The sequence below is a fragment of the Acartia tonsa genome, chromosome 13 (genome assembly GCF_053477335.1).
Source record: "Acartia tonsa isolate MP-2025a chromosome 13, ASM5347733v1, whole genome shotgun sequence".
Taxonomy (NCBI): domain Eukaryota; kingdom Metazoa; phylum Arthropoda; class Copepoda; order Calanoida; family Acartiidae; genus Acartia; species Acartia tonsa.
In genome coordinates this window covers 317,485-461,663 of record NC_137272.1, presented here as the reverse complement: position 1 = coordinate 461,663, position 144,179 = coordinate 317,485, and the positions used below count along the sequence as shown (strand labels likewise).

Genomic DNA, 144,179 nt, shown 5'->3' with positions numbered 1-144,179 from the left:
CAAAAAAATTACTTTTTCTGATCATCGCCGAAAAACGGTAAATAACGGAAACTGCCATTTTCGGCGGTTACGGCGGTAAAACGGCGGTTGGCGGCGCCAATTAATATTTTTATCTGTTTATTGTTCCTCAAGAATTTACCAAAAAAAATTTTAGGTCTCTAGCTGCAATAGAAGCCATGATATTCAGGATATATGTCTGTAGTAAAAGCCGGACAAAAATCGGTCATAAAGTCGGTCAGGGTGCGGTCAAACGGTCATAACACCACTTTTCTCATAAGGTCATTGATATCTTAGTATTCACCAAAAAAAATATAGGTTTCTACCTTATACACAAAAGTATTTAGAATTTTTTAAAATTTTGGTGCTACCCAACCGACTTTGACCGGACACCACGACCGACACAGACCAGATATCCTAATAAAATCAACTCTTGCCGACGCATAATTACTAAACTTAAAAAGTCATGAAGTCACAGCTCTCCATCTTACCTACAAAAAAAATGACATTGAAAAAACTAGAGGGGGGGGGTCAATATGACCCCCCCCCCCAATCTGTAAGGGTTAAAAGTACAACTGATGCTGCTGCTGCCCGTAGTTTTATGGCACTTCACCATAAACCAAAAAATTGGAGGGGGGATGATTTTTTTTGTTTTTGGGGGGAGGTTGGGGGTGTCCCACCCCCCAAGAAAAAAGCTTAAAACCACCACATAACCAGTAGGTATATACCCTGAAGAGTAGAATCCTTTAAGTTCAGTGGTTACCGAGATCTTAAGGGACGGACGGACAAACAGACAGACGGACAGACATCAAGCTACTTTGTATTATAGATATATTAGAAAATATTTCGGATCATGGAAATAAAAAAAAAACAGGTTTTGTCATATTTTCACATTAGCTTTTGATTTATGTTAAGGTTAAGTAAATGTTAATGATTGACCCATAGGGTTAGGAAATTGGCCCTGCAGGGTTAGAGCCCCCTGCAGTTGCTAGAAATAGGAGAAATACTAGGGTGAAAATAGCAAAAAATCCTTTACTTTGTATTCTTTTCATGATTCAATATTTTTGTATAAAACCTATAAAAATGGTATTCTTGACCTTAATAAAATATCTAAATGGAAATCTTAGTGTTACACTTTGATATCAAATAAAATTACCAGTCTAACTAAATATATAATATCAAAGACTTACAACAAATGTATTCCTTTAAGATGGTAAATTTGGTTGATATTATTGTTAAAGTTATAACCAAAATAAAGCAAACCTATTGTAAACTAAAATTTACCATATAATATTTATATTCTAATATTAATATTATAAAACTAATCTTATGTTGCTATAGTAACAGTATGGGAGTTGAACAAAGTTTTTATAATACAAACATAAGATTTAGAATATGTGTTATGTGTATTTGTAGGTATGGTCTGATGATGGCACATGGCGGGATTATAGATGCAATTACAAAATATTATCCATATGTAAAATGTAATAATGTAATTAAGTTGCTTCTTATGAATAAAAGCTTGAATGATATATCTTAAACTGTTATTAATTGATTAAGTATGAATACTTTTATGTGTTATGCCTGGTTAAGAAACAAAACATTCCCTGATTTCTCATAATTATTGGTATGTGATTGACAAGATAGCAGTAGGAAATAAACAAAAACTATAAAAAAAAATACAATAAGAAATAAAACATATAAAATCATATAAATCAAATGATAAAAAAATCAAATGACTTGACAAGATACTCTATAAATAAGTTGTGTCTGAAATCATTGTAAAGAAATAATATCAACATACTTTTCAGTATCTAATGTGTTACAGTTTCTATATCCTAATCTGTCTCTGTTCATATTAATAAAGGGGAGAGTTTAATCAATATTTTACTAATCAAAAAATAAAAATAATAAGAAATAGAAAAAAATGAAAACTAAATAAAAAGTACTATTAATGTAATTTGACATTTATTAACATACAGAAGCCTCATCATCAGCTGCGTTCCTGTGGAAACCAACCAATTGGCCTCAGTATAAATTCAGCCACAGTCATTTCGATAAACCGCTTTTAACAGCTGTAGATGATTTAATATTTATTAACAGCTTCTGCAAAACTGAAATAGTAGCTGCAACAAACAGCATTTAATCGAGAATATTTGGTAGCTTTAAAAAAAGAAACATCTACCACCAGCGACAGCTACAGCCGTCAAATTTTAGTATTTTAATGTTTTTAGCATAGTATATCTATATTATATGTATATTATAGTATAGTTAGGGAGGGGGGCCTTGGACTGTAAATTGTAAAAATTTTCAAAGTTATAAAAATCTATCTTTATTATTGGGAATAAATCTTTATTAACCCATTAGTGCCGAACCGGGTTTTAAAACCCGGTGCCAGAAAATGTAAAAAAAACGGTTTCCGGCTTCATAATTGCATCATTCTCAGTATGAAACCCCCCTCTACTACCCTGGCTTTCATTTCCCCCTGGAGCAGGCAGTTTTGCTTACTTACGTTTGCCGGTATAGATCAACAAAGTTTGAAAATCATGACAATTCAAAATACCCCATCTAACTTTTTTGTTTTTATAGTAAAGTCGCTGATTTTTTTCGTTAAATCTAAAGTTTATTGACAAGTACATCTATTTGTGAATTCGTTTTATTTAAATTATTATTTTTTATATGATTTTTTTATCGTTTTTTTACGCCCTATATAGGCCCGGTTCGGCATTTCCATTTTGAGTCTGAAATTTTTATTACCCGGTTTCACTAATAGATCTTTATTGACAACAACAACAAAACAGGGTTTTTTTACCCGAAATCGCCGGCTAAACACGAAATTTGAAATAAATCGCTTCGTATTATACTTGTAGCTCTTTAGATTACATGAGGTTGTGTAGTTTTCAATTACGGATCGTATCAAAGTTCTAAAAAGTGTTCATCTCACTTTTGGCGTTCAAAAATTACATTTTTCGATTTTTGGTTAAAATAACCGGGTTTATACAGGTCAACCGGGTTTTAAAACTGGGGGAAAGCACCAAAAACGGTTGTTAATGCCTGGTTGGTATTTATGGCCAAGCCGAACCGGGTTTTTTTGCAACTTTCCTGTGCACGCCACTAGAGCAAAACAAAAAAATACGAATTCCGTTTTGACCATTATAAAGCTTCCCTGAAACTTACAGCTCGATCGGCCCATAAAAGTGGCGCTCGGCACTAATGGGTTAAATTTGGATTGTTTGGTTCAAATTAGCAGAGACAAACTTTTCATATGGTAGTTAAATCTATAATGTGGTAATTTTATCATAATTACAACATTATTGTCTTATCCCTTCAGATCCTATCTGCTGTAAACAAAAAAAATGTTGTTTTGATCTCTAAAAAAATTCTTTTGTTTCAATATTGAAAGTGCTGTGACTCTATATTCATCAGGGATCTTAATGGATAAGGCAAAGGGTCTTATTTAAAATTTTCTGCAAAAGTCCCTGAATAAAATTCTATCTTTGAAAATGCTAAAAAATGTTAGTGGAATTTTCTACTTACTCCCTGAAATTCGTATTTTTTGCAGGGATTTTTTAAATGGATAAGGCAATGACCGATAAATTGATGTATATCCCCAATGATTGTATACAAATAAAACTCCTTTTGTAGATTACAATTAGTGGTTGAAATGTTTGGACCCTTAATGGACCAATCATAATTGAATAAAAGTTGTTCAGCCAACTAAAAAAGAAAACATTATTATAAAATTTTAGGGACTAGTGTAATAAACAGTCAAATGTCCCCTTCCTCCCTGCGTTTATTATCCATTTAATTAATAATACAAAGTAGAATGATGTCTGTGTGTCTGTCTGTCCGTCCGTCCCTTAAGATCTCGGTAACCACTGAACCGATCCGATTCTACTCTTCAGGTAATATACCTACTGGTTCTGTGGTGGTTTTAGGCTATTTTCTTAGGGGGTGGGATACCACCAACCCCCAAAAAACAAAAAATCCCCCCACCAATTTTTTTTTAAATTATTTAAAATAGTAGTGGAGTAGGGCCGGGGCTCTCCAGAAAATAAAAGATGTAATAATAACTCTTGGGGCAAAGCCTCTAGAGGCTAGGGGCGAAGCCGCTAGTAATCTAATAAAGAAATTAACTAAGAACAACATTTTCCCCTTATTAAAAATAAGTGCTCAATAGGGTTCTTTATGGTCAATCACTTAATTATTTTAAAAACAGATCTATAGTATAGATGTATATACAGATAACTACCTGTATTCTATTTTCAAAGACCCAATTGAGAGTCAGAACAAGGTCATTGGGATGGGTGGATATAGTTATTTAACCCCTTCCCCCTCTAGTGTTTCACTCTAATATTATGATCATATAAAGCTCCCAAGAGAAAGACAAATATTATATTATTGACGGGGGGGGGGGGGGGGTGAAGGGTGTCCATTGGATTATTAAGTTATTCTTCAGCAAATTAAATTGCTCTCAATGTTTGTTTTAGCGAGATTAGAAATTTACAAATGTTTGAAAACAAATTTATTGGCAAAGCTACTCTATATAAGTGATCAATTTTTTTCCTTCCTTTCTTCTTTATGTCTACTATACCTGTATCAATGATCTCTAAAAGTTCTTTATCTCTCTCTCTTTCCTTCTCTCGATTCTTTTCTCTCTCTCTCTCTCTCACTAGTATATTGTCAATGAAATACACCTTTTAAAGGCGCAGTTTTTCTATAAATAGGGTTGGTCCAAACTTCCAGAACTGCTTATTTTGTTAATTTTAGATATGAAAATTTTGTCCTATTAATTTCAAACTTTGCATGGTGTAGTAGTTTGGTATGATTAAGAAAGCGTAGCAACTCTGTTATCATTACTAGAATTACCTTGTCCGTACGTCATATTTAAACATGATGATTTTAACTTTTTTAACAAAAATTTTTGTAACTTAGCACTAGGGAAGATAAAGGGGTCTAAAACTTTCTAATGACTTAAATTTTAAATGGTACTCTAACCTAGAAATAGATAGAATTCTTCCTTTGACCTATGTGAAGCTTTACTGCTAAGGAAACCATATCGGTTCACCTGTTAGTGAGATCCTTTGCTACAAACACGCACACACACAGACCCTGCATTATAATTCATGGTTTTTCTATTCACAGAACCCTTTTTATCCATAAATTATAATGCATTTTCTTTAAAATAGACAATTTAATTTTGATAATTATAGAGTGGCCTAGCTTCTGTATGAGTATATTTTCTTTCTAGAATATTCTTGAAGTAATCAAACGATTGCCTATTTTAAAGGCGCGCCTAAAAGATAAATGTCAGGCCGCGCAGGCCTATAGCAAGGGCATTCAAGCTATTAGAATGCTAAAACTTTGAGTACATAATAAGACATACAATATTGCAGAAATTGGCCACTCATAACAGTCAAAAAATTCATAATTTACCAATTTTCTTAAAAAATACTAGTAGAAATAGTAAAAACGAAGTTTTAAGACTTGAAGGGGAAGATTCGGTTTCGGGGAAAAGTCCAAGAAAACGTCAGTTTTCATGAGTTTAAACATCCGACTCCATGTATTAAAAAATACTACTTTTTGATCGTTTTATCATCTTTCATGCAAAAACAGTATGAATTTTAACAATTAAATATAATAAATCAGTAAAATATAAACACTTTTTAGACATTTTATATTTAAATAACATTTTTTATACAATAGAACAAAAGTTATTCAATGAATATTAATAAGTCTGTTTTAGCACAAATCCGCGCAAATACTTTTTCACATATATCGCATGAATATGGTCAAATAGATTAAAACACTCCAGTGTAACCAAATTTGGACTTTTTTCCGGACTCGTTTATTTCAAATTAGGTTTTAAAACTATATTGTGTATTAGAATAAATTTTTATTTTGAATTAATTGTATTAATAAATGTAATGAAATTTGTGATTATTAAAAGTTATGTTACATTATATGAATGCAATGTAAGAATTTTGCAACAAAGGAGCGTGTAAGAATATTTGCGCACGGGGCCTAAGTCAAGGTTCTTTTTTGGCAATAATATAACTGATATGGGAACTGCTGGGAGATTTTAGCTGGCAGTCGGACACCAAGGCTCATTTGGAGCATACATCTTTTTCTTTAGTTTTCTAGTCCCTTTTCTTACAGCATAAAATTCTTGCCATTCTTTGTTGCAAATCCTAAAATAAAAATCAATTTATGTCTTAGTATTATTTTTTATTAAACTTTATTTTTTCCTTATCAATAAAATTACATTTCCTTGCTAAAAATACCTTTTTTATTCACTCGTTTTTTAAGCTGTAAGCCTTTATTTGCATTTCACTAAAGTAACAGGATGTTTGTCTGCCATTACTAAGTTTTAATATTTCAAATTCAAAATACTTAGGGGAATTAAATTAGGCACATTATTTTTTGAAAGGTGTATTTTATTAGGAGTTAGTTAGGGGATTTATAGTTTAACAAGGGGATTTAAGGGGTTTTCCTTTTTTTCTAACTCCATTTTCAGAGATAAATGAGGTTGTTAACTCTGGTGAGACTCGAGTAGCAAGTTAACACGTCTCATGTGGTTCCGTAATCCAAGGTAAGAGGTTTTTTTTTAATTTTTTCATATTTTTTGCTATATCATAAAAAATTTTTTTTCAAACAGGGAGAGGGCTTTTTATAAAAAGCAGTAATATTTTTTTTTCCTATCAATAAACATCTCCCTACTCCCAAATAAAAGATAAAAAGTAGACAAACCACTAGTCCATTTAAAAAACAGAGTACATACAAAACAAATGTTTTTTTTTGACATAGCAAAATTATGAAATATTCATTTTAAAATTACCTTTAAACACTAGTCATAACCAGTACTAACAAGTAATAACAAGTCCAATAAGTTTCTGCAGCAAAACAAGCTAAAATAAAATAAATCTATGAAATGGATGAATCTAAATTACCTCCTAAAGATATAGTCAGAGACACGGACATAGACAGTGATACAGACAATAGCCAACCATTAAATGGGGGGTCAAAAAATTTACCCAAACAGGTTAATGTTACAGGGGCACATATGATACAACAAAGTACAGACAAAACAAATAAAATTCTAGTACCAGTTCAGGTACATTCAGAAAATACAAAAGAGACAGAAAAGAAAGACAAACAGACAGATAATGAGTATGAGACGTCAGATTATGACCATTCAGAGAAAAAACAGAAAGAAGAGAGTCAACCAATTGACAGTGACAAAGAGAAAAACGGACAAAAAGACAAAAAAGATAAAATTGAAAAGGTCAAAGTCAAAAAAATAAGCAAAAAGAAAAAGAAAAATAGATTTGAAGACGCTACCTCTAGCTCTTCAGATTCAAATGATGAGGACAGGGATATGGTTGATGAAGTTTCAAAACAGCAGGATAAACCTAAAAGTAAAAAAATAGAGAGAAATGAATTACTTGATAGACTCCTAGAGAGAGAGAGACTAGCAGGGACAGACTTAAGTATGCAAAGAATTTTAGAGTTGATTCCCAGTAACCTAGTAACTGGCCCATGCGAACATAAACGACTTGTCAAAGAAATTAAGTTACTTGGCAAGGTGCCAACATCTTTTGGAGAATCTAGCAATCTTAGGAGTTTTTTGCTTAACTTTAGGTATATTGAAAGATTTAAAACACCATGGACATATGCTACATACAATGCTCTTTTAATACATTATTTTTCAACTGAGGCCCGTTTGTCATTAGATAAACTAGACATAAATCCTAACGAAATGACTAGCAAAGAATTCGTCACGTGTATAATGACAACAATAGCACAAGAAACATTAAGTGCCGCAGAGTATGAAGATAAGTTTAACAAATACAGATTTACTATAGATGACGAAATAAAGCCTGCACAATGCATAGTTAAGCTACATTCATGGCTAGAAAAAACAGCCATGGAAACAAAACATAAACTAGAAAAAATTCGTATGAAATTTGCAAATTACTTTGTGCCAGCAAACTTAAAAAGTAATTTTTTACATGCCACATCGGCAGCAGCAAATGTAAATGTATTCATCAACTGGTTTCGAGAATTTAGACCGTATCTACAAAATGAATTTGAGTTTAAGAGAAAAAAAGACAGATATAAGGAAAATAAAGTGAGTGCACAGCCAATAAAAGTAGTAAACAAACAAGAAATGACAGAAGGAAAGACACCAATAGTATCAGGGACAAACCCTGGAACTCAAAGACAAAGAACACCTTGCGAATATTGTGGCAAAACTAACCACAATTCTCGATATTGCGCCAACCATACAGACCCAGAAATTAGGAAGAAAAACATTAAATGGTTGGAAGATAATAAAGGTATTAGAGATTTAAGGAAACAGGCTATGTGTCTTAAGTGCAATGAAAGCACACATTCTAGTGCTTCATGTCTAGTCTATCCAAATGTGGCCCCCTCCCAAGAGCAATGTTCAAGGTGTTTACAATATGGCTTGCCAAGAAAATACCATCCTATAAAGAATTGCTTATTGCCCCAACCAAAGGATATAAAAAACTAGAAGCGTCCCCATACTTAAATTCAGTTCAGAGTAATAATAGTAAAATAACAATTATAATAGATTCACCTGCAAATATAATATCTCAAGCAGAACATGATTCTAAAATCGTCTCTCCATCCAGTAACACGTTTCCAAGCACACTAAAAAAATCAGAATATAAAGAGAATAATAGCACCCATAAAAGCGAAACAATAGAGGTAACTAGAGAAAATGAAATAGAGGAAATTTCCAATAAAGATATCTGTATAGATCCTAATGTTAATATGTCCAATAATGTAACTAATCAGAATATTAATGAAATGTTAGTCAGTAAGTCAGTTTTAAGTAATGAAAATAGTGTAATGAATACTGAGATAGCTAATGTAAATAAAGTAATAGATAATAAAGTATTAGATTGTAAGATAGATAAGAATAATGTAAGTAACGATAAAGTAGTAGGTAGTGTATTAGAAATAAGTAATAAAATAGATAATATGCTTAATGGTGATGGGATTAGCAATTATTCTACTTCTTTTTTGGAAGATTCCTCTAGTGAAAACTCTAGTAAAACTCTAATAAAAGGTAACGAGCCTATGTTATCTGAGTCCGTATCTACATATAGTAACGTTTCAGCCAAGCAACAGATAATGGAACTTTTCTTAAACTCACAGAACATGACGGACATAAGCACAGACGGACAATCTGAAACGTCCATTTGTACAGACAGTACATTACAAAATTCTACGGATAATGAAAATAGCGATAATGAAAGCAGTATAACATTGGAGAGTGAAAATTCTGATTTTAATGAATCAACTTATTCAAAATATTTAAATAAAGTTTGCAGTAAAGACTATGAAAAAAGCAAAAAAACTTTTAAAAACATGGATTATCTTAATACCATTGGAAACATTGTTGTTGATCAAGCTTCTAATAATGAAGAAAGCTCAAACTCAGATATTTTTACATTACATGAAGGGGAAGTTCACCTGGATGTTTTAGGGGAACACCCTCAAGGTCCAATACAACAACAACAACACAATACTGGAGAGCCATTATACTCTGAAATAGAAAAAGGTTATGGGGACATGGATAAACATAATAAAATTGAGAATTCAGATTTTTCTGATACAAGTTGGGACGTCTATTCAAAATATGATATACTACAGAGCCAATATAATGAACAAATTACTATAGAAGAAAAAGTATTAAAAATTATACAATATTTACTAGATTTTCCATCTAATAACAAGACTATTTTTTGCATTATATTACTCCTGATACTAATGCTAATTGGGTTTGCTTTTGCGCCTTGGGTCTTTTGTTTGATTTTTTTGCTGAACAAAATTCTTATCCAAGGAAAAGACACCATTGTTGGCATGAAAGTAAGCGGGGGTACAATAATGGAAGAAAATATTAGTCACAAAATAAAAAATGAAGTACAGCTTAAAATATTAAATGGCGATATTTCAGTTACAGATAGGATTCAAATTCCTTTTAAAATAAAAAGCAATAAAGTAATAGCCGAATTGGATTCGGGCGCAGCCGTAAATGTTCTCTCTGAGTCCATTATCTTAGCAGTAAATCCAAATTATAAAAATGAAAGAAAAGCAAAAAAGTATAGGCTTTCAACAGTAGATGGTTCACAAATACCAACAATAGGGGCATATTATATACCTTGCGACTTTTCAGGGATAGGTGTAATTAATATTCCATTTCATATTATTAAAACAGAAAAAGTAAGTTTACTAGGCAGACCTTTTTTAGTTCAAACCAATTTAGTAATGAAAGTTACAGGAAACAAAATAAAAATTTCGCTGCACCCTAGAAGGAACAAGGTATATAGCCCACCATTTATTAAAAACATAGATAAAATAGATTTAATACCAGGGCAAAAAAGTAAAACTATTTTTAATGTAAAAAACTTAAAAACATTACAACAAGAAACAGAAAGAATTATTCCTTTCCAAACAAATAATCCTAATATAGTAATTGAGTATAAAGTATATAATTTGAACAAAGAAAGAAATAAAATAGGACTAATTATAACTAATGTAGGACAACAGCCCTTGCACCTTGAGGCTGGGGGACTAGTCGCTCTCGTACTTCCATACATTCCTGAAAAAGATAAAGAAATAAATATCACTGGTTTTAGAAATTCTAAGTTAAAGCCAATAAAAGCTGTAGAAATAATAGATTTCCAATCTAGTTGTAAAATAATCTGTGACACATTTATTTCAGCATTTTCGTCAGGAATGGAAGGACAATTAAGTTGGAAAAATTTTAAAGAAACAGCAAAATATTTTATTAGAAATGTAACAGGGAATTTTATAATAAATAATCCAAAAAACGAATATCGTCCCTGCCCTATGAGAACATACAGATAGTAAATAGCATACATTGTCAAGAAATTGAGGAAAATTATGTAAATATCCCTAAAGAGATTAGTTATGAAGAGGTTCAAAAACTTTTGTTGGAGCCGAAAGAGGGGTTAACTTTGGATTCACCATTACCCCCCCCACCCCTTACTTTAGAACAAATAAAGGAAAAATTGCATTATATAAAAGATTTAAGCATAAGGGATAGGGTAGCAGATATATTATTAAAGTACAATTCGGGTGCTTGTCATAGCTTTGATATTGGGGCAAGTAAAGATTATTTTGATTTTGAAGTACCAGAAAATTTTAAAAGAAACACTAAGGTGTATAGCCTCTCAATGAATGACACACAACACCTTAGATATTTCATTGACACTTGTATTAATTTTAATATAATAGAACCTGCCCCTAGCCATCAACAATTTGGAAGTCCTGTTTTCATAACAACACGTAAAGACAAGCAAGCAAGTCCCCGCATCATCATAGATGCACGTGGAATAAATAGCACAATCCCCTATAACGTCAGTTCGATTACTATGGACCCACTCCGGACCCTAAAATCCCTCCTCCCTGAAGTAGGATACTCTAGTTTTATGGATATTCGAAATGCTTTTTATAATTTACAATTATCAGACAAAGTTTTAGAATCAGGAATTACAAACATTACCACTTCATTTGGGGTATTCCGTTTTAAAAGAGCCCTGACAGGATATGCGGGTACCCCTAGCCTTTTACTAAGTTATATATTAGATAATATACATTTAGACGATAATGGACTACACGACTTAATTAGTCATGTTTTGATATGGTTTGATGACTTGTCGCTATTTAATGCAAAAACTGACACTATTGACGATCATCTAGCTAATTTGGACAAGTTCTTAGGTCGTGTAAATAGGTTAAATTTAAAACTTAATCTTGACAAATGTCGTTTTTGTGTAAATTTAGTAGAAGAATCTGTTGATATATTAGGTTACACAGTGGGGCAAGGCAAGGTAAAAATACCAGATAAAAAATCTTTAGCAATAAGTCAAATGAGACCACCAAAAAATTTAAAAGAATTGCAATCATTTTTAGGAAATTTAACGTACTATAGACCTCTAATATCTATGACTACACAATATCATATGAATTGTTTATATAAACAGGTTAAAAACTTTGACTGGGATAAAGAATCTAACGATCATTTCTATGCAATTACAAAAGCAATGGGATCAGAAGAATGCAATAACGATAGCCGGGAAGACACCGATGTACAATTCCTGTACACCGATGCTTCCGGTAGGGCTCTAGGGGCATGTCTAATTGGGCTAAAAATAAGGGATTTACTTCCAGTTGAATTTCCTAATCTTGAACCCATACCAGAAAAATTTTCTCCATTATTCAATGAAATTTATAGCGATAATATAGGTGTCATTTTCAAAGAAAACCATCTTTTAAAATTATTTCATAAAATTAGTTTATTTTTAAACATTGATGGGATCAAGGATTACACCAGATGGTGTTTATATTTTTTTAGTTTTTGTTGTTTAAACATAGAACTTTATGCATATTTAAGTGTAATGGATGAATCCACAGAAACTTTATTTAGTAGAGAAGAAATTAACAAAAAATACATATTGACAATGAATGCTTTAAGGGCAGGGACTCAAAATCTTAACGACCCTAATATTGAGACTTTTCTCCTAATGTCTTTCTCTAAATACTGCAAGAGAAATTTAAAATTAGCTTACCTGTCTCAACAGGATGGCAGAGTTAAACAAGCAGTAATCAGCAGTGGATGGAATCGTCGCGCAGATACTGAAATAATATTAAGTTATGATAATCATAATTATCATTATTATGGTGTAAAAAATAGTTTCCAAATTGGATGTCATTATTATAGAAAAACAGTAAAAGATATTAGTGTACCAGATAAAAATTTATATAATATGGTAGCAAAGCTTCTAAGGACAAACGATGATTCAATTAAAGGCAGAGGAAAAATATTAGGATTTTACTCTAGAACATTTGGACCATCTATTTTAAGAGGCACCGGTATAGCTTATTTAGAAATTATAGCCGTTTTTGATTCTATTCAATATTTTTACCCAGAAACAAAACTGGGATGTAAAACAATTGTCCTTACAGACAATATTGCAGTAATGAAAATCTTACAAAATACAAAAATTGAAAATAGTAAATCTATGCTTGACACACTTTCTCAAAAAATTATATTTACAACAACAGATAGAATAATTTTTATGGCAATTCCAACAAATGAACAACTAGCGGATTTTCTCTCCAGGCTTATCCCGGAGAGACATTACCAATTAAATTTTGGAACAGATAGGATAAAACCGGTTTATGAATGTGATTTATTTAAAATTTTTGAACCAAACCCTATTCCCAGGGATAAAGAAAATTTTAAAAACCCTAAAAATGAAACTAACATTAAAGTAATTACCAGGGGTAGAGGTCCTGAATTATTAAAAAAGTATGAAGAAGCAATGGGTACTAGGAGAAGGGGAAAAAATAAACCTAAAGCTCTCCCCCCGCCAGCACCTATTCCAGTAAATATAAACTCCAAAAGTAACGAGACCCCAAGTATGGGAGGGGTATCACACCCCCTCCCCCCTCAAAAATCTAATTATGATGGGGTTTTACCTTCAAATAATAAGGCTAGTCCGCAAAATGAGACTTCAGATAGGGAAGGGGTATCACACCCCCTCCCCACATCACAACCAAAAATAAATATAGATTCAGGGCAAAAATCCCAAGAAAATAGCGTATCAAATAAGGGAAGGGTATCACACCCCCTCCCCTCGCAAAAATTAAATAAAAATTTGCCTCTAGAAGCAAAACAAAATAATGATAAGGATGCTGATAAGGGAGGGGTAACACACCCCCTCCCCCAACCTACTATTAGCTTGGATTTAAGTTTAAACCCACAAAATGACATTTTTCCAATTTCGGAAGGGGAAACAAACCCCCTCACTCTTGAAAAAACTAAAAATAACATAGATATAATGTCAAACCCTCACAGTAATAAGGCAGAAAGGGGAGGAGAATCACACCCCCTCCCCCCAACATTAAATAATTCTTCAGTAGGAATGGGTTTAAGTCCAAACGTAGATACTGTTTCAAACAATAAGGAGGAAAAAAACCCCCTACCTTCATATGCAAGTGTCTCTAGGGAATTTAGTTTAGAACACCCTGAATTTTCGGAACCAGAATCAGATCAGATTAGCAATCAATATGAAAGATCATTATTTTCATCAAAAAATAAGTCAATATTAAATAAAAGACAAGCAAAACTTCAAAAAGAATTTAATAAAAAAGCAAATAGATATGAAAGGGCTAAAATAAGATCAGATTTAAGAAAATTTTATTCAAATAATTCTACAAAACAGGAAAGTAGTAACAAAACTGATTCTGAAACTGATTCTGAGAATTCAGACTCTACTCTGAATGAAGATACTATACTTAGACCTACCCTAAATCTATCTTTGGGTAATGGTCATTTTCTTAGAAAAAGTTATTTTATACAACGTCAAATAATGACGGGTTTAACAAAAAATGTGAGTCCAACTAAAATACATTATAAAAATAACTTAATTATCTTGCCAGAGGAGTTATATGATTATTTTGCAGCAGCACACCACGCTGACTTAATTCATCCGGGGATAAATAGACTTTATAATCTTATGAAAAGGACTTATTATGTAAAAGTAAAGTCAGTTCTATTAGAAGCAATTAAAAAAATTATTAAGTCTTGTGCTACTTGTGAACAAACTAAAACTAATAACTACAGATTAGAAAAAGGTACAAGCATTACTGCCCATAATTTTAGAAGAAATTATTTAGTCCAAGTAGATTTGTTGGAATTCCCTTCATCCCTGAGAAAAGAAGAAAGGGTGGATAGAATAAAAGCAGTACTTATTTTCTGTGATGTAGCTACCCAGTATTTGACAGTTTTTATGTTAGAAGAAACAAAAAAATCAGACATTCAATTAGGTTTTGCACATTACGTAGCTATTAATGGACAGGTGGAAAAATTCCACAGCGATAATGGAAAAAATATAAGAAATTCAGATAATGAAGAATTTTTAAATTCCATTGGCTCACGTTTTATAAATAGTGCCCCCTACCGTTCTGCCAGCAGGGGGAATATTGAGCGCCGTGTTAAGCTCATTCAAAATCTGATAAGGTACTACTCAGCCCATAAAGATAGTGTTCGTATAAAACAGGCAATATGTGCTACAGTAAACCAAGTTAATAATTTTAAGCTCATGGGTTTAGACTTATCACCTAATAACTTACACCACTTATCCTTATATAATTTTGATGGAAAAATAAATAAATATGACGAATTATTCAGACCTAATTTTACATTTGATAAGCTATCTCTATCTGAACGTTTCGATTTGGCAAAAACACCATTCTTGAAGATATATGAAAGAAACAAGAATAAGATTATACAAAAACATGAAAGAGAACTACGAAAACTAAATAAACATAGATATCCACACAATTTCAAAATAGGTGATCTTTGCCTGATTCGGAACGACAGAAAGAAAAAAGAACAGTATCACAAAAATAAAAATGTTTATGACTTAGAAGTCTGGGTAGTGCAAGAAGTAAGCAAATTTTTAATTGATATTGTTAATATATTTACTACTGACAAAGCAAAATTATCGCCGCAGCAACTTAAAAAGATCGACGAAGGTTATGTAGGGAAATATAAGCTTCCAAAATCAATCTGTAGGCATTTTAATTTAATAACTTTGGAGGATCTGAGAGAGTGGCGAAGAATAAGTAATGAAATAACTAAACTTCGCCCCCTCCCCGACCCCCCAACTGATAGTCAAACAACTCATACTGAAACTTCAGAATCTTATGATCTTGGCAATGATATCTCTAAATAAGCATATAAAATAATAAAAACAACACATTTCAAATAATAACAGACAAAATAAATCATAAAGTAGTTTAACAAAAGACAAATAAATAATACATAAATTACAGAGTAGCTTCACCGTGTAGACGTATACGGACAGAACCTAGTTTTTCTAAAGTAACCAACTTGCAAATTCTTACCTTCCCCATCTCACTATCCATCCCCACACCTTTAACTAGTACAGTAGGATCCACAGGTGGCGGGTTGCCAACGGAGTAAGGAAGGTCAGAATCGTTCTTAACAGCTGAAACGTGAACGTCAGCAACACATACAGGTAGGGTGGAATCAGAAAAATCTTCTGGAGGCGAAATAGTGTTATCTCCTGGCTCAGTGGCCACAGGCCTGGAGGTCGTTTTGTTTTCAAGGTTTTCCATGCTGGCCCACCCATCGTGGGGGCTTAGTTTGTAGAAATGATTTCGAAGGCCCGTTATGTAAGTTTTTTTCAACGAAGATTTCTTCTCGAGCTCACCAATTCTATCAGTCGCTATTGCCAATCGTTTCTTCAGAAGTCGGTTGTAGTAACACAGAATCATGCAAATTGTCAGGAAGCATGCCTAAAATAAAATAAAATAATTAGCAAATAACATTTCAATAACCATAAAAATAAACCATTGAAAATATGATATATCCTCAGAAAATTGTCAAAAACTAGTCCAAATTAATTAAATAAAATAACATAATTGAATACTAGTAAATAATATCTAGCATTGATAAATTAATAATAAAATCCATGTGAATAATTTCAATATTAAACTTTTACTGTTCAGTTCTAGCAATGTTAAGCCAAAATAAATTTAAGCATAAAGCACATGAGAATAACTTGAGCATTAAACAGCTACGGTTTAGTTATAACACTGTTAAGAAAAAAGAATTTATGCATAAATTGCATGTAAATGATTTTAAATATTAAGCCTTTATTGTTTAGTTCTAGCGACGTTAAGACTAAAAGAATTTATGCATAAATTGCATGTAAATGATTTTAAATATTAAGCTTTTATTGTTTAGTTCTAGCGACGTTAAGACTAAAAGAATTTATGCATAAATTGCATGTAAAAGGCCTTAAAAATTAAACATTTACTGTTTAGTTGTAGCGGCGTAAAGATTAAAAAGATTTACGCATAAATCACACGTAAATAGTTTTAAATATTGAACTCTTACTGTTTAGTTGTAGCGACGTAAAGATTAAAAGAATTTATACATAAAACGCACGTAAATGGTTTTAAAGATTAAACTTTTACTGTCTAGCCGTAGCGGCGTAAAGATTAAAGGAATTATTACGTAAATCGCAAGTAAATGACTCTAAAACATTAAATCTTCATCGCTATGAGCGAAAACTATTAAATTCGAATGAATTACTACAAATATCACATTTAAATGTTTTTCTCAAGTATTTCTTTTGAAGTTTAGCGCCGAAAAATAAAATTAAAACTTAATCGGATAAATGCCATCTAAATGACAACATTATTTCTGGTTTTTTTTAGATAAATCTTTGAGTACTTTCATACTAAAATTAGGTGCATTAGTTACAATTTAGATTATTTTCTTAAGTAAAACAAAATGAAATAAGACTAAAAATGATTAATGCAACAATTCATATTAAAATGTTTTCTCTTAGAAAGATTTAAAACATTTTGACATTTGGACATATTTGAATAAGTTTAGATATAACATTAAGTAATAGCAGATATTTCTTGTCAAAAAATTAAAAAGTTTTTGAGACTGACAGATAAATTAAATAAGAGATGCTACGCTGCCTCGCTATTGTAAGGCCCGTAACGAACCATTCAACTTTTTACAACCCTTTTAAAGTATCTTTTTATACACAAATAGGATAGAGAATAGTTTTCTAAAAATGAATTTTTGAGTCCTAATAAAAAAACTGTTAGATAAAATATTTAAAATCAAACAAATAAAAAACAACAGTTTATGATACTTTACACCAACCAATCAAATAAAAAATAAATACTATTAAGAGTCAAGCTGCGTAATACTACTTATTAAGAATACTATAAAAATACTATAGAAAATTAAGGAAATAGAGACAAATGAGAGAATAGAGACTAATATAAACTATAATAATTTTTAAAGATATTTATTCAAATCTTATCCTTTTTCTCTAGGTAAATTTTGGGGCTAGCAAATAGAGGGGAGGTAAGCCTAAATATTAGCGACACACCTTTAGTAATAAGCAAGTGAATAATAGAAAAGCTAGTGAATCATATAAATATTATCAAATATGTTATTAACAAAAACACTAACCCAATGTTGATTTCATTTATTAATAGGGAGTTGGAAGTACTCAAAACCACTCTTAAGATATACAATAAATTCTTGCATATTTGGAAGGCAATAAATAGGCGTAAAAAAGTAATTTCATCTGAATTTCTTTTCAAAGAATTAGAACACCTTGACTTTTTTCAGAAGATTTTTAAAACTATATTTACCTTTAATAAACAAATCAAAAGTGACAACTGTAAAATAAAACTCTATGGTATAATTATATTTGCAAATTCATTGATTATTAAATACATCAAACAAAGTAAATCAAAGTTTCTAATTGAGCACCCTAATTATAGCTTTCCAACATTATCATAATAATTGGTTTTAAATATCTCCAACTCCTAAATATGAATTAATATTTATTTAAAACAAAGCCACGATATAACTAAACCAATGTCTGACGTACTAAAAATTAGATTAATATCTGACAAAGCAAAAGTCCCATATAAAGCTTACCAAAAAAGCGCTGGGTTTGATTTGTTTTCTGCCGAAAATTTAACAATTAAACCACATCAGAGACAGCTAATTTTGACAGATATTGCAATACAATTACCTAAAAACACTTATGGAAGGATAGCACCTAGATCAGGATTATCATATTTTCACAACATTGATATAGGGGCAGGGGTAATTGATGAAGATTTTAGGGGTAACATTGGGGTTTTACTTATAAATAATGGGAATAAAGCTTTTCAAGTTAGAGTACATGACAGAATAGGCCAGTTAGTTATAGAGAAGATTTGCCATCCTAAAATAGAGGTAATAGACGAAGTACCACAGACGGTCAGACAAAATAGAGAACCCAATAAGAAAAATAAAGGTTTTGTTAGTATAGATGAAATACCAAGGACAGTCAGACAAAACAAAGAAACAGTTAGGGGAAACAAGGGTTTCGGCAGTAGTGGGGTAAGAAATAAAGCGCATGTAAGTGATTCCTGTCATTACAAAACTAGGTCTCAAAAAAGATAAATGTACATAAAATTAGCAACACAAGAAATTAGGGAACATTTTGCAATTTTAAAACTGATACTCAATGATTTTGACTCCTTTTTAAACTTGTGGGAATGTATATTATTAGTATGTAATATCGAAAGTGATTCTAGACTAAATTATCATAAAGAACAATTTAAACACGTAAATTCTAAAATAAACAATCTTATTACATTGTGTAAGAAGGTAAAAACACCTGACAACATAAATATAGCCTTTCAAGTAATATTTTCCTGGAGCGCAACTACTACAAAATTAATAAGGAAAGCGTATGAAGATTTTGATAGACAAATAATATATTATAAGTGGGCATTTTTTAACAAATCTTAAGTAGTTTTATAATGTGTATCCCAAGAATTTCTCATGTTTTTACAAATGCCAATAAAATTGAAATAGAAATTAACATTATTCAGCAAAACTTGCATTTGATTAATCTTCGACTATTAATAAATCAAACTCTGAGATTCCTGCAAAATAATATATCCAGAATAGAAAGTGAACAGCAAATAGGGGAAAGACGAAAAAAATGCAAATGTAAACGTAAATACGAGGAAAAAGTGTTCAATATAATAAGGTCTTCATACAAAGCTGCCTTAAAATTTAGCAAATATATAAGAATCAGTTCACAAACAATAATAAGGCCTCATAGACAGATCATACTATTAGAAATTATAAAACTTTTCAAAAAAACAGTCCTAGATCTAAACAAAAAAGCGGCTCTGTATTTAGAACCTAAATAAGTTGAACATTTTCTTTCCCTTAATACTTTCTTTCTCATTTTCAATCAAACAAATAGCAACTAAAAGTGTTTTACTATCATGGATATTTTTTTTCTTATTCAATATCATGGAAATTTTTTTTAAGATATCATAGAGTAATATTCTAGTCATAAAAGTACACAAAATTGGGACTCTAATATTGAAAATTCTCCTAACACTTTAGTTCTAATCATAATATCAGATAAATAAAAGAACATATTAGTTTAAAAATCCAAAAGCAAAAAAGCGATCACCAATATAATTTCTGTTTATATTATTTACTGTTTTATTCGGACATTGGTTAATTGCTATTTATTGTTCCTCTTTGCTTGAAACTTGGTTGTCCAATAAATGATTCAAACACCATAATAACCATTCATTTTATACCAAAATAACCAGGTGCGTAAAGCCAGGGATGCGAATCAAGCTCACGAGTAAACCTCAGTAACCTGTCATTAACTAATTTCTATTGGATAACAAAATGCTGCATAATAATGCGCTAAATTACAGCGGCAAGCCTAACATTAAAAACTCTTTCCAATACAAATCTTACAATATAAAATAAATCTAACCTTTTAATAACAATTATTAATAAATTATTACGCCGTTTAAAAACAAATAAAAAACAATTTTCCAACATTTATTGAAAAATTAATTTAGAAACATTAAGAACAATATTTCAAAATCAAGGAAAGCTGCCGCTGGTTTTCTCACAGATCCTGTTGGAAATTGAATCGAATCTTCGACGGATATACGCAATGTAATCATTCGAATATTCGATAAAATCATCCCCAAAAGTATCAGGTTTAGAATCATCTGGTGTGAAACGGCTGACCCACTCAAATTCCAGATCCAGCAACTCTCTTCTAAAATTATCGCGATCAGTTTGAGAAGCTAAATCTCCGAATTCGCCGTTTTGTAAACCCACCACAAGTTTGGCTATATTTCTAGTGAAATCGCCATAAATAACTTTTAGAGCCTCGCGACTAGCAAATGTAGACATTTTCACAATAAGCAACCAAACACAACTAAAATCAGATCTAACAAACCAAGCAAACATCAATTAAAATACAAAGATAAACCAATTCACGCGCAAATTAAACGCGCCAAATAACAAAGGTTTAATAGCTACCACACCTGGAAAAATAAAAAACACCCCTTTTTAAACCGATTAAAATAATAACTAATCTACATAACAGCTGCGGGCAGCTAGACAATAAAAAAGGCGGCAAAATTATTAAAACAAAACAAATCCTAGAAAATATCATATAAAACAAAATAGATAAAATAATTTTCACATTTATTAATGTATATTTGAAACACAAATAATTTGTTTAAACATGAAAAACTCGGAGCTGGTGAATCTCTACATCATCTTCTACAGATCTCAACTTAGCAAGTTGAACAGCCTCAATTTCTCCTGGCAAAGGCCGACAGAGCAAGACCCTTGCGACTAAAGTTTCTTGAACACCCATTAGTCTAACCACCTCCTGTCTATCAACGGTAGGGTCAGAGGTTTCAACCCTCATTTGTAGATATCTATGTGCATTCCTCATGACGTTAGTCAAATCCTCCCAAATTAATCTAACAGTTTCGCTTACAGCCATTCTTTTTAAATATTTGCTAACAAACTAAAAGTAAAACCAAATCCAGAAAACATTAGAACTCTGTGAGCACGCCAGATGAGGATACGCGCGCGCAAGGATAAATAAACCATCCATAGAACGAAAATAAAATAGATCAGAAGTATTTTCGATAAAAGTATAAACCAATTCACGCGCAAATTAAATTTGTTTAGGACAGGTTAAAGAGGTGTTATTTGTGAGCAATGCGCTTATTCTGTTTATATGCTCGGTTTTTTGGTATAAAATAGTTTGCAATCGGTATGATTTTATCACTTCTGTTTTCTGGTTGAAAGATGTCATTAACAGAGGAGGAAAAAGCAGAAACTTTTGAGCTGAATAATAGCCAGTTTGAGAGTATGAGGTTGAATTTTATTTTCCTATTGGAGAAGTTTCAAGATGAAGCACGTTATGAAAGTTTTACTAGGTTTAATGATCCAACGTTACCTAGGAGAGTTAGGGAAGGATTCTGGGTTACTAGGTTTTTTGAGCGTTTGGATACTCTGTATGATAGATTTCTTGCCCTACAACCAAAGTATGGTGATGAACGCCAAATTTTTGTCGCTAGTACTAGACCTATTTTGGATGAATACTTTCAATTGCGTGAAGAATTTTATGCTAATATGATTATAGACTAATTTGTTCTTTTCTGCTAATAAATATGATGTATTGTTAATTTGCATTTTAATATAAAGGTTGGGTGAATTTTTCAATATCTGAATCAAACAAGTATAAGTGCTAGGTTTCGTGATTTTTCTTCTTTTAATCATTTATGAAATAAAAACCTATGTTTTAAAACTAATTGCATTTCTATAACATATATTTAAATACTAATTTTTGACGACAATTAAAAAGGATATATCAAATTTTCAGAATAAAAACTAAAGTAAATATGCATCATATGTATGTATTGAGCCCAGTATACCATCAAATAAATGAACAATTTTTTGAGAATCAACTTAACTATCCAATTTTTGATAAAAACGGAAAAGTTAAAGTCCTGGATACCCCTGAAATCTTTTCAAAGGTTTTCCAACTAAAATCACAATTGAAAACTATTTGCCTGGATTTAAGGACAATGGAGACCTTTACAAGAAGAGATCTTAGGGGTATCATAGACTTAATACCACGTTTTAAATATCATAGTGAACAAATGCATACATTTTACGATAGACTGATAGATAAAGTGATACTGGTAGCTTGTGAAAGAACAAGATATTCTTTATACCTTGCTGAAAAAATTGAGGACATTGATAAACTTTATATATCTTTTCAGCAAGAAGTGCACCTTTATAATAAAGGTATGGGTTTCATTACTAGGGCTATACAGCCTCATAACAAACAAGGCCCATATGAAAAAGACAGCCAAAAACAAATAGATATGGAAAGTGATTAAATGTAATAAATAATCTTTAGTGAAAAAAATGTATTATGTATTAAAAAAATCTTTATGTAAATACTATCATGTCAAATATTTGAAAATAAGTGTTGAAATGCAAATAATAATAAAGAAAAAACCTTTGTTTTGCTTTTTTTAAAAGGGGAGAGGTATAAATGAATATAAATTCTAATATCAGTCAAGCGGGTATCGAATTTGAACCTAGCATAAGGCCTAAAAATAGTATATATAAAAAATCCATGGTAGAACAAAAAATTTAAAGAAAATTAAGAAAATAAAATAACTGATATCAAAATAAATATTCCTTTCCCATTAAAAAGCAGAATTTACCTTTAAAGATAGACTAACTATCAAAGAAATAGAGCAGAAACCAAGGTCATAGCCCGGAATCGAACCAAAAGTCGAAAAGTTGTCTTCGGACATGAGATCTTCCAAACCATAGTAGAACTCATATTCAGATGAATTCCTAAAAATATATATTAACAATTAGTTTCTTGTAATACAAAAATAAAAAATAAGTTTGCTTCTAATCGTTCTTAAAAATCTAAACCCAGGACTAAATATGTTATAAGCATTATCCTAATTATCAAAAGTAAAGAAGTTTTTTTTTGCCATTATTCAAGCACTATCCTAACTATTAAAAGTAAAGAAGTTTATTGCCATTATATTAACTAGTCAAAAATATAAAACATTTTTTTTTGTTACCATTATGTGATCTAAGCTTAGTTTTAAAACTTCTAATCTAAGAAATATAAGCAAAAAACTTACTCGCAGTCACAAATAATATTCCTCACAAAAAAGTTATCACACTGTTCCACTAAACTATTTTCACTCATATTTTTTATGGTTATATTACTTTTAACGGAAATGAGTTATAGAATAAAACAGTGCTAAAACTTGAATAAAACTAACCTCATAAAATTATCCAATCATAATAACAGTTATATTCCTAAAAAACAGCAAAATTTAATCATTAGCAATTTATTTTAGTAAACAAAAAGACATATGACAAAGTAACTAAAGACAAACATTGAAATTGATATAGCAAATATAGCGAAAAACGATTCTTTTTATCATAAGTTTTTTTTACAGCAAACAATAATTTTCTCCGCGATTTTGAAAAAACATATTAAATCATTTAACTTGAGAGATATATGGATTTTGCTCAGAATAAAATCAAGAATAAATTTAAATGAGTAAACAGTTTTTGATGCTAATTAATTAAAATTAACGACTAAAGATATTATACTTTAAGAAAGTGTGCGCCAAAAAGTGTGAAAGCATTTTTTCTAGTATGAATGAGAAACATTAAGTATAAAAAAGAGTGAGAGAATGTGTGAATATGATTTTTATGTGTAGAAAAAAGCAAAAATAATATAAGGCAGATTTTTTTTACAGTGATATGATTGTATGGATTTTTTTTTACAGTATATTGTATGCAATTTTTGTGTGAATTAGAAAGTTTTAGTGCGATATATTAAATGAGTAAAAATAGACTGTGTGAATACATTTTTTTTTATGAGTAAATGAGTCAAGTAAAATATGAGTGTTTAGAATGAAATAAGATGAATGAGTTGAATAAAACATTAGATAAATTTGCGCTGTCTAGAAGTCATAATATTTTGAACAAATTAGCCATATTTCTTTTGAATAAAATGCATTTTATGATTCAGGGATGTAGGGATAAATATTGAACAAAAAGCCTAATTAAGAAAATTTGAGAAAAATAAAATAATTACCTTATTATGATATCACACAGTAAGAATCAGTTTGTGCTACAGGGGCTAGCTCCCCTGATATTTCTCCTCTCCCGCTCACTCTATCACTCCCACTCCCATTCTCCTCCACGTCTCTCTCCACTCCTCCTTCTGCCGCCGGACTCCTCCTCCTCCCGAGGAACCAGGAAGCAGCAATGGCCCAAAAGCCATTAAACTGCTCCCTGGATAAAACTAAAATAGAAAAGAAAGGATTATTTAAATGAATAAAATTACAGATAAAATGGGAGGTAAAGGAAAATGTAACGTTATAGCTTTCGGTGGATCTTTCTTAAAAAAGATATTTCCAAAGGAGGACGGTGCTCCAAATATTAGGTATTATAGGGTAACAAACCTCCAGGAACTATACGACGGTAGGAGGAGAGACTTACTACAAAACATTCTATATGATATGCCCAAGCATGTGACTAACAAAACAAAATTCCTACTAAATGTGACTAACAACAGTCTTTACTTCAACCAATATATTGCTAACCCAAAAAACCATAACCCAGTAACAGAAATTCCATTTGACCCTCAAAAGCTTGACACTTTTCCGCTCTTGCTGAGAAGATTCTTGACCTTTCTGATAAGGCTGTTGAAAAGAAATGATGTCAAAGTTGATGAATTGGGAGAAAGAATTGTTTTTCTCCCAAATCATCCAAGATTTGTTTTTGAATGTTGCAAAAAACACCCAAGGGCTGATCACAAAAAGAATGATGAAAAGGTTAAGAATCTTATCAGAACAGAGATTGAGTATTGGCAAAAGGAGGGGGTTAACATCATAGTACAGAAGCCGCTATCGGACTGGCTCGCTTTCGTTTTACCAGAATTAAACCTAGTGGAAATTCTTGAAAAAAGTGATGGCATCAAAAAATGGTTTTTGAAGAAAAAAACAACATTTGCCAGAAAAAGGGTTTTGAAACACCATGGTTTTGTAAGGTTAATTCTGAAGGAAATTATGGCGAGCCAGGACAATGGCCTTCATATTGCACCCGATTACACTCAAGCATGGAGGAAATACATTGAATCATATCTAACACCAAATGCTAACCCAATGCCCAAGGCTAGAATAAAGATTAACCAAACATATGATTTTTTCAGACCATAAAGAATGTCTTTCCCAAGCAAGTTACCCACGTACATTTTGACTTCATATAACGGACGACCAGTGAATGAGACATATGGGTTTAAAATACAGAAAATTATTACAAGAGACTTTTTAGACTTGGGGAAAGCAATTAAAGATATAGGAAATCTTGAAACAGACGTGTGCTACATACTAGATATCCAATCTATAATCAGAGAGCATATAGAATTCCTTAAAATAGGGCAGATTGTATCACCCTTTGCATCAGGAGTAGTTATCCAAGGTTTTATAAACCATCTAGATGTCAAGGAAAGGACAGAAAAAAATCTTGAAACCATAATATACCTGAACCCCCCTATTTTTTCATACCCCATGTCAGACATAGACTTAGCAGTACAGGAATTCTATGCGCACTTTGAAGATAGAGTTTTAGATTGGCAGCTTATTTTTAAGGTAGCTAAAATGAATACATTAGCTTCTTGTGGATACACGAGAAGTTGTAAGTGGATCAAGGATAAGCCTAACCAAGTGTGGGGTTTTGAAAGGACATTGCTCAACGGTCATCATTTGATACAACATGAATCTATGGTCATGGGGTGGACTATAGGGATACACTGTTGTTTATACCAAATGTCCATAGGCAGAAAGTTACAACCTAAAGAAATATATTCATTTTTAAGATACCCAAATTAATATGCCATTAAGTTTTTTTTTGCAAGTTTTTATGAAATACAATAGTTTTTAATTTCTGTTATCAAATTTTTTTTTACTTCCTTCTTAAAACAAGATATTCCTAATAACACTTTAAGACAAATTATGGTCAAGAAAAATCAAAAATCTTTTATTGCTAAAATTTTATTATTTCTTTAGAATGAAGTTGCTGGTTTTAATAATATTCCATCTACAACTAACAAGAAGCCTAGACCCAAAAGAGGTAGATTTTCTAGGACGTAGTCATTTTTTACCCACCACAGCTTATTCTGAATATTACTATAACCCGCAAGCTTTATCTATTGAAATATTGGATGAGTCAGATTGGAAATCAATATCCAGAAAATATGCAGGATCAACTATACTACAAAAAATCACTGAGTTTCTGGGACTTGATTTCCAATCAAAAGGTTTGGGGGAAATATCCTATGCATTAAGTGACCTAACGAATCACCTAAAAAGATTAAATAGGCCTCAAGAAGCACTGAGTTGTAAAATAGCAAATTTTGATGCACTACTTATAGAAATAGAAAATATTATTAAAGATCATGCTGCACAGGATACATCCCCAAAACCATTAGTTAGGAATAAAAGAGGAAAAAGGCCAAGGACTAAAGCAGTAGTTAATTATCAAGCTTGGACTTATGAGACTAGCTATAATAAAATTTTCCAAGGAAATCTTATTTTTAATGATCTTTCTGAACAAGAAAAAAAGAATTACATTATCAATACTGCACTCTATTTTGGGCAGAAAAACAGGAGAAACATGTTAATTAAAATATTTAAAAAGGCAAATTGGGAATATTCAGAACTTGATTCAGAAAAGAAATTAAGAATAAGATATCGGGTACATTTGGCACAAAAGCTAGGTATTGATTATTTTCCTGGACAAATATGGCGGGATTGGGTTGAAAAAAATAAAAAGAGGAGCAGAAATAATCAGGATCTAATTGACCAGGAAATTAATCAATACAACATAGCCAATAATGTTAAAACTGACGAACAGATTGACAATACACATGTTGATAATGAGGATGATATACCTATCAATATTGACAATTCTTTTGATAATATGCCCACTATTGATTCTGATGATGATATGGAGGGTATACTAGACGAAGAATCAGATGTTTCAGGTAATGCACAATCTCATGAAAAGGTCATTATAAAAATCGATCACAGAACCGGTCCAACAGATCGAAAAGACGATTTTGTAATTGATAACTCACCCATTAGGAACAAAAACATTATTAGGAATCAGGTAACTAAAGATCAAACTCCTAGTTCAGGTAAAATAGAACCTACTTTAAATATACCATCAGTAGATAAAGTTCCAGAAACAGGTGATATATCATTTCAAGAAACAGATAGTACAAACAATATTATACCTATCGAAACATCTGACAACAGTAAGTTATTTGTACCTATAGAAACATCTGATGACAGTAAGTTATTAATACCTATCGAAACATCTGACGACAGTAAGTTATATGATAAAACTCCATTAAATACAGGTATAACTCCACAACAAGTAGGTGATAATTTTGCAAATAACATAGACAGCACAGATAATAATAAACAGACTAACCAACAGACAGACGAAAAAATAGATAGTTTAGAGTTAGATCACTCTGACAATAAGTTTTTAGAGGAAATAGAGAGTATAGGAGATACAGACGACATTGAAGAAAAGGGGATGGAAGTTATGATAGATAGAGAGGATCCTAGCAGGAAAGTATCAGATGAAATAATAAATAGTCTAGATAGTTCTGACATGGATTTGACTGACGGTGAGAGTACCTCTGATGGTAGTCAAGATAATCCTGGAAGGATGGACTGGACAGACAAAAATAAACATAATTTAATACCAGTTCCAGAGGATAATTTGATTATGGATAGTGAAGAAAATAATCTAGGTTCTAGTAATAATCTAAGGGATAGTTCCAGAATAACAACTGGCACTAGGGATAGTTCCAGAATCACAACTGGCACTTTAAATAAAAAAGACCAAGAAGTACAGACGGACATTACTAATAATTTTAATTTTGACAATGGCAATTCTATTAAAATGTTTAATAAACAATTACAACAAGTTCAAAATGAAAGTAAAGAAAAAATCGAACAGATTAATCTAAAATTACAGGGGAAAGAAAAACTATTGATAGACACGACTAGAGAGAAAACTTGTTTAGAAAATGAGAAAAGTGAGTTGATTAAAGAAAAAGATAGGTTAACTGAAGAGTTAAGTACTATTACTATGCAAAGGGATAATTTTCAAACATTATTAGCAAACGAGAAGGAAGAGAAGGAGAGAGAAAAAAAGGAGAAGGAAGGGTGTTTAGCAGAAAAGGGCGCTTTAAGTAGAGAAAATAATATATTACAGGAAGGTATAGATAGGAGAGATGAAGAAACTAAAACTAAGTCCAACAATTTGGGTGAAAAGGATAGGACAATAGCCATATTAAGTTTAAACAACCAGGATTTAACGGATAAAATAAAGTTAAGCGACAGTAAACTTGAAAACAAACAATTAGAATATGAGAGATTATTAAATGAAAAGTCAATCCTTGAGGGAAAAATTCTTGAAAAAAGGGAAATAATCAGTGAAAAGGAACGGGATATTCGGTCAAAAGATAATGAAATTAAAAAATTAGTGGGCAACATTTTTGATATTAGGTCACAACAGATACAATTAATTGAAGAATCTAGATATACTATTGACTTTTTAAAAGCGGAAAGAAGTTGGACAGAAAGACAAGACAAAGAGATTATTAATAATTTAAAAGAGGAGAATAGGCAATTAAGATTAAATAAGAGAAGTGAAGGTGAAGAATTATCTGCAATTATGGATCCTAAAAATCATGATATAACTAGAACGGTAGGATCAGACCAGGAATCCGACATGCTTATTGACAATTTTTCCGACGACGTATACAAAGAACTGTCTAATAAGATAGAAACTTTACCCGAGAAAATTAAACAAAATATTTTGGATAATATTAATGACAAATTTAAGACACTATCTGATGACTTAAGGACAAATAGGCTAACTATATCTAAGCTAGAAAAGAGGATGCCCAGGGATATCCCATCGGATGGTACCATAGTATTCCAAGAAAAATCTGATATACCAGTTACAAGTAGGGCAGTTAGGGTCCAAAAAATAATTGATGCTTTAAAAGGAAAAGATTCAGATTTAACCGAAAAAGTACATAGTAGAATTATGCATGAAATTTTATTAGTAAAATCATTTTTGGAATATGTGGTCCCAACCGATGAAAAACCCAAGATCATCAATCCTCTTATTTTTAGCACTTGCACTGTTTTAAATGCCCAAAATCCTCCCCTAGCCATAGTATATCAGGACGAAACCATACAATATTACAAAAATAGTCATGATAAGGGGTACAAGTATGAACCAGTTTTTTTCGGTCTTACGCCTAAATATAGACTAGACAAGGAATCAGTTTATTCACCAGAATTTCCACCAAACAAAATTTGTAATAGAGTCATAATAATAGGAAAGTCCATTTATTGTACAGAAAAGGAAACAAAATTTGAAGATTTAACATGTGCTTTTGATACCAAACATATATGTGACTATATTTTTGATTTCAGAACAGGGGCAAATAGAAAACTGATTGCTGGTTTAAAATATATTTGTAACGAAGACTGTGAAATCATAGGACAGTCAGGTGGTCTTATAACAAAATTTATAATCAATAATGAAATAATAAAAGAGTATTTTAATGTGCCAAGAATTGGAGATGTATGGGCAACGATTTTGACATTTTTTAAAACGTGGTCTTGGAAATATTAGCCTGGCTTAGCTTTACTGGTTTCAACTCATTTATCATAATATATTCCTGCCTAGTAAATTTTTTCTTTAAAGGGGCTACAAGAGAATTTCGCTGGTTTCCTATGAGTAAAAAAGATTTAACAAACTTATTTAAGTGCATATGCTGCCGCAAACAAGATCCTTTGCCGGCGCAATATGAGTTGATACCAGTAAGACCCAACCAGGTAGTAGTCACACAAGATGACTAGTTACAAATTAGTAAAATGACAATATGACAATTCTTATAAATAATGACTAATTATGATAATTAAAACTACTGCTGACACGACAAAAGACTAACTAACTAATTATTTTTTTTTATAGTGACTAAACATATTTCAATTATTCAACTATTAAAAATAATCCTAAGCTTAGATCCATAAAATTTTATAAGTAAGTACCTATTAAAAATAGAATAGAATCACGGCAGGTATAATTTCTAATCATACTAGATTTATATAAAAATAGAACTACTATTACTAGAGTTTTTCGAAACAAATAATTTAGAAAAAACTATTGGCTGATCCTGAATAATACCGCCTTGCGGACCCTATCATTAATAATGGTAGGGGGATAATCTTGCTTTCTTTCCCCGACTGGTCAAGGATGGGTATCAAACAAGACTCAGTCATCAGAAAATCTAAATTATATGTTCCAAAATATATAAGTAGCCCAACAATAACAAGCAAATGTAAAGAAAAAGAATACCAAAAGAATAAGTGCCTAAAATAACATTTTTTTTTTAGGTAACTAATCTAAAGACAACATCAATAAGTAGCAAAAAGCCTATATAACTATAAAGAAATATAGTTTCCTTAATTAGATCGAAATAAAAAGTAGTTATTAAATAAAAAGTTAACCATAAAGGTTAAAAAATTAACTAAATAACTATTTTTTAGTTACAACCTCCACAAAAGCGACAAGTTAATGAATAAACTATTTATCATTACTATACATGTGAAATAGAGAATAGTTGTGTACACAAAACCATTAAGGTTTAATTTAATCAAATAGGTTAAAATACAACTATTTTCTATAACAATATCGATAAAAGCGAAAATAAACTGTAGTAAGCAATTTTTTTTGCATTATGCAAAAGAGAAATGTTTGAAACAACAAATAAAAAGTCAATTATGCTCTGGGAATTTTATGTGTTGATTCAAACAAACCTTCCTCTGTTAATTTTTCCCCATAAAAAAGAAACAGAGAAGGCTAGTGTTATAAAAAATAAAGTAAGTAACATTTTTTAATTTTAATTAACTAAGACTATGTCACTTTTCTAATTATATTTTTGTCACCATTTTAATTATATTTTGTCACTTTTTATATATATGTAGAAATTGTCACTTAGAAAGTAAGAATATTGTAGCTAAATAAAGTATATAAATCAGAAAAAATGAGAAAAAAAAACATTAAAAGTCCTTAAAAACCAGAAAAAAAGAATAAAAGATAAAAAGTAAATTTTTTTAAGATTACCTATTTTTAACACTGCCAGGACCAAAGTGAGTACCCCCAAACCTAAGATAGAGAAAAGGGTATCATTAGGGATGGGGGAACTACACTCGCAGGACGGACAATCATAGGACGGGTCAAGGGAAGGAAAACGCAGTCCGAGGCGATGGTACTCCCGCAGTTGCCTCTGAAATAAGTCCATTATTAGTTTAAAAATTAAAATTTTATGTTTTAATTAAGATCCTAATATGATTAAAATTATGATTTAGTTTTTATGTTCTAATTAGGGTTTTTTGTTATGATTAAAATTATATGATTCTAATTCTAAACATTGCAGTGATGTGAGACCGGACGGATACGTGACTATGGCATAAGAGGGGTGCTAGCTGGTCCTGAAGAGTAGCGGTCCTCAAAATAGGCTGACAAGCAGATGGAGGATTCGGGCATGAATCTAGGCCGCGGATATTGGTTAACAACACACTGGTGTCATCGAAAATGATACCTAGATATCCTATACACAGTTGCCACCTCATATGATACCTGGATATCTTACACACAGCTGCCACCACATACTATACCTGGATGGTTTACAAGTGTGATAAAGACAATTTTCAACAAAATGGCATTTTTGTCTTCATTGCCATTGATGGTTGCCACCTGGAGCAGAGTATCACATACTTCATTACCTTGGTTGTCTGAGGATTCGCTGCACAAGTAGACATAAAACCTACCTACTTTACCTCAGGCTCCTAGGAAGCAGTTGCGCCAGCAGCAACAAAAAACCTACATCATATCATCAACATGGAGCTCGAGAAACTGCAGTATTAACAAGAGAACCTACCTCAGTCTAAAATCTATAAAGAACTCTGTGCTCCTAAAAGGAAACCACATCAATAGTAAAAAGTTAAAATTGTCTTAAAAAAAAAAAAAAAAAAAAAAAAAAAAAAAAAACAACCTGAACCATAAGCCGAACGCCCTCCCCGTCTCTGTCAGCTGCGAGGTCCGCTACTAGGGAAGGGTTAAACAAATTAAGAAGGTTAATTTCCTGCATTGTTAACCCTACACTAGCGGCGACCCTCGCAACTGCCATGGTCTCGAAAAAAACAATAAGTCCGTAGAATAATCTGAAAAAAAATTTTAGAACATTAAAAAAAAGCACAAAAGTTGAAAAAAAGAAGAAAAACTATATTATCAATATATTATAACATGTCCTATATTATTCATTATCACTAGTTAATAAGGAAAAGTATTCAATATACGTTCAAAGATAGTTTTTATCACAAAATGATCAATTTTTACTTATAAAATAAAAAGAAAATTTTCTCTTAAGCTTCATTTCATGTGATACGTAAATTTTAACGTAAAATATGTTGCGCGGCATTCAAGCGCAAACCTTAAAGAAGACGACATTTTTTTTTCGTATAAGGAATACTTTTACATATTTTTATTATTCTTGATTTTCAATTGCAATCTTATAGTAAGACATATATATATATATTATTAGTTCAAAAGAAAATTATTAAAGAGAGCAAACAAAAAAAGATTAAAATTATAGAAAAACAACAAAAAAAGCCACAAAATAAAAAAGAACAAAAAATTGTTGCAATTGAAGTTAGTATTTTGATATGTCAATCCTTAAAAATTTTTTTAGCAAGAGATAGGTGGCAAAAACAAAAACACAATTTATGGGGAATTGTGTTTCTCATTTTATTTGGGGGGAGCATGCATTATAATTCATGGTTTTTCTATTCACAGAACCCTTTTTATCCATAAATTATAATGCATTTTCTTTAAAATAGACAATTTAATTTTGATAATTATAGAGTGGCCTAGCTTCTGTATGAGTATATTTTCTTTCTAGAATATTCTTGAAGTAATCAAACGATTGCCTATTTTAAAGGCGCGCCTAAAAGATAAATGTCAGGCCGCGCAGGCCTATAGCAAGGGCATTCAAGCTATTAGAATGCTAAAACTTTGAGTACATAATAAGACATACAATATTGCAGAAATTGGCCACTCATAACAGTCAAAAAATTCATAATTTACCAATTTTCTTAAAAAATACTAGTAGAAATAGTAAAAACGAAGTTTTAAGACTTGAAGGGGAAGATTCGGTTTCGGGGAAAAGTCCAAGAAAACGTCAGTTTTCATGAGTTTAAACATCCGACTCCATGTATTAAAAAATACTACTTTTTGATCGTTTTATCATCTTTCATGCAAAAACAGTATGAATTTTAACAATTAAATATAATAAATCAGTAAAATATAAACACTTTTTAGACATTTTATATTTAAATAACATTTTTTATACAATAGAACAAAAGTTATTCAATGAATATTAATAAGTCTGTTTTAGCACAAATCCGCGCAAATACTTTTTCACATATATCGCATGAATATGGTCAAATAGATTAAAACACTCCAGTGTAACCAAATTTGGACTTTTTTCCGGACTCGTTTATTTCAAATTAGGTTTTAAAACTATATTGTGTATTAGAATAAATTTTTATTTTGAATTAATTGTATTAATAAATGTAATGAAATTTGTGATTATTAAAAGTTATGTTACATTATATGAATGCAATGTAAGAATTTTGCAACAAAGGAGCGTGTAAGAATATTTGCGCACGGGGCCTAAGTCAAGGTTCTTTTTTGGCAATAATATAACTGATATGGGAACTGCTGGGAGATTTTAGCTGGCAGTCGGACACCAAGGCTCATTTGGAGCATACATCTTTTTCTTTAGTTTTCTAGTCCCTTTTCTTACAGCATAAAATTCTTGCCATTCTTTGTTGCAAATCCTAAAATAAAAATCAATTTATGTCTTAGTATTATTTTTTATTAAACTTTATTTTTTCCTTATCAATAAAATTACATTTCCTTGCTAAAAATACCTTTTTTATTCACTCGTTTTTTAAGCTGTAAGCCTTTATTTGCATTTCACTAAAGTAACAGGATGTTTGTCTGCCATTACTAAGTTTTAATATTTCAAATTCAAAATACTTAGGGGAATTAAATTAGGCACATTATTTTTTGAAAGGTGTATTTTATTAGGAGTTAGTTAGGGGATTTATAGTTTAACAAGGGGATTTAAGGGGTTTTCCTTTTTTTCTAACTCCATTTTCAGAGATAAATGAGGTTGTTAACTCTGGTGAGACTCGAGTAGCAAGTTAACACGTCTCAACCCACACACACACATACACACACACACACACAGACCCACAGAGACCCACACACACACACACACACACAGACCCACAGAGACCCACACACACACACACACACACACACAGAACCACAGAGACCCACACACACAAATCTTGTTACTTTTCTTTTTGTTTAGGATAAATGTGTTTGTAAACTTTTTCAGCGGATGCATAAGTTCAACGAGATTCAGAGGGAAAAAAATAGCCTCAAATGGAAGATCAAAAATGGACTGAAACCATCCTTGGACTTGTGTTAAGCTTTATGAAAATTGAAAAGCCGATTGGTTCAATAGTTAAAAAGATATCAATTATTAGATATGAAGCAAGATATGCTAATGAAATGAACCTCCCATATTGTAAGATCTGTTGCACTAATTTTTCCTCAATATACATAAAAGTAATCCAGGGCAGGTTTCTGGCTATGACCTAAAGCGTGAACCTATATAAGTCTGCTATGATTAGTTAAATTGATTTTCTTTAAGGTTTGGAAAAATTGTCATTGCTTACATGGACTTCATTTATTGGCCTGTTCGCTCATCCTGTAGGAGGGGAGGAACGTAAAGGGGGTAAGACAGCTGCGTGTTCTTCACTTTATATTTAGTTTTGTTGGCCAAGAGTTCCTGAAGGAAGGAGCTAACTAAACTAGTATTAATTTTGTGATATTCTCATTTCATTATTCGTGGAAAAGTGTCTCTAATACATTGGGGTTCAGAACCGGTTCTAATCCAGTGGATATTAATCAGTTTAGAAGCCATACTGGAAAAATATTTGTTTTTCTTAATGAAAATGAAGTTTTACTAGCGGGTACGCCCCCTAGAAGCCTCTAGTGGCACTTTAAATGTTTAGTTTTTGTTTCTACGATATGTTTCGTAAGAGTCTCCTTATACAATAGCTAGCAATGTTGATTTATTATTATTTCTCTTGGGAAGGTGGTGGTATCCGCCCCCAAAATAGTTATAAACCTTCCTGGGACCTATGAGAAGCTACCCTGTTGAGGAGAACCCGATCGGTTCAGCGGTTAACGAGATCCTTCGGTACAAACAAACACACAGACATCCTGTTACTTTGGTATAAGGATAATAATCACGCTTTTCCTTCATGATAAAGATAAAACATTTCATGGGACATAATATCAAATCAAGGATAACAACATCCATAGGGTAGCAACGCAAATGTGATAACTATTATTATTTGAAAAAATCATCATACAGTTAGTTCTGATTCCTGGAACAAATGGGCATAAATTTTTGTTTAGGATTCTAAATACTATATTGAATACACTTTTAACTTGTCTGTCTTATTTGATAAGCTTCGCTTTTTTATGCTTTGTTTAACTTTAAGTAATGGATTTATGATTACTTGGATCTTACACCAGATTTTCATGTTCTTTAATTAGGTGAACTCTTTAGCGGGCCAAAATAATGATCTTCCAATCCCCTCCCCTCCGACCAATAAAAGTGAGGGGATATTGCAACAAAAATTGACGCCAATCTTTCTCCTGTCATAATATCCATGTATATTCTATATCCATTCTTTAAGTAACGCATTCTTTATTAAATCAAACCTGGTTTTGAGTTTGTAAAATTGATATATTTCACAATACAATTACGAGCTCCTCTCAATTTGTTACAATACTATCATATTAGTCTGTAGAACCAATTCCACATGATTACTTGGTGTTTTCTCATTGTCGCTTCTTATTGAAATACATTCTATTTTATTGTCATAATAATATTACTTTCCTAGATCACTAACAGCTTAACCCGTAGCCTCTAGGGGCTTTGCACCCTCTACCCCATTATACATTAAACCATTTGCTGACTTTCCTTAAGATTGTAAAAATACGTTACAAGATCTTTTAGAATACAGAACAACTTAACACTTATTTTATTATTGAAAGGTTGTAGTTCATAACATGTAAGAAAAAATGTAATTGCAAAACTTAACATTTTTACAGTTTAAGTGTAACATATTTGAATATATAATAAATGCTTATCACGCTGTTATTAGTCTTTATCATTTTGTCACACAGAAAGGTCACGCATTAAAGTTGCAAGGTATCTACATCTTTTCATTAAAATATAATTAATTTTTTGAAAATCTTCAGGGAACTAGGGATGGAGTAAAAGATGAAAAAAAATTTTTCTAAATCATTTATAGAATTCTCTCTTGGGTAGCCTATAAACATTAGGACTGACAGAATACATTAACTGCCATTGTCATCTTCCTCCCTGATATTTATATAACAATAAAGTTTATGTATATTGGCACTCCAATGTAATGTTTTTTTCTTTTTTAAGACAAGGAACTTATAGACTTTAAGCTTCACAACTAGAGGATACAGCAAGATACAGTTGCAATTAAGGTATTTATAACTTTTTATTAATGAATATTACTTAATTTTTTCAAATTTTCAGGGAACAAGGGATGGAATAAAAGATGAAAAATAGATTTACCCCCAATCCATTCTTTCTTATAAACCTTGGGATAAAGGAGGACCTGTAGAATCAGTTAATTGTCATTGTCATCTCTCTCCCTGATATTCATATAACTCATGTAGTTTATGTATAATGGCAACATAGTTTTTCTTTTCTTTTCAGGAAAATTTGCGGCTATAGGCCACCCATCTAGAGGATACAGTCATCAGCTTATATCAGCAATGAAATTAATTCAGAGGAAAATCACGAAACCTATACAAGATTTCAGCTGTCTCTTGGGGGACAACTCTAAGTAGAATTGACGATATTTTATCTGCCCCTCCCCCCCCCCCACAAACTTATTTAGATTTATTTGGCTAAACCGTATTCATGTTGTGGACTATAAGCCAAAATATCTAGAGGATACAGCACAACAGGTACAAAAGTTTTTTAAATTCAGCATTAAATGGGGGAATAGATAAACAAGGTTATGAAATCCATAAAATCGGAGATCAACAAAGCATATGATGACATGGTGTCTTATCCCCATAAGAATCATTATCAAATTAAATATTCAAATCTATTTGGTGTATGTATAATGATACTTTAATTTTTATGTTGATTTTTTTTCAGAATAATTTGTACTACCTATCCTTAAAGAATATACGCTACACACACACAGAAAATGAACAGGTAATAGAGTCTTTAAAAGCGAAGCTTTTCTTTAATTAAGGTCGTCCGTACGTCCATTGAAAAGATGATTCCTGTTAGATAGGATTACATACCTCTTCAACTGTTGCCAGAAAGTGTTTTGAAACAATGATTCCTAGGACACTAAGGAATAATATTTTGAATAAGCATATCTAAGTAAGTATAGCAAGGATAAACATACATAAAAACGAATATCTAAAAATCAAATGACATTATACCTTATCCTAAGAATCATCATTCAAACAAACTATAAAATATAAACATGAAAGTAAGATAAAATTTTAAGTTTCTGTTAATGATGCTACTCCTTTTGAATTGTATCTAATCATTATAGGAAACACTATTCAAAATTTGAAGTCAATAGAATGATTCTTAAATGACTAAATTAAGAGATGTATGGGACAGACAGGCGAACTGTTCCTTATTGCAGAAAAAAAACATGGCTTTTAAAAATAATTTCATTGTAAACTAAATTTTATTAATATTATTTCTAATATATATTTATTTAAGTGATTGGCAGCTACCAATCAGCTACCAGAGAGGATTTCACCACACCTCTCCCAAAAGAAGAATTTAAAAACACCATACCCCCCCCCCTCCTCCCTGCCGTTCCTGTGCATGCCCCTCACACCACCATCCAAAATAATTTAATTATTGTGATTTTAAATATTTGTAATATTTGATAAATATTAATTGTTGATACCTCGTTGTAATTGTAGCTCTGTTACTCTACTATGTGTAGATTGGTCTGTCTGTTCGTTTGTGGGTCTGTAATGTTTTTTTTTCTACATTTTTTGCTGATTCTTTTTGAGGATTGGTAATATCTTTATGAAGACAAAGAAAGACGTTCAATGTTTTTTTTATAATATAGATTTTTTTTGGGGGGGAGGGGGTTACAAATATCGCACGAAAATTTTAGTCCTGAGGTAATGTTCAAATGGGGGAATATCCCCACGAAACGTTTTTTTTAGGGGGGGGGGGATGATTAGCCCCACATTTTGTTAAATAAATTCATCTGATTTGTTAAAACTAAGGGCTATAGACAATTGTTTTGTCGGGTTTTAAAAGAATTTCTAAGGATGATATTGGCATAGAGGGATGGGTTTAATTAAAATGTATAATGTTAAAACATTTTGGGAACGTATACCCCCTCCTCTCATTTGATGTCCTTGCAAAATCTTATGATTTATTATATTCTTGCATTTTTTTATTACACTAGTCCCAAAAGTTTTATAATTCATTGGCTTAACAACTTTGGGACTTTTGATTAGTTGATTCATTGAGCTGAATGTTCAAAAGTGTCAACCAATGATTTTAATCTACATAAAGGCTTATTTTATGTATTATCATTGGGGATGTACATAAATTTGGAGGGCATCGCTTTGTAGTAAAGATATTATTTTAGATTTATTTCCCTTATTCCTGTTATGTTATTTTATCTCACTTTCTGTCTTATTGTCATTATTATTCTTTATATTTATTTCTGTCTCTCCCCTGTCAAAACTATATCAGCATTTTATCGACATATCTTTTCAAAAGTTTATGTCTACTATATAGTTGTATTAAAAAGTGGTTGCGGCTGACATAATTACCCAGTGATAAAGGGAAAAGACAATGGCCGATAAATTGATATACATCACCAATGATGATACACAAAATTACCCGTTCAATAAATTATGATGTGTAGTAGAAGCGTTTAGACACTTAAATCAAAATCCAATAAAAGTCTCAAAAGTAGTTAAGTCAAGGAATAAGAAAATTAATATAAAACTTTTGGGACTAATTTAAGTTTTTAATATACAGCCCATTGTCCACTCTCTCCCTGCATAATACCAACATTCACTAGGCTGTTTTTAATATAAAGTTTTTGACAATATTTTTTACCATGATATTTCTCTTCCTCAAAGTTTTATTTTGATAATTTGTATTAATCTTCGCATCTATGATCTTTTTGGTCTTGTTAACAAGAAGAAGGGACGTTTTTTTTTCATTTCATTTTCTTTTATTACTTTATTTTTTGTTATCATTTTCTTTAAATCTAAAATACCCATTTAGATTTATTTTAGTTAATCAATAAATGTTAAGATTAGTGACATTTTAAACAGGGATCTAAAGGAATAAGACAATGGCCAACAATTTCCAATGATGATACACAAAATTTCCCCTATTGTAGATTACACTTATTGGTGAAAACGTTTGGACACTCAACTAAATGAATCAACCAATTAAAATTCGTCCCCAAGGTTGTTAAGCCAACGAATAGGACAATGTTATTTTAAGACGTTGGGGGGGACTAGTGCAATAAACAGTCCAATGTCCCCTCCCTCCCTACATTTAAAAGCTTGCTTTAATAGTTAATTATTTATCATATCTTATTATAGACAGCTGTCCGCGGATATTAAGTTATAAATCAAAACCCGTATTGTTAAACCTACGGGGGATGAAGGCCTGGTCTAACAAAACTGGTTTCAATATCATGATTTTTATTTCAATATTCGTAGAAAACTGTTTATAGTTCGATATGATACATGATTTTTCAGTATGGCCTAGAATCGGTTCTAATCCAGCAGATATTAATCGGTTTGGTAGCCATACTGGAAAAGGCCTTAATATTATATAGGTTTATTCCAGCAGCTACGCCCCTAGGGGCCGTATAGGGCAATTGAGAAAAGGGGGGAGGGGTGAATACGATCAATTGTTTATTAGATTTGAAAAGAAAAATAAATAATAAATTTTGGGAGAGGTTATTTTTTCTAGGGGCGATTTCTCTAGGGAGGTTGGTGGTACCCTCCCCCAAAATAGTTATAAACCTTTCCAGGACCTATGGGAAGCTACCCTGTAAAGATAAACCATATTGTTGCAGCGGTTAGCGAGATCCTTCAGTACAAACATAAACAAACAAAGAGACAGACAAACATCCTGCTAATTTATTGTAGGGATTAGATTGACTTATTTGACCTATTTAAAGTTTTCTTAAAATTAAGAACTCAATCAGTTCAAAATCCTTTAAAATTTTAAGCTGCAGTAATAAAATAAGAATACGTTTTTTAATAGGATGTTTGTTTGAGAATTAAAATGACCTTAAAATATACACTTTTAGTTCTGTTATCTTTTTATTATAAGTAAACATTTTAACAGAATACTTTTTCTTAGGAAATTTCCATTCCATTTTCAATTAACGTTTAAATGGACATATAATATACATGGATATATTGACAGGGGTAAATTTTTCGTCAATTTAGCTTGCTGGTATGGATTTGATTCATTAGTCAGTTCGCTCATCCAGTAGGGGGTGGGGATGTGGTAAAGGAGGGTCGATGGGGGGTATTATTATTTTAGCCAGCTGAGAGCATTGCCTTTTCAGAGTACATGAAATATATGGTGCAATATCCATGTAATAATATATCAATTCTTGTTTCAGTGCTTTTTTCTTATCTTATATACATACACTGGGATTTCTAACTACGTTTTATAACTTATAAATATTATTTATTACAAACTAGCGGCTACGCCCCTAGAAGGTATTAAGGTGAGAGGGGGAAAAAGAAAATAGCTTAAAACCATCACAGGCCCAGTAGGTATATTCCCTGAAGAGTAGAGCCCAATTGTTTTAGTAGTTACTGAGATCTTAAGATTCAGACAGACAGACAGACGGACAAAATGACAGACAGACGGACAGAACGACAGACAGACAGACATCATTCTACTTTGTATTATAGATAAACGTGGTCACATTAAAGTTCAAGTTTTAAACTCGTAGCATTTTTTTGTTATCTTTGCATAACCTTGCTTCAATGCTTATTCATCAGAATTTCTAATTACGTTTTATAACTAAATTAGTGGCTACGCCCCTAAAGGACTCTAGGGGCACTTGAAGCGGAAGTGGGGGTCGACATCCCCTCATTTTCAATTATAGTTTTTAAGCAAATAAATATAGTAGGTTATTTTTTTTTAATGGGAGGGTGGTGCCAGGTGGTACACTCCTTAAAATAGTTATAAACCTTCCAATGAACCATGACAAGCGCGATACACTGTGAAGGAGTACCATATCGGTTCAGCGGTTATGGAGATCCTTTGCTTTAGACAAAAAAAACTTACCACTTTATATAATAGGACTAGCGGTTTCACACCTACCTCTAATTTTTTTTCTAAATACTAAATTTCTAAAGAGTAGAACCTGATCGGTTCAGCGGTTTTAAAGATCTTAAGCTTCAGACAGACAGACGGACATACATTGTTCTGCTTTGTATTTTATATATTTATTGTAATAATGTGGCCTTTTTTACACGAATAATTTATTGATGATGGGTAAATTCAGAGTCCGTTTTTGTACAGTTTCATTAAAATGCACAAAACACAGAGATTTTGATATTAATATATTGATTTAACTTTTAGAGTGTATGTCCAGTAAAGTCTTGTAAACTGCTGGAACGATCAATCCAAGGTGTTTATGGAAATGTGGGTATGGTCATTAGATGGTTTTAGGCTTTTTGGTGTGTGACTGACGGGTGGAGGTTACGTTAATGTTTTTTATAAAAGTATTAATGTAACTTTTTGTTTATCTGCATTGAAAACTTCTATTCTGATATTGCTCTGTTTTACAGTGAAGCTTCTTATAGATCCCAGGATGGTTTTTAACTATGTTTGGGGAGGATACCATCGATTTCATGAGAGTGATATGAGAAAATAACCCCCCCCCCCCTAAAAAAATCATATACTTGAAAGCAAGCGAATCAATATTAACATTAGAATAAAACACTTGTAGAGAGAGAAAGGGTTAAATAACTGTATTTCCCTATTGCAATGACCTTGTGCCGACTTACATTGGTTGATTTCAAATGTTTCTTAAAATCAACCAATGCAATGGTAACGAGAATATCAACACAGTCAAGAAGCAGAATATGCTAGCAGACAAAAAAGGTCATTGAAAAAAGGGAGGGAAGTAGTTATCTGTACATACACCTATACTATAGATTTGTTATCTCAACTTATCCACCCCCCCTCCTCATACCCTCTTTAAAGTGTTCCTAGAGGCCTATATGAGCGAAGCCACTAGGTAAATTTGTCGTCAATTTAGCTTGTTAATGTGGACCTCATTTATTGGTCAGTTCGTTTTTTCTAGTAGGAGGAGAGGGTATGGGGTAAAGGGGTTGATGGTGGGTAATATTATTTTAGTCAGCAGCAAGATGAGCATTTCTTTATCAGAGTATATGAAAATCTGGTGCGACATCCATATAATAAAATATCAATTAATGTTTAAAACATTTCTTGTTATCTTTACATAACCTGGCTTATTCATTTTTAATTACGTTTTATAATTAATTAATATTATTTATTACAAATAACTGGTCACGTTAAAGTTCAAGTTTTATGCATGCAGCATATTGGACTTTTTTACACAAATAATTTTTTGGAGACGGGTAAATTCAGAGTCCGTTTTTGTACAGTTTCATTAAAATATACAAAACACTGAGATTTTGACATTAAAATATTAATTGAACTTTAGAGTGTATGTCCAGTAAAGTCTTGTAAACTGCTGGATCGATCAATCCACGCTGTTTAGGGAATTGTGGGTATAGTTATAAGCAGGTTTTAGGCTATTTGGTGTGTGATTCAGAGATGAAGGTTACGTTGAAGTCTGTATAAAAGTAATAGGGTGACTATTTGTTTGTTTGAATTTAAAACTTCGATTTTGTTATGGCTCTGTTTTAGATTAAAGCTTCTTACTAATCCTAGGATGGTTTTTAGCTATTTTTGGGGATGACACCTTAAATTTCATGACAGTAATTACCCCTCCCCCCCTCCAAAGAAAAAATCTACTTGAAAGCAAGGAAATAAATCTCAACATTAGAGTAAAATATTAGAGAGAGAAAGGGTTAAATAACTGTATAATAACACTCAATTGGGTCTTTGAAAATCAACCAAGCGTAACGGGAATATCAACACAGCCAAGAAGCAAAAAACAAATTGCTAGCAGACGAAAAAAGTCATCGAAAAAGGGGAGGAGGAAGTAGTTATCTGTATTTACATCTGTACTATCTCAACTTACCCACCCCCTTCCACATAACTTTTTTTAATGTTCCTAGAGGCCTATACGGGCGAAGCCTCTACTGTTGAGGATAAAACAAAACATTGATGAAAATATGCATCCGGCAAAAAAACGTGAACTACGTTACAAAACACGAAGAAAAGAAAAATTGTACATTAAATATGCAGGGAAGGTCATTTAATATCAAAACAAGGATGTCAACATCCATAAAAGCGAAGCTTTAAAATCAGAATGAAAATTTAAAAATAGCTCTTGTAGAGTGTTTAAACTTAATAAAAACTTGTACATAAATTTGTTGCATAATTGCAGGATACAGAAAAAGGATGTATTTACATTTTTTGGATTTTATTATCAAGATGCATCGTTTAAAAAATTGTACCTTATAAACCTAGGAATAATTATTCCAAAAATCAAAAAAAAGTTAAAAATCGGCAAATTAATTTAAAGGTGCTAAGACAATGGCTGATAAATGATGCACATCCCCAATGTTAATACACAAAATTACCCATTCTGTAGATAACTATTAGTGGTTGAAATGTATAGACACTTAACTTAATAAACCAACCAATCATAAGTCCCCAAAGTCTCTCCGTCAATAGGCACTTTAAAAGAATACGCCGCCCCACTTTTGGGGGATGTTATCATCCTTGTTTAAAAATAAAGCTTCTCCCTCCAGCTTCCATAATTGATTGTTGATTTGGGTTTGGTAGAATAGTCCTATTGAATCTAACATATTTGTAAAATTACCACTTACTTACAATCTGAAAAAAAACGTGGCAACTACACAAAAATCCTTATTAGAATGCCAAAATATTTATTGTAAAAATAATTGGGTTTTTTTTCAGTCCGAATTTGGTACAAAATGTTATTTGTAACATGAGTTTTTTATAGTTTCTAATAAATGTAAATGATTGTTTGTTTCATTGTATTGTTTGATATATTTGACTTAGCTTCTTTGGTTGCTTTTATTCTTAATTTTACTGAAATTATACATAAGATAGAAAAATGTGAAGCCTAAAATCTCTCGATTTTCTGTTATCTCTTTTCTCTATATATCACTCTTTCTCTCTCTCTCTCTCTCTCTCTCTCTCTCTCTCTCTCTCTCTCTCTCTCTCTCTCTCTCTCTCTCTCTCATTCTCTCTCTCTCACACAAACACACTCTCTCTCTCTCTATCCGTCTTTAATTTAGGCATGTTAGAATTGTCCTATCGATTTCAAACTTTTCATGGTGATTCTTATAACAGTTAGGTACAATTTTTAGAGCATAGCAACTTTTTAATCGTTACCAGAGTACTGATTCCTAGGACAACAAAAGCAAAGCATCTATAAAATAAAGTCCTAAAAATGTGAGTATGTCCTTAAACATAATCGTTTATTAAAGCAGTTTTTCAACAAATTTAACTTTACAATTTTGTTTTGACTTTTATACATTTAAATTGATTATTCAGTTCTGACACTCTTCAAGTGTTAATGTGTGTTTGTCCTACCGTTTCAGGGCCTCACTTTTATGGATGTTATCATCCTTGTTTAAAAAAACATAAGCATTAAGCAAAGAAAAAAACTATTATCAATTTATTGAAATAATCTTTTTTTTAAATATTTGAAACATAAATGTACCAAAACAGGCTTTCCTAGTATAAAGCGCATTTTATTGAATTATTTTTTTCTAACCATAATTAAGTTTTTTTTAAAGACATTTCTCATAAAACACCCTGTAGTATAAAAAGTATTAATGTGGACAAAGTGACGCAAAAATCAGCCATGTGACGTCACGAAAATGTGGGAGATGAGAGGAGAAGTGGGAAAGAAAACCCCTGAAAAAGAGAGGGATATTCCCTCATTTTTATGACGTCACATGGGTTGTTTTTGAGTTTATTATACCGCATAATTTGTTCTTTTAATTTGTTTGCCTTATTTTTCTTTATCTTACTAGCTTTAATATTAGGATTTTTAGGTATATAAACTACACTGTGTAATTCATCTGTATAATTGTCGGAAAACGTCCAGGGAAAATATAATTTAAATATACAATAGTGAGGAGCGTTGCCTTTAGGAGACAGATTTCCAAACCCTGTTAAATATTCCCTGGATGGATTAAATACTTCCCTATAAATTGTAAAATAATTGGCAGCTGTTTACGAGATATTATTGGCTATTATAGAGACAAAGATACAATTATCCAGTTACTTAAGTAAATACTAGCGGCTACGCCCCTAGAGGGCTCTAGTGGGCCTTGAGAGGTGGAGGTGTGGTCAACCCACACTTACAATTGTAAACTTCGAAAAAATTGGATGGTTGGGGGTAATTTGAATTTGAAATTTGAATTATTTTTCTATTGAAGGTTATTGGTAACCCAAAGTAGTTGTAAACCTTCTAAGGACTTATGAAAAATTACACTGTAATAGAGAACCATATTGGTTTATAGTTCCTTCTGTACAGACAGTTACACAAACATACAGAAAGACACAATTCCTTTTACTTTTATATCCTGATAATAAAGTAACAGGATATGTGTGTGTGTGTGTACAAAAGTATCTGCCAAACTGCTGAACCGTAATGTTCTCCTTCAAATATAGCTTCACATAGGTCCTGGGAAGGTTTATAATAATTTTTGACAAGGGTAACACCCCTAGAAAGAAATTATCCCTCCCCCCAAAAAAACAATGTATTTAAACTTTTAAAACAGAAATAAAAAATGGGATAGGTCAATTCAATCTCCCCCCCCCCCTCCTTAAATGTCACTATAGGCCTCTAGGGGCACAGCCACTAGTAAGAATAAACAGGACTTACCTTGACATGATGACATCTATAGAAAATTTCTAGTGTATAATGATAAAAAATATTTTATTGTGTAATTGTTTACTTGTATAATTAAAGATTATAAAACTAATTTTATAAGTTAATGAGGATAATATTAATAATATACTATTGGGAATTTATTTTTGTTTCTTCAATTAACTTTCAGTTTTTCTTTTCGGTGGCACTTTCCCACAGATTATCTTGTTTATAAACTGTCTTGGGGTTGCGTTCCTAAATATGGAATGCAAAGAAAATAGCTTAAAACCATCCCAAGACTTTAAGTTAAACAGTGAAACCATCAATCTAAATTTTTAAAATTAAAAATAAAGGGTTGCGGTAGTTTTTCATTGTTTGTTTATTATTTAAGGTTTGGTTAGGTTAGGTTATATTAGTTTCTAGTTAGCCCTGCAGGTTAAGGCGCCACAGGTATAGGCAACCCTAAGGATAAGGGAATCCTGAAGGGGTTAGGTTTACAAGAAATTACATCCTCCCATCTCTTATTTTACTTTTGTTTATATAATAAGTTTCGCTACTAATGGAATTTGTGGATATACTTTATTAGAGTACATGAAAATCTAGTGCAGCATCCAAGTAATAATTTATTGATTACTGTTGTATTTCATTGTCCTTGTTATTTTTCATATTAAGTGTGGAGGAGAAAACATTATAAAAATTGTGTATATATTAAAAAAACAATTATGAATTATCTAAACAAGTATGACAACATACAAACCAAGCATAGCTTATCCTTACATAAAGTTAAAGGCATGAAGTGTAGAAGGGGTTGGATATTACCTCTAGATATTCACCCCTCTGTACCCTTGATAAGGGTCTAAATGCTCCTGATACAGATCCCCACCCCCCACACCCTCAAACAACAGCCAAGGAAGGAGAGTGTCATCGCCATCTAGGGGGGTTTAGTCACCCCCATAACCTATTAATATTATCCTTTTTATTGCATGATATACCCCCCCGCCATAGACTTTTGTTTAAAAGGGTTGTCAAAATTGTTGGGTGGAAAACTGTAGAACTGGTAGAGAAAGTAAATAAACATTTGAGTAGATGAAAGAAAAAAGTAAAACGGTGAAAAGTTTAACCTTAAAGAAGCTTCACTGCAAAGGAGAGCCATATGGGTCCTACAGTTAACAAGACACAAACATCTTTTCAGCCGTCCTCAAATTTAACCCATTTGAATGCATTCTCTAATTCATTGATAAAATCCTTGTAGATATAAAAAAAAGCCAATTGACTCTAAATTGCAATGGTTTTATGAACTCGGTCTCACAATTATTTGTTTAAAAGTTTAGGGAGTATTTTTTAAATTTTGATTGGTTGGTTCAAAATATCCAGAAGTGTAAAATCCCTGTTTATGAAGTAGCTGCGCTACATTATACATAAAAATATGAAAATATTCTAATAAATTTTATGAAGATAATTTATAACTCTAGTTTCCAAGAATTTTCTTATCTTATGCTTACATTAATTAAACATAATTCTACCTGGTTATGAAGCTACTCTAATACATAAATATCTGTATGTCTAAACAAATCAAAAATAAGAATAAGTTTTTCTTGGCTGCTATTTATGATAGTTGACAAAATAACCAGTTTTTAATTTAAGTTTTTCAAAAACATATTTATAGGCTTTCAGATTACAGGGCCCTACCATACAAAATTAACCATCAAAAATAAATTAATTTATATGTTGCTTGTGATATACATGCAATTTAAAGAATTCAATTTTATGGAGATATTGTAATTTACTCGGCTGCTTTGGAAGATAGGTGTTTTAACATATATCCCCTGACTAAAAGTTTATTTTTATTTTGTCCCTTTCTCTGTAATTTTTGGAATTAAACTTATGGAAAGATGTTGTTCTTGTTAAATTTTTCAGAAATTGTTGTATGATTTGTTTAAACAATGATTATTCTTAAGAGCAAAGCTTTTTTTACATTTAAGATCTGTCCCAACTTCTCCAACATCATTTTTATTATTTAGATGTAAGTCTGTTCCTTTTCCCTTTGATAAAGTTTATTTTATCTTTTTGTTAATAATTTTTTATAATAATAATTTATTAACATCTTATTTCTTTAAAATGCTATTTGGTTCATTTTTATGTTTATGTTTAAAATGACTAAGCTAGATTTGCTTCACTAAGAAAGGCCATTGATAATGAAGATTTTTCTTTGGAATATATTTTATTATGAAGCAACAGTAGTTACTAATTTTAAATATTATGGTTGAGATAGATTTATAACTGTTAAACTTTACTTTTACGATTATTAGTGTTTACATAAGTGTATTAACATAATTTATCGTCCTTGATAAGTTATAAAATTATTATAACAAACAGCATGCACAAGAGATAAAGAAAATATTTAAGAACATTCTAGTTAGTAGTTATTTAGCCATTCAAGATGGTTTTCCTACTATTCCTGTTAATTAGTTTTGTAACAGGTAAAAGTCTTAACCTTTATAAGCCCAAGGGCTTTGGTTTGACTAGTGGGGGGGGGGGGGGAATGGCAACACCTCTACTACCAACTTCTAAATATTTTTTAAAAATCTGATGAAATTTTTCATGTTTTATGAAATGTTTCTTTCTCTAATTTTTAAAGATTTTTTCAGAGAATGTTTTCTAAAATTTTATTTTCAATTAGTGATTATTCCATTGTCATGAGAAACTATTTCATATTTGTGAAAAAAAGATCATAGTAGCAGATAAGATTTTCTAGGTCTAGTGTTAGTGTTGCAGAATAATAATTTTCATTCACCATAATTTCATAACATGATAAATTTCACACACAAAAAAAAATACACCTCAGATACTAAATTTTAAATGAATAATTTCATTGATCAATAAGGAAATTAAAGTTATATGAAAAAGAATCTACTTTTAATTTAAGCATTTCTTAAATCAATTTACCAGCTTTTTATTTTTTTCCATTGCATATGAGAAGCAAATTTACATAAACAAGGGGTTTTGTAAAACAATATTGGGGGTGGAGGTTAAACCCCTCAGATTAATGTAAAAAAAATATCTGACTTGTTAAAACTAAGTTGTTTTTTAGAGGGGCAAGAGTAGCAATCCTCATTACTTAATTGGAAGTCCTTGCAGAAAGATATGATATGATTATAATTTTTACAATTCAGGTTCAGAGTATTGCCAAGCTCCTACGGATGCTAATTGCCAAAATGTTGAAGATAATGGAGTTTATACAATCTTCAACAGATGGCCATGTAAGAGTTATATATTAATTATAAAAGTTAAACTTGCTAAGATACATTCAAATATACATATCTATAATACAAAGTAGAACGATGTCTGTCTGTCCGTCTGTCTGTCCGTCTGAAGCTTAAGATCTCAGTAACCACTGAACCAATTGGGTTCTACTCTTCAGGGAATATACCTACTGGTCCTGTGATGGTTTTAAGCTATTTTCTTGGGGGTGGGACACCCCCAACCCCCCCAAAAAATGAAAAATACCCCCCCCCCTCAAAAAAAAAATTTTTTTTTACTTTTTCTTTTTAAATCTAAATACGAAAAATTAGGTTGATCAAACCTCTTGGGGTAAGCCGCTAGAGGCTAGGGGCGAAGCCGCTAGTTATGATTTAAAGGAGAAAGGAAGGCTTGATATTAGTTTGTCTGTGTGACTGTATGCCTTTGTTTACAAAAATAAACTACAGACCAATATGAACTTCTTACAGTAAAGCTTTTTTTAGATCAATGAAACTGTTTTCAATCTATTTTTGATTATAAAATATAATTTTCATAATTTTTTTTGTTATAAGAATAAAAACTTTTATGACTTTATTCTTAATCTCCCTTCTAGTTGTCTCATAAACTGGAAAATGCAGTGTCTATGTGTTGTACACCCAGTATATAACACATTATTCTATGCATTAATCAAGGCACGCCACTAGACGCTTCTAGGAGCACTTAAGGGAAAATTGTTTAGGAGGGGAGGAGTGTTTTTGGAGCATTCAATTTTCATTTTAGTTTTAAAAAGAAAAAGAAAAAAAAATAAGGAGGAATTTCCTCCAAAATGGATTTAAAACTTTTAATGACCTATGCAAAGCTTTATTGTAAAGGAGAACCATATTGGTCCAGGGGTAGTAAAGAGCTCACACATTACAAATAGGGTGTATTTTTGTGCCATGTCAAACTTAGAAAATTATGAAATTTAAAATAGTGGCCATGACTGACATTTCATCAATCTAACAATATTTTACTATAATATCTTTCAGGGAGGAGACATTGGATTATAAATAAAACTGTTCCACAAAGTTTTGAAAAAACGCTATCTTATTCATTGGCTTAAAGATTTTGGGTACTTTTGATTCAAATTTGATTGGTTGGTTTTACTAATAATTATAGGAATCAATTTAGCATTCTTTGTCCTATCCCTCAAGAGCCCTAATTAATTAAATAAAATATTACTAGGGTCTTAATCATTCAAGATCTAATATTTGAACTATTAAATGATTTATAATTTGTATTTAAAAGGTGATTGTCGGAAGCGCTGGTGGTGTGAGGATGGAAAACTTCATACTGGCAGCTGCTTTAATGATAATTATCCCAGTAATATTATTTCATTTAAATATGTGTTTTAATAGAACTGTGTTTTTATTAATATTTATATATTAAAAAAGTAGAATGATGACTATTTGAAAATATGTTTGTTTGTCTTAAGTTCAAGATCTTGGTAACTGCTAATCTGATTTATTCTAATCTTAAGAAACTTACTGTTCCTGCAGTGGTTTTGAAATATTTTCTGTGAGGATGGGATACCCTCAGCCTCACCCCCTAAAACAAAAAATGTCCCCCAATTTGTTTAATTAAAAACAAATAAGGGTGGTTAATGTTCCCCTAAAACACCATTTGATAGCATTTTACTTGGGATAAATTGTGTCAGAGAGTAACTTTAATTAGATGATTTTTGATATTGTTTTTGGCTTAAAAAACGATTCTATATAATCATACCCTTCTACTGTAATAGATTAAAATAGGGAGTCTAAATCTATAATAAGGGTTTCTAAATCAGGATATGGCAGGGGAGGGAAAGTAGGGTAATTTTCTTTCTGGGGGGGAGGGAAGGGGTAATTGACTTCTCAAGTTCTCATGTAAACTTTTTTTATTTTCACTTAAATTAATATTTACAAAATCTGTGAGTATGAGTAAAAGTTAATTAATGACTAATAGATTAAGCACTAAAGTAAAAGAATAGAGGGGACATAAGATATATAAAACACGGTCCCGATTTTGTATTTGAAATGTAATCAGTTTACAGCTTTGGAAATATAAACACGGCAGGGTCCCTACAATAGTTCAACAAAAAATTTGCTAGCAGATAAAAGGGTCTCTGTTATTTTGGACAGGTAGCTGTCTTGATTAATCATCTAATCTTATAATCCTGACATAATTTGTTGATTATACAATAGATAGATAGAGAGATGTGATAAAATGTACTATTTTATACCTAGCGAAGAGTGTGAGAGAGGGGGACTTAGATAGATAGTATATATGGGGGAAGGGCGGAGATTATTTGTTGAATGTGTCCTTATAATACAATTAATATTGTAATTATATTTAAACTCTTTGGAATAGTTCCTTTTGTGGCAACGCCCCTTAAGGGGCGATTCGTAATATTTTTAAAATGGCTTTTAATATTTTATTAGATTTTAGATTAGGTTAGGTTATATTGTGTTTGGTGATTTCCCCGCTGGGTTAGGCAATTGGCCCCACATTGTTAGAGCCCCCTGTAGGAGCTAGAAATAGGAGAAAAGCTACTGTGAAAATACAAAGAATTGCCCCTTAAGGGGCATTGCCACAACAGGGACTATACCCAAACTCTTAAATAAGTGAAACTTTTGTAGATTTGTTTCATGTAATGGGCTTTTATTATAGTCATTAAATCCTATTTTTCATTATTTTTATATACTTTATCTACAACTTATTTAACCCCTTTATGGAGCATTTACTGAGAGTAAACTAGCTAATATTCTGTAACCCTAAGCCTGGTTGTATAGTCCTATTGATTTCAAACATTGCATAATAATAAGTTCTGTATAAATAACCTACACTCTATAAAAATACCCAAAAAGTATGTACATAATTTTAAATATAATGATTTTTTTTACTGTTCTTACAAAATATTTAAATTATATATTTATCCTATTAGCTTAAATTTTAAATATCAAAAAAGTTGTTTGTTTGTGTATTTGTCTGTCTGCACCAACCACTAACCCCTGAACCAATTTAGTTCTCTTTAACAGGGTAGCTTTTCAGTCCCAGGAAGGTTTATAACTATTTTGGGGGAGGCTACCCCCTCTCTCAAAAGAAAAATACACCCTACACAAATAAAAAAAAAATTTAAGACCAAAATAAACATAAAGTTTAATTTTTTTTTTCTTTTTTCTAAATCTAAATTTTTAAAAATGTGTTTTTGGATTCAACTCCACCCTCCTCAAGTGCCCCTAAAGGCTTTTCTTATTCAAATGTAACCCCTATCCTTCTCTAATACAAATGTCAAATTCTCCCTAAACATTTTTAACATGTTACTAAACAATTAGAGCATGTCCGCTTATCTATATTTTGAAAGAAAATAGGTCCGAGGGTGCAAGCTTTTCTGCAGTGGACCTATCCGGGGACCCCTGACCTTTCCCTATGCTCTGCCCACCTTGCCCTTGATTTCTCCTGGCACACCCTCACCACCCTCCGCTCTGATCACCTCCCCATTCTCCTCTCCCTCCCTGAAATCACCAGAACCCCCCGCCCTGTTAAAACCTTCCACAACTTCCATAAAGCAGACTGGGACACCTTTACCCTTGAAACTGAAACCCTCTTTGAAGACCTTCCTGACCCTTCCTCCTGCTCCCAAGGTGAAGCCACTTTTCGCCAAATCCTTCAAACTGCCTCCAAACACACTGTCCCTGTCGGCTTCATCAAAAACCAAAACCCCTCCCTCCCTCAGTCTGCTAAACCCCTCATCCAGCAAAGAGACTCCTTAAGAGAAACCAACCCCCATGATCCTCAAATCCAAATCCTTAATGACCAAATCTCCTCAATAGTTAACCAACATTCCAACAAAAAATGGCAAGAAACCCTTTCTAAATCCGACCATAGAACAAACCCTTCCAAATTCTGGTCCCTCCTCAAATCCCTTTCTGGCAAAAACAACTCCCCTCCCTCCAACCAACCCATTTCCTTCAACAACAACAAAGTCCACACCTCCCACCTCCACATTGCTGAATCCTTCACCAGTCAATTCACCTCTGTCTCCCGCCACACTTCAAACCCTTTCTCCAGAAAAATCATCCGCAAAATTCGCCGCCGTAACCACCTTAACAGAGACTTCCAACCTTTCACCCCTGCCCTTGTCCTTGAAGCAATTAAAAATTCCTCCAATTCCTCTGCACTTGGCCCTGACAACCTTAACATCCTTCACCTCAAACACCTTGGTCCAAATGGCATTTCCTACCTCACTAAACTTTTCAACCTCTCCATCTCCGCTGCTAACATCCCTGCCATTTGGAAACTATCCAAAATCATTGCCCTCCTCAAACCTGGTAAACCCCCTGACCTCTCCACCGTCTACCGCCCAATCTCCCTCCTCTGTCCTGCTGCAAAAGTCCTTGAACGCCTACTCCTTCCCTACCTAAAACAATCCCTTACCACCCACCCCTCACAACACGGATTTAAACCCCTCCACTCCACCACCTCCTCCCTTCTCAACCTTTCCACCACCATTGCCAATGGCTTCAATCAAAACCTCCCTCCCAGCCGCACAACTGTTGCCTCCATCGACCTTTCCAAAGCATTTGACTGCATCCCCATCCACCTCCTTCTCCAAAAAATCTCCTCCTCCAACCTTCATCCTAACATCATCAGATGGCTGTCCTGCTACTTGCGTGGCAGGATGGCTTTCTGTTCCTACCAAAACACCAATGCCTCTCCCAAAATCGTCCACACTGGTGTCCCCCAAGGCTCTGTTATCTCCCCTGTCCTCTTCAACTTCTACATAGCAGATGCCCCCCACATTCCCCCTGCCCTCACCTCCTCCTATGCCGACGACCTTAACTCCTTTCACTCCTCTCCTGACATCCCCCAGTCAGTTGAATCCATCAACTCCCACCTCTCCTCAATCGCTGACTGGGCCTCCTCCACCGGCCTCTCCATCGCCCCCAACAAATCCACTGTCACCCTCTTTACTCCCGACCGCAAACACCAATCCAACCTCCATCCTCAAGTCCAAATTAATGGCTCCACCCTTCCCCTTGAGAAAACCCCTAAAATCCTTGGAGTTACCTTTGACACCTTTTTCAATTTCAGTTCCCATGTCTCCACCATTTCCTCAAAAATTTCCTCCCGTCTTAGAATCCTCAAATGTCTGGCTGGCACCAAATGGGGCCACCAGAAGGAGACCCTCCTCACCACCTACAACACCCTCCTCCGCCCCATCACCACCTATGCCTGTCCTGTTTGGTTCCAGCAAAAACAACATTGACAAACTCCAAGTCCTCCAAAACCAAGCCCTCCGCATCTGTACTGGTTCCACTAAAAAATCTCCTATCAGCCACCTCCACCAAGAAACCAAAATCCTACCAGTACGGAACCACCTTTCCCTTTTATGTTCCCAGTACCTGGCCTCCTCCCTCCGTCCCTCCCATCCATCCTTCCACAATGTCACAACCCCCCCTGGCCCTAGATCCAAAAAATCCACCCTTCAATCCATGTTCCTTCCTACCCTACAACCTTTTCTTTCACCCGACAACACCCTCCTTCCTACAAACTACAAATCCACAATCTCCAGACTCCACACCTCTGCTGTTACCCAAGCCATAAATTCTTACCCCCCAAATCCTGTCCTCAACCACGCCCCCCCTGACATCAACCCTTCCGAGACCCAACTTCCCAGGCACTACAGAACCATCCTCTCCCAATTAAGATCCAACTATTGTCCTAAACTCCAAAGCTACCTCCATTCCATCAACGCTTCTCTTACCCCCAACTGCCCATCCCACCCCAGAAACTGTCCAACATCTCTTTTCCTGCCCAAATAATCCCACAAATCTCACTCCTATGGACCTTTGGCAAAATCCCTCCCATGTAGCTGCCTTCCTCTCCACCCATCCAAGTTTCACTAGTCTTCCTCCCCTCCTCCGCCCACCTCCAGAGCCCCCACCATAAGCCCCCCCCCCCCACCATCCTTCGGATGACAACCCGGACCAGAAACGGACAAAGAACAGCCAATACAACAACAAAGAAAATAGTGATAAATACTGTGCTTTTTTGTCTGAATTAATTCTCAAGTTTGTTTATATATCAGTACATTGAAAAATACTAACATAAGACAATAATAAATATAAATCATTTTTAATGCTTTATATGTCCTAGTTATTGTTTACATGTGAAGTATTAAATATGTTATTTGTTGATTAGAGTTGGACCTATATGGAAGGTGTGTGAATGTAGCTGACATTCCCTGGGATATCTGTAAAACAGGTAAAATATTTACTTTTACCAGAGAAGGATGAGACATTAGGCTCTAAAGTTTAATAAACGTATTTTCTTATTAGAACTTTTGTAGCCTTAATAAATCTTGATTGGTTAGTACCATATAGCATTTTTAAAACTTTTTTACTACTCCTTTTAATCTAAAAAAGGGGTACTTTACTTGATTATCATTAGGGGTTTACATATATTTATTATTCATTGTCTTATCCCGTAAGATCCCTGAATTTAATCTTCTAATTCTTATTTGGCATAAATTTGCATCAAGTTAGATACAATTCTAAGAGGGTAGTGTTGAAAATGTTAGATTGTACTTTGTACTTATTCTTTCAAAAGTAAAACAAATTTCCATAAATTTGTTATCCTGTATTTTGTATTCATATGGCAGAGCATGATCTTAATAATAATATAATTATTTGGTGAATATGCACAACATGAACTAATATTCTAACATAACCTATCCAGTGCTATAGAAAGTAAACAAAGTTTTTTTTAATATAATTATACTATAATATAATTATACTATTATTTTGTTTTTCTTGATTAAAATGCTAAATTTTTACCCATATTAGAATTGACTTATCAATTTCAAACTTAGCTTGATTTAAAAGTTACGTACAAGAATGGAATCTTAGCAACTCTATAATAACTACCAGAAAGTTCATTAAAAATATTATGCTTTTTAAAAGTTTTAGAAATTTTTTTTAAGGTATATATTATCCTATTCATATGATTACAATATTGTAAGCGAAGCATTTCTTTAATCAAGTCCTAAAAGTGTGAGTAATTCATTAAACAATATCCTGTGTTTATGCAGTTTTGCAACAAATTTACTTAAAATTTTGTTTAGATTTATACATATTCTGCTTTTTTAATTCTTACACTCTACAAGCGTTAATGTTTGTTTGCTTAACGTTTCAGAGTATTTGAATACTGCACATATTTATCATAATATATTTAATGATAATGATGTTTGATCTTGTGATATACCATTTCTTAAAGCAAAGCCTTTCTATAATTAGGGTCTGTCCGCCCATCTGTCTGTCAATATTGGGCAGCTCTTTTAGTTGATTTTGGCATTTTCGAAATGTTCTATACATTTCTTGATGATTCCTTTTAAAGATTATGATAAAGAAAGCAAATAAACTCTATAATTTTTACCAGAAAGTCTGTATATCCAATTAAAACTTGATATTTTTTTTATTTTTTAACTTTATAATTATTATAATTTTTATATTAGGACATCAAAGTATAGTTTTGTTAGTAAAGCATTTTTTTAATCAAGGCTTAAAATATAAGTTTGTCTTTAAGCAGAATCATGTATTTAAACAATTTTACAACAAATTCATATTCAGTTTAGTTCAAACTTAAGAATTAATATTTTCGTTATTTAAGTTCTGAAAGTTGTTGATGTTTGTTTGTTTTACTGCCTGATTTTAGAGTTTTACTTTTATGGTTGTTGTAATCCTTATTAAATGATAGATATTCTTGTAGTATGAATTGTTAGTAAATCATCTAGATTGTCATATTTAGAAATTGAAGCATTAAATTCATTCATTCTGTATTTTTAAAATTTTATAGCAAATAAGAATATAATTTTTTGAGCATACAATTTAAAAAAAAAACACTGTTACATTATATATCCTAATGTTTGTTTGTTTAATATGTTGTCAGCTTTTAAGATGTTGTCATCCTTGTTTTCTAAAAAAATAATAAAGTCAAACTATACAAATTATTATTTACTTAGATGATACCTGTCAAGATGAACGCCCAACAGATGCCAACTGCACAGCATTTCAAGACGGATATTCTGATAAGTTTCCCCTTCCATGTGAGTTAATTTAGTCTTATTAGTTTAAACTTTAACTTTCTGTTTCTTTCCTTGTTGTTAGGCAATATATAAAGTAGTAGGTTTTTTGTGTAAAGTTTAAGACCTCAGTAATTGCTACACAGTAAAGCTTTATAAATGTCTTGGTTTAGTTATATTTTTTCCCTCCAAATCATTATTCAAGAGGCTAGGGGCAAAGCAACTAGCATAAAACAAACAATATTTGTCTTTTTTAGATCATAAGCTACTCTATAATTTTTGTCTAAAGCAAATGATCTCCCTAACATATTCATCAATTTGCTTGTGCTGTATAGAATTTTTTTGATGTGTAAATGTATATTTCCTGACGGAGTTGAGCAAAGCTTTTATTTTATGTTTTTCTGTATTTGTTTCCAGCAAAGAATAGCATAAATATCTGTTAATGATCTATGCTTTTAACTCATGTATGTATATCTTAGGGTTAATTTATGCAATTTTCTTGCATATTGTTGAGTCTGGGGGCACATCTGTCTATAATACAAAGAAGAAGTATATAGTCTGAACTTTTAAGGGAGTCAAACCCAATCAAAAAAATTCTCCATGTTTTAAAAGAAGAGTAAGAGTAACTGAAACACAATGCTTAACCCTTAATGGTCGGGGGGGGGGGGGGGGGTGTCCTGCGTGACTTTTTAAGTATGGGTATCACACATAACTGAGAGTTGGAATTTTTTGAATATCTCCATCCTGGCGGGCACAGGATGCCAGCAAACCTGGCAAGGTCATCCAGGTAAAAATATTTTTTTGACTAAAACAAAGCATTTTATCATACCAAAATACTAAAATATCCTCTAGTAGTACATCCTTAAATAAAATAAATACAGATGTTCAAGTCACTTTCAGGTTCCAGGTATGATCCTGCAGGTCCTGATCCTCCAGGTCTCCAGAAATCTTTAAAAGGCTCCTGTGGCCACAATTTTTGACTTAGAGACTTCAAATTTTAAACTTTAGCTTTTCTTACATGTCTACATAACGTTTTAAAATTTCAGAAAGATCCGCCACCGTTTTCCTGCCTCCCGCTGACTGCGGCGGCTGGCAGCTGCAAAGTACAGCTGCGGCCGCTGAAATTTATATTTTGATATTTCTAATGTAAAATTTACATACAGATAAACATTTTCTGGAAAAAAATTGTTCTTCTAGCTTCAAAAATAAGAAAATTACAGCCGTTTGAAATTTTTAGGTAAAAAAAGACCTAAAAACAACGGTTGTTAAATAAAAGGGTGAAGGAAGCGAAAATTGACTAAGACTTATAGAAGGTCGGAAATTCATTATCAAACAGGGGACTTGCACAAAAAAATTTAGCCCTCTAGCTCTAAAAATAACTGAGATAATATGGGGAGGGCGTTGAACGCCCCCCCCCCTAACCCCCGACCGATTAAGGTGCTGCAAGGGGCCCAACTGTAAAGGGTTAAGTAATGTATGTATGTTCCAAGGTGCGTGGAGAGAGGTCTAGTACCCAAGTGACACCTAGCCCTTTAGAGTCTTAACTCTTTAACTTAAACACAATCCTATCCCACACTGTCCTCTATATATGCAGTACCTAGGGCAAATTTACTAGTATATCATAAAGTAAAATACATTGTCCTATGGTTTGTAATAAGTTAAAATGTGTTATAAATGCTTGATTATTTGTCTGAATATCCATCTGTTAATTTGCCAATACAAAGCCTTCTAAAATATCAATACATTTTTTTCAAATTAAATTTCTGGCTAAAACCTAAACAAAACAATAGATTAATAAAACATTACAATTTAAAGTTCATTTTTTGCTAGTAAAATAACCAATAATACAGACATGTCTCTTTTATATCAAACTATTGGCTGTGCACCAAGTATCTAGGGTGCTCTCTGTATCCAAGTGTAGACAAAAGTGTAGTACATACAAATTTTCTCACATTGTATCATAAATAGCATTTCGCAGATATAATATGTACAATTATTAGATTAAAACCCTTTTTTTTAACACGAGATGCTAAAGTCACAGGCTAAAAAACTGGTTTTAATCTCATGATTGTATTTAAATTATTACCTTGGTAGAAAACTAATTATAATACAATGCTAGCTATAGTTTTTTTTGTATGGATGTGAACTGGTTCTAATCCACTGGATATTGATCGGTTTTCAATGTAGCCTGAGAAAAAACCTTACTATTATTTTAAATAATAGAATAATGCAAAATAATGAGAAAAATCTATGTTCCAATGCTAAGAACCTGCTATCTATATTCAGGTGATTGTCGTGGTTATTGGTATTGTAATGCTGGAAAAGTCAATATAAGTAAGTTATTATTTATAAATCTAATCTATTCCACTTTGTACAATTCTTATTACATCACTTCCCTGCTAGATTCAACGAATCAAATTATTATTTTAGTAACATAAATTATATAATATTAATTATACATTAGTAGCACAGCAACAATATTAACAACGCAAAGAACAGTAAAATGTAATAAAGAAAAGATATGAAAAGTTTATGTTACAAATCGACAAGTACTATAAGCCCTGCTTAAGAGTATGTGTCTGTGAGTGAATTTATGCATTGAACAAACTATAATGTCAAAGTGTGTGTGTGTGTGTGTGGTAGTGCCTGTATGTGTGTGTGTGTGTTTGTGCCTGTATGTGTGTGTGTGTGTTAGTGCGTATGTGTGTGTGTGTTAGTGCATGTGTGTTTGGTTGTGTATAATGTAGGTGGTGCTTGCAATTTTTAATTCTGTATATAATAGGAGTAAATTAAAGATTGAATAGCATTAAACAATATAATATTAATTCTCATAATATCCAATAACATGCAAGATACATAAATATAAAATAAATGTATCTAAATTATTTTTGGGAATGCTTGACCAAAGATTGTTATCTGATCTGTATTTCTATTTTTGTATGGACAAACCATTCTTAGTTTTAGTCATGTTATTCTACTATTCTATTTAGACGTTTTGGAGTAGCTTCAGTATTTTAACTTATATAAGATATGGTTTGTGATATTGAATGATTTAAAGAATAAATTTGAATATTGCATACCTAATTATGAATATTATTAGGGGAGAATTGGTGTGATGAAGGAGAAGGTAACATTTCATATTCTATTTAGATTATAAAAGGACATAATACTTTTAAAGTGTTAAACTTAAAAGTGAATCATAAAAGCGAAGATCACCAAATTTATTGAAATTAATTATGGTACATATTCTGTAATTTAGAATCATTAATTATAAAACCATACATCATATCCAATTTCTATTAGCATGTACTCGGACAGACATAGTAGTCTAAGAATGATCTACACAATGATCAACACCAAGCAAATTTCACTATCCTATTATATGAAGTAGTAAGCTTTTTTATCTGTAGCTAAGGATCTTGCTAACCGTGTAACTGATATGGTCCCCATGTAAAGCTTCTTATAGGTCCTGGGTTGGTTTAAGGCTATTTTTTTTTAAATGTCTGGGTATGGTTTTAAAATATTTATCTGACATATCCCTTCCAATATATAGCCCCTAGTTGCTAGGGGCGCAGTAGCTAGTAATAAAAAGAAAACAAAGACAGATGGAACAAAATGAGGTATTATAAAAATGTTCTTGCCAATAACTGCCCTATATCCCCATGTGCTCGCCTATTATCATGGATACATCAATAAAATTGAAACATTTGATGGTGGTTTACCAAAAAGTACCTGGTAATCACAATCCCCTCCCCCGAAGTATTATGTAGATAGATAAATTTTAATGAAGGCAGGTGTTTTTTTAAGCCTTACACTCAATGAGACATAAGTTCTACCCTTCCCTGTTTTTTCAATCTATTTCAAAATAGGAAGAGGGGGGGTTACTGTAAAACAATGCTGCTCTAATTTGTCATTTGTTGGCACAAGGAGCCTGATGCTTGGATGATTATAATGATGATATATGTATACAGTTAAATTTCTCTAGATAAGATTGTATACAGCACACATAAATCAGATTCAGACAGTTAGGAGGTTGAAACAGTTTTTATAAAGGCAGAACTGTTATTAATAATTTGACCTTTAACATTTCATCTTTATATATAAAGATATCTTTTTGGCCGATTTTTGCTATCCCCTGTATGTTCAATAGAGTGAACTGGAATAATTTCAGCTACCTAACTGTCATAGCTGTCATGAACAAAACTTTTAATGTGTTCATGAATTCTTTCAACTTGTGTTGAATTTTGCACTATTATTTATTTTTGTTTAGCCTGGGTACCAAACACTGATTTTAAGTGTAGATATGACATGGATTCTTCTTATTGCAAGGTAAAAAATAATAGAAATAAAAATAAATCTCCAAAAAGAATGGACAATTTCTATTGGTAAAAGGATGAAAATTAACAAGAAAAGGCTAAAAACAGAAAACCCATTTGTTGTAAATCTTGGCTGAACAATTTATAGAGAAGCAGATATACCTTATAATAAATTAACAGGATGTTTTTCTGTCTCTTTTTGAAATAGTTCTGTAGTGTCATAGAATAATGAATAAAAAACAGCTGATCCTAAAATAGACAAATTATTTCTCAAATTATATATTTAAAATAAAAAAAAAACATTTTTAGAGGCCTCTAGGGCATATTCGCTAATTTCCCTCAAAGTTCCTGGTTTGCACAGAAACCACCAACCACCCTTTTATTATATAAAATTGTAATTAAAATGTTTTTCATTTTTGGTCAGGTTATATTGAATAAAGGGTAAACTATCAGGGGAAGGGTACTATACTAGAGGCACTACAAAAAAATCCTTGTTTAAAAAAAGGTAGTAGGGATTTATTGTGCTTGCTAAGCATTTTGAGGGAAAGCTCCTAGTAACACAAGCATTATAATTATATACACAAACATACAAAAATCTTATGTATACACAAACATTTAAGAAGACATACATTTCATAAGATTTAAACAACTAAGATGGACCATTTCCAAGTAGGGATTTATCCATCTCCATTGCAAAATTTTCTTAGCAATGATTACAAGTTTATTCCTCCCTCCCTAGCTCTATAAATAATTTATAATTAACACTTTTCAAAGATTTAAAAATCATGGATTCTTTTCTTCCTTTCAATTTCAAAAAATAAACAATTCAGCTCTGTATAGAATCTAACTTGTTGGGTATTTATTTAAATTTTCAATCACATCTTAAAATTTATGGTCATAGCAATTATATTTTATATTGAAAAAAGTGAAGCGACGTTTTTTTTAACCCTTACAGATCGGGCCCCAATTCCCACCTTAATAGATTGGGGGGGGGGGGGGGGGGGGTCATATTGATGCTCAAAAACCATTTATAGATGTTGACACCTAAGTTTTGAATTTTTATTTTACTTTACTTTTAAAATAAAGACTGAAATTTTTCTTTGTTTTTCTATTAATGGTCTTAAAAAACAAAGAATATAAACCATTAATTATTCTGTTAACTTTGAAAGGATTAACCTATTAGTGCCGAGCGCCACTTTTATGGACCAATCGAGCTGAAAATTTCAGGAAAGCTTTGTTATAATAAAAAAAATGGAATTCCAATTTTTTTGTTTTGCTCTAGTGGCGTGCACAGGAAAGTTGCAATAAAACCCGGTTCGGCGCAAGTAAAGAAACTGTTCGGCATAGGTAACCGTTTTTGGCGTTTTTTGGTGCTTTCCCCCGGCATTTAAGCCCGGTTTTGTCCTAAATACCCGGTTATTTGGCCTAAAAAATTAAAAATGTAATTTTTGAACGTCCAAAGTGAGTTGTAGAGTAGCTAATACTACAATACGATCCACAATTGAAAACTACATAACCTCATGTAATTGATAGAGCTACAAGTAAGATACAAAACAATTTATATCACATTTAGTGTTTTCCGTTAAAAAAACCCATTTCCTAGAAGTTTTAAAATTTTGATTTTATATGTGGACGGGTATCTTTACTCGCGCTGAGCCGGGCAATAAAAATGGCGGGTATCTTTACTTGGGCCGAGCCAGGCCAATATAGAACGTAAAAAACGATAAAAAATCATATCAAAAATAATAATTTGAATAAAACGAATTCACAAATGAATGTAGTTGCAAATAAACTTTAAATTTCAAGAAAAAAATCACTAACTTTACTTCAAAAACAAAAAAGTTAGGAGGGGTATTTTAAAATCACCTCGTTTTTCTTGGTTTTCAAATTTTGTTGAGCTATACCGGCAAACGGAAGTAACCAAAACTGCCTGCTCCAAGGGGAAATGAAAACCAGGGTAGTAGAGGGGGGATTCATACTGAGAATGATGCAATCCTGAAACTGACAACCTGTTTTTTTTGGCATTTTCTGGAACCGGGCATTAAAAGCCGGTTCGTCACTAATGGGTTAAAATTGCCTTAAAAAAAGTTTGCATAAAAAAAACACTGTATAACCCTATTGAAGGTGTGTTGAGACATTCCCTATTCTTTGAGGCACTGCACTACTGTACTTAAAAAACAAAGAAAATAAGGCATTAGTCATTAACTTCTGATGACTATGAGTGAGGTTAAATTGCTTTCAAAAAGTTCTCATAAAAAAACACACTGTAGTTTAATAACTTGATATCATGATGCAACTAAGCCTAACTCTGGGACATAAGACTTAGGTAATAAAAAAATATTGTTTCTCAATGATATCTTTCTATTATTCAGATATTTCAATTAGAAACTACCACTTCTACTACAACAACTACTACAACTCTATCAACAACAACTACCACTACTACTACAACAACTACCACCACTACTACAACAACAACAACTATATCAACAACAACTACTACCACTACTACAACAACAACAACTATATCAACAACAACTACTACCACTACTACAACAACAACTTCCACCACTACTACAACAACAGTTAGAGAATGTACCAAAATAGGTAATAAAATAAATCAATAGACAGAGCATACATTGAATTCTTGTCTTTTAAAATAGATTAGACTATTCTGAATCCTTCATAAAGATGTTTTGGGATTAAATCAAAATTTAAGAATTTCCACAGAAAAGTAGTAAACAAAAGGCCAAATAAATAGTACATAGAGTTTCATAGTTACATTTAATCATTTTTGCATTTGTATTATTATGTTAATATATTATTTACAGATAAGCGTGGTCTGGAATGGGTGGCATTTTCTAATGAACTAGCAATAAAAGATTGTTCTGAAAATTCCAATTACACAGGTTTAGTATACTGTCAATTTCAATGTTTAAATGTTTAGATTAAACATATTATAAAAACACATGGTTTATCTTATGATTAAGTTTTGAAGAGACTCTTTCAAACCTGAAATTGTAAATGTAAACTTGAGTCTGTTTCCAATTTATCTAAAATTAATTAAAGTATATAAAATATATAAAAGTTAGTTGTCTGAATAATATTAAGGTTAACCAAAATAAGGACTTTTGGTATATAAATGCTACAGGTTACTGAAAAGTATTATAAGAAAAGCAAAGAAATGTTTTGTTATGTAACTAAACCTTATATGTACATTGAGATATAAGTTTTGAGGTACAATATAAATATTTCAGAAGGATATGCATATTGGTTTTGTGATGGAATTATAGGAGACTTTAACAGTTCAGAGCCTGATAGGTAAGTTATTATTCAAATCAACAAAAAAAGATTAACATCCTAAAATAAAAGGAGTAAAATGTTCCTAGAGGTCCTTAAACAAATGGCCTTAACAATTGTGAGAAAGGATGAAAACAAAAATTGTTTTTAGGAGCCAATGTTATGAATCCTGGGTAGCGGACATAGACAACATGATAAATGAAGGTGAAAAAATTTTGAACTGTTATTTATCCAAACAGTTGATCAAGGCTGCTTTTTATAAATTATGATTATTTTAAATGATAAGATTATTATTGTGTTGATACAAAATCTTCATAAGAAAGTAAACTTTATATAGCATTAATTGTTGATAATTATAATTCTTTTTTTTATTCCTTTTTTGAGCTAAGATTGATGCTTTTGATTGTGATATCTTTGTATTGATAATAATACATTTTTTTTGAATTCCACCGTGTCTGTCTTTTGGTCAAAAATGAGATTGTATGCTGTATTAAAGTCTGTGATTCTAAAACTTTACTTTACAGTTAAATAATCTAACACAATACTCTCAAATCATGTCTTTATAGGTTCCAATACAGATAACAAGATTGTTGATTACATAAACGAAGAATTGAGCCAGGATAGCAAGGTATTGACTTTTTTTTCTTCTCTAACCTAGAAAATCTAAAGTAATTATCATTTTAAGTTATTTATTTTCTTATCTTGATTAGGAGCAATTTGGAGGAACTATAATCAGATTAACAGAGGCATTAGATAAACTTGTGTTTGATGGACAAAATGAATCCAGGTAAAGTTTGCAATAAAGAGTTTTTCAGGAGGCCTTGTTTCTTTCATTCTTTCCTGTTGTTCTTGTTTAAAATACTGCTTTTCTACATTTAGCCTCAGATAGTAGGTAAATCTAAAACATGATAGCACTGACTGTTGATTTAGATTAGTTCTAAACTTGACATGAGGATTAGTACAATTCATAAAATTGCAGAAATCTTCTCTTTATTTACAGAGGTTCATTCATAGTCTCTATATTATCAAGTTCTTTTCTGGGATATTTACTGTTAAGTTTTCATTTGATTTTATATCCCTTTAAAGATCTGTCTCTCTCCTGATTTTGATTATATTTTTTATGGAAAATGTAATTTAAATTTAAATTTTTTTTGCTCTTGGCAAAATTTGTTGCAAGAACATATTACAGGTAATGTAACATGTAGTAGGTCATATAATGTATAATTTACTTTTTGTTTAGATTAATGAAAAATTTATTTATAGTTTGGGTAAATATGATCCTGATATTTCATTTCATGCAGCTTCTGCAGAATTCTGTCTACATAATTATGAAAAGCTTTGATGCAGTTAAAGTGCCTGTCAAGCACTGGAACCCTCCACCCCATTTTAAAATCAATTGAAAATATTGAGGGCTTATAAGTCTAATATTTTTTTTATGTACTATAGTGAAGATGGCTATGATACCAATTTTGTCAACACATACCTGAATGTGACAGATCAGATTTTTAGGTATAAAAGTATTCTATAAATAATTTATTTTATGTTGAAAGATGTCTAATTTTTTTATTGTGGGTAGGGGTAGGGTATAAAATTTCTAAATGAAAGTTAATTTTACCTTGGTAGCTATTTATATTTTCTTTGTTTTTTTTTTTAAAGTGAATGTAACCTCATTTAAGAGATTTAGGAAAGGGCAAAATATATCAGAATAATAAAATTGAAAGTTATATTAGATCATCAAAGGATATGGTATTATAATTATGCCAAACCAATATTTTTTCATGTCCTAAATCAATTACTCAATAAAAATTAGTCACTACATATGTTGGCAAAATGAAATACACCATGGAAAATATAATTGATAACATATCTAGGTCTTATCTTGGCTGGGAGGAAATTACTGATATGATAACCAAAATGAAAACTGTAGTTAAAAATCTAGGTATGAATATATAATAGTAATTTTTATCCACTTGCATTTAATTTAAATCTTTTTCATTATCTTTACAATTTATTTTAGAAACAATTGATCAAGTGGGATACAAGCTGGGAAAAGTATTAGCCAATACTAAATCTAGGTAATCTCATTTTATTCTAATTATCCAATCTAAACTTTGAGAAAATTCTTTCATAGTATTAGAGATAATTGAAAGAAGATTATATAAAACTATAATAACAAAAAAATATTTAACTTATATTTTCATTAAGAATGTGTAAAGCTGTTGGGTTAAAATTGTTTCAATATTATTGTTGAAAATAAGGGAAATCTTGGCAGAGAAAGAAATAAAAGAAAACACAAAATGAAAATAGTAAAGTTTTTATACCTAAATTTTGTTAAAGTAAACTTAAGTTTTGAAACTGTTTTTCAGAAGAGAAGTCTCAGTTACTGAACAATTTGCAGCAATAGAGCTTCAAGTTAAAAATTTGGTTCAAAATCAAGATTCAAATGAATACTGTTTTCAACTTAACCAGGTAATTATATATCAAGATATTTTAGATAAATAAAACTCAAATTTTCAAAACTTTAAGAGATAATCAAAGAAGAAGAAAGTAGATTTGTAGCTTGATATTCAGGGAACAATATGTGTTGAGTTGGAATTGGATAATAAAGATGATAATATTTTTGTCCTGACATCAATCAAGTCAAAAAATAATATCAATGACAAGAACTCTCCTATCTTTGCAGAGTAAGTATTATTATTAAGTTATAATTATCAAATATGCAATATACAACCAGGATAAAGTTGATATGAAACAATTTTACTACATCTATTTCTTTCATTTCCCTAAATTTTTAGTTTGTTATAATTATTCAAAAGTTTGAATGGCTCAAATACTTTTTTTATATTAAATATAAAAAATACTTTTTCTTTTCACCAATGAAAAAAATGATTAATGTTACTTAATTTGTATTATAAACGTTTTTGACTCTAACTATCCTAAAAAATTAGACATTCAAAATGAAGCAATTCAAAATTAGGAGTCAGTTAGCTTTTTAAATTTTCTAGTTTTAACAATTAGGCAGTTTTTTATCAGTCTATTTTAAAATATTTCAAACATTGTTTTTTTTATAAGTTTGCCAATGGATTCACTGAACCATGGAGGTATGCTTGGTAATAGTCTCCTAGGTAAATTAAGATAATATTAAAAGGGATGTATACTTTTGTAATTTCAGCAGAAATAGGATGAGGTGGGAAAGGAAATTTTGAATCAGAATATCTTTTGTTGCTAAATTCAGACTCAAGATTTCAAACTTCTGACTTTTGATATGTATAGCAACTACTAAGATTCTCCCTCCCCGACCCTCCCCCTCACAAACCACCAAAATATTTATTCCATATCCATATTTTTATAAATAAACATGAATTTCACATTCATATTATTAAGTCTTTATTAGTAAATCGAAAAAAATCTTTAAAATTTAATAGGAATGACCATTAACAATGGAAGTTACAGCAAGGACAACCTGATCTCAACTATAACTTTTATATGGGAAGATTTATATAAGGTAAGTTTGAAGATATATAAAAAATATGTCAATATTTCAATTTGTTTACCACATTTCTTGTAGAATATTCCTGGATGCCAATTTATCCCTGAACATCCAGAATGTATCTACTTGGATACTGAAGAAAAAAAGTGGTCTACCAAAGGATGTAAGGTAAGAATTATGTATTGTTGAGTTTTGAGATTGAAACGAACTTCATAGAAATATAATTTATGAATTATTTGTATAGTTTCTTTTACTCTTGGCCCATACCAATTTCCTATTTTGAAATCAATAAAAAAAAGAGGAATAGTTTTCTATGTGTAGGGCTTTTGGTCAGGTTAGGTTAGATTTTATTAGATTTTATTCAGTTTTTGTTCCTAAACTGCTTTTAAAGTAGATTTTCTAAATCTAAATTTTCTTGAATACTATGAATCAATGAAATTCTATAATACAATTAATCTGACAATATTTTATCAAACATGGATGTCTCTAAATAATATACTAATTAAGGACAGTTTGTGTGCATATGCTCTTTTCAACTAACCGGATATATCTTTCTAAACATTTATTAATATACTTTTAAAATTCATTTCCTCTGCAATAACTGTGGGTCTTGATTGGTTGCATTGCAGCATTACAAGCCTAAATGACTATTTTCATCACACCAACAAAATATGGCATATATTAGAAAATTACACATGTTCAGTAATGATATTTCTTATAGCATTTTTAGGAATATTATTCACAACAGATGAATATATGGTTTGACAAAGCTTTTTTCCTGCTATTTTGTAACAGAACCTTTAGCTTTGTTTGTACACCAAACTCTGTCACATGATAATGACAAAATTAGAATAAATTGTAGCTTGTAAAACTGTACTGAAAATGCTTAAAAGAATCATATGGTATCCATTTTTTTCTTCTGGAGAGGTAGCCAGAGAATCTTTATTTTTTTTTAACTTACCAACACACCACAGTACACAATTAAATTTAGAATCATTTTCACCTGACATGGCTACAAAGTTTTTGGTTACAGCTATCTGTAAAAATCTTAGACTATTGTTAGATCTTGTTGGCAATAACATCACTCATATTTTTCCTTAAAGGACGCCTGCAAGAAATACCACACTTTAACTGCTAAAAGACTGCCACAAGTAGACCCAATTCCCAAATTTAAAGCCTTCAGCTTCAATAACAAAAAAGTTCTAGGCATTTCAAAATAGCATTTTATGTACAATGGAAATTTTGAAAGATTTACAATGCTTATAAAAGAAAAAAAAATATTAAATTACGTCGCCTAGACACAAAATTATGACTTTATCTTTGTCAGAAACTTAGATTGCCGGTAACTGATTACATTTTTACAATAAAAACACCACATCGCATAGTCAAAATCCATGAAAAAAATTTGATTTAAATTGCATTTTTAAACAAAAATCAAATGGAAACAAAGGGGGAAACTAAGACAAGCTCAGCTGTGATTGGTTGTTTAGCTGATTCAGCCTTCTGATTGGCTACAGTACACTCGGTACAACGCAAGTTAAACTTAATTTTTTTTAATGATTTTGACTATAAAAGTTGGTATTTTTATTGTAAAAATATAATTAGTTACTGGTTGCCTAAATTTATGACAAAAATAAGCTTATAATTTTGTTTCTAGGCCACGTAGTTTAATTTCAAAATTTCTAACATTAGCACTGCAATTCTTTCAAAATTTTCATTGTACATAAAATGTCATTTTAAAATGCCTAGAACTTTTTTGTTATAGAAGCTGAAGGCTTCAAATTTAGGGTTTTGGGTGGTATTTCTTGCAGGCTTCCTTTAATGATGTATTAAGAATATGTTCTGAGTACATGTTACTTTAATAACTAGAACTTAAAATGGCTTTCAGTACTGGAAGTACTACGCCTCCTTCTGTGGTTGGCACTTGTTTTTGGTGTTGTGCCATGTTAGTTGAAGATTATAATCTTTTGCAGTAAAGTTACATGTTAAGTTAGTTAGCACAGGTATTTTGTTGTTTCTCTGTATTTTCTCTTCTCTGTTCAGTTTTCCTCTATGCTTTTCCTAAACCTAGTGTTTCATTCTAATGTTGATTCTCTTCTTCCACTCCTTTCTCTGTCTGGTCATTTGTCCAACCCTGGTGTAGTCCATACCAGCCTCCTTTACTAATTTTTGTAGTATAATATTGTCTTCGTTTCTTTCCTAGAACTTTCTTAGCTGACTCAAGACTCTCCATCCATTCAATGTACCTACTTTCACAATTCTATTGTCCTCCATCCTCATGATATGTCCAATCCTCTCTAAACATTCTTTTCAATCTATCATCTGATGGATTTAATCTCCAGATTTGTCCTTATATCTTGCATATTTTTCCCATCCTCTGCATTTGCATCTGGATTAGTGAAGGTTTGGTTTTGTTGCTCCAAATGTATCTGTACATTCTGTCCATAAACTCTGGAGTTTCTTAATCTCTCCATTCTGCCAGGTTTTTACTTCAAATAAGACACATTCTTGAGTTACTCTGAAACCTAAAATACTAAGAAACTTTGCTAAAAAAGGTGGTACAATATAAAAATGAAATTTTGCATCAGAGTTGCTTTAAACCCTTAATAATGACGACTCACCCTGTATACTCTTCTAGTTGCTTCGCCCCCAAACATTAGAAAGTGGTGAAGGAAGTCAGAAAAATAGCTTAAAACCATACAAAGATATTTATGAAGCTTACCTGATAAGTAAAACCAATTTAGACCATCAATTTCCTTAATCTTTAACATTAGTCAAAAAAACCTTACTTATTCATATTAACCTCTAGGGGCTTTGCCCAAATAGGTGATCAAAAAAAATTAAGGCAAAATTCGTATAAGGACCAAGGAAATATTCAGCAAAAAAAAAAGGACCAAGGAAATCTTCAACAACAAAAAAATAGATTATACTTTACTAGCAGCTGTGCCCCTAGAGGCCACTAAGAGACCATAGAGTTTGGGGGGGGGGGGGTCAATCCTAATTGTTGTTTTAAGACGAAAAAGTTTTAAAATTGTCTTTTTTTCTAGGGTTGTTTTCTCTTGGGAAGGTGGTGGTACCTTCCCCCCTACATAATTATAAACCCTCCCAGGACATATTAAAAGCTATATTGTAAAGGATAACCATATTAGTTCATTGGTTAGCGAAATTCTTTGGTACACAGATAGAGATCCCTTTACTTTTTATTATTCTTAGCAAAAAAAAAATGTTATAATTCCATCCCCCTTCATCCCCCTAAAAATAAAACAAGACAAACTGCCCATAAAGAGCAAAGATACAGAAAGACATTCAAGACGCTGCTAATTCTGAACAGATAGGCCGCAATAACAGATACACAGACATACAGACATAGCCTATTTGTAGAGTCTATGTGCTACTATTCATGGTACCATGACACCTAGGCTACAATGATAGACATATAGACGTACACCAATTGTAAAGAAGTTGCGCTACTTGTATAATTTGTTTAAATTTTGGATATATTGTATTATATAGACAGGAATACATACCAGTGAAGAAGGTAACATTAGGCTTTTTATTACACTAGTCCCAAAAGTTTTATAATAATGTTTTCTTATTTGTTGGCTCACAAATCTAATGTATTTTGATATTTTAATTTATTAAGTTATTTGTCCAAATGTTTCAACCGCTTATTGTAATCTACAGAAGTGTAATTTGGTGTAATAACCTTGGTGATAAATGTTAATTTGTAAGCCATTGTTTTATCCATTTAGATCCCTGTGTACCTAAATTCTTTAGTTTTACAGTAACTTTTAATTTCTAAAAGCGAAGCTTTTTTAGAATTAGAATTGGTTCATGCGTCTGTCCATACGTCCGTCACAGTTGGATAGCTTTTTTTTGTTAATTTAGGCATGTTAGAATTGTCCTATTGATTTCAAACTTTGCATGGTGATTCCTTGAGTAGTTAGGTACGATTTGGAAAGCGTAGAAACTCTATAATTACTATCAGAATGTCAGTACGTCCATTTTAAACATGCTGATTTTTTTACTTTTTTAACAACAAATTTTTATGTGATCTAATCATCCGATTGATCTGATTTTTGCTAAATTGATTCCTGGGACAACCTAGTATAATGTTATAAGCAAAGCAACTCTATTATCAAGTCCTAAAAATGTAAGTATGTCCATAAAAATTATCCTACATCAAGCAGTTTTACCAAAAAATGACTTACTATTTTGCTTCATATCTTATACATTTATATTCTGATTATTCAGTTCTGACACTATACTGTTTCAGTGCTTTGCTTTGAATGATGTTGTCATCCTTGTTTGAATGTAATTATTGATATACAGACAGATGGACATACATACAGACACTAATTGTAGAGCATGTATTCCTGCACTGCTAGTCAATGCAATTACAGATTAAAGGCGCATGTTTGAATGCTGAAATTTTGAAAATATAGACAGACAGACACACATACATGGTGATTCAGAAAAAACTGAATTTTCCTTTTTTCTGACTTAATTAGAAAGAATACAAAAAATGATTATATGTCCTTGTTCTCTGTAAAAAAGTACATCAAATTTGTATTTTATACTATCTCTAAAAATGCGGCCTCTATAATAGGTATATAGTTTCAAAAAATGCTTTATGGGAAAAATGTTGTGCAAGAAAAATTAAAAAAAACTTACTTATCAGGCAAAATTGTTTTTTCAGAAATACGTTATACATGCAATATTAGAATTACATGCAACAAAATTTCTTAAATTCTAAATGATGGTTACTCAAGCTTATATATAATTCAGAGAGAAGCGGTATATGGAGAAAATGACAAGACAGTTGTGAAATGTGTGTGTGATCATCTCACTAGTTTTGGAATCATGATGGATTTTAACAATGAAGTTAAAGCTGATGATCCTGGTAAGTTTATTTTTCAATAGTAAACAAAAAAACCAAGACTTGCTCTACTATACATATTATTTATTTAACATTCAGTCCTAGACAATTTTTTATTTAGAGCTATTTTTAAATGCTTCATTGCAAAACAAAGCTTTCATAAAAATTACAACTTTCTACATAATGATGACAATGACTTCTGCAGCCATCAAAGATTAATTAGTTTGTATGGCTATCTTTAACCAACTTCTAAAAAGCTTTACTAAAAACATTATGAACAGTATTTTTTTCAGTACTGAAGCTTCTCTCCTATATATGTGGTGGCTCCTCCATCTTGGCTATTCTTGTAACTGAAATGTTACTTTATTTTGGAAGGTAATTTTAAAAACTGTTTGAAACTTATCTTTAACCCTTAATGCCCTCCCTCCCCCTTCGGTTTTTTCTTTCTCATTTTATATGTGTAAAAGATAAAGAGCCCAAACTGCGTGACTTTTTAAGTATGGGTATGACACATAACTGAGTGTTGGAATTTTTTGAATATCTTCATCCTGGCGGGCACAGGATTCCAGCAAAACTGGCAGGGTCATCCAGGTAAAGAGAAAAAATGTTTTTTTGACTTAAACAAAGCATTTTGTCTTACCAAAATACTAAAATATCCTCTAGTAGTACATTCTCATATGAAATACAGGTGTTCAAGTCGATTTCAGGTTCCAGGTATGATCCTGCAGGTCCTGATCCTCCAGGTCTCCAGAAATCTTTAAAAGGCTCCTGTGGCCGCAATTTTTGACTCAAATTTTAAACTTAAGCCTTTCTAAATAACGTATTTAAATTTCATAAAGATCCGCTGCCGTTTTCCCGGCGACTGTGACTGTGGCAGCTGGCAGCTGCCAAGTACAGCTGTGGCCGCTGAAATTTATATTACAATATATTTAATATAAAATTTACATAAATATAACATTTTTTGCAAAAATTTGTTCTTCTAGCTTCAAAAATAAGAAAATTACAGCCGTTTGAAATATTTAAGTAAAAAAGGATCTAAAAACAAAGGTTGTTAAATAAAAGGGTGAAGGAAGCGAAAATTGACCTTGTCTTACTTAAAGTTGGAAATTCATTATTAATCAGGGACTAAAAGCTCTAGCTCTAATAGGAACTGAGATAATAGGGTGGGAGGGGGGGGTTCCACGCCCCCCCCCCTGACCAATTAAGGTGTGGCAAGGGGCCTGACTGTTAAGGGTTAATAATATGAAATAGATATTTCTCTCAATATTTCTTCAATTTTTTTTTTCATTAAATTGAATCTGAATTTTTCAATATAGAATGTTTTTTTTTGTTAGGGACAAAGATGATGATGAAGTGAACATGAAGAGGTCTGCCGAGAGAAATCTCAACTTGTGCATGTCATTTGCACAACTTGGGTTTCTAATCTTTGTAGGTAAATAATTAATAATAATAGAAGCTGTAAATAAGGGAGAGACAATAATTGGTATTATCCTCTTAGCCTACCTAGCCGTGGGCGCTCGGCCCCCTAGCCATATAACCTAACCTAACCTTACCTAACCCAGTCTTTTAGTTGAGGGGGGGAGGGGGTATAAAATTGAAAAAAAATTAAGAAAAAAATTCCTAAGAGGATAACGCCCAATAATCATTTTTTTATAAATCATATATTCTCAAATAAGTCAAACAATTTTGTAGTAATTGGACACTATGCAGATATTCAATAGTATTTTAATGGCAAGATAAAAATACTATTTTATATCAAAATATAAAACAAAAATTAGTCATTCCATTCCTTTTTTTGTTTTACAATAAGCTAGTGTCATATCCATCAACTTTATAAGCTATTTTTTAAATTCTTTTCTATAATGCTTGATCTCTATATATCTCTTCTCCTCTCCATCTCTTAAAGTAAATGTGTAATAAAATTGAACTGCTATACTTCAATAATATGTAATCATTTAACACACAGCCTAATCTCCATCTTTTTAAAAATTAATTAACATAAATATTTTTACTGATAAAAACCATATATGGTTTGAAATTATTCTGTAATATGAATGAATAGATACTGTTTTGCTGTGTGTCATGAATATTCATTAATTCCTAGGTAGAACTGATATTTTACCCTGTGCTGTTTGTGAGAGTTTTGGAGCTGCAACCCATTTTGGGTTTGTGGCCTGCTATGCATGGATAGGTAATAATTTTGTTTTTTTTTATATTTCTAACCCAATGTAGTTGTTGATTTTAATAACAGAATCAAAATATTCATCAACAACAAGTTTCATAATTTACAAATAAAAAAAATGAATGTTATATAATCTGTTGGAAAACTACCAATAAATATACATTTTTGTGTCATAATTGTCCTGAGAATCACCTTATTAAAACTTAAGTAAAGAGGAAACATTTTATTTTGAATTATTTCTTAATGCTCCAGGAATCCTTAAGTAAGATTTTAAATGTATAAAATGACAATAATATTTTAAAATTCAAAATAAGATATATCTGAATGTACTGATGAATTCAGATTGTTTCTGTTAGTTACTTTTTTGAGAAACAGGAGTTTCCTTCCAAATTCCAAGCATACAATTTAATGCTTGATAGAAATTAGGTTAGGCAGAGTTATATTGAGTACAGGGTAGCCCTATCATGTTGAAATCCCTATGCTATGAGACTGATTCTTAACAATCTTGTTATATTTTTAGTAATAGATTCTTCACAAGTGTACTACCGCTACAATTCGGATGCCCCACAGACAAACCTGAAATTCCTCTCCATAGCTGCATATGGTGTAGCATTTGCCATAGGTGAAGCATATTCATTAGAATCTTTTCTTATATTTTAGAATTTATTTTAGCCTTCAATTTCAATGAAATTTTAGTATTATTTGATCAAAAATAATTTATTATTAATATTTTTTATTAGCTGGAGGAGTGCTCATCACTAGCCTACAAAATGATCACCATCTCTATCTGAGGAGGTAAACAATAAATACATACAATTACAAAAAAAAACCATGTTTCTTTGTATATCTGACAAAATGCTAAATTGACTTATTCATGCATTTCAAAAATTAAATTAACACATTATTTGTTATGAAATATGAATGTACATACATTTACATTATACTACATACATATGCAAAAAAAAACTAACATTTATGTTTCTCTGGACAATATTTTTATATCATGCAGCAAAATAATTTTCTTCAAGGGACACAAATTTTTGAGTTTTGAATATATATAATTTAATTTTAAAGAATGTAAGTTTAATATGTATTTTCAGAAGTGTGGGAGGCCATGTGGACAGTTGCTGGTTGAATGACTGGGCTGAATATGCAATCATCATTCCCATAGGTTTATTTCTTTTAATTATTTAAAGCCAATCTTTCCAGTAAATCTGTTTGAATGGATATATTGTCATTTAATAAAACATGTTACAATTCTCCTAGATATTTTAAACTTGTAATAATTTAACAAAAACAAGGTACAATATTTCAAGCAAATTATCTCTAAATTAAGTCCTAAAAGTATAAATATGTAATTTGTAACAAATTTATTAATAATCTAGTTGAGACCAATTATTATATCCCAACACCCCTCCTCCTGAATTCCCTATTTCCTTAAAAGAACTAATGTAATTTTTCAGGAGTTTGTGTGCTTTTATGTCTGATGAGGATGTTCATGACATTTGTTTGGGTAAAGAAAAACTACAGGTAAATGTTTTATTTTCACTTGTAGATTTAGATTGTTAATGCTAAAATAGTTTTATTTGCATAATAATTTAACTTATTTAGTGAGACAACATGTGAAATAATCTTGGATCTTCTGGTATCCTTCAGAAGTACACTGGTCCTAACCTTTGTGATGACTCTCAATATTGTCTTTGGTAATTTTGTACACTTTATAAACTTTAATTATTTTTCCTAAACTTGAATTTAAAAATAAGAAATTTTAATATTAAAGGTTTATCTTATTCACACCATAATGAACTGACTTTATACAAGAAAAGATAAAAGGAAATATGTAATTGATACTCCACCTCAAAAAAGTTTAAAGATGGATGTGACCTAAATTTAGTCACTTTCAGATCATGTTTGGTTAAAAGGTTTTTGGAGTGATACAAAACTACTCTAATGTGATATATGTACATAGATATATTTTTTTAGCCTTTTTTGCTGACTCCCAAATCTATGGCTACATAATTGTTCTTCTCAATGTTTTCCCTGGATTCTTCATCTTGTTGAACAGTACTGTTTACAACTCTGAGGTAACACATGGTTATATTTAAAATCTAGTGATGCTTTTGTTGTATATTGTTAAGATAGTGACTTTAGGGACTCTATATTCAAATGGATATTGAGGGTCAGAAAAATAGCATAAAACCATACCAAGACTTGCTCATAAAAATTGAATAGCCTAAAACCATATCTAGACCTATAAGATGCTTCACTGTAAAAATGAACCATCCCGGTTGAATGGTAAGTGAGATCTTCACTATAGCCAAAAAAAGCTTACTACTTTATATTATAAAATAGAGTGATCAACACAGGTTAATTAAACATGTTATTTTTATTTGATAAGCCCAATACACAGTGTTTCATTGTTAAAAACAAATCTTCAGTTTGTTTATAAATTAAAAGACATGATGCTTACATGAGTAGAAATTATATACTACTGTTTATTAAATCAAAAGATGAATTGTTTCTGCAGTGGAGGTAAAAAAGTAGTAGGGAAGGGGAGGTGATTTTGCTTAATAAAAAGGGAAAGGCATTTAAATTTAGGTTTTTAAAAAGAATATAGGATAATACAAATTGTTAATTTATACAAAACTGTTCTATAGTGAATTCACATTTGCAATAACAAGGCCATTAAATCCATAAAATCACTACTGCACATAGTTTTCATGTCTTTTTGCTTATGTGAGAAACTTTGAAATAACAAAAAGTCAAAACACATCTTCTGTTCTATTTTATATTGTGCAATGAATCATATGAATATCATATGAATAGCATTTATTTTATTTTCAGGTAGACATCTTTGGAAATCTGAAGAAGAACTTCAGAAGAAAGAATGCCTAAGGAATATAAATTTGATTGGATTTGATATTCAAATGTCTAAGAAGTAAAATCAACTTTTATTTCTAATAAATTGATGAAACATTTTTTTTTATTTCATGCTAATCATACAGGGTCATTCAAGAGAAATGATTTAAAAAAAACTTAATTATGCATTGATAATAAAACTATGTATAATCCTTTATATTTTTGGAAAACCTATTATGAGACATTTATGTTTCAAATATTTAAAAATGATTATTTCAACAAATTATGCCCTAAAACAGGTTTTTCCAAAAGATTTATTGATTTAAAGGTTGTAAAAAAATGTGCACATTCAAATTGTGCAACTTGTGCTAATAGTAGAGAAATATTGTGCATATTGTTAGAATCGTCTTAAACTATAGTTTTTAAATATATAAAAACCATTCCTGTGCTACGTATAGTATAGGAGCTACATGGTAAAATGTTCCAATTACTTAAAACTTTTAAACCTTTTCTCAACGTAGCTCCTTAACTATAAATAGCACAAAAACGGTACTTATATTTTCAAGAACTAGAGCTTATAACAATTCTAACAGAATGCGCAACATTTTTCTACTATAAACACAAGCAGCGCAATTTGAATTTTAAAAATATGTGTATTTTTGCACACCCTTTAGGTCTATAAAACTTTGAAAAAATGGCCTTTGCAAAATCCGGTTTTTAGGGCATCATTTGTTGAAATAATCATTTTTAAATATTTTAATCATAAATAGGTTTTCCAAATATATAAAGGATTTTACACAATTGTTTTATTAAAAAAAAAGTAACAAGCCCTTTTCACTCCACAGGGGGAGCATAGGCCGCTGACAATTTGTCAGTGTTTCTGTAACAATGTGGCTTTATATGGATATGGGATAGGGTTGTCAGCCCTAAGCCCTATGATTGCGGTGTAAAGCGTCCAATTGTTTTATTTTCTATGCATAATTAAGTTTTTTTTTAAATCATTTTTCTTGAATGACCCTGTAGATTAAAAGATAGATTTGAATATTATTACCAACATATAATTTGATTTTTTGTACAAAGCAAGCCTGTAGGACATTCCGATATTTCAATCATAAAATAATTTTTCCTTTAAATCTTTTATAAAGTTTTTCACTCATTAAAAAAAACAGGTATTGTTGGTTTTGTGACATCACCTCCTACGGGGCGTTTCATCATATTTTAATAATTAATTTAATGAATTTAACTAAATTTCAAATAGAAAAAAAACCTGGATATTACCTCAGGCATGCTTTACTGACCAGGAATTGATTGATATAATGAATTAAAGAATTTTGTTTTGGCCACAATTAGTAATTTAGGAATTATTAATTGTTCTATGTATTTTTTATATTTTTTTGAATACAGTTGTTTGCATTAAAATTTTTTTTTCCATATTCTCATTTTCAAAGCCAAGCTTTTCTATAATTACGTTTGGTCCATCTGCCCGTCCATCAGTCTGTAACGGTCAGCTCTTTTTGCTTAGGCATGTTAAATTGTCCTATTGTTAAACATTATCCTGCATTTAAGCAGTTTTATAACAAATTTACTAACAATTTTTACTAAATTTTAAACATGTATAATCTGATTATTCAGTTCTGACACTCTACAAGTTTTAATGTTCGTTTTTCTTACTGCTTCAGAGCTTGACTTTATGGATATTTTCTTCTTTGTTAATAAGAATATTAAGAATTAAAACATAAAGATGTATCTTTAATTTATATATTTTTAAAGAGTTTTTTGAAGCTTTTGAATGTGTAGACTTATTGGAATTTATGAGGATGAAACTACAACTTTAACTTAATAATTACTATTAAGTAGATGCTTTACTTTGCAATTAATGTTATAATTGTCCTACATATTTTAAACCTTGCATAAAGAATACTGTAGCAATACTGTGTTATCTTAACAGTGCAGCAACTCTATAATAACTACTGTAGAGTCAGAGCATCCATCAAATTTTTAGGACTAGGAGATTTTATAAACTTGATTTTTTAAAATTATAAAACAAAAATATTGTACATAATGTTTTACTTGTAGATTATCTATAATTTTGAAGGAAGTATGTTTATCTACAATGGTAAAAAAAATCTTAAGGCAGTTTACTTCAAAGTGTTTGGAAGAGTACAGAACCCCCTCCCTCTTATATTGGAAAAAAGGTATTTTTGTGCGTGTTTTTTTTTTAAAAGCAAAGCTTTTCTATTGATTGATTGATTAGCCACAGTCTCTTAGGTTTTGGACCTAAGTAGTCATGGAGTAGGCTGAGACACTTTTGTACAGCCACTAGCGCTATCAAGCTCCACGTTCAAGCACATTATGACTTGACCCGCTATCTCTTCAGAGCTACTCATTATTACCTCACCCTCGCCAAGTATGGCAGGGGTCCCAAATTAAGTCACCCTAATAAATGACGCTCACTGCAGAGGAGCTTGTGATAGGGGTAGTACTGATATTATGCACGTGACTATTAAGTATCCAAACTTACTCAATAATCCCCTTCTTACACAACCAGGGGAAGTTGCGTGAATGTATTCAACTGAGAAATTCAAGTTGCCACATGGGGAATAGAACTCGAACTCTCATCACCGTAACTCAGTGTGTTACCACTGAGCTACGATGCCCCTAAGCTTTCCTATAATTAGGGTCGGTCCGTCTGTACATCTGTCAATACCAGCACTTTTCGTTAATTTAAACAGGTTAGAATTGCACTATTGACTTCAAACTTTTCATGATGATTCCTATAACAGTTAGGTACAACTTAGAAAGCGCAGCAATTCTATAATTATTACCAGAAAGACCGTAAGTCCATTTAGAACATGCTGATTTTTACATCTAATTAAAATTATCCAATTCATTTTATTTTTGGAATACTGAATTCTATCACAACAGGGTACAATATTATTAGCGTGCAAAGTATCTCTATAATCAAGTCCTAAATATGTAAGTATGTCCTTAAACATTATTAGATTATTTTATACTAGCGGCTATGCCCCTAGAGGCCTCTATTACACAAAAAATTGTTTTTTTGCAATCTATTTTAAAATCAGTTAATTACCAAAAATATTTTTTCACCGATAGATGGTGTTAGTTATGTTTTTAGCTAATTGCAAAAAAATTCCGCAGGCCGTCATTTTATATTTTTGTCGATTTCTCTAGTGAGGGTGGTGTTACCCTCCCCCAAAATAGTTATTAAAGCCAACCTGTTAAAGAGAACCCGAGATCCTTGGGTACTAACATACACACAGACAAACAGACATCATGTAACTTTATTATAAGGATTGAAAAAAAAGTTTAGGTTTAAGCATAGTGAAAAAAAACTCTAAAGGGATAAGAGAATGGACTATAAATTGATGATTCACAGGGTTAAAACATTTGAACACTCAACTTAATGTGCGAATCCCATGGAGGGAGGGGACATTGGGTCCCCAAAGTTTTATAATAACGTTTTCTGATTTGTTGGCTTATCAATTTTGGGGACTTTTAATAGATTTTAATTAATTTGTTAATAAGTTGAGTGGCCAAACGTTTCAACCACTAATTTTTATCTACAGAAGGGGTAAATTTGTATATCATCATTGGGTAAGTAAATTTATTTACCATCGTCTTATCCCTTTAGATCCCTGGAATGAACCAATCTTAATTCATTAAAAGCCCCCAAAGTTGCTGTGCCAATGAATAAGAAAACGTTATTAAAAATTTTTGAGATTAGTTAGTGGAATAAACTACCCAATGTCTCCTCCCTCCCCGAAAAAAAACCTACTTTTAAGGCAATTTCATTAATTTATATCCTAAACATTTGGAGCACTTTCAAGCTCTTTATAGTGGCAATAAAAAAAGGATAGATTAAAAAAAACTTTTGGCCAAAGTATCCCGAATCCCGATTAGATAAATAGATTTTTCTAATAATACGCAATTTAGAATATTTTGGGTAAAGGTTTTCAAATTTGTCCCAATTTCTTATTCTGCGAAGCTTATTATGGTTCCTATAAAAAAGACGTGATACTGGCCTACCATTGGACATTTTGTCTGTGTTTCAGCCAATCATTGGACATTTGTATTGTATTTCGTCATATTTTTATAGGCACATGGATTTAAAAGGATTAGACAATGGCCAATAAATTGAAGTACATTCCCACCAATGATTGCACACAAAATTATCCAATACGTAGATTACATTTAGTGGTTAAAATGAACTCAACTAAATGAACCAACTGATTAACTGTTAAGCAAAAAACATAAACATGATATTTTAAAACTTTGGGGACTAGTGTAATAAACAGCCTAATGTTCCCTCCCTCTCTGCTATAAACAACATCTTTAGCTTCGCCTATTTGTGGTTAATATCATTGAATATGATGTGCCTATTATAGTATAGCAGAGCCCTAACCCTGCAGGGACTATACCTATGGGGCTACTATGTAGCTAATATCACTGAATATGATGTGCCTATTATAGTATAGCAGAGCCCTAACCCTGCAGGGACTATACCTATGGGGCTACTATGTAGCTAATATCACTGAATATGATGTGCCTATTATAGTATAGCAGAGCTCTAACCCTGCAGGGACTATACCTATGGGGCTACTATGTAGCTAATATCACTGAATATGATGTGCCTATTATAGTATAGCAGAGCTCTAACCCTGCAGGGACTATACCTACGGGGCTACTATGTAGCTAATATCACTGAATATGATGTGCCTATTATAGTATAGCAGAGCCCTAACCCTGCAGGGACTATACCTATGGGGCTACTACATAGCTAATATCACTGAATATGATGTGCTTATTATAGTATAGCAGAGCCCTAACCCTGCAGGGACTATACATACAGGGCTACTACATAGCTAATATCACTGAATATGATGTGCCTATTATAGTATAGCAGAGCCCTAAACCTGCAGGGACTATACCTATGGGGCTAACTATGTAGCTAATATCATATAATATGATGTGCCTATTATAGTATAGCAGAGCCCTAACCCTGCAGGGACTATACCTATGGGGCTAACTATGTAGCTAATATCACTGAATATGATGTGTCTATTATAGTATAGCAGAGCTCTAACCCTGCAGGGACTATACCTATGGGGCTACTATGTAGCTAATATCATTGAATATGATGTGCCTATTATAGTATAGCAGAGCCCTAACCCTGCAGGGACTATACCTAAGGGGCTACTATGTATCTAATATCAAAGTAATTAACAAACAAAATTAATTTTATATTAGAAAAGGGGGATTTCTGTATTTTAAAATAATATTTTCTTAACCGCTCTGGCTTAACAACTTTGGGGACTTGATTAGTTGGTTTATTAAATTGAGTATCCATACGTTCAAACCTCTGATTGTAATCTACAGAAGAGATAATTTTGTATATTATCATTGGTGATTGATATCAATTAATTGGCCATTGTCTTATCCCTTTAGAACACTGAGGAAAAATTGTGAATAATAGGGAAACTAAAACTACCTTTTTTACAATTTTTTTTAAACAGGGAAGAAGGGACATTAGACTCTAAATTACAATGATTCTCTATGATTATGTTATCCTACTCGTTGGCTCAAAAACTTTGGGTACTTGGAAGCCCACTCCCTCAGCCCCGTAGCTTACAGAAGACTAAAAAATCAGCGGTGCTTTTTTTGAGCAATAGCTTTAAGCCACAACCTACCTAAGCAGTTTTATATAAGCTGTAGCATAAGATATAAATGGATATATTGACAGAGAAAATTTTCGTCAATTTACTATTTTGCTTGTTAATATGAAACTCATTTATTGGTCAGTTCAATCAACCACCAGGAGGGGAGGGAAAAGAATTAAGGGGGTGAATGAGAAGTATTGTTAATTTTGCCAGCTTCGATTATTATCAGAGTACATGAAAATGTGGTGCACTTAATCCTCTCCTATATTCTGTAATAGCGGCTACACCCCTAGAGGCCTCTAGGATGGAGGGTGAATGTATCCTCTCCAAAAATAGTTAGAAACCTTCTCTGGACCTTTATTTAGCTTCACTGTAAAGGAGAACATTATCCTTTGCTACTGCCTATATATTAGGATTAGTTTTCTATTTGTTATTTTAAACAAATTACTAATCCTGCTTATTATGGAGGACACTTATGGAGGGAGATGACATTGGACTGTAAATTATGTTGGTACCCAAAGTTTCATCTTCAAGCAATCTTATTCCTTGCTAAAACTTTGGATACTTAATTGAATTTTGATTACTTAATTCTGACAGTGTCCTGACTATTTAACCAATAATTTGTATCTAGAAAAAAATAAGGTTGCTGCCATACTTTTGGACACAATCATTCTTGTTATAGTTAAAATATGCATTTTTAATTTTGCCTTAAATTCAAGTTTTTGGTGTTAAATATTTCTGCTTATCTCTAAAAGTAAACATAATAATTCCATTAATAGATATATAGATATAGGGATATTAATTATTTTAAAAAGAATCAGCTAATAGTGCCTAATAAAAAAAGTTGTCAAACAATACAAACGACCAATGATAGGCCATTATACATTATACTTGGCCAATGGTATAAAGTATAGTTAATTGTTATACTGGCCTGTTATTGGTTGTTTGTATTGTATGACGGCATTTTTTATTAGGCATGATAAGCTGCTTCATTCAAAATACATCCTCATAAAAAAGTAATACAATGTTTATCTGTGTGTGTGTGTCTTACAAAAGATAGCTGCTGTACAGATATTGTTTTTCTTTTCAGTAAAGCTGTTCATAGGTCCAGGGCAGGTTTATGTCTATTTACATCTTCCCATGAAAAATCGCTTATAGAAAATGTCAATTTTGTTTATGTTTCTCTTAAAACTAAAATTAAAGATGGAGTAAAGATCTCCCCTCCATCTTACTTAAGTGCACCTTTCATTGACCTTTCCTTTATCCCTAAATAGTTTATAGCAGGGAGGGAGGGGACATTGGGATATTTATTACACTATTTATTTACTATTTACTATTAATTATAATCCCCAGAAGGGATAATTTAGTGTATCATCATTGGGAACATAGATCATATCAATGGCAATTGTCTTATCCCTTTAAATCCCTGAATAGTTTATGTAGTGAGTCTTCAATACCACACAAGTATCACATTATTAAGTCAATAAAACAGGATAATCCTTATATAAAAGCAACAGTCTTGTATACTATTAGATCTTGCTAACCACTAGACCAATATGGTTCTCCTTTACATATGTAGATCCTGTAAAGATCCTGTAAACTATTTTGTTGGAGGGTAGATTTACCCTTCTAAGAAAAAATAAACACTAAAAAAGAATGAAACCCCTAAAATTTTACTTTAAATAAGGACTAGCGGATACGCCCTCTAGAGACCTCTAGGGGCACTGATAGTGGGGAGGAAAAAGTTGCCCTCCCCCCTTATTAAATTTCTGTTTGTTTCTTCAGCCAATCTGACACACACATACAAACTGACACTCATACACACACACAAATATTCATACACACACACTCACAGAAAAAAACACACACACAAGAGACATCCTGTTACTTTTACATAATGCTAACTGTGCTAAATGTTATTGCATGTGGAAATAATATCTCAACTTAAATAACTCCGGGTGAGATTATATTGTAATGAAGCTGAAGGACTCAAGCCTAAGGCAACACCTCGCCCCCAAGAGGTATTTTCAGAGATTAATTTGTAACAAGAATGACATCATCCATTACTTTTAAGTTGCGAAGTATAAAAATAAAAACTTTATATCATGGGCCATTCGTGGTCAACAAAACTGGCATTTAAAATTTTCTATAATATAATACCTACAATACATAATCATTTAAATCGGTTTTGAAGCCATACTAAAATATTTATATTTGCATTATATATTATAGACAGCTCTCCGCGGATATAAAAAGTAAAATTTTAAAGTTAAAAACAGTTTTGTCACCAAGCAAAACACACTAATAAGAATATATAATCATAATGTAAACCAAATTTGACGAGCTTTACAACATTATACAGTCAAACCTACACACTCACACACACACACTCACACATGTTTGTCCTACCATTTTAGAGCTTTGCTTTTATGGATTTTGTCATCCTTGTTTTATTTAATAGCTAAGAAGAAGAAAAATGTTGTATCTATTAGCAGGTTTTAATGTGGTATCCGCCTCGGTTAAATGGCAGACACCCTAGTTCAAATGATCCCGGCAGTGCGAACAGACATGGACACATATATTATAGAGAAGCTGCGCTTCTCTAGCAATCAATAAATAATAAACAGAGTCTATTCAGATGTTACTTTATTCAGGGTCTAAGGTTTACTAAAGTTATATACAACAAATAATAAATACACAGATTGGAATAAATAATCCTAAAGCAAAATCAATATAAAATACATATACAATAATCAGATTGGGCAATAACGATCCCCCATCCCTGGAAAGGGTGGGGGAACCAAACAATACAGCTTAACCATAATAAGGCTGTCAAAATCTATCATTAATTTTAAAGCATAGGGAGGGGTCAGGCTGACCCCTTCCCCAGTACTCAGGGGAGGGCCCTCGGCCCTTCTCCGAACCAAGGTCAGGGTTGCCATAGAACATGGCTCAAGGTTGCCGAATACCACATTAACACAACCCTCCAAAGAGAAACGTCCCAAACAAAAAAAAGGCCCTTCCCCCGATCCCAAAACTTTTGCTTAAGGTAAATACCAAAATAACAGGTTCGACAACCCCATTATCTATACTGCCTCTAGGGGCGAAGCTGTTTTTTTAAAAATGTAATATTATATCATTTCATTGTATAACAGCTTATAAGTGAATTTCAAATTTATTCCTTTTTGAGTAAAAAAAAAATAATCTCGCTGATACTTGTATATTGGCTTCTTTTAGTAGTGAAACAACCTTATATATCACTCTGTGTGTCCGTCCGTCAGTCCATCAGCAAAGCTACTAATTATTTTCCCCATTGTAAAATATTCTTGGTTTTAAAAAATGCTCTTTAAATCTCCTCATCTGTATTCCTATCCATAATTATTTTTGTGTTTTGCTACTTATGCATGTTTAAATCATTATTTTTTTGGTGGAGGGCTAGACTAGACTATATTCCTTTGTAACTCCTTTTTTCAATGAAAGTGACCAAGAATTGCTATGCTTCCTAAATCGTACATAATTGTTATAGAAATCAGTATGCAAAGTTTGAAATTGATAGTACAATGCTAACCTGCTTAAATCAACAAAAAAAGCTAACTTTATGTGCGTGACAAATGGACAGACCCTACTTATAGGAAAACTTTGCTTTTGAAAAAGAAAATGATGTCTATCCAAAGCCCAAAATCTTGGAGAAATTTGTCTGTAATACAATATGATACATGTTTTTTAGTATGGATCATAACCGGTTCTAATCCAGCGGAAATTCAGAGTTTAGTATGGACATAATTGTCCTTAGTAAAATAAAACATGCATTTTGTATTTTTTGCTTATAATTATAATTTGAGTTTTTCGTGTTAGAAATTTTTGTCTTATCTTTAAAGTAAACATTAGAAGCAGTGACGTGCAGAAGGGGCGAGTAGTCAGATGACATATCCACCCTCCTAGCAATTCTAGGGGGTTATGTTACAATAATTTAAACCTTCCAGGGAGGGAGGGGACATTAGGTTGTTTATTACACTAGTCCCCAACGTTTTATAATAACATTTTCTTATTAGATGGCTGATTAGTTTTGGGACTTTTATTGAATTCTAATTGGTTGGTTAAATCAGTTGAGTGTCCAAACGTTTCAACCACTATTAGGAGGGGTGATATTGTGTACCATAATTGGGAATATTACACAATTTATCTGCCATTGTTATTTACTTATTGTTTATTGACTTACCCTTTTTTTGTCCCTACAAACATGACGTAAAATTAAGGAGGTTGTCACACAAAACGGCTTGTATGTCAAACAAAGGTTCTTTCATTTTCATGAAAATTTCCAGTTGTTTTACATTCCATTAAGTTACTGTATTACTCCCCCCTCATTTTTTTGTTCAAAGGCAGTCTCAATATGAACGCACCCCCTCCCCCCTAAAAAAAAACCAGTGAACACCAGTGATTAGAAGTTAGCAATATATCCTGGAATATAGGGTATGATTAACTAAATAAAAAAAAATCATATCCTCATAGAAAAAAATAACTGTGTTATAAAAATAAATATTTTTTAAAAATTAGAGTTGGTTTGTCAATAACATTTCGTTAATTTACACATGTTAGATTGTCAATTAAAACTTGTATTCTGTTTATAATGATTCAAGTCAGAATGTCGATTTTTACTTTTCTCTTATAATTTATGTAGTATATAATTATCCTTTTCATCTGATTTTTAATCCTATTACAACAATGTACAATGTTATAATCGAAGCATCTCTGTAATCAAGTCCTAATAATGTAAGTACGTCCTTAAACATTATCCTGTATTAAAACAGCTTAACAACATATTTTCTGACAATTTAGTTTCGATTGATGTCATTCTTGTTTGCTCTAGTAAAATTTATTTTTTGTTGTCACCTACCTTGCTTCATTTCATTGTTTGTTTTAAAAGATAAAAAAAAAATTCATTCAACAGTCAATAAGAGTCAGAAAATTTTTTTTTAATATTTTTAACAAGAATGACAAATATGATAGGAGGGAAACAAAAAGTAAACACCTCTGTAGTTTAAAGATAAATAAGGAAGGAAGGAGGGGTAGAGTTTTGAGCTAAGGATTATGGGATTTACTACATCTTTGTAACAAGTAAAATTTACCAGGGAGGGAGGGGCAATGGTCTGTTTATTAAACTAGTCCCCAAAGTTTTGTAATAACGTTGGTATAATAACTTTGGGGACTTTTAATGAATTTTGATTGGTTTGAAGTGGAGTGTCAAAACATTATAACCATTAAAGGAAGCCTGCAAGAAATACCACGCTTTAACTGCTGAAAGACTGCCACAAGTAGACCCAATATCCCAAATTTGAAGCCTTCAGCTTCTATAACAAAAAAGTTCTAGGCATTTTAAAATGACATTTTATGTACAATGAAAATTTTGAAAGAATTGCAGTGCTAATGTTAGAAATTTTGAAATTAAACTACTTGGCCTAGAAACAAAATTATAAGCTTATTTTTGCCATAAATTTAGGCAACCAGTAACTAATTATATTTTTACAATAAAAATACCCATTTTATAGTTAAAATTGTTAAAAAAAATTAAGTTTAACTTGCGTTGTACCGAGTGTACTGTAGCCAATCAGAAGGCTGAATCAGCTAAACAACCAATCACAGCTAAGTTTGTCTTAGTTTCCCCCTTTGTTTCCGTTTGATTTTCGTTTGAAAATGCAATTTAAATCGAATTTTTTTCATGGATTTTGACTATGAGATGTGGTGTTTATATTTTAAAAATGTAATCAGTTATCGGCAATCTAAGTTTCTGACAAAGATAAAGTCATAATTTTGTGTCTAGGCGACGTAATTTAATATTGTTTTTTTCTTTTATAAGCATTGTAAATCTTTCAAAATTTTCATTGTACATAAAATGCTATTTTGAAATGCCTAGAACTTTTTTGTTATTGAAGCTGAAGGCTTTAAATTTGGGGTATTGGGTCTACTTGTGGCAGTCTTTCAGCAGTTAAAGCGTGGTATTTCTTGCAGGCGTCCTTTAATTGTATTCTACAGATTGGGTAATTTTGAATTTCATCATTTGTGATGTACATTAATTTATCAACCATTGTCTTATCAAAGTTTATAGGCCAATGAATAATGAAACGTTATTTTAAACTTTGTGTACCATTGTAATTAACATCCCAATGTCTCTTCAATCCCTGAATGTATCCACCCATTGCAGTTGGTAAAATTAAGAAGGGGAGTTTTTTATTTCGTAACCTAAAATCTATGGGATGATCTAACCCTACAGGGCCGATGCCCTATAACTGTGTTGTTCTAACCCTGGCTGTGAGGCTTCCCAGTACTCAACATAACCAAACCTAACCTAATATAAAGTATTAAATAAACAAATGAAAAAATACTCACCCCCCAGATATATTTAATTTTTTCAAAATAAAGGAGGGTAGGGTGATAGTGTCAGAATGTCTCAAACATATATCCTATTATATAAAGCAGTAAGGGTTTTTTTGTCTGTAGAATGAAGGATCTTGCTAACCACTGGACTGATATGGTTCTCCTTTACAATGTAGCCTCATTAATCAAGTGAAGGTTTATAATCATTTTGGAGGAGGGTACCACAAACACCATGAAAAATAGTAGAATAATTAGGGAGAAAGTTTGGAAACTGCTACTTTGTACCAACCAATTAAGTACCCAAAGTAAAAAATGAGATGTGTCTATATAACTTTGGGTACCAATTTAAATTACAATCCAATGTCTCCTCCCTACCCAGATATGACAATGGATGATAGATTGATGTTAACTCCTCCAATTATCATCAACAAATTTACCCCTTTAGTAGAATAATTAGTGCAAAGCTTAGGTAAACACTGTTAGTTTGTACGTACCAATCAAATAAAAGTACCCAAAGTCAAATTTCATCTTGTGTTTTTAATAATATACTTTGGGTACCAGTTTAAAGAACTAAAAGTACACCAAATTTGATGTAATATTTATCTATCTGTCTATCTATCTATCTCTCTATCTATCTATCTATCTAGCTATCTATCTATCTAACTTTCTATCTTATTATCTATCTATCAATCTTTCATACATTTCCAGTCATACAAATAAATATTGATTTAACATTTCAGAAAGGTTTAGTGAATAAAATATTTTAAAATATCTAATACTGAACAGGGATCTGAATGGATAAGACAATGGCTGTACATTGCCAATGATGATAAACAAAATCATCCCTTTTATAGATTTTTATTGGTTGAAACGTATGTACTCTCAACTTGATGATTCAAAATTCAACAAGTCCCTAAAGTTGTTAAGCCAACGAATAAGAAATCGTGAAAATAAAACTTTAGGAACTAGAGTAATGAACAGCCCATTTTCCCCTCTCTCTCTCTGCATCTAGAGCATTACAGACATACTAACAGTCATTTATAGAGTAGATGCAGCGGTTGTTTTCATTAATACAAATATTTCGGAAAGGTATAGTGATTATAATATATCTATCTATGTACTTATCTATCTATCTACTTATATTTTCATCTATCTATCTACCTATACATCTATATATATATCCATCTATCTATCGAACTATCTATCTATTTATATATCTAATATTATCCTTAAATTTGAAAATGTTTAGTGATATATTTTGTTAATATATATATATAATATATTTATCTAACTAAAGCTTAAGAGCTCATTTGTATCTATCTATATAAATTAATTACATTCTAATGCCCCTCTCTCCCTTTTCACTACAGGTATATGACAATGGATGAATGGTAGAATTATTATCTATCTATCTTTCTGTCTATATATATATCCAACTATCTATCTATCTATCCAACTATCTATCTATCTATTTATCCAACTAGCTATCTATCTATCTATATATCCAACTATATATTATCTATCTATCTATCCAACTAGCTATCTATCTATATATATATCCAACTATATATTATCTATCTATCTATCTATCCAACTATATATCTATATGTATATATTTATCTAGCTATCTAATATCAATCCTAAAATTTGGTTTAGTGATTAAAATATTTTTTTTTTAGTATATGATACTGTGGTAAGCCGAACGTTTCAGCTCACAGGGTTGCGAGTTCGAGTTCAACGAGCCTTAGCCTTGAATTATTCTACCAAAAATAAACTAGCAGGATTTAGTCATACAGAAATGATATATTTAACTGAATAATATTTACAATGAATGTTTGCTATATATATACAACAGATTATAACAATGGTTAGGTTTGAAGGGGGTGTGGGACGCAAGGGCTTAGCTCCCGGCGGTAGACGGCTGTGGGGGCAGCTGTGGTAAAAGGGGAGGCAGCGCCTCCCGGTTGTATAATCGCGTGAGGGACGCGTGATAGCTGCGTGTTTGAGCCCCTCCCCACATTTTGGCAGGCCAGTTTGACCGCTGGATAGCGGGGTCAACATCGGTCATGAGATAAATGGTGATATAATAAGATTAGTGCAGAGGGTTTGTTATGATAAGTCACAGCGTAGCAATTCTGTAAACTGCCCGTCCGTCTGGTTGTCGTATTACCACAACCTCCCCTTCAAGGGTTGCGGGGCTCTCGAGCCACCAGGCCTTGAACCTGGGGATACGACAACCTATGTCTGCGCAGGACAGGCTCTTCCTGGGGCACAGCTCAGTGGAGGGCAGCTCTGGCTACACAGGCTCCGCGGGACACTCGCTGCTCTGTCTGGCTGTGATTGGATATCAGCATTGTCAACTCCTGGTTGGCTTCCAGCCGTGGGTTAGCGACGGCCAAACCCCGTCGCTGGAAATTTTGCCTCGTCTGCAGGACTAACTCTGTCTTGGCTGGTAGCTGGACACGGAGACCTAGGCTAACTCTGGTGGTTCCCAAGGGGGGAATGACGATGGAGGAAGGCGCATAAAATTCCATGGGGGCGCCTGCTTGGTCCAGGTTACTTGGCCTCCTAGCTCCTACCTAGGATGGGGATGGCTGTCATCAACAGGGGGCACATTGCTTCGGCTTCGTCCTCTGGGGCTGCCTCTTCCATCGCAGTGGCCGCTTCTCCTCCTACAGGTTCGTTGCTGGCCGGCAGGTTCTCCATGTCAGTATCAGGGTTCCAGATGGCATCTCTGGGTGGCTCTGGAGCTGGCGGCGGCGGCGGTGGTTCGTTGGGTTGCTCCAGCAGGTTCTCTTCTACTGGGTCACGATCCTGGCCGCTAGGCTGTGGGGCGGCTGCGGCTGGCTGGTACACTGGGAACTGCCCTGGGTCACTAGCTGGCGGTGCCGCAGCTCCGACAGGCAGCTCGGTGGCCTCCTCGTCGCCGTCCAGGTCACCTTGATTGTCTGTTGGAATCTGATGGGCAGTTACATCTCCCGTGTATTTACGCAGTCGGCCTACATGCGTGGTGACTTCCGAGATCCTGGCTGTTGGAGAGGCAGGCTTGATAACGTAATGGACGTCTGTAGCTTGCCGCACTATCTTCCAGGGGCCAGTCCATCTCTTGGTAATCTTGGCTGCCTTCCCTCCCACAGCTCCTGCATATCTGGGGGCTCAACAGGCTCTTGGAACGAGTGGAGGCGAGGGGGAGGCTTATCAGAAACCTCTAAAATGTCAGGCTTGACTAGCTCCCCAGCCACGGGGAGGCCAGCGTCCAGCAGGAGGGGCGTCTCCCCTTCGTTTACCACCAGCACTCGGAACACGCTGGCGGAGCCAGGCCTGTGGGCATACAGGCCTTCTGGGATGACAAGATCCTCCCCAAACCTCTGTTCTGGGGCAGCTAGTTGGATGGCATCCTTGGTACGGTGTCCTACTAATTCAACAGGGACAGCCATGACACCGCGGCCAGGCAAGACCACCCGCTTGGCCGTGCGGAGTTGGGGTAGCTGGCCGTCAGTTGGAGTGACAGCGCTTAGCCTATACGTGGCTGGCGCAGGGTCAGCGTCGGCTCCGGGACCCACCGGCCGCGACTTGACGGGCTCGGCCTCGGGAGGGGCTGACGTGTCGGAGCCAGGTGTGGCTCCGAGGGCGTCCGGCCACGATTTGATGGGCTCGGTGCTGGGAGAGGCCGGGGCGCTGGGACCAGCCTGGGCTCCGTGGGCGTCCAGCTGCGATTTGACGGGCTCGGCGCTAGGAGAGGCTGAGGCAGCGGAGCCATGCGTGGCTCCGGAGGCGGCCGGCCACGACTTGACGGGCACGGCGCCGGGAGAGGCTGATTCCTGGGAGTTGAGTGTGGCTCCGGGTGCATCAGACCGCAACTTGACGGGTCTAGACTCGGACTTGGCTGGCTGAATGGCTGGGGGTCCCAGGTAGAGGGGGCCAGGTGGACACGGCTGGCCGTTGATGAAGGTGTCGGCGGAGAAGATTGGTTCTGGAGGGCTGGCAATCTCAGGAAACGTTGTTGGCAGGTTCTCCAGCGGCACCTTGGGCACTGGGGGCAACCCCATGGCTAGCAGGTTGGTCCCCCTATGGGCGTTCAGCGCAGTATCCACCCAGTGCGTGCCTTTCTCAACTACACGCGGCTGCTCTGGCAGTGGTCCTGGCAGAGGCCCCGCATAACTCAACTCTCTCTCGGCGGTCTCCCGGTCGATGGGGACGCCACGGAGTGGGATGAACTCCCCACGCACCCACAAGCAGGGGGGTTGCATGTCGAAACAGAGCCTAGTTCCGAACTCCTTGAGAAAATACCCTCCTAGGTTCAGAGGGTGTGAGAGATTCCGTACCACAGTCACGTGGTACAGATGGAGTATAAGGGTGTGTGAGACTGCCATATATAATTCTTTTAACTTTCCTATTACCTGGAGGGGCTGGCCTTCCTCGTTAGCAGTCAGGATTTGGGTGTTGTCTGGAACCAACATGCGTTGCACGCCCATTGCGTGCATGAGATGTTCCGAAATTACAGCGGACCCTGGTACACGGTTGCCAGAATCGACCATGGCATCAACCTGTACGTGTTGGGCAGGGTCAGGAGTGGGGAACCTCACCCTGATATGGCAGGGGAAGTGGAGGTCCTGTCCTTGAGACAGGGGGGCCTCCCGTTCGGCTGGGGTTGGCAGAAACTTCGGTGGTGGCCGAACCGCAGCTATGGTAGTATCGCTTACCATGGTGGCTTAGGTTGTAGCTTCGAATCACTAGAGCTTATCAATTATCACTGGGTCAACAATTTTATATTTCTTTTTATCACTTGGTTGACATTTATACACACTTATGTGTTGTTATCACTAGGAGCTCTAGGTGTGATTCTGGAAGCACTGGCAGCAGGGAATGTCCGTCCTGCAAGGTTCAGAGGGGTGACGGCGGCAGGGAATGTCCCGTCCTGCAGCGCCGCTGGTTCGAATCCCGAAAAATGGCGGCAGGGAATGGCCCGTCCTACAGCGCCTCGGGTTCGAATCCTGGGAGGCAGCGGCAGGGAATGTCCCGTCCTGCCGTGCCTGTGGCTCAAATTCTGCTATCCGTCGCAGTGGTAGGCCTTACTTGTGTGCTGAAGCTTCGCAGCCACACATTGCCTTCTCAGGGAGACCAGCACCTAGCTGTCCGCCTCGTAGGTTTGGCCTGGGTGTCCTGGGGCTTGTCCCAGCTACACTTGCCAATTTAGACTCAGTTCTGTAGCCGTTTGAGCTAAATTATCCGATTACCGTGGCTGCGCACCTAGCGCTACTCCTACACAGTACGGAAAAAGCGTTGTAACTGGCGCTTTTAGCAGGCTAAATCTGCTTGCCGTAGGCCAGAGGCCCACATATTGCATTCAAAATGATGGAAATTTGACCTAAAAAGGCCGTCTCACGGGTCAGTTGGCTTCTCAGTTGGCGGCTGATTGTCCCCTTACTTGCCAAAGGGTCCAATCAGAGGTAGAATAGGCTAATTTCTGTAAGGCTCGATTGAAACACGCTGACACCAAGATGTGGTAAGCCGAACGTTTCAGCTCACAGGGTTGCGAGTTCGAGTTCAACGAGCCTTAGCCTTGAATTATTCTACCAAAAATAAACTAGCAGGATTTAGTCATACAGAAATGATATATTTAACTGAATAATATTTACAATGAATGTTTGCTATATATATACAACAGATTATAACAATGGTTAGGTTTGAAGGGGGTGTGGGACGCAAGGGCTTAGCTCCCAGCGGTAGACGGCTGTGGGGGCAGCTGTGGTAAAAGGGGAGGCAGCGCCTCCCGGTTGTATAATCGCGTGAGGGACGCGTGATAGCTGCATGTTTGAGCCCCTCCCCACATTTAGGCAGGCAAGTTTGACCGCTGGATAGCGGGGTCAACATCGGTCATGAGATAAATGGTGATATAATAATATTAGTGCAGAGGGTTTGTTATGATAAGTCACAACGTAGCAATTCTGTAAACTGCCCGTCCGTCTGGTTGTCGTATTACCACAATACTATAATATATCTATCTTACTAAAGATTAAGAACTCATTTTTATCTATCTATCTACATTAATTATTGTCTATCTATCTATCTGTCTATATATCTATCTGTCTATCTATCTATAAATTTATCTATTTATCAATTTATCTATCTATCAATTTATCTATCTATCTTTCTATCTATCTATCTGTCTATAGATAGCTAGCTATCTAATATTAATCCTAAAATTTGAGAAAGGTTTATTAAGAATTTTTGTTAATATATATATACAATATAATTATCTAACTAAATATTAAAAGCTTGTATCTATCTATATACATTAATTACAGTCTAATGCCCCTTTCTCCCTTCTCCCTATAGGGATATGACAATGGATGAATGGTAGAATTATTATCTATCTATCTATCTGTCTATCAATTTACTTATCTCTCTATCTATTATTAATCCTAAAATTTATAAAAATATATAGTATTATAATAAATCTATCTAACTAAAGATTAAGAGCTTGTTTGTATCTATCTATATATCTTTGAGTGAATGTCGAATAAGGTTGATTTCTAGCCTAGTACAGTCTAATATCCCTCCCCCCCCTCTCCCTAAAGGGACATGAAAATCTATCCATCTATCTATCTATCTATCCAACTATATATCTATCTATCTAGCTATCTAATATTAATTCTAAAATTTGAAAAAGGTTTTAAAGTATAAATGTCTTTGATTTAGGGGGGACAAGATTTTTCAAAATGTTTAAGGTGCCCCCACTCAGGCAAAGTGGTTTGCACGCCACTGCCTGTATTTATTTAGTTTTGCAACAAAATAACTTCCAATCTTGTTTCAACTTATTCATATATATTCTATTTATTCAGTTGAGACACTCTACATGTGTTAATGTTTTCTTTAAATCTGTTCTTGAGCAATGCCTTTTATGGATGTTATCCTTTTCATCCTTATCCTTTTTCCCAAATTGTATAAATCATAAATGTTGTCCTACTCAATATATATTATCACTTTAACGGTTGGGGGGGGGGGGGGGGGGGGGCTCAGGGTTGGTTTGAATCATTTTCTAGTATTAATCTTAAAATTTGCTAAAGGTTTAGTGATTAAAATATGTTTTGTTAATATAAAATATATTTAACTGAGTTTGTTTGTATCTATCTACAAAAATCATAATATTTTGACAAAAGTTTGTTAATTAAAACATTTGGATCTAGTGCAGTAATATGTTTTTAGATATCAGTTTTAGTAGTGGAGCTGCTCTATAATTAATGCTGTATGTCCGACATTGGCCATTGGCCATTGAAAAAAAGCAAGTTTTATTTTTATTTGAACTATAATCCTTATTTTTAAATCTATCTATTTAATTATCATTTTTATAAAATTTTAGGGTGAAAATGTATCAGAGAACTAAAGGGATAAGGCAATGGCCAATAAATTCATGTATATCCCGCCAATGATAATACACACAATACCCCTCCCCCCCCCCCACTCTGTAGACATACTAAAATAAGTAAATAATTTTTTTTAAAAATCTGTCTGTCTGATATTTATTCTGTTTATCAATCCACATGACTGTCTGTCTGTAGAACTGTCTCTCTGTCCGTCCGTCTGTCTGTCTGTCTGTCCATAACTCTGTCTGTCTGTCTGTAGAACTGTCTCTCTGTCCGTCCGTCTGTCTGTCTGTCTGTCCATAACTCTGTCTGTCTGTCTGTAGAACTGTCTCTCTGTCCATCTGTCTGTCTGTCTGTCTGTCCATAACTCTGTCTGTCTGTCTGTAGAACTGTCTCTCCATCCACATGACTGTCTGTCCATATGTCTGTTGTTTTTCTGTTCACCCATCTGTCTGTCTGTCTGCTTATACATCTGTTTATCTGTCTACATAACTGTCTGTAAATCTGTCCAGCTGTCTGTATGTTACTCTATTTGTAACTCTGTCTGTCTGTGAGTCTGTCCATCTGTTTATCCTTCCACATGACTGTCTGTCTGTCCGTATGTCTTTTGTCTTTCTGTTCATGCATCTCTCTGTCTGTCTTCTTATCCATCTGTTTATCCATCTACATGACTGTCTGCATATCTGTCCATCTGTCTCTCCATAACTCTGTTTGTAACTCTGTCCGTCTGTCTGTCCTTCTGTCTGTCAGTTACTCTGTCCATCTGTCTGTCTGTCTGTTTTTTTTGTCCACATGACTGTCTGTCTTTTTTGTCCACATGACTGTCTGTCTGTCTTTTTGTCTGTCTGTCCATATGTCTGTTGTCTTTCTGTTGGTCCATCTGTCTGTCTGTCTGCTTATTCATATGTTTATCTGTCTACATGACTCTCTGTATATCTGTCCATCTGTCTGTCCATAACTCTGTTTGTAACTCTGTCTGTCTGTCTGTGAGTCTGTCCATCTGTTTATCCTTCCACATGACTGTCTGTCTGTCCGTATGTCTTTTGTATTTCTGTTCATCCATCTTTCTGTCTGTCTTCTTATCCATCTGTTTATCCGTCTACATGATGGCCTGTATATCTGTCCATCTGTCTGTCCATAACTCTGTTTATAACTCTGTCTGTCTGTCTATCCTTCTGTCCAATTGTTTATTCACCTACATGACTGTCTGTCTGTCAGTCCATCTTACCAAATTACAATATAACTTGCATTCAGCTCCAAAACGCCAATTGAAAGCTCCTATAAACTCTAAACAAATGATACACAAATTACCCATTCTGTTGACACAAAACTATATGATCCAACCAATAAAAAGTGATCAAGGTTGTAAAGCAAATGAATAAGAAAACTTTACTATGGTGTCTTTGGGGACTAGTGTAATAGATGAATGGATATGCCTTAATTCTATCATATTATGTTTTATTCTTATTCTGATTACAATTATATGAGGTATAATAATACTAATTTTATTTTTAGAGTTTTAGTGATTTTTATTGTTAATTCGACTCAGATTTAATGTAATTACTATGTTAACTGTTTTAACGTCAGGGATCTAAAGGGATAAGACATTGGCCTTGAAATTGATGTACATATATCCCCTTTGATGATGATAAAAAAAATTTCCCCTTCTGTAGATTACAATCAGCTTGTAGAAACATTTGAACACTTAACTTAATGAATGAACCAATCAAAAGTGATTAAAGTCCCCAAAGTTGTTAAGCCAATAAATAAGAAAATGTTATTAAAAAAAAATTGGGGACTAGTGTAATAAAACAGCCAATTGACCCCTCCCTCCCTAGTTCGAGGATTTGTTGTTGGACTTATTTGATGTTTAAGTTGTGGGCGTTACTTTTATAAAAATTACATTTTTATCAATTCCTGGAATTAATTTGATTAATAATTTATGTATAAACTAGCGGCTACGCCCCCCTAGAGGCCTCTAGTGGCACTTTGATTGTTTTTTTTATTAATACGATACCTATCTATGTTGCGTTCAATACGTAAAAAAAAATTTGGGGGATTTCTTTTGGGAGGGTGGTACCCTCCCCAAAAACCTTCCCGGGACCTATGAGAAGCTACCCTGTTAAGGAGAACCTGATCGGTTAAGCGTTTAGCGAGATCCTTAGGTAAAAACATACAGACAAACAGACATCCTGTTACTTTAGTATAAGGATTTTTAAAGGCGAAGCTTTTCTATAATTAGGGTCAGTTAGTCCGTCTAAAACGGGTAGCTTTTTTTGTTCATTTAATGATTTAGGCATGATAGAATTGTCCTATCGATTTAAAACTTTGTATGATTATTCCTGTAGTAGTTAGGTACGATTTAAAAAGAGTAGCAACTCTATAATCGTTACCATAATGTCCGTAAGTCCTCTTTAAACATGTTAATTTTAAACTTTTAAAAAACAAATTTTTATGTAATATAATCATCCGATTGATCTGATTTTTGGAGTACTGATTTCTATTTCAATAAGGTATAATATTATAAGCGAAGCATCTCTATAATCAAGTCCTAAAAACGTTAGTATGTCCTGTATTTAGTATTTAAGAAGTTTTGCAAAAAAAATTTAATTTATTTTTGTCAAAATTTATATATTTATTGCTGACACTCTACAAGGGTTAATGTTTGTCTGTCATACCGTTTCAGAGCTTCGCTTTTTTATGGATGTTGTCATCCTTGTTTCGCCTAAAATTGTTATACTTTATTCAAAGAACTTATTTATACATTAATGTTCGTAAGTTTTTGAATGTGTGGTGCTTTCCATCAAAATTCTTAGCAAGCACAGAACACGGGTCTCCACCTTGTTTATAGCATAAAGAGAATAGTAGCTTTCACAATATTCAGTAAAATTATGAGAAATCTTCCAGTCAAATGCGCTTATTAATGCTTTTAATGCTTTATTAAAATGGTTGGTACGTCTGTCCGTCGGGAACAGATAGCTTTTTATGTTAATTTATGCATGTTAGAATTATCCTATTGATTTCAAACTTTGTATGATGACTTCTGTAGTGGTTAGGTACGATTTAGAAAGAGTAGCAACTGTATAATCGTTACCAGAACGTCCATACGTCATTTTAAACAAGTTTATTTTTAAAACTTTTTTTATGTGATAACATAAATGATCTAATTTTTTAAACAACAAAGTACAATGTTATTAGCAAAGCATCTCTATATTCAAGTACAAAACAAGTATGTCCTTAATAATGTATTTTTTATGAATTCAGTTTTTATGTCTTGCAAAGATAAATTTTAATATATACCTGAAATGAAGATAAAATTTTTCTCATTTTCATTCAAAACCGATCAATAAACGGTGGATTAGTACCAGTTCTTATCCATACGGAAAAATTATGTCTAGCATCGTATTATAGCCAGTTTTCTACAAATATAAAAATGTACAATCATAAAATTGAAACCAGTATTTTATCCGTGGAAAGCTGTCTATAATACTCAGCAAGACACAACTATTATTGTATAGTTGTTGCAAATTTAAATTTTATAATTATAATAAACTAACAGGATGTGTGTTTGTCTGTTTGTTTGTCTGTCTGTGTGTCTGTACCGACAGATCTCGCTAACCACTGAACCCATCAGGTTCTCCTTAACAGGGTAGCTTCTCAAAGGTCATGGGAAGGTTTATATCTATTTTGGGGAAGGGTACCACCACCCTTCAAAGAGAAATCACAAAAAAATCAATTTTTTTACCTACAGACTTGAACGCAACATATAAGAGTTACATATTATTTTTAAAAAAACATTTAAAGTGCCACTAGAGGCCTCTAGGGGCGTAGCCGCTACTTATAGATATAAAGTACCAGGATATCTGTCTGTGTGTGAGTTTCTGTTTGTACCTCTGAAATATGGTTCTCCTTTTCTCATAGGTCCTGTGATGGTTTATAACTATTTTAGGGGAGGATACCACCACCCTTATAAATTGCCCTTATGACCCCTCCCAAAAAATTGAGAATAGTTATTTCTCGCATCGTATTATAAACAGCTTTCCACGAATATAAAGTGTACAACCATAAGATTAAAACCATTTTTTTAGCCCCAAGATGCCAAAGGCACGTGCTAAAAAAACTGGTTTTTATCTTATGATTGTAAATTTTTATATTCATAGAAAACTGGATATAATACAATGCTAGACATAATCTTTTAATGACTAAAATAAATGAAAATCTAATGAAGTATTTAAGTTTGTTAATGTATATCTATTATTGTACAAATTTTTACTGCGTAAATGAAAATTTAATTAAGCATAATGGTTTGTTAATGCATGTCTATTATTGTACAAAGGGGGAGGTAGATTGTGCTAAAATTCCGTAAAGGTGTGAGTTTTAAGGCTTAAAAACAGTAGTAGAACGATAATATTCACTAAATATGTGTATTCCTTATTGAAAAGAACTATAGACAACAAATTTTATCTAAAGTTAACATAAATTTATCGTTCTACCACTGTTTAAAACTTAAAACTCACACACCTTTACGGAATTTTAGTACAACCTACCTCCCCCTGTTTTCTGCGTAAATGAAAATTTAATTAAGCATAATGGTTTGTTAATGCATCTAATATTGATTTGACAAACATAGTATAAAGTTTACCCATACATTCAAGGCCTTTTCATGATTTTCCTCATATGGCCTATGGAGCAAAAAAAAACTACCAACCTAAATCATTTCTATATAGATTCAAAAATCAAATGTATTAAATATAACCTAACCTAAAATAATAATCAAGAAACAAACAGAAATCCCCCCCCCCTCTCCACCCTTTAAATAGATTAAATAGATCTATTTCTATCTATCTATCTATCTATCTATCTGTCTGTATGTATGTCTGTCTTTTTGTCTGTCTGTCTATGTGTCTATCTATCTATCCATCTATCTATCTATTAATCCTAAAAAATAATTGCCCCTTACCCACCTCATTTATTTTCAGAGTTTGCAATTAAGGGAGGGGGGAGGTTTTATGTACCTGGCTACTAGTAGCTACTTTAAGGGATTTTGATTTGTGAAATTATTTTATATATTATTAAAACTAAATGAGAGAATTTTAATAATATGAACATTTTTATTATGACCTAAAACGTTTCCTCTGTGTGTAGAATCTCTTCATCCAATGAGCATCCAGTATAAGAATTACTTGATCAAAAAATAGAATAGACAATGGCCGATAAATTAATATACATCCCCAATGATGATAATAAAACTACCTGTAGGTTTAAATTAGTGGTTGAAACACACTCAACTTAATGAAACAACCAATAAAAACTTATCAACGATCCCCAAGGTTGTTAAGCAAACAAATAAAACTTTGGGGACTAGTGTAATAATCAGCCCATTGCCCCCCCCCCTCTCTGTGATTTTCTACCTAGTTATTTATTCTATTATTTATTATTTATTCATTTATTCTTTGTGACGCTGAACATCTGCTCTCAAACCAACTCTGTAAATTTGATTATTAATATTTTTTGAATATAGCCACAAGAAGCCACTTAATATGGGGGAGGGATAAATAAATAAAATAAATCTTGTAGTTCATATCAAAACTGTGCACAAGGAGAGAAAGATGTTGAAATGTGAACTTTGTGACTTCACCACCAAATCTCATCAGTACATGTGGAAACACAAAAAGGTGACCCACAGTGGACCTGTAGTAATGCATAATTGTACAGAGACAGATTGTACCTTTACCTGTATGTTTCCAAGTGATCTCAAGCGACACCATGACAAGGTTAGTTTCCTTGTTACAAAGTATCTTGATGTAGTAGATATTTTTTATCTAATTATACAGAGCTATTGGTCCTATGGTAGTTTTAAGCCATTTTATTGGGGGGGACACTCCTAACCCCCCTAAAATATATTTTTTGTTTTGTCTTAAGGTGCATAAAGGAATAAGATGGGCGTGTGAGCTGTGTGACTTCTCTGCAGGTTATAAAGGAGATCTCAATAGACATATCAAAATAGTTCACCAGGTAAACAAATCTATTCTATATCTTTATATCTATCCATCTATTCCACATCTATCTATCTATCTATCTATCTATCTATCTATCTATCTATCTATCCATCTATCTATCCATCTATCTATCCATTTATCTATATATCTATATATCTATCTATCTATCTATCTATCTATCTATCTAATGATGTTTCTATTAAGGATTTCAAAGTGGACTGTGACCTCTGTGAGTATTCTACACCCAAGAGATATTACCTCAAAGAGCACATGATTAAAACCCACGGAATACAGTTCAAGAAAGAGGCCACAGATGAACAATTGTAGAATATTATTTTGTTAATCATCAATAGGGATGTACATAAAGAGAGTTTTGTCCCAAAAAGAATTTTTACATTAGATAACTTTAGATATATTTTTATATGTTTTTATAGGTATTTATTTTTCCACAGATATAATGCAGATCGTATGGTTGGGAACCAGTTCTAATCCAGCGGATAGTAAACACTCTTAATTGTACACCCTGGTTTTAACAAGTGGCTGCGTCACTTTCACTATGTTATTTGCCATAAAATGTATTATTGAAAACAGTGTATAGTGTTGACATGCAATACAAATAACCAATGATAGGCCAGTATACAGTGTGATTGACCAATGGTAAATTGTATACTGGCCTATCATTGGTCATTTCTATTGTATATGACGTCATTTTGTATTGGACACTATATACTGTTTTGAATGATTTTCCGTAGAGGTATGTGTTCCAGGACTTTAAAAGGTCAACTTCTGTTCCAAATCTCTACTCCTGTTTTAGAGTATCAAAACATCTTTACGGAAAATCCGCACAATAAAGGACCTCCTTTTTTATATGAAAAAAGATCTTTAATATTCCTGTATTTTTTTACTTTATTTTTTATACATTATATGTATTACTTTTAAAACCTATAAAATTTTAAATAACCAATTGTATTTTTGATTTATAAGCAAAGCTTTTCTATAATTAGGGTTGGCCCATAAACAAAATTATAGCTTTACATAATACCCAGGTAAACAAAATTATAGGTTTACACATTACCCAGGTAAACAGGTATTGTACCCAGGTAAACAAAATACAAGACCCAGGTAAGATAAGATAAGATAAGATAAGATAAGATTTATTTTCCTCAAAGGTACAACATGTTTTTATTAAATATATATCATTCATTAAAGTTACTATGCTTTGATTGGTTTGTTTCTTCTGGTTTGTTAAGTTTGGTACAAATTAGAGAACAATTTACATAATAACTATTATTAGGTACCTAGCATGGAATTGGCCGAACTTCGTCTCCACCTAGTTGCCAAGCCAAGTTCATATAGGATAAAAATATCATTTTACAAGAAAAATTCCATGCAACATTGTACCAGATAGTTGGCATAACCCTTTAAGGGTTGTGGAGCCACTGGTGTACTTTGACGCTTGCCAAGCCGATACAATGTTATATGTGCAAAAAATCTTAACAATAATAATAATGATAAATACAGTATCTTGCTGTGTATTTCAGACATCCTCCTACTATCAGTTGCAACTCCTCCAAGCATAAATTCGGAACAATTAAGGAACCAAAACCTTCGTGAGAAGTTGCTATTCCCGTTGTGATCCCTTAGCAACCCTGTCCTGACAGGTTCCTTTGTAACAAATTGTTTTCATTATAGAGTGGAGTTATGTCCGTGTCTAAGGACACCTCCACACTAGTAATTACAGGGCAACGATAAATATCGCGACAACGCCGGTCCAAACCAATAATCCATAAAATAATAATAACGGTGAAAGTGACAAAAAATATACCTAGATAAAGTGTCTCTAGATAAAAAACCGTACCTATGTAACGTACCTAGGTACCTAGGTGAACAAGGAGTAAAGTAATGGTTTCGATTCCTACGGAATCTGAGTTTTATTTCTTGGGAAGGGATATAAAATCCTCTTGTGTACAAAATAAAATAGAAATAAGAATATAGGTCATATGCGATTCCTACGGAATCTGATTTTGGTAAAATTATATCTTGGTTACAGTTAAAGATCTTTGGTTCTAGCTTACAGAGGGCTACTTTAGGGTTTCCCTGGTATAGCTGGGTACTAGTTTGGCTGGGTATTACATAATACCCAGGTAAACAGGTATTGTACCCAGGTAAACAATAATATGGCCGGATTGTTCTTCCCTTCTGTTTTTCTATTGGCTTATTTAGAGAGTTTGTGAATTTGTACACTTTCTAACCAATAATATGGCCGGATTGTTCTTAATGTGACCCACTCCCCCCCCCCCCCACCTCAATCAAGTCTAAATTGGCGACAAATCCATTTTTAATTGATTCTTATCCTGTGGGACTTGTCTGAACCTAGCCTAACCTAACCTAACCTAAAAGAAAAGAGCAAGAGAAATGAGCTTAAGTGCCTAACGAGACCCCCCTCCCCCTCCAATTAAGTCTGAATTGGCGACAAATCCGTTTCTAATTGATATAACAGACAATTGTACAAGATTGAAACCAGGTTTGGTAGCCCCAAGGGTCGGAGAGATGCCTATAATATGATGCATAGTCAAAAACAAAAACCGTTTGGTCCACCCCCCTAAACTTCATTTTAGAGAGGAGTTGACATCTGACACTATTGTTCTACTCACCAAGACAAAAAATTTGCCGTGTTAAAGTCCTCTGTAGCTCAATACGTTCAAAAGTTATGCTAAAAACATGGATTTTGCAAATTTGGTATTTAATGTTTATAAAGTGAAATTTCAAGTATAGTGTATTTTCTTGGGGAACTATGATGTGCGTCTTTACCGGAAAGTCTACATAGACCCTATATGGACTCAGTAGAGGTTTTAGGGTTATTTGACAACACAAAAGTGTCTACTAAGGTACTCTATGATGTAATTCTTCCCCTGTAGCGCAGTATAGAGTGCTTATAAGTAGTCTTTGGTTAGTTGTATCTTGGTTACAGTTAAAGATCTTTGGTTCTAGCTTACAGAGGGCTACTTTAAGGTTACCCTTGTATAGCTGGGTACTAGTTTGGCTGGGTATTACATAATACCCAGGTACACAGGTATTGTATCCAGGTAAACAAAATACAAACCCAGGTAAAGTTGTATCTTGGTTACAGTTAAAGATCTTTGGTTATAGCTTACAGAGGGCTACTTTAGGGTTACCCTTGTATAGCTGGGTACTAGTTTAACAGGTGTTGTACCCAGGTAAACAAAATACAAAACCCAGGAAAACAAAATTATTAAAAATTGATTGATTGATTGATTTTGTTTTTGTAATTTATTGCTACTATTAGCTGGGTAATAGTTTGGCTGGGTATTACATAATACATACCCAGGTATCAAAATATAAACAAAGTATAGCTGGGTACTAGTTTGGCTGGGTATTACATAATACCCAGGTAAATAAACAGGTATTGTACCCAGGTAACCAAACTACAAAACCCAGGAAAACAAAATTATTATAAATTGATTGATTGATTGATTTTGTTTTTGTAATTTATTGCTACTATTAGCTGGGTAATAGTTTGGCTGGGTATTACATAATACATACCCAGGTAAACAAAATATAAACAAAGTATAGCTGGGTACTAGTTTGGCTGGGTATTATATAATACCCAGGTAAACAAAATATAAACAAAGTATAGCTGGGTGCTGGTGTACCTGGGCATTACATAATTCTAGGGTTAGGCCGGATACCGGATATCCGGTATCTGGATAGTCTCAATATCCGGCTAAAGCTCGATATCCGGCAGGATGACCGGATATCCACCAGTAAAAATCAGCCGGATATCCGTTATCCAGATAGTTTCAATATCCGGTATCCGGATATTTAGCTAACGCTCGATATCCGGCAAATTACCGGATATCCGGCAGTAAAAATCAGCCAGATATCCGTTATTGTGTCTTGAAACCCGAGCGAAGCGAGGCGTGATAGTAAGGGGAGATAGGAAGGTAGGGAGACCCGTAGATAAGCCATAACGTGTCCTTGCCGTGGGGAAGCCGAGCGAAGCGAGGCTTCCCCTAGTGTCTTGAAACCCGAGCGAAGCGAGGCGTGATAGTAAGGGGAGATAACAAGGTAGGGAGACCTGTAGATAAAGTTTGGGTACCTGTTAATATAATTTGCCTTATTCATTATAGGTTTATTTATTGAGAGAAAATTGTCTGTAATATGATGCATTTCAGTATGGCTGAGAACCGATTCTAATCTAGCGGATATGTATCGGTTGCGAAGCCATACTGGAAAAACTAAAAGTTCCTCATCCAATGGATATATTGACTAGATAGAGCTTGTTAAGTTGCTAATATGGACCTCATTTATTGGTTAGGGGGTAAGGGGTTGGGAGACAGACCCACATGGCAGGGTTTATGCTAGTTTTCATTTACTAGGTTTAAATTTTGTATCAATTAAATTTCAACAAAATTAAAGTTAACTCTTCTTGCAAAATAATCCCACTTAAAATAAAGATAGAAGTCTGAAAATGTTTGTGTAGATTCCTCAAACAGATGAGAATCGCCGCTCTTTTATGTTTCGTACTCGATTTTTAACTTTAAAACCCTTTAATTATGCAATGTTTGTCCGTAGGTACTAAACGACACGGAAAAAACACGATCCCACTTTGAATGGCCGTAACTCGGTAGTTTTTCATCGTAAATCAATGAAATTTTAAACGTAGTTAGTTTAGTTTATTCCTAGTACACACAAAAAAATTCATTAATATTAAAGCAATACGAAAAAAGTTATCGCTTTCGTAAAATGGCACTAAAAACGACAAGAAAACAGCTTTGTAAATTCTCTCACAGAACCGGTTTTTTTTGGGGTGAAACAGTATTGTTAAATTTGACGTTTTTTAACGTGAAAATGCCATGAAAAACGATTAAAAACATCGTTATTCTATAGCCACTACATTACTATAAAAGTCTAGCTACAATCCCACTCAAAAAAACGTTAAAAATTACGTTTTTTTAGTCACCTATTGGTCTATACAATTCTCAATCTAGGCACTTACATCTATTGGGAGTAAACAACAACAAAAAGTCAAAATATTTGTTTAGTTCAAAACTTTACACATAGATGTCTCCAAGTTATAAGGAAACCAAGACTTGACAAATAACAATATGACCATACAGGCATTGAAATCATATAACAAACACTCACAACCAAAGGCCAAACTATTTTCTCCTATACAGTTACCATTTTAATCATCTTTTATATGTCAGCATTGCCTGCTGCCACTACTATCTATTACTTAAAAGGATCCGGCCTATATTTTATAAGTATAACACTACGCGTTCCGTTACCACGCCGAAAATTCCACCAATCCAATAGAGTTAGACCCTATTTTACCGAAGATGATCACTCAATGGCTGACCAATTGGAAAATTTGGAAATTTTTAATTTTTTTTTCGCCAAAAATAGAGCAACTTACGATCAATTTTTGACCCACTTATAGTTAAGATAAATTGATGAGATTTTTTTCCCCTGAAAACTACAGCCTTTGACTCGTTATTCCAACAAATCTAGAATATGTCGATCCGTTTAGCCGTGAGAGCCGATGAAACTTGCCGACTAAAAAGCCGTCAATTTCACTTTAAACGTCCGTACGGCCGTTTCTATAAAAGCTAGACAGCTGAAATTTTTTTTGTAAGACCTTTAGGCAATTTAGATTCTCCGTTATTTTATGTTTTGTCTTCGATTTTTACATCTAGACCCCTTAAATAATGCAATCTTTGTCCCTAGGTACTTTTTTTACTATAGAAACGTTATGAGTTATAAAACAAAGGATATTATCAACATTCCACCAAACTGAAACTGACCAAAATTCAAAGATTTTTCTATTTTATTTAGAAGATTTTTAAAAAATTTTAATGCTAAACAAAACAAAAATTAAGTTAGAATAAATGAAAAAAACAACAGATACATAATAATATATATTTTTTTATATCAATACCAAAAAGCACGTTATAATCAATCAAAACCTGCCCCAAACTCGTCATACACATGTGGATATAAACTTAACCCCTGCTAAAGTGGCGGGAGGGACAGCTACCCTGTACCCAAGATAACCTAACCTATAACCTTTAATATTATAGGTACAACTTTTTTTTCTAAAGGGATAAGACAATGGCTGTTAAATTTATGTTAATAGGGTGACTGTGGCACGTTATTAGTAATCAACCTAACCTGAAAACAGCTTGAAAAAGTAGACAATGTCACCTCCCTGCAATGTACAAAAAGAGAAGACAATGGGCTGTTTATTACACTAGTCCCCAAAGTTTTATTATAGCGTTTTGTCATTTGTTGACTTTGGGGACTTTAGTTAGTTTTTATTGGTTAGTTAGTCTATCTATACAGGTGAAAGCACTAAAGGAAGAGAATAGATTACTACTCGAGTCCCTATCCCCAGAAGTAAAGCCTTAAATAAAGAAAAAACGAGGCAGGAAACTGAAGGTAAAATATATTTTCCATTATGTATTAGAGGCTACTTTGGGACACGGTAATAATGAGTTGCTCTCATGAGATACCCACGACGGTTGCTTAACACGAAGCACATTCGCTCGTCGTGGGGAAGGTGATAGGTTCGAATCTCAGGCCGACACCGTGTCATGTTAAAAATGGTTCCTACTGCTGCTATCTCAGATGCGCGACATAAATATTTAGAGTAGAGGGAATGCTGTGGCAAAAAACAGGCGCAACTCGTTACCATGCACAGTTGGGACTTCGTCGTGCATCACAGATAGTTGGTTGTCTGTTGGATGTTACTTAACATAACATCCTTGGGTGTTTTGACATAAAAGGGTGCTTAACAGTCATCCTTAGTTCTTCTGTATTGCTGGACCAGGACCTGGACAGTACATCAAGTCGAAAAGGTCCTTGACTGTAATCCCGCCCGTACAAGGTAATTAAAGGTGCTCTCATGAGATAGCTGATCAAGTCATAATGGTTATACAAAAGTATCTCAACTTAGGTCCTAATCCTAAGAAACTATGGCTAATCAATCAATCAATCAAGTATGCTACTACTGATGCTAACATATAATTGTCCTTTGTCTAGGTAAAGAAAGATCTGGATGATATTGAAGAAGAGCCAAAACCAAAAAAAGAAAAAAAGGCAAAACGCACATTTTTAACAGAACAAAGTTGGCCACAGTTGCATTTTAATTAACCTTTTGGTTATTGTATTATTCTTAGACAGGGATCTAAAGGGATAAGACAATGGCTGATAAATAAATGTACATCCATAATGATAATACACATAATGACCCCTTCTGTATATTAAAATTGAACACTCAACTTAATTAAACGACCGATCAAAATTCAGTAAAAGTCCCTAAAGTTGTTAAGCAAACAAATCAGACAACTTTGTGGTCTAATTTAACAAACAACGTTATATATAGCGTGGGAAAATATTTGAAAGCGTGGGAAAATATTTGAAAGTGTAAGAAAATATTTGAAAGCGTGGGAAAATATTTGAAAGTGTGGGAAAATATTTGAAAGCGTGGGAAAATATTTGTCCCCTCTTTCTAAGATAATTGTGTGTTTTAAAAAATCTCAGGAATTGCCTCCACAGGTTGACACAAGTGAAATAGATTCAGCTTGGGAGGAGAATGAGTACAAGTGTAAACGCTGCTCCTTTGCTACTTTTAATAGGTAGATAGATAGATAGATAGATAGATTGATTGGAGGTAGATAGATAGGCAGATAGATAGGAGGTAGATAGATAGATGGAAAGTGAAATAGACTCTGCTTGGGAGGAGAATGAGTTTAAGTGTATACGCTGCTCCTTTGCTACTTGTAATAGGTAGATAGATAGATAGATAGATAGATTGATTGGAGGTAGATAGATAGGCAGATAGATAGGAGGTAGATAGATAGATGGAAAGTGAAATAGATTCAGCTTGGGAAGAGAATGAGTTCAAGTGTAAGCACTGCTCCTTTGCTACTTTTAATAGGTAGATAGATAGATAGGAGATAGATAGATAGATGGGTTTAAAGATAGTTAGATAGATGGTAGATAGGAGGAGACACTCTTGTATTGCCACTAGGGCCAGCTTAAGTTCCATGTTAATTGACATTATGACTTGACCTGCTATATCATTAGAGATTCTTATTACCCCACCCTCACTTAGTACGGCAGGTGTCCCAAATTAAGACACTGCAATAAATGATGCTCACCTCAGAGGAGCTTGGGATAAAACTTATATCATGTACTTGACCATTGAGTATCCAAACTACTCAATTATCACCCTTTTTACACATCCAAGGGGTAGTTGAGTGAATGAATTTTGACTGAGAAATTCGAGTTGCCACATGGGGACTTGAACTCTTAAGCTAAAGACAGACAAACATCCTGTTACTATATGTGTTTTTTTAAGGAAATATTTTGACGATCACAAATCTGGAACATTCAACATAATTAAGGAATTAAGTCATTGATATGAAGAAAAAAAGGATGACAACATCCACAAAAGCAAAGCTCTATAGTCAGAATGAAGGACAAGCTAAGGAGCTATTACAATTGAATATTAGTATAAACTGTATATAATATGTCAAACTCAGGCCTAGCTTTTCTAACAATCAATACTACAAAAAATCACAAAACCTTTGAAAGTATGGTTGGGGTATATTTTGTTTTTTCATGTAACTGAAGAGGGCCAGGGTGGGTAAGAAGGGGAGGAAATAGGGATGGGGGTTGTGAGGAAATTTTCTTTAGAATTGTTTGTCAGAATATCATTCCCTTTTCCTTGGTCAAACTATATGTTTTTTTGATCTAATGATGCACAGGGAAATCTTGCTTGTTGAAAATATGTTAAAATAAGTTTTTTTTCGCGTATTTGTTTGCTCTGCTATATTGAATAATAACTAATCCAGATTTTGTTTGAGCATAATTTATATGTTCCACTATTTGGCTTAAAAGCTGATTGATTTTTGGAGATTATCATTAACAAGAACTGTTTTTTACTGTGAACTGCACTAGGTCCCAAATTTTGTATCTGACTTGATTGTAAAATCAGTGTCCTTACTGTGCCAAACTTGCCCCAAACAAAGAACAACTGGGTATACATGTGTCCAAGGAACATGGTATGACAGGTGAGGAACAAGGAACAACTAGGTATACATGTGTCCAAGGAACATGGTATGACAGGTGAGGAACAAGGAACAACTAGGTATACATGTGTCCAAGGAACATGGTATGACAGGTAAGGAACAAGGAACAACTAGGTATACATGTGTCCATGGAACATGGTATGACAGGTAACGAACAAGGAACAGCTAGGTATACATGTGTCCAAGGAACTTGGTATGTCTCTCTGTCAGTCTTTCTTTTTGTCTTTTGACAAGCTAACTAATGTTGTTTAATGTTTAGGGACTACCGGTTACAAATGTGATTTCTGTGAGAAAGTATTTAAACTAAGAAGACTTTATGCCTTAAGGTACATCAAACATTCAAATTAAAAGTGGTGTGTTGCCAGGCGGGAGGAGACATTGGGCTGTTTATTACACTAGTCCCCAGAGTCTTAAAATGATGTTTTCTAATTTGTTGTTTTAACAACATTGGGGACTTTTATTGAAATTTTATTGGTTGGTTTGATAATAACGTTTTCTTATTCATTGGCTTAACAACTTTAAATTCCTGGGTTGATGTTAGGGAGGTGTTAAGTTCAAGTCTGGACCACACCTTGTCATACTAGAGATGTTAGAAATGGTACCTACTGCTGCTAGGTCAACAGTACAAGCAGGGGAATGCCATAAACAGGAGGCAACTCATTCCATGCACACTTAGGACTTGCAGGCACTTGTCTAGAACCCAAAGTGACTGCACCAAGCCCCCTTAGAGGTCATCATGAACCCCCTTTTCTAGAGTTATTGAATTTATATAATTGTTTTGTGTGTTTGTATGACTCAGATGGCACAGAGAGACAGAACATGAAGGAATCTTGTATCATTGTCCACTCTGTGAATATAATTCTAAATCTCCTCTCAGGCTCCAACATCACCATCAGGAAAACATGAAATACCATGAATATCTATCTGTCTATTTATTAACAGGGTGTCCCAAAATAAACTGTGATTTCCGGTTTTGTGAATCAACCAATAGGAGCATGAAAAAATTATGGTGTGTCCATATTCTCTACACACCCCACCCACAAAGGCTTGTTAGGTTAGAAAAAACACCCATGTGGAAACAATTTACAAAGGATGTACTGGGCCTTTATGGTGAGTTCAGAACATGCATTAAATTATTAGCTTCCCATAGTAAAAAATTTTAAAATTACTTTTGGTGATCAAATTTCACCTAACCACCTTTATTGTCTTATTTTGTCTTTTTAAGATATCTTATTTCAAAGTATTGCTGTAAAATCATCTTTTACACAGCAAACAGGTGAAACATGAAATTTGATACCTATTTTAGAGAAAAATATAAGTATCTTCATAAAATCTCTCTAATATTTCATGTTCTATAAAGGCAAAACACGAGGGTATGGTTTATCTCTGTGATAAATGCCAGTATAAAACCAGATATAAAAGAAATCTCAACAGCCACATGAAGAATTTTCATTCCGGACTTCCACCCATCAAGTAAGTTTTAGCTATTGTCTGTCTGTTTGTCTATCTGTCTGTCTATCTGTCTGTCTGTCTGTCTGTCTGTACGACTGTATGTATGTCTGTCTGTCTGTCTGTCTGTCTGTCTGTCTGTCTGTCTGTCTGTCTATCTGTCTGTCTGTCTATCTGTCTGTTGGTCTGTCTGACTGTCTGTCGGTCTATCTATCTATCTATCTATCTGTCTGTCTACCTATCTATCTCACTATCTACTTATCTATCTATCTACCAATCTAATCTAATCTATCTATCTATATTTAAGACCTGAGAAGAAAACCCATGTTTGCGATGTTTGTGGAAAGCTTGGAACCAACAAGTTCCACATGAAATGTCTCACCAAACAGGAATAATATTCTTGTCCCTTCTCCCCAAGCTATGTGATAGACAGATAGATAGACAGACATATACACAGATAGATAGACAGACACATAGACAGACATATAGACAGACAGATAGAAAGATAGACAGATAAACAGATAGAGACAGACAGATAGACAGACAGATATACAAACAGACAGAAAGATAGACAGATCAACAGAAAGACAGACAGACAGATAGACAAAATGTAAGCTACACAAAAAAAAAGGTTAGAGGAGGGGGGAATGTCTTAGCTCAAAAAGCTTATGTGTTTCATACTTAGTTAATAAACCTAACCTTAACCTGGCATAACCTGCAACTGTGGCTTAACATGTAGCGCATCTGCTCATTGTGAAGGTGATAGGTTCTAATCTTTGTTCAACACTGCGTCATGAAGTTAAAAATGATTCCCACTGCTGCTATGTCAGATGCACGATGTAATAAGTTAGAGTGGGGGGAATGCCTTGGCCCAAAACAGGCACAACTGGTTACTATGGTTGTCTGATGGGCGACTGGACTGCAATCATAAGCAGAGTATGTTTCAAGGTGCGAGAAGAGATGTCTAGTACCCGAAGCATCACCAAGCCCCCTAGAGTCTTAACTCTTAACCATTAAGTAATAAACAAGGAAAAGAATAATTATTTTCTTATCAGAGGGAACAGCAAGGACAAATTTTACGATGTGAAGATTGTAATTTTACCACCTACAGGCACACACACAAATTATATATAGACTAATATTGTTGTTTTTGCTTTGTAGTCACAGGAATCATTCTCAATCTCTCTCTCTGTCTCTCTCTGTCTCTCTCTTTCTCTCTTTCTCTCTCTCTCTCTCTCTCTCTCTCCCTCCCCCCCTTTCTCTCTCTCTCCCTTTCCCCCTCTCTCTCTCTCTCTCTCTCTTTCATCAGGCGGCAAAGTTTGGTCACAAAAATGTCCTAGCATAATTAGATATATATATAATTTATGTAATTATCAGTCAGTTTAGCCTGCGCCATCACATAGAAACCCACAAAGGAGAAACTCATATGTGTGACCAGTGCAACTATACAACCACTCATAAAATAAATCTTGTAGTTCATATCAAAACTGTGCACAAGGAGAGAAAGATGTTGAAATGTGAACTTTGTGACTTCACCACCAAATCTCATCAGTACATGTGGAAACACAAAAAGGTGACCCACAGTGGACCTGTAGTAATGCATAATTGTACAGAGACAGATTGTACCTTTACCTGTATGTTTCCAAGTGATCTCAAGCGACACCATGACAAGGTTAGTTTCTTTTTATATTAGGTAAACCTTAATTAATTTTCTTTATTGTTAGGTTTTTTAATGTTGTTGTTGTAGCCTTGATTCTCTGAAGTTAGGATTCAGATGCACACGGAGACTGGAAGTGAGAATCCTTTGGCAATCTTAGATTGGTAAGCTACTCGCATAGCTGATTGTATTCTATGTTACATTACAAGCTGACCTGCAATTCTTGTGAAAGCTACTTAATTATGACGGTCTAGAGTTTTGGCAGTTGTTCCATATTAAAGCCACCCTAATTAAAGGCACTCTCATACGAGGAGCATGGAAGAGGGAAAGCATGGTTAAAGTTGCTTGATTGGTAGAATCCTAACTTACTACAAATCTCCCTCCTTACAACCTTAGGGCATCTCAGGGAAGGTTGCGTGATCATAACCTGACAAATTGCAATAATATTTGTCAACCAAGTGTAAAGTCTAAGTTGGGACTTGGATCTCAGTTTCTTCCAACCACAGCGTAGTGCGTTAATCACTACACTGTGGGACTCCCATTAGTTTTTTTAATGGTGTCTCCACATGCATTTCATAGTGGCAGTTCAAGATAGATGGCTAATTTTTTTTGTTTCTCTCAAACAATTACCTTTTAGAATGAAAATTACTTGGTTTATTGGTCATGATACTAAGACAAAAAAGATTCTGTTGGATGCAGAATTTTCAAAATTTAAATTTTAAGCTGAACCCATGTATTACAGATGCATAAAAACCACCAACCCTTGGTCACTGGAGCAACTGATAATTGCTAAAGCCCCAACTTTTGATAAATTTGGAATCTGTCCTTACAAGTATTTGGATCTTGCAAATCACCAAAGAAAGTTGGAAAGATATTAGGTTACTATAATTATAGTTATTGACTGTTCTTGTGTAAATTGTTTCATTAAATCATAGCCTAGTTCACAAAATACTTAGGTCGACCTTGGAAATTTTAGGTTGACCTACGGAAGCTTTAGGTTGACCGATTTTATAAAGGCATTTGTTAGTTGTACTAGTTTACATTAACCTACAGAATAAATTGGTGGACCTCTAAAAGTTGTTTGTGAACTGGGCATATATCTTGCCTTATATAAATATAATTATTTACTTAAATTTGTGTGATCAATTTATTTTCTTGTGATTTATGTAACAAATCAAAATGCCAACAGTAAAGAGAAGACAGCTATCTTTGAGTAATATTCAATAAGTACCCAAAGTCCAGAAGAACTTAGATAAAGAAGTAGATTATTAGATAAAGGTATTTTTAGTAATTGTTATTACTAATACCAGATTATGTGACACTTTTCAGAAATATTATGTGTTGAATATAAGATTTATGACTAAATTCTGACAAACCTGCAGACTATCCATCAAGAATACAGTAGACTGTTATACAGTATTTCTGTCAGAAAGAGTGTACTGCATGTACTAGGTACTGTTACCAGTAGATTCCTCACGGTTGGACCCTCAGATGTCAAAACTTTATTTTAGTGTTTGGCCAAAATGACTTAGCAATTGTATCTGTAAGTACGTCTAATAACACCCTTTGCTATTTTTAAAATCCTAGAAAATTTTTTTTGCAAGAAAATTGCATAAATTTGCAACCTTTTTTAGAACCACTACATAACTCGAGTTTTAAAACTTTTTATATAAAATCCTTTTTACAAAAAATATCAATAATTACTTAAAATTAAACCTGAAAGAAAAAAATTCTCATTACACGTGTTAATTTTCATGTTTTAGGTCTTTTTTTGAGGAAAACATAACTTCTCCTTTTTTGACAATAATATATTTTTTTAACAATTCAAAGTAAAATATAATAAAACTTAAACGATTTTTCTTGAATTATCAGTTGAAAATTTCATCAAACATGCAATTTAAGTGATGAAAATTTAATAAAATCATTTTTTGAATGTTTAGAATTACCAATTTTCTACATTTAAAACAAAATGTTAACAAAATTTAAAAACATTCTAACATATAACTTCAAAAATCAATAACATTTTATAAAAAGATGTTTCAAAAAATAAATCATTAAAAGGTATTAAAATGCATTTGAAATTACTTAAAATTAAAACGAGAACATCTTTTTACACTGTATTCTGTGAAATAGAGTTTAAATGACATGATTAGTGAATGAAATATTTCCTAAACTCATTAAGCCTTTTTGTGACTATATCAAAAATAATTTATTTTGTTTAATATTGTTTTTTTATTCAAATATTTGACAAAATTTTCCCTATGTCAATAAAATGGAGTCAGTTTTTTACTGTTTCCAGGTTTTTCTTTATAATTTTAAGAATTAAATATAATATAAATCTTCATTATCTTTTATTTGAATTATCATACACATTAAAATGTGAAGTATAAGCTAGAATAGCACTTTTTTCAATGAATATGTTAATGACATTATATCAAAATAATTCCTCTTAAATATCACACAACATATGATTGGGAAGTATAGCCATTTCTTGGAGGTATAATATTTACAAAAATACCATTAATTCTGTTTTTATCAGAAGTTAAAAAAATTGAAAAATTCTAAAACAATGGTTGGCTGTCTAGATATTGAGAACACTAAGACTACAGCTCTGTTCTATTGAAATAACGTTGCAAAAAGAGGGGTTCTGAAAGTAATCTACCTAATTTTATTAAAAGAACCAACAAGTACTGTCAGTATCTTTTTTCTTGTAATCTAGCAGACAATCAAATCATAACACAATTTTCATGATAAAATATTCAGGTTTCTACTTCACATTTTAAAAAATATACTGGTCAATAAAATGTTCAAAATTTTACGTTGTACTAATTGAAAAAATATGTTGTAATTCTTATTTTAAAGTTACATTTTTATCCCTGACAAAATCATAGACGACTTTTAAAGGCATCTTATCTAAACTTTTTGAAGAAAAACTTAAAAACGTTAATTAAGTATGAAAACTATTTTCTTCGATTTTTCTGAAGTTATTATCGCATTCTATGGGTTTTTTATTATCATTTACTTATATCGAAAGTGCCAAACATTGTACCCCAACTTATTCATTTAATAAAAAACGAAGCGTGTCCTGTATGGAGACCTAGATGTAGTTAAGGAACAGATATTAAAAAGAAACCTACATACTCTTCTATGAAGTTAATGAAGTTTACAAAGCAGAATCATCATCTAACCTGTTCGCTGCTTATCCCTGCACTTGTTCATGCCATATCAAAATATAATTCTAATCTTAGCCAACAAAACCGATACCTTCCTGTCCCAAAATGTTTGGGCCAAATATTTGAGGCAGAACAACAATAGTATCAAAGAATATGTTAACTTCACCTAAAACCCAAAGTATACTCATCTCAACTAAAAGTAAAAGAAAGAAGAAAATCAATGTAGAAAAACTGAAACTAGAAGATCAATCTGAACTGAGAGAAGAAATAATTGTAATCATCCTGGATGGATGAAATGCTATTTTGTTATTTAAAAAATGCTTACTTTGCCCCTAGCATCTAGGTGAGGGTAGGGTAACTCAGGAAATAACCTAAAACCACCCCATGACATATATTAAGCTTCCCTGAAAAGTACAAACAATTCAATTGTGCACTTTTCAAGATCCATAGCTTCAGACAAGAAAACCTTAATACTCTATATTACAGGATGATAATAGTAAAACAGTCTTGATGCATTGCTAATTGAATATTTCTACTAGCACTTCACCTGTCAGTGGCTTTGTCAGAATCCTCAACTCTATGCAAGAAATTGGGCAATTGTCTACATAAAGTTTAATTATTTGACGGTTTGATGCAAACCCTTTAACCAGCAGCAAATCAAAATTATGCAAATTGACTGGCTTTCTTTGCCACACTGATCTGATTCAGCTGAAAAAATGTTGAGACTACACAGCTTTGGTCAATATTGTTGCAATAGGAAGCCTTTAAGACTTGCCACCAAAAAACGAAATGCCTTCTATAGCAGAATAGTCCAAAACCTTTGTTTGCCTTAGTTTATATTGATGACATCATCTTACATTCCAAAAACATGTACAACATGATGTACTACACTTTCAACTCCAAATTCAACTTTTACTATTACAACTACAATAACAAAAAAAGAAGAATAAATGCAGAGACTAAAATAAAACTTAAAACATTCCACCCCAATCCAGGACCCAGGGAAAAGAAAGAGACAATAAAGGAGAAAAGCCCGTCCAGAGAAAACAACAACTAGAACAAGAAGAAGGTTTCAACTTCAAATATTATTACATGGAATGATCAGAGAGTTTCTTGAAGACAACAAAACAGGAGAAGATTAAGAGCCATTGCAGACAAAGCTAGAGTTAATATCAGAGGTCAAGAGTGAAAGTCAAAGAACAATATGGTTAGGTGTAAATTAAAATCTTAATGCCATCACCTACATATCTATCAGTTATTAATTGTATACAGAGAAGACCATATAAAAAAACCTACCTAGTTTATGCCCAGGGAAAGTTTCAACATTGGAAATAATGACGTCCCCTCTACTTGATTGATTCACCTGTCTTATCCCTTCTCTTTTACAAAGGCAAAACCATTACAATGTGAAATAGTAAGATATTATTAGATTCGCATGGCACCATGCAGAGATATTAGTAAATGCTTTTAAAATTGCCTGTTAAACCCATTGTGGCAAGATTATACGGGTATTGCCAGTTTTGTGACATCACCTCTTAATGAGCATTTTGTCATATTTTCACAGTAGCTTTTGATAGGTTATTTTAGGTTAGGTAAATGTTAATGATTACCCTGCTACACAGGGTTAGGCCCTGCAGGGACAAGAAAAAGTAGAAAAGCTACAGTGAAAATATGACAAAACACCTCTTAAGAGGTGATGTCATGAAACCAATTGTACCCGATTTTTCTTATTTATTGGTAATTAGATTTTTCAACCCTAAAATGAATTTTACTATAAATGTGTTAATGACAACAAAAATAATGCACTGTGCAGTATGTACTAAATTCTTTCAATAGATTGTATATTTTTATCAATTATATCTTGCCTTATATAAATTTAATTTTAAATTTTGGTTGATCAATTTATTCTCTTGTGATATATGCAATAAATTAAATATTTACGATTAATTGTAATCTTAGCTAAACCAACATCTGATTCAGAGAATATACCAAAATTGCTAGATATGAGCTGTTGGAAAAGTATGGAATACTTATGTATTTGCTAGGAACAGATATTGCAAGGAAACTTACATACTGGCCTAACTTATAACCCTTGCTGTGGCTCAACATGTAGTGCATCTGCTTGTCATTTGGGAGGTGATAGGTTTTGATCTGGGCCACACACCACGTCATAACTAGAGCCTATAAAAATTGTTCTTACTGCTGCTGTCAGGTGTGCATTGTAAGAGTAGGGGCAATTCCTTGGCTTATAAACAAGCACAACTTTTTAGGACTTCTCCGACAAAGGTCTTGCAATATCAAATGGTTGGTTGTCTGTTGGATGTCACTTAATCTAATATCCTTAGGTGTTAAAGTATTGCATCCCAATTTAAGCAGATGATGCCCTGGATTCTCTAGATGATCACTGAAATATCGTAGTAGAATCCAATCCTTCCGAGGTCAGGTAATTAACTGACAATTAATTCAGTGTGCATCAACAAACTTCTACACTGCTTATACTAGTACCCACTATACTACTTTATGACACTACTGCTTTATAACTAACTTTGTCCGTTTTACCGTCCATAATATGTTTCTGTCATCATATGAACATTATAAAGACAAAATGTATTATTTTTAGGTGCACAAAGGTATAAGATGGGCGTGTGAACTGTGTGACTTCTCTGCAGGTTATAAAGGAGATCTCAATAGACATATCAAAATAGTTCACCAGGTAAAACCCATCTATTCTATATTTATCTATCCTTATATTCTATATCTTTATATCTGTCTATCTATTCTATATCTATCTATCTATCCATATATTCTATATCTATCTATCCATCTATTTATCCATCTCTCTATCCATCTATCTATCCATTTATCTATCTATCTATCTATCTATCTATCTATCTATCTATCTATCTATCTATCTATCTATCTATCCTTCTATCTATCTAATGATGTTTCTATTAAGGATTTCAAAGTGGACTGTAACCTCTGTGAGTATTCTACACCCAAGAGATATTATCTATCTATCTATCTATCTATCTATCTATCTATCTATCTATCTATCCATCTATCTATCCATCTATCTATCCATTTATCTATCTATCTATCTATCTATCTATCTATCTATCTATCTATCTAATGATGTTTCTATCCAGGATTTCAAAGTGGACTGTGACCTCTATGAGTACTCTACACCCAAGAGATATTATCTATCTATCTATCTATCTATCTATCTATCTAATGATGTTTCTATTAAGGATTTCAAAGTGGACTGCGACCTCTGTGAGTATTCTACACCCAAGAGATATTACCTCAAAGAGCACATGATTAAAACCCACGGAATACAACTCAAGAAAGAGGCCACAGATGAACAATTGTAGAATATTATTTTGTTTATCATCATTGGGAATGTACAATGCACAATGTAGGGTGTCCCAAAAAAGTTGGATCATGGAAAGGAAACAAAGTCATTCCTCAATTAGGACAGAAGTCACCTTCTTATGAAGGATATATAAGTAGCCTTCCTTAAGTAAGAATTTGTTAAATGAAGGGCATAACTTGCCTCACTTAACAAAGATTTTGTAAGATGAAGGACATAAGTTGCCTCCTCTCACCTCACAAAACCTTGCTTTTCTGTCCTACAGCAAAATCTTGCTAAATCTAGCTTTTCTGTCCTATGGCAAAATCTTGCTAAATCTAGCTTTTCTGTCCTAATGCAAAATCTAGCTTTTCTGTCCTATTGCAAAAATCTTGCTTAATCTAGCTTTTCTGTCCAATTGCAAAAATCTTGCTAAATATAGCTTTTCTGTCCTTCACATAGCAAAATCTTGCTAAATTTATCTTTTCTGTCCTTAACATAGCAAAATCATGCTAAAAATAGCCTTGCTTATGCTTGCCTTTTCATAGCAAAATCTTTTCTTGAAGTGTTTTTAGGCTTATTGCATATTTCTAAATCTAGCTTTTCTGTCCTTTCAATTTATCTGTATAAAGTACAGTTAAATCCTTCTGTCCCTTATTACAGCTTTACAGTCCAATTGCAAAAATCTTGCTAAATATAGCTTTTCTGTCCTTCACATTGCAAAGTCTTGCAAAAATATAGCTTTTCTATCCTTTATAGTGTGAAGTACAGTTGAATCTTTTTGCCCTTCTATACTGTCATGAAATACAGAAGTGGCCAAAAAAAATTATGTAAAAAAATAAGTACATAAAAAATTCAAGAGACTACATTTTGTAGAGATTCTACATTTCTAAATTTTCAGTTGATAATTTTGGCTCTCAATATTTCCACCTGGCCACACACACATAAACAACATTGTTTATGTGTTCTGTAAAGTACTTATGTCTGTGGCTTAAGATCTCATAAATTGAAAGGACAGAAGAGCTATATTTATCTAGATTTTGCTTTGTGAAGGACAGAAGGCTATATTTTGCAAGATTTTGCTATTTGAAGGACAGAAAAGCTATATTTTGCAAAATTTTGCTATTTGAAGGACAGAAAAGCTATATTTTGCAAGATTTTTCTATGTGAAGGACAGAAAAGCTAATTTTTGTTAGATGAAGGATTAAAATAGCCTTCTTTAGACCATTTTCCTAACTAGGAATGACTTTTCTTTCCATGATCCATATTTTTTTAGCACACTATTGTAAACCATGTTATAACTCACTATAAGACCACTGGTGGTACCATTAAAAATGTTCTAGGACTTTTAGTTCAACTTAATATAAATTTCGTTTTTTTTACTTTCCCCCTTAAAGGAAGCCTGCAAGTAATACCATGCTTTAACTGCTGAAAGACTGCCACATAAAATGTCACTTTAAAATGCCTAGAACTTTTTTGTTATTGAAGCTGAAGGCTTCAAATTTGGGGTATTGGGTCTACTTGTGGCAGTCTTTCAGCAGTTAAAGCGTGGTATTTCTTGCAGTATTTCCTAAGGAGGTCAAAATTTCTTGCAGGCTTCCTTTAAGGAGGTCAAAATTTCAAAAAAAGGTCTGGAGGAGTAGAATCAGGAATCAAAGTCTGTTTAAGAATATCTGGCTACTACAAATAATTGAGAAACCATCATTTTTAGGTTTTTAGAGGGAAATTTGCCAATTTTTTTAAGGTTTTTTAATATTTTCTCGGACTAGGAGGGAGATATTGTTATTTTGCTGACATGACAGCCGTTAGCCATTACTTTTCCAACTTTTTGTTTGATTTAGGGACAAATTGACCTACCAAGGATTATAACCTTTTTTATACCCAAGTTTCATAACGAAATTTGGATTCTAAGTGCCATATGCACACTGATTACGAGATGGTTGCATTAAAAAAAATTATTTAATATTTCTGTATTTTTTTACTATATATTTATACATTATATGTATTCCTTTTACTACTTATAAAAATTTTAAATAAACAAATGTAATTTTTATTTAGAAGCAAAGCTTTTCTGTAATTAAGGGGTGGCCCGTCCGTACGTCAATTCGTTATATGGGACATGTTAGAATTGTCCTATAAATTTCAAACTTTGTATGAAGATCAATCGATTGATCTGATTTTTGGAGTTTTGATTCCTATTACAAAAAGGTACAATATTAAGAGCAAAGCAAATCTATAATCAAAACCTAAAAACGTCAGTGTCCGTTTGTCCTACCGTTTCAGAGCTTCGATTTTTTATGGATGTTGTCATCCTTGTTTTACCTAAATAATGTTACATTAATTTTCATAGGTTTTTGAATGTGTGGTGCTTTCCCTGAAAGTTCTTAGCAAGCACAGAAAACGAGTCTTCCCCCTTGTAGTGAGTCATTGAAAATCGAAGGGAGGTAGATGTTTGTATATACATTTTTACTATAGATCTGGGAAGCTGCAATACTAAAAACATGAAAATAATTATAGAGTACTTTTATCAAATTTTGTACATTCATAATTTTGTGTTGTAATAAATGTTAGCTTTTCATGTTTGTTATCGATTTTTTTAGGTTAAATTGTTGACTTTACTTATTGAATATTAAATATTTTATAAACTTGAATATATAGCGAGTACTTTTAAAATTTTATTTAATTAATTATATAGACTTTTGTATTTTTAAAATAGTTTAAGTAATTTACTTAATAAGTTAAAATTTCTAAAACAAGGATGACAACATCCATAAAATTGAAGCTCTGAAACGGTATAATAAACAAACATTATCACATTAAATATTTGCATTTTTAGGACTTAATTATAGAGATGCTTCGCTTATAAAATAGTACTTTGTTGTCCAAGGAATTAGTTTACAAAAAATCGGATCAATCGGATAATTGTATAATAGTTATTTCTCGTATCGTATTATAAACGGCTTTCCGCGGATATAGAATGTACAATTATAAGATTAAAACTAGTTTTTTTAGCCCCGAGGTGCTGGAGGCACCAGCTAAAAAAACTGGTTTTAATCTTATGATTGTACATTTCTATATTCGTAGAAAACTGGATATAATACGATGCTAGACATAGTTTTTTCGTATGGATGAGAACCGGTTCCTATCCACCGGATTCGAATGAATATGAGAAAATAAAAGTTTGTTGTTTAAAAAGTTAAAAACAAAATGGACGTAAGGTCGTTCTGGTAATGATTATAGAGTTGCTTCGCTTTCAAAATCGTACCTAACAACTACAGGAATCACCATGCAAAGTTTGAAATTGATATGACAATTCTAACATGTCTAAAAAGCATTGCAAAATATATTGCTTATTGTAAGGCGTTGTGTACTTATAATCCTCTTTATTATATTAATAAAATGAAAATGTATTGTTAATGTTTAATAAAAGTTTTAGCTGTAACTTTTTAATATCAAACTTAATAAAACAAATTAGAAGCATAAAATTTCTTTTTCTTATAAAGTTTCTTTTTCCTCAGTCACTTTTAAAATCTTTATTTATATAAAATAAAACAATTTGTATTTTCTGGTGTGGAAATGAATAGAGAACAAGGATATATACTACTTTTTAAAACACACCAAGTATTGAGATCTTGAAACAATAACATTTTTAAGGGTCATGCTGTATAAATTAAAGTTTAATGTAAGTTTCTAAAGTATACAACAACCTAATAGTTATTTCTCGCAGTGTATTATAAATAACTTTCCGTGGATTTAAAATGTACTATTATAAGATTAAAACCAGTTTTTTTAAGCCCCGAGATGCTGAAGGCACGGGCTAAAGAACTGGTTTTAATCTTATGATTGTACATTTTAATATTTGTTGAAAACTGGATATAATATGATGTTAGACATAATTTTTTCGTGTGGATGAGAACTGGTTCTAATCCACCGCATATTAAACGGTTTCAAATGAATACGAGAAAATAAATAAACGTATTTGCCTACTTAATATTTACACAGAAAACTGAAATTTCCTACACTTGGATAAATGGATGAACTCCCTCCCTTAGCTTCAGATATGTAAAAATATGTCTAGCATGATCTAGATCTAATCACCAAAGATTAGAGGCCAAAAGGTGTAGAACTACAATCTTCCAAAAATAAATAGTAAAATAAAGTGGGGAGGGGGGGGGGGGTATGTATGTAGTTCACTGTAGCAAACATTAGGATCATAAAAATTGTGAAAAGTTAACTTGAATAAATAGAATATGAACTCTATGTGAAAATAATTTGGCTCATGTGACAGAAACAAAGTTGTGGGTTTAGTTATATTTTCCCAGTAGCTTTTCTCCCATTTCTAACACCTGCAGGGGGCTCTAACCCTGCAGGTCCAATTGCCTAACACTGCTGGGCAATCACCTGAAATAACCTGTCAAAGGCTACTGTGAAAATTTGACTAAACCTGCAACTTTGTTTCCTTCAATAATTTTTACCCTTGAAGGTCAATTGGACACAGCAATCTCTCCATCTAAAAAGGATGACCACATCCATAAAAGAAAGATCTAACATTACCACTTGTAAGGTGTCAGAACTCCAGTTTCAGTACATGCTAACATTTTAGGATTTGATTACAGAGACTATTTGCTTAAAATATAGTATTATGTTTTCCTTGGAATCATTATTTCAAATATCAGGATAATAATATCATACTAAAATAGTTGCCAAAAAGTGAAAAAATTTAAATTTTAGTTGATTCATTGATTCAAGGATTTATTGATTGAATTCCTTTTACATCCACCTCAAAATTAAGAAAGTGTGATATTTCAAACATGACAACTATCATTGGCTATGTAATCTGGATGTATTAGTAACCAGCTTACAAACTTGGTTGCAGTGAGTTTTACAGTGGGTTGGGGGGATACATTCCTTCTTCATCATGCTGTCTCTTGTTAAGTATACAAAAATTGTAGAATTCAAAATGATTATATCATCAGGTCACATGAATTCAACCTCCTATACAATAATTTTATTGATTCTTAGAATTACCAAAAAACCTTTATTAAAAAAACTGTTAAGTCAAATAAGTTCAACCTACAAGCATTGTTAAAAACCCAATAATTTCACCAATATAACTACAAAAAACTACTTATTGCCTTTTGATTATACAAACTGTTGGTTACATAAATTCAACCTACATGCATTGCTTTAAAGCTGATAATTTCAGGAATTCTAAGAACTAATTTTGATTATACAAAGTGTTGAGTCCAATAAATTCAACCTCCACGCGTTGGTAAAAACCCAATAATTTTACTAATTCCAAGAACTACTTTAAAAAAATTTAAATTATACAAACTCTTGATCAAATAAATTCAACCTCCACGCGTTGATAAAAACCCAATAATTTGATAAATACCCATATAACAGTAGACCATTTGCAGCATTATACCTTTTAGCAATTAATTTTTTTGAAGAACAGATCTTTTGTAGATTAGACCTTTTGAAGATGTAGACCTTTTGTAGAGTAGACTTTTTGTAGATAGACCTTTTGTAAGTAGACCTTTTGTACAGTAGATCTTTTGTAGGGGTAGATCATTTGTAGAGTAGACCTTTTGTAGGTGTAGACCTTGTATACAGTAGATCTTGTGTAGGGGTAACCTTTTGTAGAGTAGACCTTTTGTAGCTACACCAATAACTTCATTAATTCCAAGAACTACTATAAAAACTCTAAATTATACAAACTCTTGAGGCAAATAAATTCAACCTCCATGCATTGCTAAAAAGCCGATTATTTCATTAATTCCAAGAACTACTAAAAACCCTTTATATTATACAAACTTTTAAGCAAATAAATTCAACCTCTACATGTTAATAAAAACCCAATAATTTGATAAATACCCATATAACAGCCTTTTAGCAATCCAATTTTTTTTAGAGCAGTCCTTTTGGAGATTAGACATTTTGAAGATGTAGACCTTTTTTAATTAGATCTTATGTAGGCATAGACCTTTTTTAGAGTTGATCTTTTGTAGGTGTAGACCTTTTGTAGAGTAGATCTTATGTAGGGGTAAACCTTTTGTAGAGTAGACCTTGTGTAGAGGTAGACCTTATGTAAAGTAGACCTTTTGTAGAGTAGACCTTTTGTAAGTAGACCCTTATTAAAGTAGATCTTTTGTAGGGGTAAACCTTTTGTAGATGTAGACCTTTTGTAGTTATGCCAATAACTTCATTAATTCCAAGAACTACTAAAAAAACTCTAAATCATACAAACTCTTGAGGCAAATTAATTCAACCTCCACGCGTTGCTAAAAAGCCGATAATTTTACTAATTCTAAGAACTACTAAAAAAACTTTAAATTATACAGACTCTTGAACAAATAAATTCAACCTACACACGTTGCTAAAAAGCTGATAATTTCAGAAATTCTAAGAACTAATTTTAATTATACAAGTGTTGAGTCAAATAAACTTAACCTCCACGCGTTGATAAAAATCCAATAATTCTAAAGTACTACCTAAAAAGCTTAATACCAATAAAGTTTTAAGAAATTATACAGACTCTTGAACAAATAAATTCAACCTACATGCGTTGCTAAAAAGCCAATAATTTCAGAAATTCTAAGAACTAATTTTAATTATACAATTGTTGAGTCAAATAAGTTCAACCTACACGCGTTGATAAAAACCCAATAATTCTAAAGTACTACCTTAAAAGCATAATACAAATAAAGTTAACACCCAAAAATTAAACAAGTTGGCCTCAAAAATAAAATTCTCTCTACATATATATATATATATACATTTTACATTGACATCAGAAGAGTACAAACATGTATGAAATAATTTCTAATGTCTGAATATTCAAAAATTCATATTCTATTTGTGAATTAACATCATATACATTACATATCTATTATAAATATTTTAGGGGACTTGTTCAAATGAAAAGTCTGGCTAAAAAAAAGTTTATTCTTGATTTTTATAAATTCTTTTTTTTCTTTGGAATTGTTTGGTTTTAGAGGATAAATCATTATTCCTAGAACAAATATTAGGCACAATGCAAAAAGCAAAGCCTATATCTATATATATTAAGGACTTAAACTTGATTTAAGCAATTCAAGACAAAGTTACAACATTTTCTTATATTTAAAAAAAATATATCATTAATTTGCTGTTTGAAAAGCAAATTCAAAGCCCCTCCTCCAAGGTTTCAAATACCAGAGAACAGAATGGATAAGGGAGAAGCTTCATCTTGGTTCAAGCCAATCTTTATTTTGAAAACTTGTAAAATGGAAAATTTGTTTTCTGTTTTAAGGTTTTACATATTGCTACAAATATTCTATATGAATTAAAATCAAACTGTCCTTATTGATTAAAAAAATATATGTGATGTCATATTTCATCCTTATGCTAAAGAAACAGGATGTCTGTTTGTCTGTGTGTTTGTGCCAAATGATATCACTAACCGCTGAACCAATAAGGTTCTCCTTAACAGGGTAGCTTCTCATAGGTAACAGGAAGGTTTATAACTATTTTTTGGGAGGGTAATAATGATTAAAGGATTATAATGTAATGTTAATCTTTATCTTCTTGACAGTTCTAGTCATATTTAGCCAAATTTTATATAGAAAATAATATCATGAAATGGTATTTTTAATAAAAAATCATCAAAAGATGTCAGAATTTAATTCTTGGCAAATGAACCTTTCAAGATTCCAGCTTTTTAAAAACAATGAAAGAAAAGGTAAAATAAAAGGAAAAAGAAATCTTATCATTAGTTAGCCTAAGTTAGGTTAATTAAATTTTGCTAGAGGGTAGTGCTAAACCTCTGCAGGGTTAAGCCCATTATGGTTTAACATGAATTCTAATTGAATTGATGTAAACTTCTGAATTAAAAACAAAAGTTTTGGATCTTTCAGCTTTCTTTTAAGAATTGCACTTTTTTTGCAGACAAAACACATACATTTTATCTATCTTATTAAGCTTAAATACTAATAAAGAATTTTAAACAAAATTAAAAGAATATAAATATAAAAAGAATATTTTTAATTTAACCTAAAGTTTGGATTAATATGAAAGGTCTATTGAAATTTTTCATTAGACTAAATTATTTAACAATAGATGGGTAGTTTCTACCCGCCCATAAATTCAACATTTTGTTTGTCAAGTCAATACTTTACAATGCTTATGAGTTTTTCAAAAAAACATGTGACCTTAATTTATTAAACTTTTAGCCACGTGAAAGACTATTTGACTTATGAAAGCTTGTTTTTTATAAAACTTTGTACAAATATTTTCTATAAGAAGTACATCAGTTGATTTGTTTGTTTCATGTGAATTTTTACATTGTATTTTTTGCAAGATAAATCATAAAAGATTCTAGAGATCATTTTCATCCATTATACTAATGTTTAATACCTAAAATATATAAAAAAAATTTTCATAAAATAGTCAAATTTCTTTTTTATTTTTTAGACCCTGCTAATTTAACTATTACTAGCAGCTTATATTACTTATATTATATTACTAGGTATAGGTAAGTTCCCTCCTTTATAGAAGTGTTTTTAAAGTTATAGAGATATTATCTAAAAATATTTCATATATATATCTAACTAAATTAAACCCAGGAAAAATTATCTATTATTACGGTGTTGTCACAAAAGACCAACACTTGTATATTGTTATTTAAACATCAGATTTATTAATAAAGTATTAAAGATTTATTATAAGGCCCCCTTTCCTATAACCTAACCTAACCTTACCTAAATATTGTAAAAAATATTAAGAATTTGAAAAAAATCTACCAACCACTTTTTGTAAAATCCACGAAATTCTAAAGTATAAGTAAGTTAATGTACATTAAACATTCATACGTAGGTTAGGCTAGGTTAGGTTATAGGAAAGGGGGATGAGCGCCCGCAGCTAGGCAGGCCAGGGGGCCGAGCTCTGCGGCCATGACTTTCTAGCATTAAGATTTTTGAATGTTGGTCTTTTGTAGGTGTTGGTCTTTTGTAGGAACGCCTTGTTGGTCTTTTGTAGCAACGCCATTATTACAATGTTTCAATTGCAGTTATCTTTCAGAAATATATGTTTAGACAAAATTGTATTAAATGTTTTATTTTCACATAATAATAATGTCATCCTTAGGATATTACATTTTTTAATTAGTTTCAATAAAATGAAAATTAATTAATTTGAAAAGTCCTTGAACATTTGGTAATATTGTATGGGTAAACTTAACCTTTTCCACAAATTAAAAATTTTATTTGTCAAATCAATATCACTACAAAAATGGCTAGAAAAACGCTTAATATTAATCATCTTAATGTATCTTAGAATTATCCGATTCATCTGATTTTTTGAATTCTGATTCCTATTACAACAAGGTACAATATTCTGACACTCTACAAGTGTTAATGTTTGTTTGTTCTACCATTTCAGAGCTTTACTTTCATGGATGGTTAGAATTTTTGACTTTACTCTGAATATAATTTAATTCAATATATTGCTGAGTACTTTTAAACTTATATTAATTTTTTTATATAAACTTTTGTAATTAAGTTTAAGTAATTTACTTAATAAGTTAAAATTTCTAAATCAAGGAAGACAACATCCATTAAAGCAAAGCTCTAAAACAACAAAACAAACAAACATTAAGTAAATTAGTTGTGAAACATTACATACTTACATTTTATGACTTAATTTTAGGATACTTCACTTATAACATTGTACTTAGTTGTCAAAGGAATTAGTATACAAAAAATCGGATCAATCGGATTATTGTATAACATACAAATTTGTTATTAAAAAGTTTAAAAAAAAACATGTTTAAAATGGACGTATGGACGTTCTGGTAATAATTATAGAGTTGCTATGCTACCACAGGAATCACCACCCAATGACGAACCGTCCCTATTCAAAAGCGAAGCATTTCTATAATTAGGTTTGTTCCGTCCGTCCGGAATTAATAGCTTTTTTTTGTTAATTTAGGCATGTTAGAATTGTCCTATCGATTTCAAACTTTGCATGGTGATTCCTGTAGTAGTTAGGTACGATTTAGAAAGCGTAGCAACTCCATAATCATTACCAGAATGTCCGTAAGTCCATATAGCAACTTTTTTAAGGGTCATGCTGTATAAATTAAAGTTTAATGTGAGTTTCTAAAGTATACAACATAGTATTCCGTGGATAAAAATGTACTATTATAAGATTAAAACCAGTTTTTTTAGCACCGAGATGCTGAAGGCTTGGGCCAAAATACTGGTTTTAATCTTATGATTGTACATTTTTATATTCATAGAAAACTGGATATAATATGATGCTAGACATATGTTGTTCATATGGATGAGAACTGGTTCTAATCCACCAGATATTAAACGGTTTCGAATGAATACAAGAAAATAAATAAAAGTATTTACCTACTCAATATTTCTACAGAAAACTGAAACTCCTACACTTGGATAAATGGATAAATTCCCTCAATTCCAACTGCTTGAATTTTTTAAGAAAAAAAAAACTAAATATATTGACCATACCATATTTTTAGGTTAGGTTCAGTTAGATAGACAAATATGTCTAGCATGACCTGGCCCTCACCAAAGATTAGAGACCAAAAGGTGTAGAACTACAATCTTCCAAAAATAAATAGTAAAATAAAGTGGAGAGGGGGGTGTATGTTTGTGGTTCACTTAACAAACCATTGGATTATACAAATTTTGAATAGTTGACTTGAATAAATAGAATATGAACTCTATGTGTAAATAATTTGAGTCATGGGAAGGAAACAAAGTTTTGGGTTTAGTCATATTTTCCCAGTAGCTTTTCTCCCATTTCTAGCCCCTGCAGGGGGGCTCTAACCCTGCAGGTCCAATTGGGGGGGCAATCACATAACCTAACCTGAAATAACCTGTCAAAGGCTACTGTGAAAATATGACTAAACCTGCAACTTTGTTTCCTTCAATAATTTCTACCCTAGAAGGTCAATTAGACACAGCAACTCCAACTAACAAGGATGACAACATCCATAAAAGAAAAGATCTAACATTAACACTTGTAAAGTATAAAAACTCCAGTTTCAGTACATGCTTACATTTCTAGGATTTGATTATAGAGACTCTTTGCATAAAATATTGTACTATGTTTTCCTTGGAATAATTATTCAAATATCAGTTGAATAGAATAATAATATAATACTAAAAATAGTTGTCAAAAAGTGAAAATAGCTGGTTTTAAATGGATGTAGAGACTCGCGTGAAACAATCATAGAGTTGGTATGCTTTCTAAGTTGTGCCATAGTGTTAAAGGAATTATAATTCATAATTTGAAATTGATAGAACAATTCTAACATGTCTAAATTAACAATTACAGCAATCAAATACATACTGATTTATTTTAATTATAGAAAAGCTTTATTTTCAAAAGGAAATTTCTAGTAGGTGATGATTTCTGTAACCAACAATGAGGTTATGATAAGTTTCTATTGGTTCATTTAAAGAATTGTCTAAATTTTCCATTTTAATTATTATTTGTTTAATTTATGATTAGTGAACACTGTAAAGCTTACACAAAATTTTCTGCTAAAATATGTTTTTTTAAAATTATTATTGTAATTTGAAATGTTTATAAAAAGTGCAAAACACTTTAAAGATCAGACAATTAACATAAAATTGATGTTAAAATGTTTATAAAATTATTATAAACAAAATTACCCTTTCTGTAGATAAAATTATTTCTGGAAAATAACAATTTTGTTAATAAACAGCCTTTAAAAATAATAAACAAACACTGTTAGGATACAAATCAATGATTCCATCTATTGATAAAATTAGGAATTGGGATGAGGGTGGTGAGGTGCTTTTGGGGACAGTATTTGGTGTAAAACAGAATATACAATAATAGGCTAACTATAGATACTAATTACATTGTAGTTGGTTCATTGATTCAAGGATTTATTGATTGAATTCCTTTTACATACACCTTAAAATTTTAAGGAAGTGTAATATTTCAAACATGACAACTATCATTGGCTATGTAATCTGGATGTATTAGTAACAAGCTTATAAACTGGGTTGCAGTGAGTTTTACAGTGGGTTATACTTACTTCTTCAACATGCTGTTCCTTGTTAAGAATAAGAAAATTGTAGAATTCAAATGATTATTTCATCAGGTCACATGAATTCAAACTCCTACACAATAATTTAATTGATTCTTAGAATTACCAAAAAAACCTTTATTAAAAAAAACCGTTAAGTTTAACCTACAAGCATTGTTAAAAACCCAATAATTTCACCAATATAACTACAAAAAACTACTTATTGCCTTTTGATTATACAAACTGTTGGTTACATAAATTCAACCTACATGCTTTGCTAAAAAGCCAATAATTTCAGGAATTCAAAGAACTAACTTTGATTATACAAAGTGTTGAGTCCAATAAATTCAACCTCCACGCGTTGGTAAAAACCCAATAATTTTACTAATTCCAAGAACTACTTTAAAAAAATTTAAATTATACAAACTCTTGATCAAATAAATTCAACCTCCACGCGTTGATAAAAACCCAATAATTTAATAAATACCCATATAACAGTAGACCACTTGCAGCATTAATTAATTTTTTTGAAGAGCAGACCTTTTGTAGATTAGACCTTTTGAAGATGTAGACCTTTTTTAGAGTAGACTTTTTGTAGATAGACCTTTTTTGAGTAGATCTTATGTAGACATAGACCTTTTGTAGAGTAGATCTTATGTAGGGGTAAACCTTTTGTAGAGTAGTTCTTGTGTAGACGTAGACCTTTTGTAAAGTAGACCTTTTGTAGAGTAGACCTTTTGTAGCAACGCCAATAATTACATTAATTCCAAAAACTACTAAAAACCCTTTAAATTATACAAACTCTTGAGGCAAATAAATTCAACCTACACGCATTGCTAAAAATCCAATAATTTTTGGAATTCTAAGAACTAATTTTAATTATACAAGTGTGGAGTCAAATAAATTCAACCTCCATGCATTGGTAAAATACCAATAAAGTTAACACCCAAACATTAAACAATTAATTAGCCTCACAAATAAATTCTCTATACATATATATAAGATATATACATTTCACATGGACATCAGAAGAGTACAAACATGTATGAAAGTAATTTCTAATGTCTGAATATTCAAAATTGCTTATTCTATTTGTAAATTAATCTTATATCCCTAAATATTGTGAATATTTTTTAGTAACTTGTTTGGTAATGATACTCTTCAGTTATAATAACAATTTGATATGTTTTATATATATAAGATAAAATTGTATAAATGTTTTATTTTCACATAATAATATTACATCATATATATTACTTTTTTCAGTAAGTTTTAATAAAATGAAAATTTAATTAATTTTGAAAAGTCCTTGAACATTGGATAATAATGTTTGGGTAAACGTAACCTTTTACCACAAATTAATAAATTTTGTTTGTCAAATCAATATCTACAAAGACGACTAGAAATGAACAAACACTTAAAATTAATTAAATTTTTATCTACGCGTAAAAGCATAATACAGTAAATCTTTTCTATAGTAATTTTTTAACAAGTATATCAGTTGATCTTTTTATTTAACATTGACTTTTGTTTTTCATTTATATTTTTTTATCATGCCCACATTTTTTGATGTAATAACTAAATGATTAAAATATTATATATCATATATTATTATTTTAACTTAACCCTTTACAGTCGGGCCCCTTGCCGCACCTTAATCGATCGGGGGGGGGGGGGCGTTCAACGCCCCCCCTTATTATCTCAGTTCCTATTAGAGCTAGAGGGCTAAATTTTTTTGTGCAAGTCCCCTGTTTAATAATGAATTTCCGACCTTTTATAAGTCTAAGTCAATTTTCGCTTCCTTCACCCTTTTATTTAACAACCTTTGTTTTTAGGTCTTTTTTTACTTAAAAATTTCAAACGGCTGTAATTTTCTTATTTTTGAAGCTAGAAGAAAATTTTTTTTCCAGAAAATGTTTATCTTTAAGTAAATCTTACATTAGAAATATCACAAATAAATTTCAGCGGCCGCAGCTGTACTTGGCAGCTGCCAGCCGCCGCAGTCGGCGGTCGGCGGGAAAACGGCGGCGGATCTTCATGAAATTTTAATACGTTATGTAGACATATAAGAAAAGCTTAAGTTTAAAATTTGAAGTCTCTAAGTCAAAAATTGCGGCCACAGGAGCCTTTTAAAGATTTCTGGAGACCTGGAGGATCAGGACCTGCAGGATCATACCTGGTACATGAAAGTGGTTTGAACACCTGTATTTCATATAAGGATGTACTACTAGAGGATTTTTTAGTATTTTGCTATGATAAAATGCTTTGTTTTAGTCAAAAAAATATTTTTGCTCTTTACCTGGATGACCCTGCCAGGTTTGCTGGCATCCTGTGCCCGCCAGGATGGAGATATTCAAAAAATTCCAACTCTCAGTTATGTGTCATACCCATACTTAAAAAGTCAAGCAGTTTGGGCTCTTTATCTTTCACACACAGAAAATGAGATAGAAAAAAACGGATGGGGGGGCGTTCAACGCCCCCCCCCCGACCGTTAAGGGTTAATAATGATATCATCCTTGTGACACAATAAAAACTGTCCCGAATTTGTATTAATTTTGAGGAACACGACTCCAGTTACGTCATATTTTTTCTTTCCCGAAAAAGGGAAGGGGGAAAGAAAAAAAAGGGAAGGGGGGAAGAAAAAAGAGATGGGAGAAAAGGGGGTTTTCCCCATGTCTTTTGAAGAGATTTTTTTCCCCCCTTCCCTTTTTCGGGAAAGAAAAATATGACGTCACTGGAGTCGTGTTCCTCAAAATTAATACAAATTCGGGACAGTTTTTATTGTGTCATCCTTGTTACTAAGCTCACTATTCAAAAAATAAATGTAAAATTATAGATGTATATTTCAGACATCTAACAAAGACCCTTATGTTAACAGACAAAAACAAAATTTGCTTTCTCAATTCACCTGTGGAAAGGGACAATTTAATAGAAAATATATTTTCTGCCTGAACTTTTATCAAGTTTTAAGGGGGAGGGGGGGTAATTACACCCCCAAGGAAATTTTATCCCCTAGGTAAAAATGTTATGGTGGTTAAAAAAAATTGCTGCAAGCTTCGTGCGCCTTTTATTTCCACTCCAAATAAAAGGCTTGGATGCCCCTGTGCTTGCCAGGTTTTGTATAAAGAAGTCTGATTAGCTCATAACCCTCTATTTTTTTATTTTAATATTTAAATGGGCATGTGACCTCTACCAGCCAAAATATTGTTGCTCAATTGATATAATTAAATAAATAAAGTTTCCAACCAAAAAAAGTGAAAACAGTTAGGGATATTAACCCTTAACCCTGTTTTTTCTATCTCATTTTCTGTGTGTGAAAGATAAAGAGCCTAAACTGCTTGACTTTTTAAGTATGGGTATGACACATAATTGAGAGTTGGAATTTTTTGAAAATCTCCATCCTGGCGGGCACAGGATGCCAGCAAACCTAGCAGGGTCATCCAGGTAAAGAATAAAAATATTTTTTGACTTAAACAAAGCATTTTATCTTACCAAATTACTAAAATATCCTTTAGTAGTACATCCTTATCTTAACCCTTAACAGTTGGGCCCCTTGCCGCACCTTCAGTCGAGGGGGGGGCGTTCAACGCCCCCCCTTATTATATCAGTTCCTATTAGAGCTAGAGGGCTAAAAATTTTTGTGCAAGTCCCCTGTGTTATGATGAATTTCCGACCTTTTATAAGTCTAAGTCAATTTTCGCTTCCTTTACCCTTTTATTTAACAACCTTTGTTTTTAGGTCCTTTTTTACTTAAAAATTTCAAACGGCTGTAATTTTTTTATTTTTAAAGCTAGAAGAACAATTTTTTTGCAGAAAATGTTTATTTTTATGTAAATTTTAGATTTGAAATATCAAAATATAATTTTCAGCGGCCGCAGCTGTACTTGGCAGCTGCCAGCCGCCACAGTCGGCGGTCAGCGGGAAAACGGGTGGATCTTTATGAAATTTTAATACATTATCTAGACATATAAGAAAAGCTTAAGTTTAAAATTTGAAGTATCTAAGTCAAAAATTGCAGCCACAGGAGCCTTTTAAAGATTCTGGAGACCTGGAGGATCAGGACCTGTAGGATCATACCTGGAACCTGAAATTGACTTGAACACCTGTATTTAACCCTTAACGGTCGGGAGGGGGGGGGGGCGTTGAACGCCCCCCCATCCGGTTTTTTCTATCTCATTTTCTGTGTGTGAAAGATAAAGAGCCCAAACTGCGTGACTTTTTAAGTTTGGGTATGACACATGACTGAGAGTTGAAATTTTTTGAATATCTCCATCCTGGCGGGCACAGGATGCCAGCAAACCTGGCAGGGTCATCCAGGTAAAGAGCAAAAATATTTTTTTGACTTAACCCTTAACAGTCGGGGGGGGGGGGGGGGGCGTTGAACCTGGATGCCAGCAAACCTGGCAGGGTCATCCAGGTAAAGAACAAAAATATTTTTTGACTTAAACAAAGCATTTAAATTACCAAATTACTAAAATATCCTTTAGTAGTACATCCTCATCTTAAATACAGGTGTTTAAGTCAATTTCAGGTTCCAGGTATGATCCTGCAGGTCCTAATCCTCCAGGTCTCCAGAAATCTTTTAAAGGCTCCTGTGGCCGCAATTTTTGACTGAGAGACTTCAAATTTTAAACTTAAGCTTTTCTTACATGTCTTGATAACGTATTAAAATTTCATAAAGATCCGCTGCCGTTTTCCCGCCGACCGCCGACTGCGGCGGCTGGCAGCTGCCAAATACAGCTGCGGCCGCTGAAATTTATGTTTGATATTTCAAATATAAAATTTACATAAAAATAAACATTTTCTGCAAAAAAATTGTTCTTTTAGCTTCAAAAATAAAAAAAATTACAGCCGTTTGAAATTTTTAAGTAAAAAAGGACCTAAAAACAAAGGTTGTTAAATAAAAGGGTGAAGGAAGCGAAAATTGACTTAGACTTATAAAAGGTCGGAAATTCATCATAACACAGGGGACTTGCACAAAAAATTTTAGCCCTCTAGCTCTAATAGGAACTGAGATAATATAGGGGGGCGTTGAACGCCCCCCCCCCCCCCCCCGACTGATTAAGGTGCGGCAAGGGGCCCGACTGTTAAGGGTTAAACAAAGTATTTTATCTTGCCAAAATACTAAAATATCCTCTAGTAGTACATCCTTATATGAAATACAGATGTTCAAGTCAATTTCAGGTTCCAGGTATGATCCTGCAGGTCCTGATCCTCCAGGTCTCCAGAAATCTTTAAAAGGCTCCTGTGGCCGCAATTTTTGACTTAGAGACTTCAAATTTTAAACTTAAGCTTTTCTTACATGTCTACATAACGTATTAAAATTTCATAAAGATCCACTACCGTTTTCCCGCCGACCGCTTACTTCGGCAGCTGGCAGCTGCCAAGTACAGCTGCGGCCGCTGAAATTTATATTTTGACATTTCAAATACAAAATTTACATAAAAATAAACATTTTCTGCAAAAAAATTGTTCTTCTAGCTTCAAAAATAAGAAAATTACAGCCGTTTGAAATTTTTAAGTAAAAAAGGACCTAAAAACAAAGGTTGTTAAATAAAAGGGTGAAGGAAGCGAAAATTGACTTTGACTTACTTAAGGTCAGAAATTCATCATAGCCCTCTAGCTCTAATAGGAACTGAGATAATATGGGGAGGCATTGAACGCCCCCCCCCCCCCCCCCCCAACTGATTAAGGTGCGGCAAGGGGCTTGACTGTTAAGGGTTAACTTTTAAAGCAGATGGTGATCAAACGGTGGATCACAAAGCCTTCCTCCATACATTAAAAGAACTGGCATTGTAGTCTAATTAAATAATCTGTATAGTTCTGGTTTTTGTGTGCATTTAAAGCGAGCTCACATGAAAAAATAACAAAAAAGATCAATATTATGCTTATTTTTACAAATTGTTCACTTAAATTACACTTCAGATTTTTGAAAATTGGGAATTTTTTGTTTGCCATGTCAAGCCAGTTCGATTGGTGTGCTTAGAAAGACTGAGAGATCAGCCGCCCCTAACTCATCCTAAAGTTCACAAAGCAAATATTTTCTTGTGGATTAGTCTAAATTCTTATAGTAAAGTCTTATGTACTACTGAAATAATACGCCCCATATACTGTTAGGACTATAACTTGTAGAATTATAGAGTAGCTACGCTACTAGACTGATTAATAAATCAACCTGTAAGTGCAAGATCACTATATTGTTCTAAATACAAGTTTAACAATAAAAGTACAAGAATAGATAGACAAGGAAAGTACTAACCTATCTTTCTGTTTAGAGCTCCTATGTCCGATTGATATTGCTAACAATATCAATGACAAAACAGAACTCAACTAGATAGGGCATCATGGTCATATTTATAGATGCACACATTCATTCTTGGACAGCTCTCTAGCTTTCCAAGCATGAACCGTTTGCATGATAAACATTCCAATGATACAATAACAATAATAAACATTCAATTAAGTATTGAAGGTGTGCATAGATTACCACAATTTCACCCCTTAAGAGTAGATGAACAATCTACTCATAACCTATTATGGTAAACCATGTAACCTTCAATTTTAATAATGATAATATATTCCGAAAATAGATGCAATCAATTATCAAGTTACTAAAAAAATAAATGCAATTTATGTAATAAATCTTCAAAACATTTTTAACCAAAAGAGAATATAAGATAAATGGACAAAAGCAAAAAGCAAACCCAAAACATAATAAAGTGCAAGTCATTACAAGCATAAGCAAACATATTCAATAAAATCATTATCCATTTTTTTTTTTTTTTAAATCACTATTGTTTATGAGTCTATAAGCCATGCCGCCAACGTCCATGCCAACAACCATGCTGCCAACAACTATACTGCAAACAACCATGCTGCCATCAAGCATGTCCAATCATGCTGCCATGTACTGCCAAAACAACACAAACCATGTACTGCCATCAACAAAACTATAATTCTTAACAGAAGAAAATATAGACAATAGAAATAACATAATAATAGCATAGAATACTAGTCATATAGACAGTACCCATTTTAACTGTGTAAGCAAATATATTAATCAAAGATGATCAATATATAGATCATTGAAGCAAGCTAGCTTTTACTCCTTTTTCTCACATCTAAGCTTAAGTTTTTGAACTTTTCTAGAAGTTTCTTCTTACCTCTCCTCCTGTCTCCTATCTTCCACTCTATTGTCATCATTCGAAGGTCCAGTTCTAGAGTTTGTACCGGAGTCCTGACCAGAGGTAGCCAACCCTGCAACAGAAATTTGGTTGACCAGTCTCTCCACATCTTTCCTCAGATGAGTCACATCGGTTTGCAGTTCGGTAGTATTACCAAAAATTGCTTCATCTATCTTGGATTTAAACTCTTCATACATTGTAGACACAGCGTTCTTGACTTCAGTTATTTCTGTCCTCATCAAAGAAATTTCATCCTTGGCAGTTACCATGATATTTAAGAGGCACTTAAATTCTGCGTGCTTCTTGATCTCGGTTGACACCAAATGAAGGTGCTCGCTGGACACGGTTAGCGCGGGCGGGAGGCTCAGAGATGTCCTGCTCATTCCAGTCTTCCCCATAATGGCCAGATCTCTAATCAGGTTTCGGAAGACGGAAAGATTCTTGTTCCCGAATTTGGAGGAAATAGTTTGGTACTGGTACACTCTCTGATTTTGATTATACTCCTCAACTGACACGCACCTTAGGCGGGCAGAAAGACATTTCTTCTCTGAGCTAATGAGCTCAGAAAGATAGAGCTGAAAGGATGTCAGCAATCTACTTTCCAGAACTTGTACAACACTCTTATTGGAGAAGTGTCTACGAAAATCCTGCAGATGTTCAGTTCCAGAACAAATTAAATCTTCGGGCCATTCACTATATAGGCTTAGATTTCCCTGATATTCAACTATGGTCACCATGGGGAACCATAGTTGGATTGTTGTAACAGGGTTTGTACTAAAGCTAAGGGTTTTACCTAACTCGTCCTGTGGAATTTTCTTATCATCCATCAATCCCTGAAGCAGGTGATACTGCACAAAGTGATAATGTGCCATCAACCCGATAGCACAGAGCATGTCAGTTCGAGCCTCCCCATTTAGGTTAAGCAAATTCAAAACTTCATCCAACCTGAGCTGTCCATCTACCTCCAGGGGCTCTCCAAGAGGAAGCGTTCCTATTCCTTTGAGAAAGAGGGTCCAACTTGGATCCTGATGATCCCTACACACTTGTACATCTGGACTACTTGACTGATCAGATTTTCTCAGTACAATGTTAAGCACTTTAAGATGAGTCACTACAAAATGGTTTATTTGTGCTATAATCAGCAGGTAAATCAGGACTGACTGGGGAAAGTCGTTAAGTTGCTCCACCATCTTATCATATCTTCCACAAAAGTCTTCGAACTGGACCTTTTCTTCCTTAGTTTCTGGCCTAATCTGACGTTGTTTTGGGTGTTTTAAAGACTGCCCAATATCCCCCAGATGTAAGACCGCGGTCTTTCCCTCCGTCATATTCAAGTTCTCCAAAACTTTGGGCTGATATCTCATAACCCTCTCAAAATGGAGGTCAACCAAGAGAGAGTGCACCAGATGGATGCATTGATTGTTCAATAACGCTACAACATCCTTTATTCTGGCCTGGCCCATGGAAGGCATAATATTTGCACTCCCTGGATAACAAATCAACTGTTCTCTCAT

At 32.8% G+C, this 144,179-nt stretch overlaps 4 protein-coding genes and 1 long non-coding RNA gene across 5 annotated transcripts; all 5 read left to right on the top strand.

Moving 5' to 3' along the window:
- The first annotated feature begins 36,937 nt into the window (after positions 1 to 36,937).
- LOC145304110 (uncharacterized) lies at positions 36,938 to 38,770 on the top strand. The gene is made up of 5 exons (XR_013873979.1): positions 36,938 to 36,986; positions 37,230 to 37,294; positions 37,530 to 37,783; positions 37,980 to 38,039; positions 38,568 to 38,770. It is a non-coding gene; the product is annotated as an uncharacterized LOC145304110 (long non-coding RNA).
- Positions 38,771 to 49,299: 10,529 nt separating this feature from the next.
- LOC145304070 (adhesion G protein-coupled receptor L3-like) lies at positions 49,300 to 80,584 on the top strand. Its single transcript, XM_080145831.1, has 33 exons — positions 49,300 to 49,361; positions 50,055 to 50,141; positions 51,409 to 51,483; positions 56,344 to 56,406; positions 58,163 to 58,246; positions 60,509 to 60,556; positions 61,323 to 61,349; positions 62,493 to 62,551; positions 64,911 to 65,145; positions 65,370 to 65,447; positions 65,796 to 65,859; positions 65,990 to 66,042; positions 66,405 to 66,466; positions 66,549 to 66,625; positions 67,285 to 67,347; positions 67,710 to 67,777; positions 67,856 to 67,913; positions 68,205 to 68,307; positions 68,410 to 68,522; positions 68,911 to 68,963; positions 69,264 to 69,343; positions 69,407 to 69,496; positions 74,117 to 74,231; positions 74,501 to 74,582; positions 75,542 to 75,639; positions 76,312 to 76,398; positions 76,910 to 77,011; positions 77,130 to 77,184; positions 77,490 to 77,560; positions 77,853 to 77,919; positions 78,001 to 78,092; positions 78,373 to 78,473; positions 79,234 to 80,584. Exons 1-33 carry the CDS (start codon positions 49,322 to 49,324, stop codon positions 79,282 to 79,284), a joined length of 2,601 nt encoding a protein of 866 aa, XP_080001957.1. The 5' UTR covers positions 49,300 to 49,321; the 3' UTR covers positions 79,285 to 80,584.
- Positions 80,585 to 104,230: 23,646 nt separating this feature from the next.
- LOC145335510 (uncharacterized) lies at positions 104,231 to 105,628 on the top strand. Its single transcript, XM_080181290.1, has 3 exons — positions 104,231 to 104,439; positions 104,588 to 104,680; positions 104,869 to 105,628. Exons 1-3 carry the CDS (start codon positions 104,275 to 104,277, stop codon positions 104,989 to 104,991), a joined length of 381 nt encoding a protein of 126 aa, XP_080037416.1. The 5' UTR covers positions 104,231 to 104,274; the 3' UTR covers positions 104,992 to 105,628.
- Positions 105,629 to 112,611: 6,983 nt separating this feature from the next.
- LOC145304068 (uncharacterized) lies at positions 112,612 to 115,654 on the top strand. The gene is made up of 7 exons (XM_080145827.1): positions 112,612 to 112,627; positions 113,051 to 113,096; positions 113,690 to 113,765; positions 114,043 to 114,109; positions 114,583 to 114,680; positions 115,145 to 115,256; positions 115,540 to 115,654. The coding sequence occupies exons 3-7, from the start codon at positions 113,759 to 113,761 to the stop codon at positions 115,625 to 115,627; spliced, it is 372 nt and encodes a 123-aa protein (XP_080001953.1). The 5' UTR covers positions 112,612 to 112,627; positions 113,051 to 113,096; positions 113,690 to 113,758; the 3' UTR covers positions 115,628 to 115,654.
- Positions 115,655 to 116,290: 636 nt separating this feature from the next.
- On the top strand, positions 116,291 to 125,453 carry LOC145303944 (zinc finger X-chromosomal protein-like). Its single transcript, XM_080145616.1, has 6 exons — positions 116,291 to 116,343; positions 116,610 to 116,904; positions 122,683 to 122,775; positions 123,311 to 123,477; positions 124,688 to 124,819; positions 125,007 to 125,453. The coding sequence occupies exons 2-4, from the start codon at positions 116,659 to 116,661 to the stop codon at positions 123,431 to 123,433; spliced, it is 462 nt and encodes a 153-aa protein (XP_080001742.1). The 5' UTR covers positions 116,291 to 116,343; positions 116,610 to 116,658; the 3' UTR covers positions 123,434 to 123,477; positions 124,688 to 124,819; positions 125,007 to 125,453.
- The last annotated feature ends 18,726 nt before the right edge of the window (positions 125,454 to 144,179 follow it).

What these genes read in the sequence shown, in the direction of transcription:
- LOC145304068 (XM_080145827.1), top strand. An exon ending in AGAAGACTTTATGCCTTAAG is followed by an intron (nt 114,110 to 114,582) that starts GTACATCAAACA and finishes TGTATGACTCAG; the next exon opens with ATGGCACAGAGAGACAGAAC. An exon ending in TCCGGACTTCCACCCATCAA is followed by an intron (nt 115,257 to 115,539) that starts GTAAGTTTTAGC and finishes TCTATATTTAAG; the next exon opens with ACCTGAGAAGAAAACCCATG.
- LOC145303944 (XM_080145616.1), top strand. Translation starts at nt 116,659, where the DNA reads ATGTGTGACCAGTGCAACTATACAACCACTCATAAAATAAATCTTGTA. An exon ending in TCAAGCGACACCATGACAAG is followed by an intron (nt 116,905 to 122,682) that starts GTTAGTTTCTTT and finishes TATTATTTTTAG; the next exon opens with GTGCACAAAGGTATAAGATG. An exon ending in ATATCAAAATAGTTCACCAG is followed by an intron (nt 122,776 to 123,310) that starts GTAAAACCCATC and finishes GTTTCTATTAAG; the next exon opens with GATTTCAAAGTGGACTGCGA.
- LOC145335510 (XM_080181290.1), top strand. Translation starts at nt 104,275, where the DNA reads ATGTTGAAATGTGAACTTTGTGACTTCACCACCAAATCTCATCAGTAC. An exon ending in TCAAGCGACACCATGACAAG is followed by an intron (nt 104,440 to 104,587) that starts GTTAGTTTCCTT and finishes TTTTGTCTTAAG; the next exon opens with GTGCATAAAGGAATAAGATG. An exon ending in ATATCAAAATAGTTCACCAG is followed by an intron (nt 104,681 to 104,868) that starts GTAAACAAATCT and finishes GTTTCTATTAAG; the next exon opens with GATTTCAAAGTGGACTGTGA.
- LOC145304070 (XM_080145831.1), top strand. Translation starts at nt 49,322, where the DNA reads ATGGTTTTCCTACTATTCCTGTTAATTAGTTTTGTAACAG. An exon ending in TGCTGGAAAAGTCAATATAA is followed by an intron (nt 60,557 to 61,322) that starts GTAAGTTATTAT and finishes GAATATTATTAG; the next exon opens with GGGAGAATTGGTGTGATGAA. An exon ending in GATGGACAAAATGAATCCAG is followed by an intron (nt 66,626 to 67,284) that starts GTAAAGTTTGCA and finishes TATGTACTATAG; the next exon opens with TGAAGATGGCTATGATACCA.